Below are 133,845 nucleotides of genomic sequence, written 5' to 3'. Positions count from 1 at the left end.
AAAAGCATCCAAATATTATTGATATAAAAAGCCTGACAATGGATTTGATAAGCAACATTATCATGCTTACTTCATCCATTAATGGACATTTAAGAAGCCAGGCTGGGTAGGAGGAAGTAGACTGGAGTGAATCAGTGAATGAATTACCTATAACAAGTGTTGGTTAAGTGAGATTGACAGATCTATGGTCATTGTGATTTTACTATTGATTAATAAAGAAGAAAAATACGGTTCTGTGTATTTGCATTTACTGTCGAGGACTAAACTCTAATTAAATCACATGCCTGTCAATTCCTCACAGATCTGTGCATATCCAAATCGAGACTAGTCAAAACCATAGTTCAATCATGGCAGCTCTTGCTCCGGTGAAAGAACAAATGAAATGTTTAGACACAAAACAAGAGATTACGCACTTTCACTAGGAAATTTTGCTCCTCTCATTCTTCAATCAACAATAACCGAAAAATTATATTGAAAACCACGATCAGTGGTGCTGCAAAGACCAAATTCAAAACTGTTCGGGGATTACTGGCAGCAGAAATATCGGAAAATCAATTTTGATCATTTAAGCTGCAAAGCGGATCCCGAAATCTTCCATTTCTGCACACTAGATTAGACTTCTGCGGGAATTGAATCACCACAGAGCCTCAGTACCGTGCAGTTTCCATGCTATAGCTAGTTTTTCTTTCATTACCTGTCCTGCTAACAATCTGCAGACGCGGCGGAGACGAAGCTTTCAATACAGGCGTAAAAGGTTTGCCCTATTTATAGTTAGGATGAGATTAGCCCTCGTGAATTCTTTTTGGGCTTTTAATTGTGAGTAGGTATGTTGGGCCTATGATAAATTTGGGCCTAAAACGACAATTCATGCTGCGTTTTCCTTTCACTTTTTTACAAACATCGCCGGACCTCAACTCCAGCCCATATCAACACCATTCATGCGCGTGATGATTCGATCTGGCGTTGAAGTCCAGGGTGCTTAGAAAATGTGTTTGGAGAGCTATCAAATTGCGTGCTAACAGCTGTCGTGTCAAAATTGGTCATCCAAACACAGCCTTAATCAGGCCTTTGTTGGGCCCGCCATTCCACCCAAAAGAATTCGGCCTTTCGACAACTGAACAAACACTTGAAGTCGATTTGTATTCAATAATGTTTTGGACTTTTTATCAATTAGGAAACTGATTTATTGATAAATAATAATAATAAAAAAAATGAATAGATTTACATTGTTTTATCGACAATTTTTCAGTGACTTTTGTCGTTAAACTCTTACAAATAAAAATCTACAATCATTTCACAAGTTAATCATGGTTAATGGTAAGCTAACCACGATTAAGTAAATATTAAGGAAAAAGACGGTAAACGGATCTGATTAGTTGGCCTGAAACGGCTATAAATAGAGCTAACGTCCGCCGTTCGATACGGTCCATACACGGAGTTGGGGACGACCTGAATCACCAGATTCCCATTTCTAACCTAACCCTATGGCGGCCTCCAGCTTTGCGATGGCACTTCCGACCTTCGACTGCCGTTCAGATCCCGATTTCTCGCGGCCGGAGATTCCTCGCTCCGGATCTTCCGGGAAATCGAAATCGGGGATACTTCGGACTGCAGCGGGGGCGCAAGGATTGTCTTCGCTTATTTTGAGGTTTCCCCCCAATTTCGTGAGACAGCTGAGCAATAAGGCTCGGAGAAACTGCAGCAACATTGGTGTGGCTCAGGTAGTGGCTGCTTCGTGGTCGAACAACCAGGGCGCCTCTGGTTTGACTCCGGCGGCGGCTAACGTCGTCGATGCGGCTGCGGCACCTGTCGCGTCGGTTGAGGTTGATGCCGGTGTTGATGAGGTGGTTGTAGCCGCTAAGGATCCGTCGTTTGTTGACGGAAATGTACAGATTCAGGATTTGCCTTCCTCGAAATATGCTTCTTTTTTGAGTTCAGATGGCAGCATGGCTATTCATGCCGGTAAGCTGCTAACCGACGAACAGAACTTATTACTACAAAGACTCTGATTTTGAGGTTTAAGTTTTCTGTTCGGCATGAGTTTATTTTGTTCATTCCGCCACTATTGTATTCTTTAGGTAGTTCTGGTCAACTTTTAAGCAGGAAATGAGTTTTTATTAAAGTTCACAGCTGTCTAAATGAAGATACTTTTGAATCGAATTATTGGAGCTATTAAATTTGCGTTACTATTTCCTTATTTATTATCAATTGATTGGTGGAGTATTGATTTCAACAACCTAGGTACAAAAATTCTAATCTTTTCCTGTTGATGGCCCTTTGAACTTGTTTCATGCTAACATAGCTTTAATACTATAGATGCTGCTCGCTGCTAGCTATATTGCTTTGTACACTGCTAATATATGGTATTTTAATTTTCTTGCTAGTTTCACGTTATGGTGCACTAAACTGATCAAAGCTTGTCACTTGCGTTTTTGAACTTGCTAAGAAGTTGGGTGTATGTTATTAGATGTTTTTAACCTCTATTTATTTGTACAGGTGAAAGATTGGATCGCGGCATTGTTACTGATACAATAACTACCCCAGTATTTAATACATCTGCTTATTTTTTCAAGAAAACTGCAGATCTGATTGATTTTAAGGTATGTGAAGTTATTGCATGATAATTGCATAATATTACTTAGCCATGGTGATGGTATGAGCATGATGGAACTTTCCATAGGATAAGGCTATTGGAATAGTTGCTTAACCAGCAGCTCAAACTAGAACTAGAGTTATTACAGAAGAAATGCAATTTTTTAACAATACAGATGTGCCCTTCATTGGACAGTTTTATGCTATCGAATTCATGGTGTGGATGCTAAATATTAGGAGTCACTCTTGCTGTCTGCAGGAAAAAAGACGGGAAAGTTTTGAATATGGTCGTTATGGGAATTACACCACTGTGGCTGCGGAGGAGAAAATAAGGTTGGTTTGATTATTCTTGTTTTAAGTACATTTAGCGAGATTGCTTGTGTATATAACAAGTAGCATCATTCTGTCTCTTGAATCCACCAGTGCACTGGAAGGGGCCGAGTCAACAATTTTGATGGCGTCTGGAATGTGCGCTAGCACTGTGTTGTTGATGGCACTGGTCCCTGCTGGTGGCCATTTGGTTACCACCACTGACTGCTACCGGAAGACACGGATATTTATTGAGACATTTCTTCCCAAAATGGGGATCACTGTATGGTCTCTGTCACTCAATTCTTGTTCTACTTCTCTTGTACTGTTGAAAATTCATTTAATTTAGTTTACTTGATTGGATAGAACATTTCATAATTGGGTATATATGTATTATTGAACTTCACTGTAGTAATGATATATACAGCGGGTTGACATGCTTTGTTAAATTATGCAGGCTACTGTCATTGATCCTGCTGATATTGAAGGTCTGGAGGCTGCTTTAGAGAACAACAATGTCGGTATTTCTTGGAATGGCCTATGGATTCTTATTTGGTCTTTATCCACACTTGCATTAACTAAACCATATAACTGTCCTTCCAGGTCTCACTTTTCTTCACAGAGTCTCCAACTAATCCCTTCTTGAGATGTGTCGACATTGAGCGAGTGTCAAAGATCTGCCACGACAAAGGAGCCTTGGTGTGCATAGATGGGACATTTGCAACTCCACTTAACCAGAAAGCCCTTTCTCTTGGAGCTGATATTGTCGTACACTCTGTCACTAAATACATTGGCGGCCACAATGATGTAAGTTCGATATCATGTCATTATTATTATTATTATTATTATCATTTTATGATTGCAATTACAAAAACTATGCATTTTTTGTCTTAGGTTCTTGGTGGATCTATCAGTGGTCCTGAGAAGTTAATTTCCCCTGTTCGCATGTTGCATCATGTTCTGGGTGGTACTCTAAATCCTGTAAGGATCCCAATTAACTCATCTCGTACCATTAAGCTCCGATACTTAATATATATATATATATTCTGATTTACCATGTTCTTGTTGATCAGAATGCTGCATATCTTCTGATCCGAGGCATGAAGACGCTGCATCTTCGTGTACAGCAACAAAACGAAACAGCACAAAGGATGGCCGAGATTTTAGAGGCACATCCCAAGGTACCCTCAGTTACTTGAAACAACACAAATTTTGGTATCGCCAATTGCAACCATTGAAAAAAATCTGAAAATCTTACACAAATTACAGATTAGGCGCGTATATTATCCGGGACTAGCTAGTCATCCAGAACACGAGCTTGCTAAGAAGCAGATGAATGGCTTTGGTGGCGTAGTTAGTTTCGAGGTCAGTGTTTTTTTGAATTTACAGCCCCATTATCCTCAGCAAGACACAGATTCCTCTGAAAGATAATTCACATTACACAGGTTGAAGGAGACCTGCATACCACTGCAAAGTTTATCGATTCACTAAAAATTGCATACATAGCCCCTTCATTCGGTGGCTGCGAAAGCATAGTCGACCAACCTGCTGTAATGTCCTACTGGTATAGTACTACACCCTTCGCCTTCTCACCATAAAAAACTAGACACAGTCGATTATTCTAGTAAACTCTATTATAATCTGTAACAGGGATTTACCTCCATCGGAGAGGGCCAAGTACGGCATCTCGGATAACTTGGTTCGCTTCAGCTTTGGCGTGGAGGACTTCGAAGACTTGAAGGCCGACTTTCTGCAGGCTCTGGAAACCATTTAGTGTCTTGCTGCTGCTGATTATTTTGTAATTGCTTTGTTTTCTTCGTATGATTTCGAGCAGTGTTTTTGCTCTGTCGTTACTCTGAGGATCGACATCCCCGAACATATTTAACCTTCAGAAGAAGGAAACGGACAGGGCAGGTTGAATTTAAATTCGTCCTGGTTTATTTAAAGTTTGGATTGCCATACTTTATCCTGTCTGAGTTATATTTTTCCTCAATTACTCCGTAAAAATGCAAAGGTTAGTTCATCATCTTCACGAACCATCGTTGGCAGCCTGCAGCCAGCCACATTCATGAATTCTGCAATTTTTTATTGCACTTTGTCCTGAATATCAAATGTTCAAATTCAATATTAATTTTACAATATCTCAAAATATTACAAAAAGATAATTGAACATTTGAACACCCTCCAAAATTGTGGGAAATGTTTGTCCGCAATGTTCTTTGTTAAGGTGATTTTTGTTGCTGTCACCTCCTCTGCCTATATATATATATGCATGATTCTAACCAGGATGGTTTTAATTAAATCTTCACAATACTGGATTGGACTGAAAACCTAAAAATTCTTACTGTAAAATTTCACAAAGCAGTTTGCATTTTTGCATTCTGTAGAGATGGAATGAAGTTCGGTAAAATGTTTAGGATTTATTTGGAGAGAAGCATACCGGAATGGAGGGACAAGTATCTGTGCTACAAGGTAATGAAGAGCCTGCTCTGCCGCTGCCGGAGCTTCAGGTGTGCTTTGTCGCGATCCTTTCCCAGGAATTGGAAAAGTTCAACGATTTCTACGTCGACAAGGAGGAGGATTTCATCATCCGCTTCCAGGTTTTCTTTTTCTCCTTTCTGCTTGTTAGTGTGCTGCTGTGCCCAATCCATTTCGGGATATACCGTTGTGTTTTGTTGAGGTTTATAGCTAATAATTACGTGATAAAATAAACATTCTGCTTCGATCGAAGCTCGTTTAAAAACATTTATATGAATGTGATTGAGTGCATCAGTGTGTGCGTTGGTTCGAGGAGCAAGTGGATTGTGACGATCTTCTGCTTCTGAGACCTGAATAGCATCATGTCTTCTCTTTGTCAACGTAGAAACCGTCGAACTTTTCTATACCAAGAAATTGAACCTGCAAGACGAATTTTATTTCAAAAACTGATGCCAGGTGTTTTAGAAGCTAAGGAGAGATTTTTTGACTGAAATTCGACTACTGAGGACACATGCTGGGAGTTATTTTGCTCTGAAATGATGTGACAGAACAGAAGACTTCTTGAGAAAACCCAAAATACACACTAGTATTTAAAATGCAAGTCGACTGTCCACTTTTTGGAGGTGGAAGGTTTAAAAGAATATCTGTGGTATATCCTACTTTTTGGTTCCTTTGTTTATGTGGCCTGACCTGAATCAGATGACTAGAACACATATCTATAATGGGCTTCAGATGTGCCAATATTTTTATTAATTATAGTTCATGGTTTTGAGAATATGGTGATGTTGATGCCCAAAAAAAGAAAGTGTGGCCAGAATCACTTTGGTTGAGATTCTTTCTCTATGTTTGATCATTTCACCTCTTCACATATGTGAATGGTGTGATACTTTTATTGTTAAGCAGTGTAGCTATTAAACTGTCAAGACTGTTTTAGCAGGGTGTTTAGAGAGTTAAAACTTTTGACCTAATGGAATCTAATAGCTAAGTACATTGCTGGAATAGATGTATTTAGAAATGAAAAAGGATTCTGATTTCTGAATAGATCTAACAAACTCTACATATTTTGCAAATGAAAATTTATTTCTTTTAAAACTAGTAGTGGTGAGGAGTATTTGCTGAGTTTAGCATATAGAAGCGGCTAGAGTCTAATGATTTCCAGGTGTTCCAGAAATAAGTATTATCGAATTAGTTTTAGTCAAGTATGCCCCTGAGAAATTATGATGACTTGTTCTTTTCTAAAGGAAATCAGACGACTGGTTTATTACACTTGCAATATTACAATTAAGTCTGTTTTTATGGACATATGTTTCCGTAGAAGTCTTCGAGGCAAGCATGAGATGTTCAGCTTGTTACTTTGAACCTCAGTATAGTGTATCAGCTGAAGCATGGTACTTCTCATGGCCATCTGTGATTATTGCAGTCACTGAAGGAAAGAATTGATCAAGTGAAGGAAAGGGGAAATTACGATGGGGTCATCTAAGACTGAAGATTTATAGAGATGGGCAAGGACTTTGTTGCCATCCATGGAGAGATGATTCTTCTAAAAAACTACAGCTCCCTAAACTTTGGAGGTAATATCATACTCTTTTTTTGTCTAACTATGTTTGCTTTGTCTTGCATTGATATTGAAATAGCTATGCATTGGTTCCAGGGCTTATTAACATTTTGAAAAAGTAAGAACAGTGGACTGGGGCATGGCTGAGTCTACCTTTTATTCTTCCTAACAGACCCTCTAACAAGATTAGTCCATGAGAATAAACTGAAGATGCTCTTCCTAAGTGTTGGTTTGACTATGTAAAAATATAAACAAATAAATGATAAGTATCTTATAAGCTTAACCCGGTCAATTCATATTATCTAGCATGTATTAGTGTCGGGAAGTTTCATGTTCGACAGTTCGAGTCCTACCGCCCTCATCGTCCACGTGCAAGTTTCATATAGTGGCATATATCCCTAGCAGGGTCATTAACATTTATCTAAGACTAAGAATAAACTGTACATGCTGTATTTTCTTGGATGCTACGTATGTCCTCGGAAAAGCTTCTAAAATACAGGACTATGTGGGAAATCTACCACAAGATTGTAACTTCTTGACAGAATTGCATGTTTATGTTCAAAGGCTACAGATTACATCTTTGAAAATAACTTACATCATCTAATGCTAAGAATAAACTGTAAATGTTGTATTTTGGATGTTACATATATCCTCTGAATAGCTTCTAAAATACAGGACTACGTGGGAAATAGGTAGTGCCAAAATCAGCCGGAAGACTGTAACTTCTTGACAGTATTGCAAGTTTATCGTTTAAAGGCTACAGATTACATCTTTGGAAATAACTTACATTGTCTCACAAAATCTTTTCATCTTCGTAGTGAAATGGCAGGGGTACAGATTTGAATGCACGATACTTTCCGACATTGTTGTAGTGTTCGTTCTCCAACCTGCATGATTTAAACAGAGCAGGGTTAACATAGAAGCAGAGTCCAGTCATGTAATAAGGTAGTTTTAGCCTTTGGGCATTTTCTAGTGCAATATTTATGGTCATTCTTGTGCTAGAAAATGCAAACAGGGAAGCATGGAGAAACAGTAATGCATGAGTTAAAGAACCTGAAGAAGTTCCAAATGCCACGGCGTAGAATCTCCAAGCAGGCGACAACTGCAACCATGGCATTCTTATGTAGAAATGCTGTTTCCTTTAAATTCAGAACCAGCTGCATCCATACAAGTCTCAGAAGGATGTTTGCCACCTACGATCCAGGTCATTTGACTCATAACAGTTAATTCTGATTCCAAATCAAATTGTGTAAATCTAGGTCTGGTTATTGAAGCAGCTATGTAAAACTCACTATGGCTATATAATACACGGCCTTGTTTGATATCAACAGCTTATCTCTCAGCCATGGATTCTTTGATTTCTTTTGCAGGAGACCCCAGTCAATGACAATGTCCCAGTATGTACTGTATATCGTGGTAATCCCTGAGGTTGATGCAGCCATGATTCTCCAAAATGTTATTCTTTTAAGATCATACAATGTCCTCATCACAAGTGCCACAATAGTAGAGAAGTACTTCAGAGCATTATAGCCTTGCATTGAATCTTTCTCCTCAAATAACCGACGAAGGCACTGAGTAATTTAGAGAAGCCAGAAGTTAGTTAAGGATTTAAATAAATAGGAGACTGTATGACATATTTGTGTCAATGAGCATGGTTTGACTTACCTGAAGAAAACGCGCCCAAAATGGAATGATGGCAACGACAAAGAGTAGAGCTTCATAGGAAGACATAGAAGCGCACTTGTTCGTTCTCCTCTTGAAGTCTCCCCATCCATAGTAGCAGACATAAAATTGCAAACTTCTGAAAGCCTGAACCTGAAAGAAGTAAAACAACATTTTCCCTTCAGGAACTTATGATGTCATCCTTTTAATATATATTGCGGGATTCGGATTGATATATTTTATCCACTATTATATGGATAATAGCATACCTGGCTTGTTAACTGGTCTGCCAGGAAGAAATCAGGCAAGGTTACCTACAAAGACCATCAGAAGATTGATGATGATGTTAAGGTAAATCTGTAAGCTCTTACATGCATAGTATGTTCTTGTTGTATGCTTAATACTATACCTTGTAAAGTGGAGCACAAAAACAGTGCCATGCACATCGAAGGAGAAAGAAGCGACTTGAGCGGTAAACGATGTTGAAAGGACAAAAGGTTATGAGAAGCACTGCCTGTAAAAGGAATATTGAAGAAGTTTGGGGGTTGCTTGTTACATCGATCTTACAACGAAAGTTTCTTCTGATCATAGCCTACTAGTATTATTAATGAGAAAGAAACTTACAATGACTAAGATTAGGGGAATCAATTCCTTAAATACTTTGAAATTTCCTGTCCTTTCGTCCATCTCCATGTCCAGGTTTGAAAGCACAGCAGATAATGCAAGGACCGAGAGGCCGCTTGCTATAAGTAAGACTTCTCTAAAGCCTAATTCAGTTCCTGGTCTGAATCCAAAAATAAATGGATAATTCACCCGGTATCGCCTCCACAGGTACGTGTTTGAACCATACATGAACATGTGGAAGACAATATACGCAAACAGGCTGCATGGACGAAAGCATGGATTAGCTTTTTCTTCTATGAATACGTTTCTAGTTGATTTATCTTCACAATGATGAAATGAGAAAAGTATCTGCCCTTCTGTATTAGCAGGCAAAAGATACCTGTAGAGTGGGAAGACGTTCTCCATGTACTGATCCCTGCCTTCATGATGATGAAGGTTCCGGAGGCGAGCAACAACAGTTATTGCAGCCATCAGCGCTATTGAGCAGCCAGTATACAGACCTGCAGGTGAAGGATGTTCTTTTCACTGATCAGGTATCTGATAACGACAATTGCTCGATAGAATTACAATATCAGATAGTTATTTTCTTTTATATGTTCTACTATAATCAAAAGGGAAAAGGAGTTTTTACAGGTTATATATTACACATGGTTTTTTCCTATCTACACAGACTTACCTAGGAAAAACGTATTTCTGTGCTTTTGTTGCCTGTGTTCCGGCCTCAAAGTTTTCATTCCTTTTCTACGGTTTCCATTTGCAAAGTGCTTAATGAATGTGGCTTCTGTTCTTTCTATAAGCTTGTTGACCTGTGAAAACCAGATTGCTGAACAGATCAACCTAAACTATCTCGACTATGGAACTTAATGGAATCCGGCAACGAGCTTTACAATACAGACCTCATCAGAAGTCCCAAGATCTGATTTGTCCACCATCTGTAAGTAGGATTTTGAAGCACCCCTTGAAGTGATCTGCAGGAAAAGAAGATCAAATCACTCAGGAGCAAAAACAGGAGACCAAAAAATGATGCTTTCGATAACTGAATGGGAATCGCCCACCTTGTCGTATTTCTTCATTATCTTGGAGACTGCTAGCATGTTCAGGAAGCTGGAGATTAAATGTGCAAACCACCTTAGTCTACTTCATTCTCAGGTAAGTAAAATTTGCTTTCTTCATGCAATAGGGATAGAATTGTTACCAGTAGCTCTTCAGAAGTCGAAGCTGTTGGTAGAATCCAACGAACGCCTTCCCTAATCTTTCCTCTGCTTTCCTCAGCTCTTCCTTGCTGAACGAAAGCTCGGATTTGGAACTCCCTAAAACATTCCTTAGAGTCGAAACCGGTGTTTCTGGATCAATATTGATCCTTACAGCACTCAAAATTTCCAGAGGTGCTGGCCTGAATCTGACCATCTTATCCTTCTTCTCCTCCTTCTCAGCTTCGGAGATTTCATCTATGTCTTCACTGATCATCTCAACTTCTTGAATCACCTCCATTCTTTGAACTCCTACAAACCCCAAACACAAAATTTATATCCTCCCTTGTATATATTGAAAGCATTGTAACTTCCTACCTTACCTTGATTTTCATCATTCACTGATGCTGTAATGCTTGCAGGCGAAGAGTTTCGAGGACTAGGTGCAGCCGCCATAACCTCAGGTCCAAAGTGCTGCAGCAAGGATACGCAAGGCTTATCCACTGTAATCCTCAAAGCAATGAGTGCATCCATCTGCTTGCTCAGTCCCTCTGCCTCAGTTTTCACCGCCTGAACTTTCTCGCGGTAGAATTTGAGCACTTTATTGAATTCTTCATCAAGTCTCCTAAAGAAGACGAGCTCCTGCTCCCCGCCTTTCTCGTTCAGTCTCAAGAACATGGTCTGGTAATAACTCTCTGTTCCTTCCTCCTCTTCCTCCTTCACTGCATTCACTAGTATTGGTTGTTCTTCATTGTCGTCATCCTTAATCTTCGGTGATCCTCCCCGGTAGCGGCCTGTCAGCCCGCTGAACGCCCTGTACAAGCTTTGCTTCCTCTTGAGGGAGCGTACCCGGCCCGAATGACCGGAGTAGGTGGAGATTCCTTTCTGCTTCCTGTATATCAGCAGATCTTTCAGCAGCCTCTTGAGAGTGTTGTAATCCAGGTATGCTCCCTGCCATTCTTGCACCATCTGGGAAGCTAATTCCTTCCCAAACTTCATCTTTGCTCTCTCTCTCTCTCTCTCTCTATTTTTTGTATCTTGGTTGTGGATGGTTTCAGGATATCCAGTGGTATTTATAATGTGACATTGCTGCCACATTAGGATGAGAGCATCGAACAGCAAGAGACGATTTGGTCTTTTTCAGGTATGAGTGAGACTAATTATGCTATCTTTTTCTTAACTAGTGACCTGCGCTGCGTAGCAATTGAGTAGTTCAATTCTCTACTTTGTTGCCAATAATGTTGGATCATGATTAGCAGCTCCGGGGACCACGAGTCCCTTATGGATGATCTAACCCGTGGACGGTATGGATCATCCCAGGAGTCGCTAAGCCTATCTAACACGCTGTCGTGGGCATAAACTCAGTTCATTACTATTTGAACCGACAGCAGATGTACGGATCAAGGTACAATAATATGCTGAGTTGGTGCAGTAGAGTGACCGGTGAGGTTCTGCTGGCCTGACTTATATGTTAGTTAAATGACTATTTCATTCTAAAATTCTTTAACACGAATGGTGTGAGTTTCATCTTAAATAATCATTTCATTTGAAAGTTTTGAACACTCTTAATTCGGAAATTTACATAACTACGGATTACATCTAAAAAAAGAAATACAAAAGTTACAATAGTATGTATCTAATAACTAGGTCCAAAATGGCAATTATCTGTGCATTTAGTGCTGGTCGTACGCGTGCTTAAGAGTGTATATGACATTAAACAACCTACAGAGAAAACACCCTTGGAATGAAATAAGGAGTGTGCAAGTGCTTGGATAATTGTAAAAAAATTCTACTATTTTTTAAAAATCAAGTTAAATACTTAATTTTTTATATTATATTATATTATCATAAATATTTTAATTTTTTTAAAATTTTATGATTTTTTAATCTAGGTCGTATTCTCTTGGACCCCCTCATATTTATTCCCTGAAATTAGTGCGCACGCGTAGTAGTACAAGACTACTAGAATACAGTTGAATGCGTCGCTTAGGTAGTGGTCTGTGGTGCAATAAATTTGGCTGTCGGTTATCCATGGCTGTCAATGGACCAATAGGCATTTCGGCACACACATTGCCAGGCCAGGTCGGGCTAGGCCATTAATGCAATAATTTCTGAAATTTCTAAGGCCATTTTCACGTGGTCTTTCAAAGCTTAGAATATTATCCTCTCTATCTCCATGCTCTTTGAAAAGTCGATGGCAAAACCATTGCCATCATCATATCATTTATATGAGAGAGGACGATGAGTACAAGAATGGATCATCATCTCATCTCATCTCATCTCATCCCATTAATACCAACAAGAATAGAACAAGTCTAAAGTAGCGGTGCCATTGCATGCATTGAATAGAAAGACTTTTTATACTCCACCAATAAAGGCTGACAACAACACATAAGAAAGAGTCCTTGCAAACACATAGTGCATAGGAGGATAGATAGCAAAGAAAATCACAGATGGGAAGAAGATACAACATCAAACAAAACCAAGTCATACTTCTTCTTCTTCTTCCCTTTATTCTTTGCATGTGGGCAACTCAACACAACACAACCCCACAATGCTCAAACCACACAACAAAAACAAACACAGTATTAGTATTATTATTATTATTATTATGTCTCATTTGGTCCCTGAAAATCACACCAACAACAATATCCCTGTTCTTACCACAAAACACCGCAACAATCAAGACTGTGGTGTCGCAGTGTGGTGTATTGTCTTCTTCAATCATCATATTCCTGCCTGTGATGATGATGCTTGTAACGGTTCTGCCTCCTCTCCTCATCATCATCTTCAGAGTCCCCTCCCTGCAAATAACAACACCTCCCAATTAAAATCTTAAAAACCACAAGAAATCAATCAACCAAACATCATTCATTAAAAATGGTGCAATCTCTCTCACATATTTCTTGCGCCCATAGCCTTCTTCATCATCCTCATCACGCCTCTCATAGCTAGGCTTCCTGTAATCATCCTCCTCAGATCTCCCATACCCACCCCTCCTGTAATCCTCCTCCTCAGATCTCCCATAGCTGGGCTTCCTATAATCCTCCTCTTCAGATCTCCCATAGCTGGGCTTCCTGTAATCCTCCTCCTCTGATCGTCCATAGCTAGGCTTCCTATATTCATCATCCTCAGATCTGCCATAGCTAGGCTTCCTGTAATCCTCCTCCTCAGATCGTCCATAGCTAGGCTTCCTGTAACCCTCCTCCTCAGATCTTCCATAGCTAGGCTTTCTATAGTCATCATCCTCAGATCGCCCATAACTGGGCTTTCTGTAATCCTCCTCCTCAGATCTGCCATAGCTTGGCCTCTCATCTCCATACTCATTCCTCTCAGGCCTCCGGCCATACCCACCCGACCCATACTCATCGCCCTCATTCCTCCGCCCGGATCCGTATTCGGATCCGTGATCGGGCCTTCCCCCGGGTCGGGACTTGGGTCGGGCGTAGCTCTTGTACTCGTTGTCGAGAGCGTCGTCGGCGTAGGCGGAGGGCTCAGCGTAGGAGGTGTACTGAGGGCGGTCGTAGTCGTAATCTAGAGAGCCAGATTGGTGGGAGTAGCAGATCTCCTCCGACGGCGGCAGCGGACGGCCGTACGTCAAAGCGATGTCGTATCCGCCGCCGTACGGGGTCGGATCGTACTCATCGAAGTCGTCGACCTCGTCGTCGTCGCCGCGGTGGTGGCCTTTTGGATAGTACGACATTTTTTTGATCGATTTGGAAAAGACTACCCAAGATGTCGATTGTCAGATACATATATCTATATATATGGATATAGATATAGAAATGTCGAGAAATTAGTCATCCGGCTGAATCGGCGGAGGGACCCTCGGATCTGAATTTGGGTAGGGCTTTAATGGTGGGCTAGCTGGAAATTGGGCCTCAAGATTTGATAGAATGGAAATGGATAAAAACAATAATGACTGGGAAGAGGAGATGGGTCCAGAGAGGGACTCGTGGCACGCTCTCAGCCATTTACTTCATATTCGCCATGGCAGACAGACAGACTGACAGACAGGCAGGCAAGAGAGGATTGATGTATATGGTTGAGTGGCCGCCATTAATGAACCTTTACCCATTTTTCTTTAAGAAAAAATGAAGGAAGTGCTATCATCATCATCATCAACACCGTCATCTTGCAGTAATGCCCGTGCCTTGCTGCTGCCCCATTTGAAGAGAAGCCCTTTGAAGGTGAGAACATTGCAGTTCCAATGGCGGTGCAGTTCCAGACAGGGGCAGGGGAAGACGATGATGATGAAGAAGATGGAATCTCGTTCTCATCCATGTACTTACACTTCGAGGCTTTCCACCAACATTCCTCTCTACGAAATCCCTGGGGTCAGTCAGTACTGTAGTAACACTCCCTCTCTTTCAATTCATACCTGCAACTGCAACTGCAAGATTATTCTTTCTGGAATTTTTTATTTAAGATGCTGAAATTGGCAGGCTTCGTTTGATGAGTATCTGGAAGATAAGCCGAGGGTTTTCAGAGCCATATTTCCTGACAAGCGAAGAAGTCACCAATTAAATGAGGTAAAAAAACACTACTTCCCTTCCCCTCTTCTGTCTGAATTATAATCCTCGCCATACAACACACAACTTGCTCTTGTTTTGCTCTGTTTACACAATTTCTGATATTTTGGCACTACTCAAATTTTCAAAATATCAAATCAAAGTAAAACACAACATATAGGGTGTGTTTGTTTGGAGCTTGGATTTTGATTTGAGATTGTAAAAATTTTAAATTTGAACAGGGGTAGATGTAATATTTTGAACGCAGAATTGATTTATAGTATAATATAAAAAATTAAAAATAAATGTTTGATTTAATGTTTTTGGAAAAAAAATAGTTAGAATTAGAATATGTAAAATGTAAGATGGGATATTATAAAAAATTTATTAAATAATTGATTAAAAAAATAGTTAAATAAATAGACAAAACAGTGAAATGGACTAATATCAGTTAAAATAAAAGTAATAAAATTATAAACGGATAAAGTTTATTATAAATAGAATTGTGCAAAAATTTAAGAGACAGTTTTGACAGTTGGAGGAAGTGGCAAATATATTGAAACTAAGGGAATATAATACAGCTGAGTGCAGGAAGAATGGAGAGTCTACATGCTGCCGATAAACTTCCTCTTCCTGACAGTGTCGCCGGTCGTCGACATGAGGCTCCGATGCAAATCCACAGGGCTAGGGTACCCTCCCGGCGTCCCTTTACACATTTCTAAGGTTCTTGAGCTTGACATTGTAAGTATTAAACAAAATGAACGATCGATATTCCTCCCGCCATTAAAAACCTTTTCTTTAAATGGAAAAACAGGACTGATCCTTACTCGGTGCAGATAAGATGGGAGCTTCAAGGGTTAGATGACATGCTGAAGCCATCTCAATTCTCCCTAGGCGTAAAAGGGGCGCTCTACTCTGACCGGAGCTCCTCGCCAAGAAGCCGCCTGAAAGGACAGCTGGAAATGACCATAAGCTTCGTTGTATCGCCCGTACTCGCATTGGTTCCTGAAGATATTCGTCGCGACGTTGCAGAGTCGGTTAGGGCATTTGGATCTCCCTCTCTATTTGAGTGAGGATTGATCATTTTGAGAACCAATTCTTGTTTCTATGCCACAGGTTCTCAAGAGATTACTGCAAAATATGAAGGATAAAGTTAACGGCAGCTTGCTCGCGGATTACGGCGAATTCAAGAAGGCGATAACGAGGAAGGCTCTAGCGCGACAAGCTAAGGATTTTTGATCCGATTTACGATTACTTTATTGTTGAATATTGTTCCACTGGGAACTCTCTTGGCTTATAAGGGTGAAGGACACTCCACCTATCATCAAAAGTTCGGATCCCTTATTAACATGGTATCAGAGTCATAGTATCCGTATTGAGTATTGATCCGGTATGAATTTTCGAAATTATCATCTCAAAGGGAGAGTGGTGAATATTGTCTCGCACCAATTGGTTTTAAGTTGAAAGATCATAACATGAACTCAAGATGTCACCAATAATCGGAACAAGAACACAAGCCATGCTTGAACGAGTGAAAACGGTTCCTATCTCGAATCACGATTTCCCTTCCGTAAACTCTAGACGCAAACTTCATAGCGGAGTGACAATCTCGGCAAATTCTCAAGTTCTTGAATATATAAAGAGGCGTACCGGGTTTTGTGCCGAGAAGCCCAAAGCATAAGGCGAGTTTCTCGCTGTGGCACATCAAAGCCCTCTCCGCCTCCTCGTCGCCGCTACCCGATAGGATCTGGCAAGAAATGTCGGGAACATAGCCTGCTGACTTTAGTTTCTGGATCATCTCATCTAGCATTGCATATATATCGATGATCTGCGGGTGCGATCTTTCCCCGGCGCTGAACCGGTGGATTCGCCCGTCGACGAACATGGTGCTCATTCCGGGAACTTTTCTAATCCCTTTTTCTCGAAGATCATGCCGGAAAGAATCAGCCTTATCCGACCTCCCCGACGACGCGTACATGTTCGAGAGCAAGACGTGGTGCTCGGTATTGTCGGGATACATTCGGATTAAATCTTGCACGAGCCGCTCTCCCAGCTCGGGTTTTCTGTGGACGCTGCACGCTCCCAACAACGATCCTAACACGACCTCGTTTGGCTTCATCGGCATGCTGCGTATAACAGCCTCCGCTTCGTCTAATCGCCCGGACCGACCCAGAAGATCCACGACACACGCGTAGTTCTCCATCGACGGCGGCATTCCGTACGCACTTCTGAGACGGTGGAACACCTCCCGGCCTCGATCCACCAGCCCGGCGTGGCTGCAGGCGCTTAACACTGCCGTGAACGTCACATCGTTCGGCTTTACCTCGTCCACCATCCGGTCGAACATTTCCAAAACCGTCGTGGCTCTTCCATGCATCGCTAACCCTCCAAGTATCGCATTCCAAGTAACCACATTTCTTTCGGCCATGCACTTGAATACTCGAAGAGCATAGTCAATGTGCCCGCACTTTGCGTACATGTCGAGCAAAGCGGTACCCACTCGAACATCCGTAGCGGCGTCCATATTTGATCGAAGACCGTATGCGTGCGCCCATCTCCCCGTCGCGACGTCTCCCGACTGCGTGCACGCCGACAGCAACGTGCAAAGAGAACCCGAGTCGAATCGCAGTCCGAAATCCGTTGTCATTTCCGATAACAACGTGAATGCTGCCTCTACAAAGCCATTCTCAACATATCTCGAGATCATTATCATCCACGCAACTTCGTTCTTCTCGGGCATTTCGTCGAACAGTTTGTGTGCTTCCTCCAATCCTTCCCATTTCGCCACTCCCCACAGCAGAATCGTCCACGAAACGACACTCCTTCCCGTCGTTTCGTAAAACACTCTCTTCGCATCCGCCATTAGTCCACACTTGATGTACATATCCATGGCGGAATTCCGTGATTTGATACAACTATCCAACCCTAATTTGACCGTGCATCCGTGCAATTGAACCCCGACGGAGCTGTTCCCCAATTTGGCGCAGATGCTGAAAACCGAAACCACGGTGATATCGTCGACGGGAACTCCCAATCGCCGCATGACGACGAACAATTTGAGGCTATCCATGGGCGATCCGCAGCGGGAGCAGCAATCGATGAGCGCAGTCCAGTCGGCGGCGTCTTTATAAGCGACGGGAATTCCGTCGAACACCTTGCGTGCAGACAGTAGGTCGCCGCAAGCTGCGTACATGTGGAGGATAACGTTGGGGAGATACAGCATTGGGAGGGCGGCGAGACCGGCGGTGATGGCGGCGGCGTGCAGCTGCTGGCCGGCCTCCGGTGCGGAGAGGCGGGCGCATGATCTAGCCAGGGCTCGGCAATGGCGGGCCAGTGAGGAGACACTGGCGCACTCCATTGGCCATTTCATGAGGAAGTCGAATCACCTAGGGAATGATAGTTTGTGTTTGTTTAGGGGTTCTATTGGGGACTTTTCTGTTCCTTAATTTTTTTTTTCAATTTTAAAATATTAAATCAAATTATTGTTTTTTTATTTTATATTCTCTCCGTCCTAAATAGGATGTTCAGGTCGTTTCTATCCGTCCTATCATTTTCTTGTTTTAAAAAATGATTACACACTTTAATCTCTTTTAAATTTTATTTTTTTAATTTTAATTAAATTAATTAATTATTTTAATTTTAATTTATAATTATTTATATTATAGAATAATTATTTATTAAATTTATTAAAGTATTACTTATTATTAAAGTATTATATTTAAATTTATTTATATTATTATTCTAATTAATTGCAAATCAATTTCAAATTTTAGAATCAAGCTCACGAAGATGGGATTGTTAGTTCTAAAGACCAGTATTATTAATGGTTCGGCCTAGGGGCTTCTGTGACTCAAATGGATTTAAATGGGCCGAGTCAATCTGGATTTTATTTTATTGGACTTTAAAGCCCACATTAAATAGGATAAATCGAAACTTTTGGGCTCAATTAAAAAGGGAAGTGGGCTGGATCAATGAATTAATTAGTTAGAAGTCCAAAATAAATGGGTTTAGACAACCCTCATTGTCTAGCCCAATCAAAAAGGGAAGTGGGCTGGATCAATGAATTAAATAGTGTTTTATTGGGCAAATAAAAGTCCAAAATAAATGGGTTTAGACAACCCACATTATATAGTCCAATTAAAAAATGTAGTGCTGGATCAATTATCAATTCAAATCTCCATATGGCCCTTTTCATGGCAATCTTTGCCCAATTAAAATTAAAATGGGCTGGAAATAAACCCCAGTATTAATGGGTTAAGTCTATTTTTTTTGGGATTATTACAAAGTACAATGGACTGATCAATTCGAACATATAAAAAATCACATTCCAAAACTCAATACTCTTCAAGAATAATTTCACATCACCTTTTTTTTCCCAACCAAAATTGGAATAAATCAAAATCCTATCATTTCTTATAATCCAACAAAAAAAGCAATGACTAATATTTGGAATATCATTCAGTCAGAAAATTAAGGTTAGTCCACAACCACATATTTCATTATATAATCAAAATGCTTATAGCAAGCACATAATTTGTACGCACCTTGGTTCATTTGGAGAGCTTAAAATACAAGATCATGGCAATGACAAGCAGCAGCAATAAAATTAAAGAGCCAATAATCCATTTGTTTCTGCTCATCCTTCTCGACATCGTCGTTACAATGCCGCTGCTTCTGCCTATCTTGTGATCCATGCCATGCAGCTGCAACATAAACATTTCAACCATCAAATAAGCTTAGAATCCTTTCACCATTTTTTTGTTCATTTCAATTATGGCAGAAACATAGATATTTTGAACCAGGAATGAGTTCACCGGACTGGAGAACACTTCACATGGTGCATTTAAAAGAAACACACACTCAGATTTTTAAACATATGCAAAAATATACGGGGTAAGACACAAATACCACATTGTCAGTTTGTAAGAGCGATTGCCGTTGTTGGTGTAAACCCTGGAGAAGAGAGACACCGATCTCTTCTGATTCTAGCATGACTTTTTTACTTTCTTCAATCCTGTCTCCAGATTTGTTTAATCTTTCAGTTGAGGCTAACAATCTGTCCCTTTGGTTCTGAGATGCCTGCGAAAATCGGAGCAAGATCAATGGATCAAGCACACATACAATAAAGGGAAAAGATCGACCTTTTCTAAATCTAGGACTCAAATCTTCACCAACTACAAGCAAGAATTCGATATATATATATATATATATAGGGCATGGAGTGTGCGTCGGATGAAATTGAAAAACTAAAATGCTGAAGATAACTTAAAAATGCGGCAGTGGCATTGTTGGGGGAATTAACATACGGTAGATGCTTGAGGCATTCCTCCCTCCAGCAGCTCGTTGCGGGCAGCTTGAAGGTATTTTGATGCAGTTCGCTTTACCTCACTTTTCAGAAAGTTTAAATCAGATCTATATTCCCTCAGCTTGGGAAGAAGAGGCGCCTTAACGTTTGGCTGCAAACTCTGAACCTCGAAATCCATCTTACGAATCTACAGGATTAATCAGCCACGGTATGAGAAGAACTCTCAGAGAAAAAACAGTGAACATTCTGATAGAGATGGACTAATATGTACCAAAGTGTCAGCCTCATCCAACTCGATTTTGATTTCAGAAATCTTTTGTCTCCTTTGCTCTGTGAAGAAACAAAGTTTAATTATCTTGTATGATCATTTCAGTATAGTTATGAGAATGTAAAACAGATAGACTACAAAAAAAATGCAGAAACAGTAATTAACCCCAGAGGAACACGACCAAGCACTGAAAGAGAAGCAAATCTGTACATCACATAATATTCCACTAAATTGAAGGATCTGAGGTATGTGTAGAATTTGACAGACAACTGATGATGTATCCAGATGAACACAAATATTACATTCTAATCCTTCTCACATAAAAGTGTGAACACACGAGAGCAAGAGTGAAAACTTGGTAGATACTAGTTATCACATAAAATCCATTGTCTTCATTCATCGATTCTATGCGACAATGCTAAATGTGAACTTTATCTGCTTCCACTCAGGAAAGGATTGGTATAATTTCCCCACGGCTTGCAGGAACAATAAAGTCATTAAGGTGAAAAACAGGAGAATGGTAGAAAATGATTAACACCCCTACAAAATGTAGGTGCGCATACATCAAATATAATGTATTTCACCTCACCATATGCAAAGTAAATTCACTGCAAGGCACAAAATTTGTGCTTCAGCTTCCTGAAGAAAATCGAAAAGGATTTTTCATTTTCCATTTTTTACATTCTATTTATTTTTGTATGTCATTCTTCACTGTTTACAAGAATACTTACAGAGAATTAGTAACAACATAGTGCACTGAGCCAATTTAGCAATAGAGATTTAAATTTACACTAAGGGTGTGTTTGTTTGGGGGATTTAATTAGATTTTTACTATTCATCCAATTTTTTCACCCCAAAAACATCAAATCAAATACCTATTTTTCATTTTTTATATTATACTAAAAATTAATTTTACATTCAAAATATCACATCAACACCTATTTATATCACATCATACAACTATTCAAATTCAAAATTTTTACTATTCAAATCCCAACTCAAAATCCAAACCCCCAAACAAACACACCCTAAGCCTAATCAGAAGTCTATACAGAAACTTACCTAACATCACACTAATTAAGAAATTTCCATAGACAATCCCCACTAATCTAGAAAATTTACCAAATTCATATGGCCGGAATGACAATCGCCAAAACAAAATGCAATCTATCTTCTCAAGCGTTTGCTCAGTTAAAATCCATAAGCACACCTATTACTAGCTTCTGCCATAGCCAATTCACAGAACTAGAGAAACAAAACATTTCACGCCGCATTCGCCCTGCCTAAAAACAACTTCTCAATCCTTTTCATCAGCAATCTTCAAACCATCCATACCGATACGAAAATAAACAACAGAAAAGTAACAATAAATCCAACTTTCCAAATCGAATCAGTACTTGAACAAGAACAAACCTCCATCCAGACGGCTAACCGAAAACGTCTTCTTCAACAAAGCAGCAGAGAGCTCACAGTACTGGCGCTCGCAGCTCTCAAACCCCTCACTCATCGCAACTTCTCAGATTAACCGAAATCAAAACGAAAACAAAACCAAACCTCACCGCCGACTCAACCTCGCATTCCGACGGAAACGATGGCAATGACACCGATAAATAAGTACACACAGGAGGAAATACGAATCAACTCCTTTCAGCGTATGCAACTATAACGACACGTGTAACCACCCGGGAGCCCGCCTTCTAGAAAATGTACACAGCAACTTGAATGCACTTGAAATTACAAATATACCCCCAATGCGTTACAATTAAATTACAAATATACTCCCTAATTATCCACTATTACCTATCTTAAATTCTTAACATACTATAATATACTTATTAAAAATTCCCCATGTAATCGTACAAAAACACACTACCATTTTGCCCTACCAAATCGTACCGATCCATACACTCAGTGCTGCAAAAACAATTCAGTTTCACTGTATACATACATCTATATATATATATATATATATCGATCATATTCCTCGCCAATTAATGTCAATTCCATCCCAAAGAAGCGACGGGCTTTCTGCTGCTGTGGATAAATTCACTTGCTCTGGAGCTGAAAAGAAAAGCAGAAGCACAATGTGTGTATATATATATGTATCTATATATATATATATCCTCAGGCTGCAGTTTCATTCTGCGAAACATGTACATTCCCATCAGGCATAGGGCTGCATCCGGTCTTGCCATGTTTCTCGAGTTCTTCCGTCGGGAAAACCTCCGACTGCAGCGCCGGGGCGATGTTCTTAACGTGTAGCCACGTCAGCTGCCAGAAGCTGTCTCCGGCGACTGGATCGCTAGGCGTAAGGATGCCGCTGGTTTTCATCACCAGTAGCGTGTTCTTGAGAAGCTCGGGGACTAACTCGTGGATTTTCTCGCTGCGTTTCCCTCTGAATCGGATGTTCATGTGCTTCTCGAGACAGTTGAGGACCTTAACCCAGAGTTGGCAGAAGGATTGGTCTTGAGAGATGTCGGGGAGCGATTGTAGGAATGTTTTCGACAAAAGCTTAAGGGACAGTACGATTGATCCTTCGATGCTGCGAAGCTCCTTCGGAGAATGTTGCTGCGCCATTGCCGGAAGATCTTCGACCAACGTGAAGATTATAAGATTGAAGCATTGCAGCCAGAGTTCGGTCGGGATACGAATCCCGTCCACTCCGGTGAGGCAACGTTGTAACTGCAAGATGGCGTGGTTTCTGACCTCTTCTCGGTGATCTAAACATACTTTCCGCAGCGCCTGCACGAGTCTCATCCACATTTCAAGAATATCCTCGGCCATCTTCATTGCAGCTTCTTCGCCCGCAGCTTCCTTAGTCTGGTGAAACCATTTCACTAGACATCCGATCGAGTCGGCCATTAGATCCAACGATTTGACAGATCGTTCGACATGACCTACACGGGACTCGGCAAACTGCCTGGCTGCATTCACACAAAGCACATAGTTTGCGGGCGACAGGTGGACACCCTCAGACATGATATAAGACAGGGTCTCGAAACCTGCCTCAGAAGCTTCTGGATGCCGGGCGGTGATGGAGAGCAAAGAAATGATCGTCCGCCAGCCCATATGCGATCTTATCTGCATTGCGTTTGCTTTCACAAGATGCATCACTTCCTGTGTGATTTGTTCGCAATAAGCATCAGCTACCCGGGCATCGAGTTTCAAGACGAGTTGCAGAGATTTAAGAAGCTCATCGGTAAGATTTTCCTTGTATGGAAGCAATCGCTGGCATATACGAAGGAGACCAAAGACAGCTTTCTCGACCAAAGTACAAGGCATCACGGTTGATTGAACGACACTGGCAATATACTCGTAAACATTTTGCCACAGAAGCATGATTCTATCCCGGTTATTAAGAGTGATTGCAATCAGCAACTCCAGACAGAAAGCAGCTGTCTCTTCATCCTCCGCAGAGTTATTCCCTTTGAGGGGACGCCCTGCGGACATGACAAGTGCTCGAACCAGTTGTGTTAGAGATTCTGCCTGAAGAAATTTACTCTCAGCGAATATACTATCAATGTGGCAGTTTTGTATTGTCTGGATAGTGCGCTGACGAGCAGCAAGTTGTTCCTCGGAGGGTTGTGGTGCAGGTTCATCTGCGTCAAGCGATAACAGAAGGCTAAACCTGCCCATGAATCCAGACGATTTTCTGGAAGGAGCAGCTGCTGGAGCCGGAGATGATAATGAATTAGTTCCCAATTTCTTCACTTGATCGTTGTCGTTTGAAGACTCCAACTCATCGGTAGCATCAGTAGCAAGACGAGAAGGAAGAACTCCCAACTTGTGCAAACTCAAGATGCAGTCCAGAATGTTTCTCCAGCCTGACCGAATATGGTCACTGTACCGGTTGGCAATGGTAAAAACTGCTACCGTTGCCATCTTAGCTTTGGTGTCATCCCCAAAATACATAATCAGCTTTTCACTTAAAGATGGATGCAGCAATGTCGTAAATTTGCAGAGGGATATAACCAAGTCATCAAGTACTTCACCCAAACCATACGAGGCAGAAAGTTTGGCGATGGCCAAATACCCATCAATGCATAACTGCAAAACATCTTCCTGTTCTGCATGATCAAACACTACAGATATAGCAGCTATAGCAGGACCAGACAAGATACTAAACATATCATAGTCGAGTTGGGAACCAGAGCCAGAGATGATGAAGGGCGATGTCTGCTTTGCTTTGTGTGTCAGACCGATCCAGTGACTTTGAGTTAGAAGGCCAATAGCACCACCTTGATCAGGAACCATACGAATTTCATTTTCACAGATAGAATGATAAAGCTCAGACAAGAATTCTCGAGGAAGATCATTTCCACCATTGATTTTTCGGTTGTTCCGAATGAAATCTTCTTCACTCATCTTCTTTTTGACCTGTGCATTGTGCTGATCAGTGTTGAGCATTATCAGAGAATATGATAGCAGGAGAGCAGCATCTTTATTGACCAAAATATTTGGTGACTGCTCATAATAGCTTTCGGCAAAAGCTTCAAGCACTCTCTGTATCTTCTGGGACTCCCCAGGCAATCTAAAAGTTTCTAAGAAAATGCGCAGAGCAGTGTCCAAATGCATGTCTCGGAAATCAAATATTCTAGCAAACTCATGAAGAACTTGTACACAAAATTCATCGTGACTCCCTAGAAAATCTCCAATAAGATTTTTCTCTAATCCAATTGTATATCGAAAAAATAATGCCACACTTTTGGGGTCCAACTTTTCAGGTAACAACTTCATCCCCTGAAGATATTCCAGGCCCTTCTTGGGATCCCTGTTAAAGTGATCAACACCAATCATCAATTTTTTCTTTATGTTCTTCATATGATGAACAAATGGAACCCACTGATGAGGATCACAGTAATCATTACATCTCAGAGTCCAAAATTGTTTATATTCCCCAAGTTCTTGGGAAGCTTCTCCCGAGCCCAAAGATTCATGACTTACTCGATCAGCCATGCCCTGAACCAAAGCAATAAGACCATCCAGAGCAAGAATATTCATTGCAGATAAAGGGCTGTTCACTGGAAAGGCACTCCTTGATAACAGATTGGCAAGGTCTTCAAAAACATTGGTACAAGATATATCACAATCGTAGTTTGCATACAATTCAGGAACAAACATAGGCTGCCTGCAGAAGTCAATAAGAGCTTCCATAGCAACCTCCTGCTGTTGGTAAGAAGCTCCATACTTGCTTTGTGCAGTCCTCAACAGCACGCTGGAAACAAAAGCTTCAAACTGCAGCTTTAACTTAGTGCGGAGATGGTGATAAAGATTCAGAACTATGCTACAAACTGTTGAAAGGATTAGCGGACTCATTGACAGACCAAACTGTATCAGGTTGTAAAACAGTTCTTCCTGTATCAAAGCCAATAATTTAGGATGATTCCCAAAAGAAGATCCACCTAATTCTATTGCAGAATTAATCAAGCCCAGAGCAAACAGAGGAACATCTTCATGGTAAGCTATTGGATTTGATCTGGGAATTATATCAATGTTCTCCATCACATTTAGAAGAGAGCAAAAGAAATGGAATATTTCCACCATAGCAGGAATACCATAAGGCTCCATCATTGTAGAATCAGAAGTTAGGGTGCCATCTTTCCCTTGACGGGTCTCAAGTACATGACTGTCAGATTTTGCAGAGGCATAACCATCCACATATTGCTTTTCCTCAAGAGTGTGACTTTGTGTTGCCACACTTTCCTGCAACAGAAATTGTATTTTTAAAAGATGAACTATTTAATATTGCATGCATCAACCTCAAACACAAGCATATTTGTCAAAAGAATAAGGTATGTAACCGGAATGATCTACGGATGTTAGCAGTTTTCGGATAATCCCCCCAAAAAAATAAACACTGAAGCTGTAGTATCTATTAACTTAAACTTAAAGTTATAGCTTTGCTGATATATGTAGTAAAAATCTTGGAAAGGCCATCCTCCTAGATCGTTACTAGTACATAAAGGAGATATAAAGACTTCTGTATTTGTTTCCTTAGTATAATCATTCAATATGCTTAACATATCACAGTCTAAAATTTATGAGTGTCACCAGTATATCTCCTGGTGGTTTGACGCGTATGGCAGTGACAAAGCTGATCAAATATGGTGCATGAATAAGGTATTAGTACCTCTAGTTTGGAGGAAGAGCTTTTCTCATTAGAAATGTCCGGTCTTTTATGGTCCAAGTCAGGAAGGTGGGAAAAAATACATCTGACAAGTTCATGCATTGTATGGCGAGATATCCTCTGCAGCAATTCACTTTTAGAGCTTGCCTGATGAACTATTCGGAAGCAAGTATTCACTATGCTACATACATGATGGTTGTTCAAACTAACTGATGCTTTATTTTTCATACAAGCCAAAAGAACTTGAAGAATCTTCATCAGTACAACTTCCTCAGATGCTGGATCGGTCACCTCAAATCGGCAGCTTGTTACAGCATCAACAATTAGGTGTAAAGCATTATCTACATTCACAGTTTTCGAATCCAGTATCTGTAGATTTAGGATTTTGTAGACAGATGACAATGCAACACCAGTGATTGGTGCGCCAGTCTCATCAGATTTTATGACATCCAGAAATGGCTGGAGGTATAAAACTGGATCAATGCTGTGCCAACGGTTTTGCCATGAAAATATCTTCTTCCGGAGCTCCTTGAAGGATGTTATAAGAGAATGCTCTATCTGCTCATCATCAGAAGCATAATGAACTCCCCACCTTACATTTCTACGCATCACAGCCAAAACAGCACCAATTTCTGAATTCACCATGCAAGCAAAGGCTCCACCAGAAGGCGCGATCAAACAATTGGAATGGTCAACCGAGCCATTGACTTCCTGCTGATGAACATAATTCATAGCCATCTTGCTTCTATACTCTCACAGAATTTATGCATACAATGCATGCACAAAGAAGGTTCCTCCAATCCAGCTTAATATTGCCCTTCACAATATATTCACAATTAACATATATCAATAACATATATGAACAATCACAGGTCAGATTACAGAACTAGGAACAATACTAACATGATCCAATAAAATCTTCCTCTGCCCAGTCTAACACTCAACAAGTGAACAACTTATTAGAGATCATAGGATGGTACGATCAGCGAGACACGTTTGGTAACTACCATAAAACTAAAAAAATATTTTCATTAACCAAAATTCAAGAAAATTAAAGACAAAATTGGCAACCTTGATTTTATATTTTATAAGCAACGCCACATGAGGCTATAAGAATTTTATTGGGTTCAATATCTTGCACATTATCTAGTAAAAGGTAGCCTGTGGGCAATTAACACCAAACTAAGACTACTAAGCAGGTCAGTGTCCATTTCATTCCAAATGCCATAGTTAACGAAATAAGTTTTCTGACAAAAAGAAAATCAAACAATTACTGCAGTCAGATAACCTTCCGCAATTTGACCAATCAATAAACCATCAACAAAAAACTACTTGCTTAATATCCTGGCGAGACAATACAAATCATTTCCAAACTCAAGTCCAATTGCGAAGAAGAAATCCACGTAATCGCATCCAACTACATTTCCCCACCCGGTAAATCGTACAAAAGAACAAACAATAATAACAATAACGCAGATCTGAAATTGCAGCGGAAAAATACAATACCTAAAGAAAGCTGCAGCAAGATCTGCCCCCAGCGCCTTCCAACTTATCAAAAGCAAAGATCACACGAAGCTATTGATAGTAAAAGCGCACGATTCACAACCATCCAAAAGCTCAACAATCGAGAAATGCAAATTCCACGAACAGATTCGAGGAACAGCAGAAACTACCAATGGAATGGAAGATCGGAGCACCGTTCGGGAAGAGATGTTGAGCTCTCTCTCCGCAGGTTGGGGTGGGGGTGAGGGTGTCGCCTACTGCCTGCGGTGACGGAGGGGACAGTTTTGGCAATTTGAATTAAAAATAAATAAAGAAATTATAAAATTAAATAAATAAAACTTTTGGTCAAAATCAAAATTGAGAAACACGCGTTCGCTACAATGGGAAATTATGGATTGCGCTCTCCACGGCTCAGGGCTCGCTCGGAGTAGCGTTCTACTTCACTCTCCCAGGCGCCTTTCAATATTAATAATTAATATAATTTTTTAAATATTATAATATGCATAACTCATATTGGTTCATTTAAAAATGAAATTGATCCCAGCCGTTTGATTTTATTTTCTTCGCCCAACCCTATTCTACATTATACTAAAGGACTTTGTAGTTATTATAAAATTTAGAGCACATGGAAAAGAACCGATTGTTTATTTATTTGTGTTGATTTCCAAAAAAAAAAAATCTTTATCTTTAAGTGTGTGTTTGTTAGGGTGTTATATTGAGGTACTTTTTTAATGTTAATATAGAAAAATAAAATAAAATAAAAGTGTGTTGAATATTTAATTGGGAATTATATTAGTGAACAAATCTATAATCCTATACTATGTTTGTGTCTTTATATGGCTTCTACAATACAATTAATATTGATGCCTTAGGAATAATCGCAGTATTTGATTACAAAACTCTCTCTATATTATATGCATATAGTATTTTTTTTTTTGTTTGTTAGTAGTTGATGATTTTTATGGTAATATTGTTGGGCCTAGCCCCAAGTAAAAGAAGAAAAAGTGATAAGAGAAATGGGTCTGGACTAAGAACCTAATAAGTGAAGCTGCAGTGTGGCCCAATAGGCCGAAAGAACATAATTGAAAATAAAATTTGATTGCCATTGAAAAAGTAGAAGTAGAAAGTAAAAAATATACGTCGTTGACATTAAAAAAGACACTGTAAAACTAATGAATCCATTTCTAACATCGGTGTTTAATGTCTGTTTGTGCCTACAGAGGAGAGGACAAAATGAGTGGCTGAAAGACTGCTACGCAATCCAAATACAGAGACTCCAACCCAACTCCATGTCTGGAAAAGACACTAGCCATGAATTGTGGATTGGAGGGACCATTTCTTGGAAAGTTTAGACTGTGTTTGTGGTGTAGAGAAGGTGTACAATAATCCAAGGGTATGACATTCTCCAATTGGTGTGATGATCATACAACCTCACCCCACATATTTATAACCCTTCCTATGATCTCTTGCCCAAAAAGCGCACACTCTGTTTCTTCTCTACTTGTTTCTTCTTCATCAATATCCATGGAAGCCTGTTTCGTCTCTGCTAATTCCTTCACAGAAGCTATTTCCCCTATCAATGGAAGAACTAGAATCAGAATTGGTCCTGCTAGGACAAGGTCTGGTCAATGTCGAACAGGGAAAGCTGCTGCCCAATTCTCTGTTTCATGTAAGTCAAAATTCTACATTCTAATCCCTACATCAGAAATTATTACAACAATTTCTTGAAATTATTGCATTTGCAGGTTGCCAAACAGCCTCCGACTGGCGAGCATTCCGAGCGCGACTGGTCGCCGGCGCAGATCCGATCGGCGACAAATGGATACACCCGATCCACGACCCGGAAAAGGGATGTCTACTAATTGCGACGGAGAAGCTCGACGGAGTCCACATCTTCGAAAGAACCGTGATCCTCCTCCTCTCGACCGGTCCGATCGGACCGACCGGTCTAATTCTAAACCGGCCGTCGTTGATGTCGATAAAGGAAATGCGTCCGGCGACTCTGGACGTTTCCTCCTCGTCGGAGATATTTTCCGACCGGGCCCTGTACTTCGGGGGCCCGTTGGAAGACGGGCTGTTCTTAGTGAGCCCTAAGGACGAAGAAAGCGCGGACATGGTGGGTAAGAGCGGGGTGTTCGAGGAGGTAATGAGAGGAGTGTACTATGGGACGAAGGAGAGCGTGGGGTGTGCGGCGGAGATGGTGAAGAGAGGGATGGTTGGGGATGGAGATCTGAGATTCTTCGATGGGTACTGTGCGTGGGAGACGGAGCAGTTGAAGGGGGAGATTCGGGCCGGGCTTTGGGCTTTGGCGGCTTCTGGTTCGGCCCTTGTGGGCCTCACTGATGTGGGCCTTTGGGAGGAGGTTATTGGGCTTATGGGCCCAAGGAAAGTTTGGTGATTGTTGGGCTTTTGGTTCTAATGGGCTCTTGTTAATACAATTATCAAAAGTACAAGGAAAATTAACATGTTTGTTTGGAGGATTTTAATTAGGGGTGGATACGGATATTTGCAAATATGCAGGTATTTGATATCCGAACCGAACCGAACAAAACTCCGAAACCGCTAACCATATTCGAACCGAAAATTTCGGTTAACCAAAGATATTTGCAAATAATTCGAACCGAACCGAAATTAAAAAATAATATATTAAAAAATAATTAAAATATTAATTAAATCAAAATATATGCAAATATTTCAAATATCCGAATCGAAATTGAACCGTAACCGAATCGAATATAATTATTAATATAAATTTTAAAATATAAAAATTTAAATATATAAATATATTCGGTTCGATTTAGTTTCGGTTCAACTGTCCGGCTGTTCGTTTCGATTTTTGGGCCACCGTAATTTTAATTAGTTGAATTTTAGGGGCAGAGATGATAAATGCCCTATAAAGTGAAACTTTGTGCAGCCCCCACCGAATTGTTCACATTTAGGTATTCAACCATGCTTCGTAAATACGTGTGCAACTAAAGCCATAAAAGTTTTGCAAAATAATTAATGGCCTATAAAGTATTTAATCTACCATTTGATTATCGGTTTTTTATTATAGGTTAATATATATATATATATTTAATTAAAATAAAAATAATTATAAATTAAATATTAAAATATTTTTTTTTATTTTTATGTAGAGTACAATTATATTATTATTATATATATATATATAATATAAAGATAAAAATGTCAAACCCAATTTATACATCTTAATCAATAAATATTTTATATTAATCTACTATAGAAATAAAAAAATACATTTGTATTAGACATAAAAAATATAATATTTTATGAAAAAACTACTGCTATATAATAAGATATTTTTTTAAAAGAATTATACGACAAAATCTTCAAAAGTATCTATATATTTGTTTGGTTTTGTTTATACAAATAAAAATATTTTTATTTTTACTTATAAAATAATATATTAAAATATCATTTTTAAAAAATTCAAATTTAATATTTTTATTTTATTTCAAAAATTTTAAACTACAATCAAATAATCAAGTACTTGTAACTTGATGATGTTAGTTGCCTAATAACTAAGCATATTTTAAATAAATAAATAAGTCTGTATTTAGAACAGAGAATTAAAAGTAAAAAATATATATATAATTTTCTTATTTGTTTGAATTAAAAATAAAAATAAAAATCAAGCTTGATTAATACATCTTTCTATTTATTTAGTTTCTCTCCTATAATGCATTTTTTTTAAATTTCTTTATTATATTCAGATAAATAGAAAAAAATAGATTTAATATTTTTTAAATTATATTACTTTAATTTTATAAAATATTATATTTAATTTATATTCAAAGGTTTATCTGTTTATGATTTTGTAAAAAGATAATTACAGTATAATTTTACAAAATATTGTATTTAATTTATTCATTTAAATAAAATAAAATCATAAAAAATATTTATTCTTGAATTTTCACTAATCAAAATTTTTTCAAATTATTTATTCTTTATTGATACATCCATAGTAGCTGTATTTTTTTAAAAAAATATTTCTCAACAGATTATTTATTTATTTTTTTCTTCAACAATAATTTTTTTTTATTTTTTTTATAACGGTAAAAATCCGTCGCACTCACCCGAAGGCATGCGCCAAGTATATCCTTGGTCCAACCTAATACCTGCAAAATAGTTCTAGACACATCTTTAGTCTTAATTGATACATTGAAGTAGCTGCAATTTTTTTTTATATTTTTTATTTTATAAACAAAAAAATAGTTTACTTTTTTTCTTAATATTTTTTTACCTTTCCCATTCCTTGAAATAAATACTAATATGAAAATATATATATATATATATATATTTAATTTGATTTTTTGGAAAAAAAAAAAATAGTTTATTTCGGAGAAAATCTCCCAATTTTTTAAAGTAGAAATTAGAGGGGTTAATTAAAGGCTAAAAAGAAGCAGCAGCAGCTGCCAGTGGGGTATTAATGGAAAAGGGATCAGATAGAGATAGAGGACGGCGGTTACTGTCCTACTAGAGCAGGCAGGCGCACGACGATGATCTGCTACCGATGCCGATGATTCTTCATTCAATTCTCCATTAATTGTTACATACAATTTCTGCGCTAATCGTCCTTCAACTAATTACTGCTGCATTCGAATTACGGCTTCCTGTTGGGATCTATGGCGGAGAGGATCTACGACGCGGTCATTCTAGGGGCTTCCGGCTTCACCGGGAAGTATGTCGTTCGAGAGGCGCTGAAATTTCTGAATACTCCTAATTCCGCGCTCAAATCGCTAGCCCTAGCCGGCCGGAGCACGTCGAGGTTATCCGAAGCCCTAAAATGGGCGGCCGGCCCCAATCCGCCGCCCAAAGTTTCTCTCCTCACCGCCGACACTTCGGATCCGAGCTCCCTCGCGCGCCTCGCCGCGCAGACGAGGCTTATACTGGACTGCGTCGGGCCGTTCCGGCTCTACGGCGAGCCTGTTGTGGCGGCCTGCGTCGAGTCCGGCTGCGATTATTTGGACATCAGCGGTGAGCCGGAGTTTATGGAGAAGATGGAGGCGCTGTACCACGATAAGGCGGCGGCAAGCGGCGCTTTGGTGGTGTCGGCGTGCGGATTCGATTCTGTTCCGGCGGAGTTAGGGTTGATGTTTCATTCCAAGCACTGGTCCGGGACCTCGGCTCCTAATAAGGTAGAGGCGTATCTGAGTCTGGAGTCGGATAGGAGAATTGTGGGGAATTTTGGGACGTACGAATCGGCGGTCCTGGGAGTTGCCAACGCTAGCAAGCTCGCGGAGCTGAGAAGGTCCAGGCCTAGAAGGGCCCGGCCGCAGGTACCTCTTATGATTTGTCTACGTTTCACACTATCAATCGTACTTATTTGGTCATTAGCTGCACTTTTTGCTGTAATTGAAGTCCTCAAAGAATGTTCTCTGTTGTATCAGTTGGCTTATCTGTCTCTCTACAAAGTTGAACACTGATCTGAATATATAATATAGCTCATAAGTCATAACTGCTTTGGGCCACATTGAAGAAAATGAATATGAAAAAAATGGTTGATTCCATAATTGTCTATTTCCATTTGAGACATGAAATGCTGAAAGATCGACATGCCTGTTGAAGTTTTGAATCCTTTGATGTTTAATTTGCAGATTCCAGGCCCTTCATCAAAAGGGACTTTGATTGAACACCAGAAAGACATAGGCCTGTGGGGATTGAAGCTCCCGTCAGCGGATTCTATTGTGGTGAGAAGAACACTCTCCACGCTGACGGAGAATCCCCAAGGATTACCCGGTGTCAACGAGACTGCCGAGCATGCTGAAAAGAGGGCAAGTTTCTGGGAATCTATGAAGCCAGCTCATTTCGGGGTGAAGCTTGGGCAAAAGTCAATACTCGGTTTATTCCCTGCTATTGTGCTCGGAGTATTCCTTGGCCTTCTGACCAGATTCTCACTAGGGATATGGCTTCTGCTGAAATTCCCATCATTTTTCAGCATGGGAGCATTTAGGAAGACTGGACCTTCCGAGGAAGAAGTTGCCAGCGCCTCCTTCAAGATGTGGTTTGTCGGACAGGGATATTCAGACATAAGCTTAGCGTCCAAGGGGAAGAAGAAACCGGACACTGAAGTGATAACAAGGGTAATGGGACCAGAGATCGGGTATCTAACAACTCCGATAATTCTAGTTCAGTGTGCACTTGTGCTGCTCCATAACCGCGACAACCTGCCAAAAGGAGGGGTTTACACCCCGGGGATAGTCTTTGGCCCGACGGACCTGGAAAAGCGGCTACAAGAGAATGGCATATCGTTCGACTTTATTTCAAAGAAGGCTCTTTCTTCCTGAGTCCAGTTTTCATCTCATATTGTTCATCCGAGTATAATAATCTTGCCTCCCTTTGAAATATTAAAGCTTTCTTTGCTTTATGTTTTTCCAACACCACTTTCTTCTGATGTTACTCATGCCATTTGATGTATTCAAATTCACTAATTCCAGTTTCAGAGACAGCCCACATATGCAGAGTGTTCTTAATGTTGATAGGATTGGATAACAATACAATTTATTTATGTTAGATAGAACTATGGAAATGGACAAGGAGGGAAAGGGTCCTATGTTTCTTTAATACATGATCGAATAATTTCCTGAAGCTTGAGTTCTGAGTCTCCATTACCATCCCTAACCAGACAGGCTCTCTCTTTAATCTGTTTGGCTCTATCCCTTACCTTCTCGTCCATCATCACCTCCATGATCTTATCTGCAATCTCATCTCTGCCCACCAATTTCTGGCCACCCCAACCCCAATCCCTGCTGCTCCACAGCCCCAACCCTATCTTCTCAACAACCTCAGCATTAATCTTCTGATCCCCATGTAATGGCCAGGCCAAAATGGGCACCCCCAATCTGGCTGCTTCCATCACTGAATTCCATCCACAGTGGCTCATAAACCCTCCTATTGATGGGTGTCCCAAAACCTGATCTTGATCCACCCAACCCTTCACAACCAGCCCCTTGGATTGTGTTCTTTCAAGAAATCCCTCACCAATCAACTCTTCTACTTCTTGGTTGTCTTCTTTGTCCACTTTGCTGCCCTTTAGCACCCACAGGAAGTTGCAGCCACTCTTCTCTAGCCCTGCACCTAATTCTCTTATTTGTTCCTTTGACAGAGCTGTCCTGCTGCCGAAGCTAATGAAGAGTACTGATTCTTGAGCTTGCTGGTCCAGCCATGGAAGATTGGATCCTCCTTGTACAGTTTGTAATGGCTGGAGGGGTCCAACAGGAAGGATGGGTGCTAATCCAGTGCCATTCAGGGCCTCAATTGCTTCTGATTCAAACCAGGTAAATGTGTTGAGGAGAATGCCTTTTAGTTTAGGCATGGGAAGAGTATTTTCAGCAATAGTAGCTGAAAAGAAATGATTGGGATTGAGCATTGGTGGAGGAATGCTCGAGACAGGAACTTGACCTAAACCAGGAACATCAATGGTGCCGCCATTGACGTCCCCTGCTGCTAATAGCAGAGAAAGGTTAGCCATAAGGCAGAAAAACCTAGCAGAAGTAGTAATCAATGTATAAGTAGGAATGGAAAGATCTTCAGTAATCCGGGCGATGCTGCCGAGGACGGGAAGGTCTGAGACTACAGCAGACAGAGGCGGTGATAGAGAGGACAAAACAGGACGAAGGAGATGAGTCGATTTGTCAATGGCTTCGAACTGAACGAAGAAAGGATCTTCGTTAATGAAGTTCGATTTCTTGTAAGGCAAGAGATGAAAATCGATGCGTTTGATTTCGGGATAGGCGGCGAAGAACGCCGAGAGATGATCTGACTCGGTGGCGCTGACGGTGGGATGGGCGGCGATGATGGAGACTGCGCAGCCGCGCGCGGCGAGCATGGCTGAAAGGCGGAGGAAGGGGATCAGGTGGCCCATCCCGGCAGATGGGATTAGAGCTACATGAGGATGAGGATGGTGAGGTGTGGAAGCCATTTTTGGAAGAAGGAAGCAAAAGGTATGAGTGGTGAGACGATGAACTTTATTACGAACAGTCTCCAGTCTCCATTATCAGTATGATGTATGAAGTTGAGAGTTGTGTTGTGTTAGGTGGCGTTTGCGGTGTGAGGGAACTCCACATGTGACGTGTTTTCCTCGCTCAGCTTGATTGCACTTTCAGTACAGCATATAAAATAAAATATGGGTGTATGCTGTACTGCTGATGTGGAGATCATGGTTCGAATCCGACGTCCTCGATTCTACTTGCTTACATAAGGGTGTGTTTGTTTGGGGGTTTGGATTTTGGATTGGGATTTGAATAGTAAAAATTTTAAATTTGAATAGTTGTATAATGTGATATAAATAGGGTTTGATGTGATGTTTTGAATGTAAAATTGATTTTTAGTATAATATAAAAAATGAAAAATAAATGTTTGATTTGATGTTTTTGGGGGGAAAAAATTGGATGAATAGTGGAAATTCTCCAAAATCCTCCAAAATTGGACTTGTCTTGCCAGTTTAAAGCGCAAAAGTATAGTTGCGTTGGAATTTAAGGAATATTGACTTTTTTGCCTTTTGTGATTATATTAGTGTAGAAAGTAGTGACAACTGTGTAATAATAATAAAAATATATAGATAATTATAATGTAATATAGTTATATATGAAAATAAGATTATTATTTTGAGACGACAAAAATGATAAATAAGACTATTGTATTGGAACGGAAAGAGTATCATAAATGAAGTTTGTGCCCTCTAATTATACTATTTAGATTATTTCCAACTTATAACTTTATTTTTACAAAATTTGTACTCTCTCCATCCCAAAAGCACGTGATTTAAAAAATATTAATATTATATTGGTAGTCGGTAAAAAGTAATAATAAATGATTTTTTTGCTTTTTTGAATATATCAGTGTAAAAATAGTGGCATTGTGTAATAATAATAAAAAGTAGGAATAATTTTACGGTGATATGATTATTTATGAAAATAAAACTATTGTTTTAAACCGACAAAAGACTATTTTTTTGGGACGGAGGAGTAATATATTTTTCTATTTTTTGCAGAGCCTTTTAATCATTCAGCTTCAATCAAATCTTCTATCTTTTTGATTTTTCAAATTATAATAATTTATCTTCAACCACATCACACCACTATTTTTGCAGGTTAATGAACATATTATTTTCTATAATTTTTAAAATTTATAAATAATACTTCCTTCTATTTTTTATTTTTGTCTGTTTTATAATTTTTTTAATTTAATATTTGTACTATTGATCTAATATGATTAATACCTTTACAATTTTTAATATATTACATAAATGTCATTATTTTTATATCACACAATCTAATATGGATATTTTTGTTTTTTTTTTTTGTTTTTTACTTTAAACCAATATTAAAAAATTTACGTGCAAAAAATACATGTCATTCTTCTTCCGGGGACGAAGGAAGTATTAAATATTTTGTCTTTTTTACTACAATTCAATATAATACTAATATTTAAAATTTACGTGCAAAAAACAAACGTCATATTTCCAACGGAACGGAGGGAGTATAATATTATTTAATTAAATATAATAAATACAATAAAATTAATATTAATTATAAAATTAAAATATAAATATATAAAAATAATTTATTTTATAAATAAATAAATATATTTTTTTATTAAATTATATTATATAAAATTTTATCATTTAAAAATAATATACCCCTCCGTCTCACATACCGTGTCTGCTACAACGTATACACTGTATTTTAATTTTAGGAGGGGTGTAATTAGTAGATAATTAAGAATGTATTAGTGAAAATAACTATCATATAATATAAATAATTATAAATTAAGATTAAAATAACTAATTAGTTTAATTAAAATTTAAAAAAAAAAGAAAATTAAAAAGTTTAAAATGAGATTAAAGTGTGTAATCATTTTTAAAAAATAAAGTAACATGGTACGTGGAACGGACAGAAACGGCAATGTGGACATGATATGTGGGACGGAGGGAGTAACTTGTATGTGGGATGCCACATCATTATGGTGTTGATAATTGTAGAATAATTGAATTTGTTTGTAATAATCCCTCCATCCTATATAATTTATTTTTATTTTTTTTATTTTTGTATGTCCCACATTATTCACTTTAATCATATTTTAAGTTTTAAATTTTATAATTTTTTAAATTTTAATTAAACTATTTATTTATCTTAATTTTAATCTATAATTATTTTTACTAAATAATAATTATTTCTAATAATACACTTCTTAATTACCTACTAATTATACTTTACCTCATATCTACAGTAACACACCAAAATATATGGGACGGAGGGATTATTAAACAAGCACACGAATAAAAATGTACAAGCGTGCGCTTAGACCTGTTAAAATGGGTTAGTGGAACGGATTAGCCCACAATTCACCCTAACCTGCAAATAAGCGAGTTGTTTACGAGTTAACTCGCAGCGGGGCGAATCAAAATTTCATCAGCCCAACCCAACCCAACCCGCTGACCGGTGGCGAGCTAAGCTGGCTAGCTCATGGATCTAATGTTCTAATTTTTTGCGAACGGAGGGTGTACAATAATTAGTTGACGATCATGGCGAGTGAAACCCAAATTTGGCAAGCTATTAAAGTTCCGAGGTATGCATTTTCATCACCAACATAAAAAAGTAAATAAAATGCATTTCTTTCTTACTACTTTGAAAGCTGTATATGTTCTAAGCACTCTATGTTCCAAAGAAACCGAAAATGAAACCTTAGAGGCATCAGAGGAACAAGTGGAGACAATAATGACTATATTGCCGTGGGATGCAATGTCATATCGATTTTTCGACATATATCAAAACATAAAATCAAAGAAAGAGCTAAATATACGATAAAAGTTGTTCATTAATGACTTCAACAGCTATAAAATGGTGGAATCAGGGCTGATAATTCGCATCCTTGGTTAGTTTGCACAAGCTCAACTTAAAGATGGATGAATCTATCGTCGTCTTAAGAATCATTGAAAAGTTGTCGGCTCCATGGAAAGACCACAAAAAGGAAGAGTTGACTAGGTAGTCATTTGCATAGAAGCATCTCTAATGATTGAGCTATTTCCCAAAGTATCGACAAGATTGGATAATCCAACTTCGGTAAGACAAAAAACACACAATTTATATGTTAATATCAAATGCTAATTAGGATTAATCAAACACAGATAGAATCATAGAAATGGACAAGGAGGGAAAGGGTCCTATGTTTCTTTAATACATGATTGAATAATTTCCTGAAGCTTGAGTTCTGTGTCTCCATTAGCATCCCTAACCAGACAGGCTTTCTCTTTAATCTGTTTGGCTCTATCCCTTACCTTCTTGTCCATCATCACCTCCATGATCTTATCTGCAATCTCATCTCTGCCCACCAATTTCTGGCCACCCCAACCCCAATCCCTGCTGCTCCACAGCCCCAGCCCTATCTTCTCAACCACCTCAGCATTAATCTTCTGATCCCCATGTAATGGCCAGGCCAAAATGGGCACCCCTAATCTGGCTGCTTCCATCACTGAGTTCCATCCACAGTGGCTCATAAACCCTCCTATTGATGGGTGTCCCAAAACCTGATCTTGATCCACCCAACCCTTCACAACCAGCCCCTTGGATTGTGTTCTTTCAAGAAATCCCTCACCAATCAACTCTTCTACTTCTTGGTTGTCTTCTTTGTCCACTTTGCTGCCCTTTAGCACCCACAGGAAGTTGCAGCCACTCTTCTCTAGCCCTGCACCTAATTCTCTTATTTGTTCCTTTGACAGAGCTGTCCTGCTGCCGAAGCTAATGAAGAGTACTGATTCTTGAGCTTGCTGGTCCAGCCATGGAAGATTGGATCCTCCTTGTACAGCCTGTAATGGCTGGAGGGGTCCAACAGGAAGGATGGGTGCTAATCCACTGCTATTCAGTGCCTCAATTGCTTCTGATTCAAACCAGGTAAATGTGTTGAGCAGAATGCCTTTTAGTTTAGGCAGGGGGGGAGTATTTTCAGTAATAGTAGCTGAAAAGAAATGATTGGGATTGAGCATTGGTGGAGGAATGCTCGAGACAGGAACTTGACCTAAACCAGGAACATCAATGGTGCCGCCATTGACGTTCCCTGCTGCTAATAGCAGAGAAAGGTTAACCATAAGGCAGAAAAACCTAGCGGAAGTGGTAATCAATGTATAAGTAGGAATGGAAAGATCTTCAGTAATCTGGGCGATGCTTCTTAGAATGAGAAGGTCTGAGACTACAGCAGACAGAGGCGGTGATAGAGAGGACAAAACAGGACGAAGGAGATGAGTCGATTTGTCAATGGCTTCGAACTGAATGAAGAAAGGATCTTCGTTAATGAAGTTCGATTTCTTGTAAGGCAAGAGATGAAAATCGATTCGTTTGATTCGGGGATAGGCGGCGAAGAACGCCGAGAGATGATCTGACTCGGTGGCGCTGACCGTGGGATGGGCGGCGATGATGGAGACTGCGCAGCCGCGCGCGGCGAGCATGGCCGACAGGCGGAGGAAGGGGATCAGGTGGCCCATCCCGGCAGATGGGATTAGGGCTACATGAGGATGGTGAGGTGAGGAAGCCATTTTTTTGGAAGAAAGAAACAAACGCTATGATTTCTGAAAACTGTGATCTATGAAGTTGGAAGTTGAGAGTTGTGTTGTGTTAGCTGGGGTTTTGGTGTCAGGGAACTCCACACGTGTTTGAACTGCCCTTTCAGTACAGTATGGTCCAAGAAATGACTAATAATTGAATAAAATAAAATAAAATATATTCATTGCGACATAAATTTTGACGAATAATAGAAGTCCTAGATCTAAACTTTTAAGGAAAAAAATCAAAAATATGAATTAAATATAATCTGTATAGTAATAAAATAGTACTTAATAAGGTTGAGAGTGACTTGTTAGGTGTGATTTGTGGTTGATTATCCTCAACGTGGGTTGTGTTAATATTAATATCCTTTGTATTAAGTATAGTCAGTAGTAATTTTGTTAATATAATCATCTCTATGACATCAAAGTCCAATGATGTCCCTCTCTATGTCCGACATATATAAAATACAAAATAACATATATTTTTATTACATAATGTAGTTTATAATAAATACATGCGTTGTTTGTTCATAACTACAGTATATTGTCTGCATCTAGAGCAAAAGACTTCGGTAGACTCAAGGCAGGAGAAGACTAGTGCCATCTAGGATAAAAATTGCGGAAAAAAAAAAAAAAAAATTGTTATATTATTTTGAAAGGGTGGCCAAAAAGATAATTAGTAATATGAACAAATGTTTATTACAAATTTTTGCCAAATATATATTAAATAAGTAAAAGATATTTATTGCAATTATTTTACCATAAAAATGTTAGAATATGACAATGTTAAAAACACAACTATGAATATGACAATAAATATGATCATAGAAGAAACATAATAACATGAAAATATTAGAAATAGAGCATTCAACATGACTGCGATCAAATCCGGTCATATTGACTGTTTCTAAAATTTAATCAGTTTATTGGGTTATCCAACATCGCCATATTCAGCCTGTGTTAACTATCATGGATCAAAATTAATTATTTAATTTACAATTAGAAAAAAAAAATCCATATATTATATATTCCTTAAAATATTATTCATTCCGTCATCCAAATTTATATTTAATTTTCTTTGTGGATTATCATAGAAAAATGTTATCGTTTTCATTTTAGCAAAAATTTATATATGTAGTATTATATTATTTTAGTATAAAAAAAACAAAAAGTTATAATTCTTATTCCTTTTTGTTAAAATTCATGTTCAAATATTTGAGCACACAATTTTATCGACCTGTTTCGCATTTTTTTTAAAAGTTTTGATTCAGTTCGCTATACATATATGATATAATCTTTTGTTATTCATCGACATACATCGTTAACACATTTAAAAATTGTGATGTTATCTTATACTTTGATCAGAATGAAAAAAAAAAAAAAAATACGCACACACACACACAATAAAATCCCAATTTGTGTGTTTGTTTGGGGATTTGGATTTTGAGTTGGGATTTGAATAGTAAATTTTTTAAATTTAAATAGTTGTATGATGTGATATAAATAGGTGTTGATGTCATATTTTGGATGTAAAATTAATTTTTTAGTATAATATAAAAAATAAAAAATAGGTATTTGATTTGATATTTTTGAGAGAAAAATGAATTTAAAATCCAATTCCCCAAACAAACACATCAATAATACATTTATTTTAATTTTTGAAACATTATACAATCGCGCCACTCTTTTACTTCATACTTTTAATCTACCTTTTAAAAAAAAAAAAAAAAGAAATTACTCCCTCTGTTCCATAATTAGATATTTATTTGTTTTTTTACGTAATTTTAGAAATATTAGTATTATATTGAAATGTAGTAAAAATAAAATATAAATGTTTCGGAATATTAGTATTATATTGGGATATAGTAAAAATAAAATAGAAATGACTAAAATAGCCTTATTAGTATGTGTGATATAAAAGTAATGACATTTGTGTAATATATTGTAAATTGTAAAGGTATTTGTAAGATTATGTAGATAGTACAATTATAAAAAAAATAATAATAATAAAATTGATACTTTGTTATAAGACGGACTAAAATTGATATTTGTTACGGGAGGTAGGAAGTATTTTATTTATTACATTAAACATTTACATCATTTAGTATTAAACCAATATTCATCAAAATTTCTAAAATCCAAATAAAACTAACAATTCCAAGAACACTAACTTCCAAAATTATCATAAAATTCTAGTTAAAGATTTATTTATTTATTTATTTAATATTTTATAAAAATATATATATATTTATTTAGGGTGTGTTTGTTTGAAGGATTTTGGTGGATTTCTACTATTCATTCCATTTTTTCCCCCCAAAAATATCAAATCAAACACCTATTTTTTATTTTTTATATTATACTAAAAATCAATTTTACATTCAAAACATCACATCAAACCCTATTTATATCACATCATACAACTATTCAAATTCAAAATTTTTACTATTCAAATCCCAACTCAAAATCCAAACCCCCAAACAAACACACCCTTAATGTAATTTTACTCCTTAAAAAATTACTAAAATGTCTATTAAAGAGTACCTAAAACATGACATTATAATCACTAAGCAGTTTGATACCAACTACTTGTGATTTTCCGCCTGTAAAAACAATTAATTATAGTGAATTAATGTAAAATATAATTTTAAAATTTATAAAATTAGAGGATGACATATACATATAAATATCTTTTTCTCGAGAGGGGATGGGAACAGCGATTTCCATCCATACACCGGTGGTGGGGGTCAGAATATCTCGATCCATTTCGTCGTTTTGCATCTACTCCGGCTACCTCCGATCTGCCTCCGGTGAGTTGATCGCTTCTCCTTCTGCCCTCTCCTGGATCCGTGTTCGCTAACGCTATTTGATCTTCTTTGGATTGGAATCGTTTGGTCTCTGTGTTTTTATTTGAGTTCCTTTGTTTGCATTTGGCAAAAAGGTAAAATCGCGGCCGTCTTATCGTCCTCTGTTGGATAAGTAAGTTGTTAAATGTTTGGTTTTAGCTTGTGGATGTATTGCAGGTGTCGGTTTGTTGAATACAGTTATTGTTTTTATTGGATTTATTCGTTGATGTTTTTGAAATCTTTTTTAATTTGGTACTCTGTGATTTTTACGATGCCTGCGGGAACTTTGGTGTAGATCGATTTAGGCATTCCACCTCAATAATCATCGAAACTGGAAAACGAGAATGCGTATTCTGAAACATTATTGTCAGAAGAATGCTTGGAGCTTATATGAATGTACATACTCTATTTACCTTGTTCGACTTCTTCGGTTTCCATTACTCTTACAAACATGTTGAAGTTGTTGGATCAGATTGAGTCAAATGACACTGAATCTGTTTATTTGTGATTGTTTGGATTTTAATCATTTGGAGTTGAGTATAATGATTGGAAATTGTCTTTTGTATAGAGTGGAGTGATTGAAAATGATGTTCTTCCTGTTTTATAGAAACAACTGACAGTAGATTGAGTTGAAAACACAGATGAACAGATCTGAAAACTCCTGAAAAGTTAATTTGTTCATCTGTGCTATTTCAACTTTCAATTCTTACTAGATGAGCTCTATGCTGTGTTAAACCTCCATACTGGTTTTCCCATCGGTACTCCGAGTTCTATGAAATCTCAACAATGGTATTTATATTTTGCTTTCACTGCATAGGTACCCTATCATCTGCTGGCATGGAGGTGAAAATGTCGGCTATATAATTCCGCAATCTGGAATTTTGCATCAGGTTGCGTAGCCAGAAATACAGTGCCAAAGAACGACTCATTGAAGCCAAGACAAGAATCAATGGATTGCTCAGACGACGAAGCATCTTCCGTCAATAGCCAAGGGGAGGGCATGGAATGCCCGATATGCTGGGAATCCTTCAATCTTGTCGAAAACATCCCTTATGTGCTGTGGTGTGGCCATACATTGTGCAAAAATTGCATCCTCGGACTCCAATGTGCAGTTGTGAGATTCCCAACCATACCTCTTCAGCTCCCGCTCTTCATATCCTGCCCATGGTGCAATCTCATATCGCCACGCTTTGTTTACAAGGGCAGCCTGAAATTCCCTCGGAAGAACTTCTTCCTTCTGTGGATGCTCGAGAGCATCAATGGCGACAGAGGAAAATCTCACCCCACCGATGACTGCGCAGATTGGCCGGCTGGTACTAAAACAGTGGGCACTTATTATCCCGGGGTTAACCAGCGACGGGGGCAGCACAACGATCCTCACACAGAACCGTCAGAATCGACTCATCATCATCATCACAGGAGAGAATTCAACGGCTATAATCCAATCGAGAGACTGCAATCTTCCCTGAAGAAATCGCTCGTTTTCTTCGTTCATCTGACTGCCAAGTTCCCCCTGATCATGATATTCCTCCTCATCATACTTTACGCAATTCCGGCCAGCGCGGCCATTTTGGCCCTGTACATTATCATCACGCTCGTCTTTGCTCTGCCCGCGTTCCTCATCCTTTACTTTGCGTATCCGAGCTTGGATTGGCTGGTGAGGGAGATTATTACATGACAGGTTGTCTGCCTCCCTTCTTATTGGTCTTCTGGAGACATTTTCGAGCTTCTCTGCCGCCGCCGTTGCCGGCAGTGGGCTCTGCTTTTTCCGGGTATGACTCCGCTTTCATTCTGCATGTAGCTTCTTGATTTTAGTGGTTATTTGTTGTTATATTTGTACAGCTATTATTCATATGACAAATGGTGCAGTGTTTGTGTGTATAGTAGTAATATTTTTGCCAGGAATACATTGTCATACATTGTACGGTTCTTAAGACAACAAGAAGAAAAGAAGTTATGTTTTGCCTTGCAAAATTTGACGTTTTTTTTTTTTGTATAACACTAACATATGATTTATGACTTTTGATGAAATTTTAATTGCGTTTTGATACCTAACAGCCATATTCATTTTATTTAAGTACATAATTTTGTTGTCAAGTTTAATCATTAGTTCATTACCACTTTATCTATATATTTGTATTGTGGCTAAAGGTATGTGTTTTAATATTTGTTGCCAAAGAGGTGTGTTTGTTTTTGTTTTAAATGAATTGGTGTTTGGTAAAAGATTAGTGCTGTGATATTTTGTAAGAGACCATAGATATTTAATTGAATACTTTTTTTAAAAAAAATTACTATGATATAAATTTCGCCAAAAAGGTATGTTTGTGTAAAAAGTATTGAGGGTCTCTTTACTCATCAAAATTTGTTATGACATAATTTTTTATTGATATTATAAAAATATTATATATTAATTCAAAATATATACCAAAAGGGTAAATAATTCAATACAAATATGAGTGGCACATTTTTGCATACTTTATATAAAAAAAATAACTTCAAATTTAAAATATAAAGCAAACATACTATTTTTCATTTATGTTTTTAGAAATTTTTAGTATTATTTATTCAATTTTTATAATATTTTAAATGAAAATAGAATTTGGGAGATCGAAGGAAAGATGAAAAACTAGACAGATAAATTGTCTCTTATTCCATTTTTTGTGTGTTTGTTTTGGGTATTGGATTTTGAGTTGGGATTTGAATAATAAAAATTTTGAATTTGAATAGTTGTATGATGTGATATAAATAGATGTTGATGTGATGTTTTGAATGTAAAATTGATTTTTAGTATAATATAAAAAATAAAAAATAGGTGTTTGATTTGATATCTTTTTGGGAAAAAATGAGATAAATAGTGTATTTAAAATCCAATTCCCCAAACAAACACACTAAACTAGTTCGGAATTTTTTTTGAATCGGTTGGAGAATCCACTCATTTAATCTTCCGACGGGTCTAATATGTTCCTGCCGTCCGGAAACCAAATTTCAGCTATAATATTGCCAATAGTATATTTTTAAAAAATTGGTGTCAAATGCTCCTTCCGTCCCATAAATATAATTTTAATTGGATTTGAAGGAATATTGATATTATATTAGTAGTGAGTAAAAAATATGAATAATTATAAGTGTATTAGTGTAAAATGTAGTGATAATTGTATAATAAAAATAAGAAAGTAGAAGTAGTTTTACGGTGATATGATTATTTATGAAAATAAGACTGTTGTTTTAAGACAGAAAAATAATAAACAGTTAAACAAGTATCGGGAGGGATGAAATATATGTTTTCTTTCTTACAAAAATATTATATTAAATATCTATTTTTTAAAAAACTATTTTAAGATTTTCTAAAACTTAAATCTCTTATCTGAACTTTTTTATTTGTAATTTATCATTTTCTTTTTACTAAATGTATTATTTCTATTTTTATTGTGCTAGTTCCATCATAATTATATATTTATTTTTTTCTTTTTAATTATATTTTACATAATTTTTTAATAAAAAATTATTCATATTATTTAATAAAAGCATGTTATTTTATTTTGAAAGATATTTAACAAAAATGAAAACTATTTTACTAAACAAAATATTTTAATAATTTTTAATAGTTAATATAAAATATCTCATGCTAGAGAACACAATCTTCCATTTTTATATTTTGACAAATTTTTTAAAATTATAAATTGCATCATTCCTAATTTATTTTTTCGTTTAAGTTGATTCTTCGTAAGAATAATTTCTTAAAAATTTCAATCCCAAATTATTGTCAACCACGAAAGATGTAACTAATTTCCTGAGAGAAATTCGACGTGTCAAAGATAGCCCGAAATAGATGCCACGTGTCAGTTTCACAGACCCTGAAATTAATATTGAATATATATATATATATATATATTTATTTTTTCAATTATTATTTTTATTAATTTTTTGCACTAGTGGCCTGAGTTTGTTCAATCGACACTCGATCGGAGAAGACGATGGTGGCGGCCATTGCAGTACCTTCGCCGACATATTCTCCGTTGCCTTCTCGGGAGCTTAATTCCGCACTTTTTAGTGCTTCTCCGTTGAAGGCTGTGTCGTTGCCGGTGAAACTGAATCGAAGGAAAGCAAGGAATGAGGTGAGATTGATCGTTGCCGCCGCCGCCGGCGGTGGAGGAAGGTTTTACTTCAATTTCACTGGATTTCCCTTCCCACTCGGTCCTTTCCTCAACCGCCGTACATTGAGATACGAGGTTAGTTCTGCTGCCCAGTGAGTGGAGCGTTGGCACTTTAATTACATTCGTTTCTAGGTTTAGCGTGCAAATTGAAGTTGCTGGTTTAATTTAACAGTAGTGGAGTGAAATGCTTTCCATTGCATTAGTTTCTCCTCTGTTTAATCAATTATTGGAGTAATTCCGTAGTGGTTGCAGCGAAGCTGGATAATACGAGTGACTATATTTGAGTTCTGTTTGAAGAAGTAGCTACTGAAGCTTGTTTTTGTTCTGAATTTCCATAGCTGAGTATTTGGTACTCTGTCGTTCTGAGCTCAATTTGAAGTGATTTGGGGGAGAATTTCGAAATTGAATTCATATGAACGAACATCCATGAAGGATAACTTGTTATGATCTGATGAGGCACCAGAGACAATAGAAACTTTGTTAAGATGCCTATCTGCCATAGATGCTTTCATGTAGGATTGATGACACTTTCACATTGCTCAATCCAGTGCAATCGATTCTACAGACTGAAACTCCATTTCTGTTCTTATGTGGTGAATGAAGATTTGTATCACTGGTGTTTGTAGATCAAATGTGTAACTTATGTTTGAGTGTAACTGTTTCTTCTGTTAGAATTTCAGGCTGTGAAAGACACAATATGGTTGTTTGAGCAAGAGCAAGCTCTGGGATTCAGCAGTGTCTCGACCAACATTCGAATGACAGTTATCAAGCTTAAGTCTGGGGGATTATTTGTTCATGCACCTATTGCTCCCACGCAAGAGTGCATCCAGGTTATCACCGGGTTGATATATTGTGCTTTGATCTAAAAAGAAGTAATCGTTATGCGCACTTGATTTGGCATCACAAGAATTGCCTATGTATGTAAAAGCTATTCGTGATCTTCAAAAGTCTTTGGAAAATGTTTCTTGATTTCAATCTAAGTCTCACAGATTTAATTTCCTTTGATTCAGCCATAGCTTTCTTATTGATTTCTGATCTTTTTAGGTTCTATACCAACGGCTGCCATGTTTGCACGTCTGTTCACTGCTCTTTAAGTAGGGTCGTTATATGTTCGATTCAGCCATAGCTTTCTTATTGATTTCTGACTATTTGTTGCATATTCAAAATTTCAAACTGATATTGATGTTTAATCCTCTTTGCAGCTTGTAAAAGAATTAGGTTGTCCTGTGGAGTACATAGTCCTACCTACATTTGCATACGAGCATAAAATATTTGTCGGCCCCTTTTCAAGAAAGTTTCCTGAAGCTCAGGTTTGGGTGGCACCTAGGCAATGGAGTTGGCCCCTGAATTTGCCCCTCGAATTTTTTGGAGTTTTTCGCTCCAAAACATTGAAAGATGAAGACACATCTGCTCCATGGGCTGATGAAATCGAACAGAAAGTTTTGAGCTGTCCTGAAGTTGGTAATACACACATTTCATTTTCTCTATATCATATTAAATCTTGTTTTTAAAAAATAACACAACGTGCATTTCCATTTTCCAGGAATCGGACCGTACGTTGAAGTGGCATTCTACCACAAACGCACTAGGACACTTCTAGTAACAGATGCTGTAATATATGTTCCCCGACAGCCGCCAGAATGTATTAGCAAAGATTCATTGCTAGCATCTGCGAAGAATGGTTTGGCCGTCAAACTACTCAGCAAAGGAAAAGAAGTCCCCGAGGAACCAGTTGTGGACAACAAGACAAACAGGCAAAAAGGTATGTGTCTTGTTAAGACAATATATTTATTTCAGCACTGTTTTCAAGTGTCGTCTCGTCTCCTTTTTTCGCCACAGGATGGGAGCGAATGGTGCTCCAGATCTTATTTCTCGGCCCCTCGAATCTGTTGGAACCCAATGCTTCCTTCTCTCAGATGTCTCAAAAGCTCATTGTCTCTCCTATCGTCAAGACGCTTGTCTTCAGCAAAGTTCCTGAAAAGGCAAGTCACAATGTACATACATACATATAGATACTGATTTTTCTTATATTGTTTTCTTTAGATGCAATGTTTTTTATGTTTTGAAACTATATTACTATTTATCAACAGTAATTTTTTCAAAAACCATTATCACATACCTAATTTTCATTTAAAATATTACATTAGAAAGTTACTTTCCATACGCAACATCACATTGAAAGCCTATTTATATCCCATTATATTTTTTACTATTTAAAAGAATTTTCAAAACTTTAAAACTTCCAAAATATCGATCTAAATAGAGCTATGGTTTTGATAATAGGAAAACAATATTAGTTGATAAATTTAGAAAGTTCCATAGCTAAATTTTTGTTCATATATATTTGCTATAAGTGCTTCGATGTCATTTGAAAAGTTTGCACTAATCCCCGGCATAGTTTACAGTCTTTCATTCCTGTTTACCAAAATATTATATCAAACACTAACATTACACCAATCCGTTAAGTTAAGATGTTCAGTGTATTTTGTATAATACTTTTTAAAATAGGGCGGCGACTACAATGTTGAATTTAAAAATTTAAAATTCAACACTGTGCTGTACTGAGAAACGCTTTATGGCAGCAGACAATATTATTACAGACAAAATATTGTATATATTAATATAATACAAATACAACACATATTATAGTCTTATACAATATACAACAGTTGATTTTAGTATATGATATACTTTTATACAATACATATGTAATTATGAACAAATAACACATGTCTTTATAAGAACATGTGTTGTTTATATATATTGAAAATTTTAAATCAACACCGTAACTATTCCCTTAAAATAGGAATGAAGGTTGACGGTTTTCTAAATTATTAAGTAAAATATACAGATTTTCCAAAAGACAAAGTGTTTTTACAAGTAATTTTACCCATTTATTTGCCAACGATAGTTATCTAGTAGCTCTTGAAATTGCTGTACACACATGGATGACTTCTTCATCTTCCCCGCAAACTTTCAGGTCCGCGACTGGATAGATCGAATCACACAGGACTGGAGATTCAATAGAATAATCCCAGCCCATTTCGCCGCGCCAATCAATGTCAGCAGGTCCGATTTCCTAACAGCATTTGGTTTTCTTGACGATCTTTTAGGCGAAAGCTACGTCGCGGCACGCCCTTCCCTCTCGTTGCTTTTCATGTCCCTACTGGGAAAGGCAGCCAGCAACTTCCCTCCCGATGACATGAGGACTCTCTCGTCCCTCGACCAGTTCCTTGTATCCGTCGGGGCCGTGAAGAAGACCGTCTCCGGCCGGAAGAAATGAGCTTAAACTTCCCGGAAGTTCTGTAAGTAGAACCCTTTAATGGTAATGTGTTGCATAAATAGTATTTGCCATGCATACATAGCTTTTAATTTTTACATCAAGGCCTAACTGTATGTGGTTTCTAGTTGGATTGAAAGATAAAATATGAGCCGGATTATTTGATACTCCCTCAGTCCCACAAATAATGTCGTAATTTTCATTTTCCTTTATTCACATATTATGTCATTTTAAATTTTTATTAGATTGATTAGTTATTTTAATTTATTATTTGTATTATATTATAATTAATTTTACTAATTAATTTTAGTTATTTACTAATCACAATCTTTTTTAAATTTTCGTGTATCCACTAATCACAATAATGTCTGGAATAGATAGAGGGAGTATTTTTTTTAATATAAGTTTCTACTGTTTAATTTTTTATTATTTCTTAAAACACCTCATTTTTTTTATTATTTTTATATTCAACATTTAATTTTTAGTTAAAACACCTCCTTTTAAAAAAATATATATAAATAATAGAAAAACATACAAATGTGTAATATATAATTATTATATGAAATACTATCATGTTAAATAAGTAGGGGTGTTTTTTATTTTTTATTTTATTTATAATTTATAATTTAATATTAGTTTTATGGGATAGTTTGTAAAAAAATGAAAATATATTTTTATATCTTAATATAAGGAGAACAGAGTTTTGACTTCGTCTCAAGTGCATCAAAATAACAAATACTAAAAACAAAAATATAAAGACAAAAGTAAAAAAGAATATACTCTATGGTATTTGGTTTGTAATTTTTTTTTCCCTTTTCTTAAAATCCAAGTAGTAGTTAAGATAGGAGTATAATTTTTTGTAAGAAAAATCAATGTTTTTTTTTTTTTTTTTTTTTATGACGTGGGAACCCGCAGCTGCTACTCGCATTCTGAACCTAATACCCTGTAAACTTTTGGGGAAATTTGAGTTTGAATTTGATTTTTATTTGAATTTTAAGGTGAGTTTGAATTTATATGTTTCTCTTGTGTTATGTGAGTTTTGATGTGTATTGATTTGATGGTAATGAATATAATATTATAAAAAAATTTATTGTCTATAAAATGATATATATATTATATATATTTTATTAAATTATAATTATTATAATTTTCAAAAAATTTATAATTTAAAAATACCAGGTAAAAAATGAAATAGTCGTCTGTTAGGCTGTGTTCCCCAAACCCAAAACAACCCAGTTTTGAACTGTATTTGTATAGTATTTCAGCTCAAAATTGGACCGGAGAAATACACCTAAATTATATATCTACTCTATTAAATTTCTAAGGTGAATTCTTTTGAACAAAAAATCGAAAGTAGATAATAAATGCATTTTTGAAAACTCCCAAACTTTTTCAGAAAATTTTGCAAGGCATTTGACAAAATATCAATAAAATACGTTTAAGAAGAGGGAAAGCATTAATGTTTTATTTAATACTCCATCCGTCCAAATACAAATTACTTGTTTACCATTTTTGTCCGTCCTAAAATAATAGTCTAGTTTTTATAAATAATTATATCACCATAAAATTTTCTCTATTTTTTCATTATTATTAGACAATTATCACTACTTTTTACACTAATATAATTATAAAGACAAAAAAATTACTTATTCTTCCTTTTTACGTATTACTAATATAATATTAATATTTCTTCAATCTCGTATGCAGAATAAGATTACACTTTTGGACGGAGGGAGCATATGTGACCGTAAGAGGGAGAGTGGTTAACATGCAATAGGCATGAGTTTAGCTGGGAAGTGAGGTTGACCATTAAATAAATTACAATTTATTAATTAAATAATGTAGTTGCAAATTATGATATAAATAAATGGTTTGTGTTAGGTCACAACTGCATGTCAAACTCAACAATCTTATTAATCAAATTAAATTATAAGTACATGTACAAAATATTATTATGGGTTACCAAATATTACCTAAATACAAATTTTATTACTATATTATTATAAAATTTAATTTCAATTTCTTTATTATTCAATTATTGTAATTCTCTGTAAAGATACATTTTATTTTACAAAACTTTACGTTGAAACTATTATTTAAATAAAAAAACTCATATTTCAAAAGAATACAATACTACTTTAGATTGATTGTGTGTATTTGATTCCATTTTTCATTTTCTTGATTACTAATAATAATATTCAATTTCAATTTCGTATCAAAATTTGCATTTAACTTTCCATTTTTACGAATTTGGATCGGCACGCATTTTAATATAACAACATCAATAATAATAATAATAATAATAATAATAATAATAATAATAGTAGTATATGCTGCTAAATGATTTACAGTACTATAATACTTTTTTCCGTAGATAATTTGTTATATTTTTAAATATAATTATATATTTTAATTATATTTTAAAATTAAAAATTTAATTTATTTTAATAATCTTAATATTAATTTATAATTATTTTTATTATATCATAATTATTTTTATTAATACATGTTTTAATTACTTGTGTCCAATTAAAATAGATAAATTAACTGGGAGAGAGAATAATATTTAAATATGTTTACTATTATTTTTAATTTGAAATTAATAATAAATATATTTTATATAATGCTTTCCATTTATAACAAAATGCATATTATGGATAAAATTTTGCTAACTTTAGCAAAATATCTAATAATTAAATATAAGTCAGTTTCGCAATAAATCTAATTCGGCGGATAAAAATAAATGCGCATTAATTAAATAATTAATTAGTGGGAAAGCATAAATGAAAATTGAATAGGGGCAATATAAAAAATGTTGTATTTGTTCATCGATCGCCATGTTTTCTCTGACTGAGCTCTGTCTCTCAAACTCTCACCGAAACTGCAACGCATGATCGATCACCGTCTCAATGTCAACCGGACTCGATCAATTTTTGACGGAAAAAAGGCGGTTGTGTTGATGGCAACGCATGCATATGATTTTTTGTAAGTGTTGATTTAATTGGATTGGATTGGATGGATTGGATTAGCTCTGAATTGGATTCGATTTTTCTCGAAGCTTTTGCGGAAAAGCAGTGTGGAACAAAAGGAGAAAAGGAAGGAAGGTACACGTTTTTATTGGGGACTGTTTTGATTTTTTTTTTTTCGAAAATGCATTCAGTGTTTCGAGGTCGGTCGTTTTCATGTGAATTGTGGGGGCAATCTCATGTGTCTATTCTAGGTATTCGTTGAGAGGTCATGTTGTGATTCTGCGCCATTGTTTTCTGTTTTTGCGTCGGTTTTAAGCTATGCTTTTCTTCGATTTGGGGCAGATGGTGATGATTCTGTGGGTGCACTTCTGGTGATTTGAATTGCTTGTTCTGCAAGTCTTCTGTGAGGATTTTGGCAATCGCCTTTCGGTGAATTATCCCCTCGCTATTAATTTGATTTCATTTGATTTTAGTCCTCCAGGAGAAACAAGGTATTGATTGTTCCGATAACTGATAATTCTCATCTGCGGTTTTGATTTCGAATTCAATGTTGTTTTTGCACTGTCTTCTTGCTGTTTCTTGTGATTGAATCTTATAGGAACCCTAACAACTTTTACACACTGTTTTTAGAATGCTTTTTCTATGATTGAATCAATTTAAACTTTTTGTTTGGTATATTTGAATCTTCTCTGTGGTTGTTCTTTATCCTGTCCAGAAGGTCCATTGTTGATCAAAACTAGTTTTGCATATTGAAATTGTGCATACAGTGATTATGGATTTAGAGATCTTTTTGCATATTTTTGGTAATACTTTCTACATGCTGCAACTATAATTTTGTTATGCTGATAAATTGTGAAAGTCAAGAAGAAAAAAGCAATAATTTGGTGACCAGTTCGATTATACGGCAACTGGATGTACAATTGGGCCACGGATATCAATAAATACTTGATGTATTCTTTGAAAATTTTCAAATTTATCCCAAAAATACTTGGGAAAATATCTAGCTTGAATCGTAGATGAGTTTGACTCTAATCGAACTAGGTCACCAAATTATAGTTTTTATTTTTGTAGGTTTTTATCATGATTTTCACAATTTCTCAACAGTGTATATATATGGGCATGATTTGGATCCATTCGTTGTATTATTTACAAATGCATTGTGTCGGAGCTTCGATCTTTCAAGTTACTGACCTGTGTATCTCACCATGATAATCTTGTTTTTTGTTCATCTGTCTTTTGGTAATGCCAAAGTGTAGATTTTTGATGTAGCTATCTGTATCCAGTGCTTTAAAAATTTACATCCTTTTCGGTGTTACTGGCAATGTTGCTTCTTAAAATAAAGTTCATGTCATCGCCTTATGGAGCTGTAGCATTGTTCGTAGTATATAATCCTTAAGCACATTGTGACAAAGGGCTTATCTTTTGGCAGGAATTACAATCTTGATATTCTTTCGAGGGTAATTTGAATGTCTGGAGAAGGTTTTGATTCGCCGGTAACTCCAGAAAAACTTAAATTGGAGAGAAGGAACATAAATAACATTGCTGCTGAGAAATCAGTTCCTCCGAGCCATGGAAGCAGCAGCAGTGCTCGTGCCTTTCACCACAAAACCTCGAATGGCTCTTCCGGCGCAATGAGATATTCTTCTGCTGGAAAGTCTGATTCCTTCAGTAGCAACCAAAATGTGATGTCCCGTTACCTCAGAGCTTCAACCGGATCTTGCCATGATTTCTGCAAACATGGAACTAGACATGAATCGGAGGATCCGGTTAGGACACCATGGCGAAGGAGATGTGCAATGACAACAACATTGCTTGTTGAGCAGAGTTCATTGCAGACGATGGACTCTGATGGGGACAAGAATTTAAAGGCATTTAGTCGTAAGACAGCCTCGAATGCTAGAGCTCGATCACCGTATCTGAAAACCTCTTCCGAAACAAAATCTCCTTCGCCAAAATCAACGATGTCTTTGGATAGGGGACAGGTTGTTAAGCACAAGGCTTCAACCAGATCTGCAAGTGATCTTCGAAAACCCAGAGCATCCTCGGAAGAGAACACTTCATCTTCGAGGCCAAATCAGACGAATTCCCCGAAAAACAAGCCGTCATCTACTAAGGAAGGCTCTTCACAAGATCCCCATGAAATGATCAAAAGTGTGTCGTATCCATCTGAGGCGAATGCGAGTCAAGGATTGGGGAAGAAAACAAGCCGGCATTCTTCTCTGAAATCAAGTCATCCGAAACCATCATTTGCTTCGAAAAAGTCGGATATCATTCGCGGGAAAGAGAGCAAACACGGCGACGCTGAAACAGGTCGAAATAAGGATGAACGGAAAGCATCTGGAACAAAAATATTGGTATCTTTGGGTAGTTCTTCATCCCCTAATCTTTCTGTTGATAATACTGCAAGCAGTAGATCAAGGAAAGCTGGAAACTTGAAATCGGCATCTTCTCCAAATGTCTGTAATATCGTTGGCGGGGATCACAGTAACACTCCTGATGGCGAGAAGGCGTCAGAAAATAATATCTTCGATGATTCAATGCCAGATGATCTTTACACTGAATCACGGTCTCATGCCGAGTCCCCATCTTTGCTATCGCCCGAAGAAGATAAAAAGGAGATTGAATATCATGATGGCGAAGAAGAAAACAAAGAGATCTTCGAGAAGGACGAGTCTCTAGTGATTTCCACCGCGCAGGCTGTCCCCATAGACAATGCTGTTTCGACATGTTCGTCTCCATTGTCAACCGAATCACAGTCTCGGCCAGAGTCGTCATCTTCATCTTTATCGCCTTGCGAAGAAAACAAAGAGGTTAAGCATATCGATGATGAAGCAGGCGAATCCATCATCAACAATGGCGAGTCACTAGAGATTGAAAAAATACAGCCGGTCCTGGATCTGCCTACTGTTTCATCGTCGCCGGAATCGTCATCTCATGCAGAATCATCGTCTCCGTCCCCACACGAAGAAGAAATCAAAGAGATCGATTACCTCGAAGACGAACTACATGAATACATCTCCGAAAATGACGACTCCCCATCCTCACCTTCATCTTTGTCGTCTCACGACGACGACGAAGATAACGACGAGATTGAGTATGGCAACGGTAACAACGAAGCTGCAACCAAAGAAGATGATCTCAAGAAGACATTCAGAAAGAGCGGCGGCGCTGCGATTTCCGACGACAATCATCGATCTCCTCCGGTGAAGTTAAAGTTCAAACCGGGGAGGATCGTAGACGTCCAGTCGGATAACAACGTTCCCCGGAGACTCAAATTCAGGAGGGCGAAAGACATCGGAGCGGAGCATCGAAAGGACAGGGCTAGAACGACGAGAAAGAGCGGAGGTTCCGGCGGCGACGTCACTGCTGCGGGAGATGAATCGTCGCAGAAGGTCGTGTTGAAACACCAAGACGTAAACGACAAGAAAGAATCGCCGGTGTTGCTGCTGAACAATGTGATCGAGGAGACGGCGAGCAAGCTCGTCGAAAGCCGGAAGAGTAAGGTTAAAGCACTGGTAGGAGCTTTCGAAACGGTCATCTCCCTCCATGAGACCAAACCTTCATCGTAAGCTAAGTAAGCTGAGTTATATAACAATAATGGAAATTGCAGAGACAGAGAGAGAGGTGAAGGTTGTTCTATCATGTATGTTATGTGATAAGAAGGAAGTTGCAAAAGCTCGTGTTGATCTTGCATGGTTTAATTGTTCTTCTCACGTTTGATGATTGCTGATGGTGACACCAACAAGAATCTGACATATATTTATATTTTAAGTTGAATTTAAATATTTAAATACTTAAAAAAATTGTTATTGTTACACATGAAATACATATTGACATTGCTTCCGAAACATACTCAAAAATATGTTTGAATCCTTGGATCGGGCGGGTTCAAATTTGGATCGGGTGAAACTTGCCCCGTACCCGAACCTTTTTTAAACTTTCGGAGTCGGGTCTGGATTATGGAAGAAGAGCTTCGGGCGAGTCGGGTCGGATCTGTTTGTTAGGGTGTGTTTGTTTGAGGGATTTTTTTGGATTTCCACTATTCATCCTATTTTTTTTCCCCAAACATATCAAATCAAACACCTATTTTTTATTTTTTATATTATACTAAAAATCAATTTTACATTCAAAACATCACATCAATACCTATTTATATCACATCATACAACTATTCAAATTCAAAATTTTTTATATTCAAATCCCAATCCAAAATCCAAACCCCCAAACAAACACACCCTAATATTCAAGGACCTGGTGTTTCGGGTTAAACTAAAACGACGTCGTTAGTTTTTATAGTTGTTATAATTTTATCTTCTCCTGTGAGATATTTGTTGTGTGTGTTCATTTTTCCCACCACGGTTTCAGTTGGTTTGCTCTCATGGTTCCTTCTCCCGAAAAGGAAGCGGATTATGTTCTCTTGGCCTGATTTCTTCGCCGAGTTGCTTGGATATGGAATTTGTCTGCAGCTTACTTGAGGTACAGTTCTTTATTTTGATCTTCTGAAGAGTTGTTTCTAGGAATTGGATTATTGAGCGTTGCTTGCTTCAGTAAAGAGGACTGAGTATCTGGACTCTTGTATTTTCCGCTTTTGTGTTGGATATGATAATGGTGGAGGTTCTGAGAAATCCTCCAGCATGTTCTGCTTCCACGTACTTGAGTAACCGTCAAGCCTCCTCGCATCACTGTTCAATAAGGCGTGATTTTGGAATTCATTTTCAATGTATTGGTTGTTCTTCTGTTTCTTATTGCTGGAACCTGAGATTTAAGCCGCATTTTTCCAAAATTCATGTCGGTAGAGTGGTTGCTTTAGCTGAGAGGTCAAGGTGCGACACACGGCCAGGATCTGGTGAACAGAGGATTCAAGAAACATTTTTAATGTGCAAGTCCGTAGAAATTGATAATTCGTTTCTAAAACCTAATGCGGTTGCGAGTCTAGGGTTTGATTTGTTTTGTGAAGGGGAAAGAGTCAGTGAGAATTACCCACAGCAGATATTGCCGCCATGGAGTAGTTTGCCTGATCAAGAATTGGAAGATCAAAATCATGCCGAGAGTGATTCAAGGAATCCTGCGAAAATCAATGATGAGGCTGAGAATGAGATGTATTACTTGGAGGAGAGGAATGAGGAGATATTATCAAAGAGGATTTTGAAGCTCAGTCGAACAAATAAAGTGAGAAGTGCATTAGCATTGCATAGGTCAATGGTGTCTTCCGGTCTGCTCCCTAATTCACATGCTTGTAATTCACTTATTTCCTCTCTCTTGAGGAGTGGAAAACTAGATGTTGCTATGGAAATATTTCAGCTTGTAAAGTCAAGGGAGATCATCACTGGCCACACTTACAGCTTGATTTTAAAAGCAGTTGCCAATGCTTGGGGTAGTGATAAGGCGTTGAGTATATTTGAGGAAGCCAAAAAGGACAATAAAACTGAGGCTTGTTTGGATACACTTGTTTACAGCACAATGATAGCTATATTTAGTAAAGAAAACAATTGGGTTCAGGCAGAGAGAATGTGGAGGGGCTTGCAAAAAAGTGGCCATGTGGGCACCCTGGTCACATACCGAATTTTAGTTTGCACGTTTGTTCGATGTGGTCAGAATGAACTGGCTCTGGATGCATATCATGAGATGATTCAAAATGGGTTAACTCCCAGTGATGATGCTATGGAAGCAATTATTGGAGCTTGTACAAGGGAGGGTAAGTGGGATATAGCACTCAACATCCTGCAGAGTTTCTTATATAGCAATATGAAGCCCAGTCTAACAGCTTGTAATGCTTTGATCAATTCTCTTGGAAAAGCATCTCAGGTTGAGCTTGCATTTAATGTCTATGGTCTTGTAAAGGCATTAGGGCACACTCCCGATGCATACACCTGGAATGCACTCCTTGGTGCATTGAACAGGGCAAATCAACACGATGAAGCTCTTCTTCTCTTTGAGCACATCAGAAAAGAGCATGGCTCCATCTTGAATCTGCATATATACAACACTTGCTTGATGTCTTGCAAGAAGCTTGGATTATGGGACCGTGCTATGCAACTACTGTGGGAGATGGAAGCTTCTGGGTTTCATGTTTCTATTACATCGTATAATCTTGTTATTGCAGCTTGTGAGTCTGCAAGGAAGCCCAAGATTGCGTTGCAAGTTTATGATCACATGGTTCTGAAGAATAAGTTGCCTGACATATTTACTCAGATGTCATTAATACGAGGTTGTATTTGGGGATCCCTTTGGAATGAAATGGAGGAAATTCTTAACGTGAGTCTTGAGATTCTTTTCAGTTGCTTTGTTAGATCTGTGATTAATTCATTCGAGATATTTCGCAGGTGGCACCCAATGGATCAGTATATAATGCTGCTATTCAGGGCTTGTGCTTGAGGAGAAAGACGGATTTGGCGAGAAAACTGTACACGAGAATGCGGGAGATTGGCCTGAAACCTGATGGCAAAACGAGGGCTTTAATGCTGCAAAGTCTACCCAAAAGGTAATCAAATTCAAAACATATCACAGCTTTATGTGCTTCAAATTTTACCATCCAAGAAATGCTGTTATATTGCCCGATACTGTATGTGATGTTCATATTTAAAACGTCTTTTAAACATTTATAATACCAATAAATCTGATTCAATCTTCAAGGGCTCAAATTAAGCTTAGTTGATGAGATTAAAAAAATATATATTGGAAATAATGAAGCTTATATAGAATTATAGATGATGGCTGAAGCAAACGAATCTTGATATATAATCGATCAACCACTATGTATAACAGACTTTCAATAAATAGAAATGTCTAGCATCAACACACTGTTTTAAATGAACTCTGTAGTTTGGCATCTTTCAAGCATGTAATCGATTATTCTCTGAGATATTTCATGAATATTATTACATGCTTGTTCTCTTGCCTTGCCTAAGCTTCATATTATGTTTGATCAAGCCTCAGCATGTTTCCAATTGCTTTGTCTGAACATAACTAGTCTGACTTTAACTCTCCCCAGAAACTGTGCAGAAAATCTGAAAAGATAGGAGTGGGGAATAAGTTAGTTTAACACGAGCAAATCTAAACAAACAACCATCAATAGGAACTGCTAACCTGGAACTAGTATATGTCTCGTGTCTCTTATAGTATGGTACATAAGCATTTGTTCTGCTTAGGATCACTTGCCAATTTTATTTCTGTTAAGTAATGATCAGTACACTTCAATGAGAAGAAAAATAAGTGGAAAAAAAGAGCTAAGGCAGTGAACACAGATATAACCAGACACTCACTAGTTAGACAAACACGACATTGATATCTTAGAGATCTGAATCTATAGTTTTGGTCTCCTAAGTGAATCCTTTGATTATTTTGGTCCTTTTTAATTGAACCCTATATAGATTATTGAAATAGTTTAATATCTCATTCGCCATCACTCTTAACAATTCTATAGCTGCACGCGACAGTCACAGTGAATGTCACGTCACGTGCAAAATAGTAAGGAATGTCATTTTATGGGATGAAAATTAATTTTTTCTCAAAACTTTACATATCAGTCTTCTGTGAATAGATAGATAAACAGGTTAAACCTTACCCTTTTCCGTAGGTGGTTGAACAACAACATGCATAGTTGTAACTCCCGGAACATCACCTAACGGGCTCCTACATTCCCCGACAGTCCTATTGTTCTCTAGTATTCTTCCTGCACTGATTAACTTGATGTCCTTAACTGTTCGCGGACCATTTTCTTTCTCTGCTTAAGAATAGGCGAAAACTCTGTTTAGCATTTAGCAACATAGGCAATCGAAAACATGAACATAAAGTCACAGACAAAGAAGAACCTAGCGCGAAACCGAGATTTTATTTTCAGGAAACCTCTAGGACAGCCTAGGCTCTAATATCAGATAACACAATTAGTACAAATTACATTTACTTAAATCACAAAAAGTGATCACTTATCTGAAATAAAAGCTTTAGAGTAAGAATAACCAAACTATGAAGATTCAAAGAACCTTTAGGCCACTGAGCTATGATATTCTCCTTCAAGGTAGCCACACTAGTAGCAGCAGGGAAGTTTCTTGGGCCGATATCGGATCCATCGGTCAATCTAAACTTGATTTCCAGCTGATCTTGCCCTCCCAACATCTTCAAAAAACTCGAAAACGACTGCCCTTTTCTTACACTCGTTCAGACCAAGAATTCCTCCACACTAAGTTGTCTTTAGATGTTAGGATTCAATCAGAGAGCCAGCCCTTCTTTTTTCTGTGCATCTGAAAGTATATATGGTTTTAGAATTAATGGAGCACAAGTTGGCTGAGATGAGATGCCCACAAACATCCAAAGGAATAAATACAGCAGATTATGATTAGGGTTATCTGGAGCATCTGATGTACAATACAATTTATTTTATTATTAGTATTAAATGGATTGGAGAGAATTTTATGCATATTGGGAAGTGAGGCACTGCTAGAAAACACAACAAATAAAGGCTTCCCAATCCAATCCTATGGAAGCCCTGTAGCAAGGAATCTGAAAGATGGGGTGGGTGGGGGAGGGGGGGTTGGATATGTATATATATATATGTGTGTGTATAGATATAGATATAGATACAGATGATGATCTACTGTAACTCCACTATGGCACAAAGGGATACTGAAAGAGAAGCCAATTAAAGAAAAGTGTGATGCAGGAATCTCACCAGCTCTTCTTCTTCTGCCCTGCCCTGCCCAGCCCAGAATAATAATTCTTCTCAGAGTGGCTCTTAGCCATTGATTAACTACACACACATACACGTGTGTGTGTGTGTGCATAGATTGATGGATTGAGAGATGATATTTCTCTCTCTATCTCTCAATCAATCAACTAATAATAAAAAGTCAAACCCCACAAATGGAATCAAGAACAGACAATAATATAATAATGATTATCAAAATGATTTCCAATCTTCCCTTTTCACCTACTGTGTGTGATTGAAAGGTACCAAAATTACCTGATCTGGAGTTTCTTCTGCTTCTTCTTTTTGAAGTGGTTGTATGTTGTTTCAATAAGAAGCACCAAAAGAGAGCCCAAGTGGATGTAAAAGGGAGGAAGTGCACAATCAATATAAACCAAATGCTCAAGTAATTACTTTATTTAGGCCCAGCAATTGAAAATTGGGAAACCAAAAGCTCAGTGATTATTATTATAATTATTATAGTCGATAAACTTTTGGTTTGGTCTGCCAAACTTCTACGGGGAAATATCCATTGAAAGCCACTTTTGTTTGGGTCTGGATTTTGAGTTGATATTTGATTAGTAAAAATTTTGAATTAAAATAGTTGTATGATCGTAATATAAATAAATAGTGATGTGATGTTTTAAATGTAAAATTTATTTTTAGTATAATATAAAATAAAAATTAAGTGTTTGATTTGATTTTTTTTTTTTTAAAAAAAAATGATGAATAGTGAAAATTTTGGACAATCGTCCAAACAAACATATTATTAGCCACCGCTTACTAAGTCGATTGTAGCTTCTTCGAGATTTGTAAATTGCTGAGATTAGCCAAATGGCAAATTATTTAGCCTCTGGAATATACATACATAATTAGAGCTATGGACGGACTGTGGATCAGATTCGTTATTAAAATAAAGAAATGAGATGGAATCAAAACATATCAGTCGCAGTGGCAGTTATTAAATTAAGATATAGTAAGTAGTATTTTCAAAGGGAACAAATTATTTCATGTATATATTTTAGGCTTATCGCATCATTAAGCCTATAATGGAGCAGAGGAATCGTTTACCCTAAAAAAGCAGCAGCAAAGATGATGAACCACCTTAAACCATTTCTTTCTAGATACTCCCTCAGCTCCGCTTACGGTGTCACCTTTTTATTTCTATCTATCTCATTTATTATCATTTTTTTTTTCCGAAAAAATATTATACATTTTAATTTTAATTTTAAAATTTTAAAATTAATTTTTTTCAATTTTAATTACACTAATTAGTTATTTTTATTTTAATTTAAAATTATTTTTATTAAATAATAATTATTTTCACTAAATACCTAAGCTGAGGAGTAGTAAAATACATGTTATAATAGGGGATCGATGCAATGAATTGAATTTTTCCTACAAATGGTATATGTTAGCATTATGAATTTCAATAACAACTGTTGAACGCAATAATATTTTTTTTAAATAAAATAATATATATTTTTTTATATGAAATCATAGAAATTACATAGTAAGAAAATAAATAATTAAATAATTAAACGCAAGTATCTGAGTTTGTTTGCCTAATAATATTCCATTGACATTTAATATAATTCATAATCAGCACAATATATATTATTATTTCACCAGAAACAAAAAATTAAATTGAAAATATTATTTTTATATTATCAATTTTTTTTATCTCTCAAATTTAAAAACTAAACAAACACACCCTTTGTTTGCAAATTTTATAATTTTCTTTATTAAAAATATCATATCAAAAACAATGTTTAAAATCAGATTATTATATAAAAATGTTTTTATTTAAAATCTACCTTTTGCGAAAAAAGAAGGCAAATTCACAATTTAAAAATAATTATTTAACCTAAAACATATATCCCATGAATGTAATATGTATCAGTATATGGTATATACATGCATACACACATGAATGAATGATAGACCGACCTCTGCATAAGCTGTAAATGTTATACCATCAGGAAAGGAATGCATATATGTATGTGAATGTGAATGTGAATGTGAACTGCTCCATAACTCAATTTAGAAGAAGAATGCCAATTGGCAACACAAAACCAAAAATGAGGGAGGGATAAAAGCACCAAAGTCTCAATAGAAGAAAATGGTAAGTAAAAGAATTTAATCTCCACAGCCAATGTGGCTTAAAGACCTTTAACTGTTTTCCGGGATATTTTCTTTCATGTACTAAAACAAGCATTCCCGAGTTTTAGTACACGATGATGTTACTCTTAGGAGCACCAAGGTAGAGTCGAGAAGCACGCTCAACCTGTGAGGTCAGAAAATAATCAACAAATGAACTGAAAGAATGAATCTCAAAATACCAATTGCCCAAGCCTGTCTGTTTGAATCCTCTTTCTTCGAAAATGGGACACTTATACCTTGCCATCGAGGGTGTTTTCTTTGATATGGTATGCTCTTTAAATTCCCTGTTTCTTCACGAAATACTGACAAAAGTAATACAGCCTGTAAGGACGGAATCGAAATGTTTTCATCTTTTGTCCCATAGTTTCTCCGGATAGTGCCTTGTTGGTTTATTTCTACTCCAAGATGTGGCAATTCCTTACGAAATCATTAGAGTAGTTAACGTACTTGGTCCAGAATGGCCGGAGATGTTCAAATCCAATCTCCAGCCAAGGTTTTGATTGGCCGTTGTAGTGAATTACGGCAGCCCTTTTCACATGCTCAATGTTGGTATTACTCTGATAGCCCAACCCGAGCATGTGCCACGAGGGTTCAATTGTATGAACATGACCCTTAAATGCAATCAAGGCCGGAGGAAGAGTTCCGAGTTTCCATAATGTGAGATTTGACTTTAGATTCTGCAACAAAATGACTAACCCATGGTAAGAGTAGTTATAATACTGAAAACTACCAAATCATGTTGAGAGTGCCAAATATAAATGATATTTGAATAAGAAAAAATTTATCAAATGAACAAACTAGCTATTAGCTAATGCTTCAATTGCATAGGGTCATGTTGTCAGGAAACTCTTAGAAGACTGCCAAAATATAACCCTATGATATTTGAATAAGAGAGCACGTTTATATTAGACATGATATTAGAGAACAACAATTTACCGTACCTCCTTAAGCCAAGAGTGATAAGTATCTGTGATATTTGTCTTTCTCCAAGCTTGTAAATCAAAAATATTCATGCCATACGCCCACGCACATTGATCGGGATTCAAGTTGTTTGCAATAAGTGGGTGCGAGAAATTGAAATAGTTCCTAAATCGCTTAGACATAACCCACTTGTCTTCACCCTTACAAGTTTCAACAGCTCCATTAACTTTTCCATTAAGATCAATGTCCCATAGAGGAGACAGATCTCGCTGAATCACTACATCATCGTCTAAGAAAACCACTTTGTCAAGGTTTGGGAATAGCTGCAAAGAATGACAATATTATTCTCAACATTGAGCATAATTAAATAAATTCCATGCCAGCTATAATTAATAAAACTATTTGGCAAGCAACTATACACTAAAGCACAGATCAATCCAATGCTTTCTCTAACTCATAAAATTCAAATTATTTGATAAATATATATATATATATATATCAGCAGAAAAACTGACTGTTAACTATTGAGCATGGTGAAACACATTGGTTCGATCTAAATGCCTAGGCATCACATCAAGGATTGTATCAAGGGCAACAAGGGAAGAAAATTCCTATCAATTTAGTACATCCTAGTATTGGGGCTTTTCTAGTTAAGGTCCGACAAGGGTTAAAAATGAAAAACCTAGCACCGTATGCATAATGTGGGCTTGCAACAATGACAAATGAATTATGACCATCTAGCAGTAACATAAATTTGTATAGAAAGTCAGATGAGCATTTTCAATAGTAAGTGATTACCTCTGGAAGATATATGCGGAGATGGTTCAGCAAGGAGATATATTTGGGACTCCTGGCCTGTAATTTGGAGGCAAAGGTTCGCGGTGTTGTATCAGTAAGATTAGCCCCAGCAATATGATTTCCATGGTAGTAATTCCTGATTTCGTTGTGGCTCTCAACAGCTTCAAGAACTGGGACATTCTCTCTTGTTAACCAATCAAATTGATGCACACCTTTAACCTCAACTATAGCAGGATGTGGAGGATTTAGAGCAAACCAAGCATGCATACCGGCATAAGTTTTCTTGTCAGTAATGACATGGAAAACAATCTTTTCAGGGGATACAGATGACTGCACTACAGATGAGACAACAACCGAAGCAGCAAGAATGTTGTCAGTTGAAACTACAAAGTGATGGTAGGAGTTATCTGAGAGCAAATGAAGTAACTCCGGGGAAGGTAACTGCTTCCGCGCATGAGCATTCGAAGAATATTCATCAGTCAACCTCAATGAAAGGCAGTGAATGCTTTTAGGGATGGAACTAGCTGCAAAATGCTTATTCATCAACTCAGAGAACTTTGATTCCCTGATTTCCCTCTCGGAATTCTCCATCTGTTACAGGAAAATATTAAGTTTTCTGTGGGATAATTAAAGGGGGGATATAACTCACTTTAAAGAATTGCAAGAATGAAAAAGATCAATATAGGGCATCTGATGAGTGATAAATGTAGAATTTTAGAAAGAAACATTTTAATTAAGATTTAAATATGCGGACGAATACTTCTCAAAAGAAGAATCTTCAATATAAAAGCATTCAAGAAACATAGCCTGCCAGAGGTCAGATAATAAACTTTCCATGCACACATCCATTGGCAGCATCAAAATTTGCAAAGGAAAACCTAAAATATCACCCATTAAAAATTTTGTTGTTCGTCTCATGAAATGGCATGTGAGAAAAAATAATAATAATAAAATAAACATATGTATTTCTTTCCTTGCAACATCAAATGCCATTAAAGTCTTTCACATGCATATCATCATGAATTAGGCCAGAAAGTTGGAAAAAAGAAAAAAAAAAAAACAAGAAAATACTATGATCTCATTTTAATCAGTTGATTTAAATCAATATATGCAGTTGCTGCATAAAATCAAAAAGCTTATTAAAAGAAAAAGGAAATAGTACACAATGGTGAGTAAGATTTTGCTAAGAAAAGATTATGAAGTTTAGCCAAGCTTAAGATACTTTTGCAATTTATTATTTGAATAAGTTTAGGAATGAGTAATACTGCTCACAAGCAAGCCGTATACTTGTCAGGAGGGGGTAAAAAAGCACACAAAAACAGGTGTACCAATATAGAAATAAATTATGTATGGAGATAGAAAAAGCCAGGGAACACAAACACATACCATTCCTTTCAAAATTAAAGCAAACTCCTTGGCACTGTATTTGTTATTTTTCATTTCAGCAACAAGCTGATTAAAAGATTCTGGGAGCTTTAGACCATCGGGGACTCTCTCTGAGTTCACTTGATTCATGATCTTAACAAAGTCCTTCACCAGCCTCTGTCATTGGGCAAAAATTTAGCATGTTAAGGCATTCTCAGAAGAAGAAATGACCTCAACAGAATATTAAGAACGTAATCTGACGCAGGAATTTTAGATCTAATAACTTACTCCAGAATCACTTGTTCTACCAAGAAATTTTGGCCCAAGCCTTCTTCCTAAGCAATCTGTAAAGAAGTGGGGAAATGCTTCAGTAAATGACCTAGAGCATTTTCATCCAATTGTTATCATGCAACTCAATTTGGCTGGAATTCACAGCAGTTAATAGAACTGCTTTGCTAGTTGCTACAACTAAATTTAATTATCCAGTCAATTATCTTCATTAGATTTTCACCGCATCTTAAGCAATGTAGCTTTGATATAATAGCAATGCTAGCATGAAAATGCAGGAACTAGCGAAAGGAACTGAGAAGGAGCAAATTGTCTTACTGTTCACAGCAGCAAAAATAGCTTGGATGAAGAACAGTGTATAATTAGCTAGGTAAACATTTATAAACTTGGAATAATCACATTAATCAGCGTTTATTCTTCATTCCCTGAGGGGCAAATTCCCATGCACATATGCTTGAAAAAGTCTAGATTTGGAGTTGTAAAGTGAGGGCAGAACAGATAAATGCACAACAGTTCAGCTTGTTAACAGCAAAATTGCCACACAAGAGGGTAATTATGTGAATTGACAAATTGACAAAACATTGAGACAAGAAAATTTTGAATGAAAGATTCTATTACAGAAAACCAAGTCCAAATTCCTAATCCTGATCACTTACAAAGATTTACATCAAAAAGTTCTATGAAAACAACCCAAAGCATTACATTTATTTGCATGGATGTAACTCGAATGAGAGGGCACTACCCTACTTGCTCCTCTTCTCGACGGGTTACTCACTATGACTAAAACACTAGATCAAGCTCACACCTATTCATGTCAAAATCTACTCCTAATGGTCAGTTCTATTTTTCGTTATCAAGGGCCATTACCGGACGACGTACCTTACACCGAACTACCTTACACACGTCTTTTTTTCGGGGGTCTACAGCCATTATGTGGCATAGGGGTTACATCTCGTATAAAAGTTAATAGTATACCACTTCGACAAATAGCTCGATTTGGCTTGGTAGTTCCCCGTCGGTTCTGTACAAAGCAGGTTGACGACCTTACAAAAGCCCTAAAGACCCAATCCCTCGGCCCTGGCCCGTGCTAAGCCTCAGGGGCACAAGTTTTTTTTAAGTCTTTTCTCACGGAAGTTCATTTCAGTTCAGTTGCGAAATAAGATCCAACACCAACCAACCTAACTTGATGAATCAGGAACAAATAGACTTCCATAACAGAATTTATACATTCATGCACATAAACACGTGCAGAGGCCACACATAAAATCAACATCTAAGTGAACAAAATTGAACAACAACAACAACAGTGGCAAAAGGAGGTAAGAAAGACAGTAAAATTACCTATTGAGGAACACTTGTTGACGCCTTCTAGAGTGACAAGGGCGGTGAGAATGAATACAAATGGCAACAGAAATGCAAGAATCAGAATGGAGTGGAAGAGCGTGCGATACGAAATGTGACGTGCAGCAACCTTGATCTTCATCAAATCCGCGCCTCCATTTCCATTTCCTCCACTGCCACTTGATATCGTTATACTTCTCATGCTAGGTGAGAAATGCACCTGCATCATCCTCCCCAATCACTATCCCCTTTTCACTTTCTTGCAATTCCACGAACCTTATTACTTTTCCTACACACGTCCTGAAAATTCTCCCAAAATCAACACCGCGCTCCTGAACATCAGATCCGCCGCATCAGATATTCAACAAAACTTAATCTCTCCCTCGCTAGATTCGGAAAATTTCAGCAACCAAAGAATAAGGAAAAACATAAAACAAAAAAAAAAGGACTACAAAATCTAGGGTTTCAGATCGTTCCACGGAATCCAGTTACAGCTCGCATAAATGAATGACTAAATAAACTAATCGAGATAACACTAATACATCGAATTCAAAATTATTGCGAATGAATAATCCCTGAGTGACGGCAAATTCCGCTGCCGTCTCCGGTGTGCGTATGATGCGACGGTTTCTCTCTCTGGATCGGCCGTCGGAATGCGCAGAGAGAGAAACTGGCGATTGCTTTATTTCGGGATGCTTATATTATGATCATCGTTCAGCGAATCATGGAAAAATAGTTAAACTAATAATAATAATAATAATAAATTTTGACCATGAATGTATATGTATCTATTTTTTCGTTTTTTTTTTTATATTATAATATAAAATTTCCAAGACTCGACCCAAATATATATAGTTGGATCCAACCCTCACCCGAATGTATATGATTGGACCCGATACCGAGTTGGACTCGATTATATTTGGACTTGATCACACCTGAAACCCGACCCAAAACAACAGATATAAAAATATCTTTTACAAATAGACTCGAAGACAAATCGGAACATTGACATGTATTAAATTTATATATTTTATTGTGAAAAGTAGAAATATAATGTTTTTTTTTGGAAAGAAACACACCCATATTTACTTGAAGATGTATATTTTTTTATCAAATTTTATAATATTTTTATTGTTTATTAATTTGATTTGTTTTAAATATAAATCAAATATATATTTTCTATTTTTATATCATATTAAAAATTAATAATACATTGCTGATAACTGTTAGCTGGTTATATTAGCTGATTCGATTAGCTGTTTGTATTAAAATGTTTGGTAAAATAACAGTTTGATATTAGTTGTTTATACGTAAAAATGACAATTGAGGACATTTCTATTTTATTTTTGTTTATAATATATTCAATTATGTTCTTTTGAGTCTAGAATGTTTAAAAAAATTTGTTATTAGTTATTGAAAATTGTAAAAGTGTTATAAAAATATTTATTTTTATTACAGTTAGATTTAAAAAATAATATATTTTTATTAAAATATATAAATAGTTTTTTCTATTGAAAATGATGTAAAATATAAAATAATAATTTTTTCGTGTATATATTTATTATGTTAGTTATCGATTAGTTCATTATATTTATAATTTTCAATAAATTTAATTTATTTTTAGTATAAAATTTATATAATGTAATTTTAATATAAAAATAAATTATTAATATTTATATTTTATATTTTATGTTGATTTTAATAAATTTATATATTTTACAATTAAAATAATTTTTATATAAAAATTAATCATTTTAAATTTATAAAAGTAAAACTATATTATAATAAAATATTCTAATATAATCAAAATATATTTATTTGTGTAAAATGCATAATAAATTTTTAAGGGCATATAAGGAATAAAAATTTTTTTCGGAAAAAACTATTTCAAAACGATGGGTAAGTTAGCTTTTCAGAAATTAGCTTTTTGGGTCCAAAAAACTATTCCAAAAAGCTAATTTACCGGACACCTAAATTAACTTTTTGACTGGTCAAACAACTAAAAATTGTTCGCTAAAAACTCTTAAAAAAAATTATTTGTCAAACACCCCTAAATTAGCTTTTTAATTGGTTAAACGTGTTCAATACAAAAAGTTATTGGCCAAACACCCCCTCAATATATTATCTCAAAAATTCATTCAAAATTTTTACCAATTCAAAGTACAATACAAAAATCAAAACCTCCGAAACAAAATACACCCACAATTTTTTTCTTGTGAATCTTTACGAACTTACTTTAAAAGCTTTAATATATTTAATTTCAACAATCGGGTGTATTCTTTTATGGAGTTTGATAACTCTTTGATATTAAAATAATATACCTTAGAAATACTTTTTTTTAAAAAAATATATATATTTGAAAACCCAAAATTCAAATAACATAAATATGAAATTTGGGTAAAAAAACACACCAGAACTTTTACTTGATCCCGATCCATCGTCTCTTCAACCTTAAGCTGCGACACTATTCGCCGGAGCTTTAATTAGTCCAACGCCGTCCATCATCCGCCTCATCTCCTCGGCCGCGCCAAACCTTCCGGCCGCCGAGTATATATTCCCCATCAGCACATAATTCCCGGTGTTCTCCGGCTCCAGCTTGAACAGCCACCCAGCCGCCACCTCCCCGAGCTCCACATTTTCGTGTATGGCGCACGCCCCCAGCAGCGCCCCCCAAACGGCGTGGCTGGGCTCGAAACCCATCGAACGAATCACGGCATACGCTTCCTCGACCCGGCCAGCCCGGCCGAGAAGATCGACAATGCACGTGTAATGATCCATCCGAAGAATCTCCGGTGACTTTCGCTGCATGAACTCGAACAACTTCAACCCGTCGTTGACCAATCCCGCGTGCCCGCATGCATGCAGCACCGACGTAAACGTTATCTCGTTCGGCTCGACGCCCGACTCGACCATCCTGTCGAAGAGAGACAGCACGAGCTGGCCTTGCCCGTGCTTCCCGTAACCGGCAATGATCACGCTCCACGCGACGATGTCCCGATTTTTTGCCGGGAGAGCGTCGAAGAGGTCATGCGCGTAGCGTAGGCATCCGCATTTCGCGTATATATCCATTAACGTCGTTATGATGTCCGGTTTGCCAACGAATCCCGATCGCAGCAAGTATCCGTGGATGCTCATAGCTCGACGCATATCAGCTTCGACGGCGTACGCCGGCAGGAGGCTCTTCCATGTCGCCTCGTCCGGTCTCGTCCCTTCCCTCTGCATTAGTTTAAAAAGATCAATCGCTTCGGCAGCCATCTTGTTGTGAATGTACCCGGAGAAAATTGCGCTCCACGGCGTTGTGTCCTTTTTCGAAGTCGTATTAAACACTCTCAAGCTAAGGTTCATACGGCCGCATTTCGCGTACATATCGATCAGCGCAGTTTCGACGTTAACGTCGCATTCGACCTCACGACGGACGGTCCATCCGTGCAAGCATTTCCCGAGATTTAAATCGCGGGAAGCAGCACACATCGCCGTAAGCGAAGCTAATGTAACCTCGTTTGGTGTCACGCCTTCGACTTGCATTAAACCGAACATCTCCAACGCACCATTCGTATCGCCTACGGAAATGTAGCCGTTGATCACACTAGTCCATGTCACGACGTCTCGTTCCGCCATTCCATCGAAAACGCCGCGCGCCGAATCCATTTCTCCGCACTTGACGTACATATCGATAAGTGCATTCTGAACGGCTATTCTTTTCGTGATCCCTTTACTTTCGACCAAACGATGAATGCGTCGTCCCGACTGCAAGTCTTTCAGATGTCCGCAAGCCGGCAGAGCCGACAGTGCCGTCACAGAATCGATTGCATCGGCATCGCTCTCCACCATGGCGTCGAAAACCATCAAAGCCTCCTTCGCACTGCCGTTCCTAAAGCAGCCACTGATCATCGTGTTCCATGACACGGCGGTCTTCGTCTCCATTGCAGCAAACACTCTCGAAGCTCCTTCTCTGTCGCCGCAGCTCATGTACATGGCGAGCAGCGAGTTCCTGACGAATGTCGCCGACGCAGAGCCACTCTTAATCGTCAATCCATGGATCACCATTCCAACTTCCACCATAGCCAAGTCCCGACACGCCCGGAGCACGAAGGGGTAAGTATACTCATCGGCCGTGTTGGAATAACACGCCCGTGTTTCGACAAACAGGTGGAGGGCGTCGCGGGGACGCCCATTCTCGGCGTACATTCTTATCATGCTTTTGCAAGCAATCGCAGTCTTCTTGGGCAATTCGTCGAACAGTTTGCGGGCATAGGGTAAATGGCCGCAGAGGGCGTAGGCGGAGGTCAGTAGAGAAAGGATGTAATTGGAGATGAGGCCGAAAGTGATCGAGCGGCCGTGAAGCTTCTCCGTGGTGGCCAGGGATTTTCCGGCGGTGGCGCAGCGGTGCAGCAGCGACTCGTATTGCGAGACGGCGGTTGAGAAGACCGGCGACAGAGCACGCGGCAATGGCGGACCCCGGCCGGCGGCAGCCACCATCAATTTAGGGATTTTGAAAACTCCAATCGCACCCACAAATGATTTTAAGAACCGTTTTCCTATTTTGAGTCTCACACAGTGAGCTGAATATTGTGTATATATATATACTGTTAAATAGTTTAAGACAATATACTATGTTCATATACAAAATTTAGCACAATATAAATCCGATCAATAAGACAATATATAAATTATATTCCATATAATATAAAGAAAATACTCTCTCCATGCCATATACCTCAATAACTCTTTTTTGTTATTATTATTATTATTGTGGGAGATGAAAGTAAGATAACAACCTTAACTCATAATTCTATTTTTGTCACTAATTTATTAGTTAATACAATTATAATATATATTACCGGTCCAGTTCATTATCGAAATTTTCGGGCTATCAGGTTTTTGAGTTGTGTATATCTTTGCTAGTTCTACATTAAGTGTTCAATATTTTTATTTCGATATCTCACTATTCGAAAAAGTGCACTAGGTAAACTTCGGTCAAATTAAATCTGACAAAGCAAATAACAAATAATATAAAAGCGTTTGGAGATTTGAATCATTACCTGTCAGTCAGAGTTGATCCCCAAGCCATCCCTTACGAGACCACTTCTATATATATATATATATATATGCAAAAGCGTATGTACTAACATTCAAAGAAACATACATTTTATTCATTCTACAGCGATGAATTTGTAAGTATGGCAAAAAAAGCAAACAAAACTCATTGAACCTGATCAATTAGTTCCCATTAGATCCTTCAACAGATCATTCTAATGAAGAGAACAAACACTTGTTATCAAAACCAGAAGAGGCTCTTCTGCCCTTACCTCCATCGATCATTCGGAGCAGTCACAACTTCGATAATCATCGACACAACAGACATCACTCCCTGCAGCAGCAGAGTTCTTGTTCTCATTTGAATCTGGATTCGATCCGAAGCTCATCACACCTTTCGAAAGCATGATCAAGCTCTCAGCCACATCTTCTTCGTCGTCTTGCCAAGGATTCGGGCTAGTCTTATACTTGATTCTTGATCTTTTACGACGAATGTGGCACAAATTGTTGAACTCCGGCAAGTCATGGTCAGCAGCTGTGCTGATGATTGTTGACAGTGAGGACGAACTCTTTTTCGAGTGGCATTTCATGTGGCCAAACATAGCTCTTACTGACCCAAACACTTTATCACATTTCGCGCACTTGTGGCTCCCCGGGAGATGGCTGTTTCCAACCACCGGAGGATTATGGGAGTGGCTCCTCATGTGGCCGGAGACGGCTTTCAGGGAGGAGAATTCTTTGCCGCATTGCTTACAAGAAAGGGGATTTACCGAGGAGTCGGGAAGTCGGGAAGATCTCTTGGGATTCTCCCTCAATTCATAGCTGTTGTTGTTGTTGTTCTGTTCTACGATCAGTGATTCATCTGCTGCGGTGTTGGATTGGTTCTTGGATGATTCTTCGAGTTTGCAGCAGCTGTTTTGATTGTCGTTTGCGATCTTTGGCTGATGATGGTGGTTGTGTTTTGATGCAGATTTGGAAGATGAGATTAGGGCTAAGTGAACTCTCATGTGGCCTCCCAAAGACTTGCCACTGGCACAGCTTTTGCTGCATATCTTGCATATGTATTTCTGCCCTTTTTTGTAACCCCCCATTGCATTGCAAGAAGTAGTTGCTGGCTTGCTGCAATTCGATTCAATGCCAGTTAGGAATTCGAAATGGAAATGGAAATGGAATTGAAGATTGTGCCAAGAAACTACTGGTTCAAGATCATCATCGAATTCAGAACAGCAAATTGAACGACTAAGTAATAAGATAGATATTATTAACTAATTGGTACTCTCGAACAGAGCTTTCTTGGATTAATAGATCAACCGAGCTGAAGAAGATTCAAAAGGGAAGGGGGAAATGAGTGAAATGAAATAATCGTGATGAGAAAGGGGGAAAGCAAATTGAAAGGAATTGGAAAGTACGTACCTTCGATCTCAAGCAGTATTATCTCTCTCTGTTTAAGTCAGATGGCTGATTGATGGAAGAGACTCCCTCTCTGCTGATTTCATCAGTTGTGGAAGAAGAAGAAGAAGAAGACGACGAAGAAGCAGCAGACGAAGACTTGCATGTATATACTCACTCACATACAGTGATACACACGTGTGTGTGCGTGTGGCACACGAGTACAAAAGTCACTCTATGTAGATTTTCTCAATTAAATTTTTTTTAAAAAAATTTAATCTGAATTTGATATTAAAATAATATTTGATGTGATACTTTGTAAAAAAATTTTTTTTATATATTTAAATAATAAACTTTAAAAATTTGAATTTAATAAATTCACAATATTATAGGAGTATACAGTTCCATATTCTTTGATTCCACAAATTACTCAATTTATATAAGAAGTTTTGCGGTACGGTTAACAAATAGTGTAAAGATTATTAAAAGTTTCAATAATATTTTTTATTATTTCTTTTAATTTATTTATACTATATTTTATGTAATATAAGTCTGAATTGAAAATGCTGGCACATCGTGAAAATGCCTTCCACTTGGGTGGGAAGTGAAAATTAGGTGATTTGTGAGAATTCAATAATAATAATCAGATCTACACAAGTTTGGAGTGAAGGAGCAGCAGTAACAAAACAAGTAAAAATAAAAAATAAAAATAATGAAGAATTGTTATAAGTTGGAAAACTTAGGGGAGAACATGGAGGGAAGAGGCTAAGTAGCCATGAACAGAGAAATGTGAAGCCATGATGCATCATCATCTCCAGTTCATTTTTAGAATCAAATGATCCTATCTATAATCTATCCATCCATCTATCTATATATATCAAATCTCAAATCCCGAAAAGAAAAAAAATACAGAAACATCAACAATAATGTGTAGTAGCGAGTAAAAAAGAATATATATTAGAGTTAAGCATATCTAACCTGGCTGGCTCCGGAGGTCATCTATGTTGTCTGTTTTGATCGGTCGAATCGACGAGTTTAGACGAACGCAGGCATGTCCTTAAGCCAGGCATCCAGAGGCTTGCCGATCGAATAAGCAATGAAGCCAATTTCCCTGAGCTTTTTAAAGTCGAGGATGTTCCGTCCATCGAAAACAAAGGCTGGTTTCTGCATATTGTCGTATATCTTCTGGAAATCGAGCTTCTTGAATTCGTCCCACTCGGTGAGGATGCAGATGGCGTGTGCTCCTTTGGTAGCCTCGTAGGCGTCCCAGACGCATTGGACTTTCTTAGCCGTGGAGGGGCTCATCGGCTGGAGATGGAGGGGATGGTCCCAGTCGAACTTTTTCATCGAGAGATCTCGTTGGATTTGGTCCTCTGTCACCTGAGGATCGTAGATGCTCAGCTGGGCCTTGTCGTGGAGAAGACCCGAGCAGACGTCAATGGCAGGAGTCTCTCTTGTGTCTCCGGTGTCTTTCTTGAAGGCGAACCCGAGGATAGCGATTTTCTTGTTGGCAACGGTGTTGAACATGGATGAGACTATGCGGTTGACGAAGCGGCTCTTCTGATAGTCGTTGATCTTGATGACTTGCTTCCAGTATTCCGCGACTTCTGGGAGACCGTTGCATTCGCAAATATAGACTAAGTTGAGAATATCCTTCTGAAAGCAAGAACCGCCGAAGCCGACGCTGGAATTGAGGAACTTGGGTCCGATTCTCGTGTCCTTTCCGATTGCATACGACACTTGGGAGACATCGGCGCCAGTGGCCTCACAGAGGGCAGACATGGCATTCACAGATGAAATTCTTTGAGCCAAGAATGCATTAGCAGCAAGCTTCGAGAGTTCGGCGGACCATAAATTAGTGGTAATGATCCGATCCTCGGGAACCCAATGAGCATAAACTTTTTTCAATGTATCAACTGCTTTAAGGCCATCTGGGGTTTCCCTACCTCCAATGAGAACCCTGTCCGGTTCGATGAGGTCTTGGATGGCTGTCCCCTCAGCAAGAAACTCGGGGTTCGACAGAATCTGATATTTGATCCCCTTGCTGTTGTGTTTCAAGATTTTTTCAATGGCTTCAGCTGTTTTCACAGGAACTGTGGATTTCTCAACCACAATCTTGTCAGATTTAGATACATCAGCGATCATCCGGGCTGCGCTCTCCCAATATGTTAAATCAGCAGCTTTGCCAGCACCAAGACCGCGAGTCTTGGTGGGAGTATTAACCGAAACAAATACTATGTCAGCCTCACAAACATGTTTCTCCACTTCTGTGCTGAAGAATAAATTCTTGCCTCGGCACTGCTTAACTACATCATCTAGCCCGGGCTCGTAGATGGGGAGCTGATCACTGTTCCAGGAAGTGATTCTAGGGACAGAAATATCGACAACAGCCACTTCAATTGAGGGGCACTTGAGCGCAATCATAGCCATGGTAGGGCCTCCCACATACCCTGCTCCAATACAGCAAATCTTCACCATTTTTACCTTGTGCTGATACCTGGGAATACATTAAATTTGCTCATTAACATTACATTTTTTGGAAGCATGTTTTGGTAAGACACGCAAAAATATATAAACAAATAGAACAGATCCATACGGAGCGCACATGAAAGGAAACATGAGATAAGCATATTATCAGTATATTCCCATCAAAGTGCAATCTGTAATTGCGTTATGCAATGGACTATGTCTATCTAAATAATCATATCCTGATGCCTATCCGGTAAAAACATTGCCCAGTTTCCAGCTACCATTGAAACGTACCATGACCATTAGACACACATCATCCCCTAGCTTCAAAATCCAAGGGAACAAATGGTAAAAAATGCTAAAACAATAATAGTAGCAGCAAATTCAGATGACAAATTTTCCAATGGTATAGAAATGCATGCATTTTTATTATATATGAACAGATCTATCACAATTTACAACTAACAGCATCCTAATGCATGTAGTGAGCACAAAAACCGTATAATAACCTACACATCGCAATTTATGCTAAATCCACACGATCAGAAACTCAAATCCATTCATAGACCTCGTGAATTTATAAGATCTAACAAGATTCAGGCATCGGAACCATGAAAGCTAAGGTTCCCAACCAAATGAGAGATCAAATCGTTAAAAGAAGCTAAATCACGGGAATCACAAACCATGATACCAATTCTGCTTAAATCAGACACACGAAATAAAAAATCAATCGACCAAACAAAATGCCAGAGGATAATAAGTAAAATAAAATCATTGCATTCATTTCCAGATAATTACATCAAATAAACTGCGCGCACACAAATAAATCAACATTTGCCAGAAAAAAAAACATGCCATTTGCTCGCAGAACAAAAATTCAACAAAAAAACCATACCAAATAACAAATAACAAACAAACTACCTCCGATTACGCAATTGGCTTCCTTCAGATACAGAGATCTGCAGAGAGAATCAACAGAGAATAATGGGAATGAACACGAGGGTGGCGAGACCACGAACCTCCATTTATAGTCGTCAAGGGACCGGAGATCCATCCAAATGTAAAATGACAATAACGCCCCTCACACCGCTGCAGAGCAGAGCCTCCGAGAAGGACGCAATATGGAAATGCAGAATTTTAGTGGCAGTGAAGTTACCATATTACCCTCGTACTTGATGGTAATGTACGGTGCGGTGGAGAAATATTAATACGCGTTTTGACTGCCGCGGTGCATGCACCAGCCACCACTGTCAACAGCCAAGCACGGCCGTTTCCACGAACTGTATAAAATTATTAATAATGACATAAAATTATTATTATTATTTCGAAACATTATTATTATTTCGAAACAGTATTATCATTAAATCTACACAATTTTAGGATCCATATTTAGCATACATTTGTTTGTGATTTTTAATATACTTAAAAAAAAAAAAAATTTGTTTGTGATTTTTAATAAACTTTATAATTTTTTTAAATGAAAAAAAATAAAAAAAAAATTGGTGTCAATATAACCAAAAATATCAATTTTTGTTTCAATATAAAATTTCTTCGATTTTAATTTCATTATAAATAATTTTAAGTCCAACCATTAATAAAACTAACGAAGTTGACATATCGACAAATCTATGTGGGGGCCCTGGGTCCCGGCCCCCGAAAATATATATCTTTTTAATTTAAAAAATAATAAAATTATGTATTTTTAATAATTTATCCCCCTTATTGTTTTAATTTATTTTTTTATATAAAATAAAAAAATAAATAATTTTAGATAATTTTATTGACTTGCCTTTTAATATTCAATATTTCATAATAAAAAAATAATTAATTTTATATTTCAATACAATTTCAAACCATTTCAATATAAACATGTATTATTATACACGATTATATTATTTATGATAAGCTAACACGCCAACCAAATTAGGTTCATAATATTTTAAATTTAAATTTAAAATTAATTTTTAATTTCTTGCTTTTTGGTAACTCAAACGGCATTGAGGGCAACAAGGGCGGGCATTCACAACAAAAATATACTAATATATGAGTATTTTTACTTATTTTTATCATTCATATAATTATTTTTTTTACAGAGATTATTTTTCAATTTTTTTTTTAAAATCTACAATAAAGAAACTTATCTCAAAAGATTTTATTTAATTTTTTCCCACATTATTATGTATTCTTTCTAAAATTAAAAATCTTTTCTTAAGTAATTAATATTTTTTTTATTACCATTTAATTTATTAATAATTTCTTTAAAATAATAATTAAATTCTTAATTAATAGAAACATATTTAATATCGATATCATGATGAAAAATATAAAATTTTATAAGACATAAAAATATTATAAAATTTAAATATAATAATATATACATACTTATAATATATGTCCACATGGCCCAAAAAAATAAAATAACATTGTCCGCAGAAGTGGAACCGACAATTGTTATCTGAAAGTATCAAAATTTTATCCATATAATATATATATATATGATATCATGATGAAAAATATAAAATTTTATAAGACATAAAAATATTATAAAATTTAAATATAATAATATATACATACTTATAATATATGTCCACATGGCCCAAAAAAATAAAATAACATTGTCCGCAGAAGTAGAACCGACAATTGTTATCTGAAAGTATCAAAATTTTATCCATATAATATATATATATATATATATACACTTTCAAATTAACATAATACTATCCATTAGCTATTCTAATACACTCTGGATATGTTGTGAATATAATATATCCACGCCCTAATAATTCGTCTTCACCAAATCTTTTTTTTTTTCTTTTACGACGTCAAATTCACAATTACTATCCGAAAGTGATCAAATCTTATTTATATATAATTATATATATATATACACTTATAAATTAACATAATACTATCTATTAGCTATTCTAATAGAGTCGAGATGGACGATCAGTTCACACTCGACGGTACTCCAACCCATTCATTCTCAATTATGCAACATTATATACGGAAGATGCAGGGCCCTCCATTTGATGAAAGTTATGAACTAATTGTGTACCCGGGCCTAGTCGAAATCGACAATAATTGGTTTACCACTACCGGGGAAGTCGGATTCACGATCACCTTCAAATTCATATTCAAATTCCGGATAATAGAGACGCTAACATGGACAGATCCATCGGGGTCGGTATGTAGAGATTCAAAGCAACAAGTTATCCAAGACGAGTTCGTAAGGTACCTCAAAATTAAAAAAGAGCAACTTTTCAATCGCCAAAATACCTCGAAACTCATCGAAGATCTCATCAATCCTTATGTCGACGGACGGTATGACCGCCTGACAGTGGTTGATTTTGCATTAGAAAAAGCTTACAGTGCAATCAGCTCTTTGTGCTCGATGACGAATGGCTCGAGGTGGAATGCCGTCGAGATTCCATGTCCTGTCGACATGTATATAGAACATTTCGATTGGCAAGGTGAAATCCCGCCGTCGATGGAGGAATTGGGTTTGGAGACGTCGACGAACTCTATAGAGACGACGCCGCCGCCGCTGCATTGTCGCGATATTTTCTACCGGCATTGCTTAAAGGAATGGTTGATTAAAAGTAGCCGTTTTTGCCCTCTATGTTGGTATTTCATGCACGGTGGGATGTTCCGATCTGTTCTAATTTGTGCACTACTTTTTTGTTTGATCGGAATGCTCTTATCGAAGTTGTGATTTTTGTTATTGTTCTTTTTTATTTTTATTTTTTTGTTGCAAATTTTGTTTTATAAGATATTTTGTTTTGATTGATATTTACAGTATTTGGTTTGATTTTAAATTTGAAATTTATTTATTTATTTAAATAGGATTTTGTTACGATATTTTGTGATAAATAAATATTACCTTCATTTTGTTCTAAAATTCATTTATTTTTTTACGTGTTGATTTTATTTTTATATATTAATTATTATATTAAAACTAAATAGAAAATTGTAAAAACATTTTCATTAATACGTTATTATAATACTAATAAAATGATATTTGTATAAAAAAAATATATACAAATAAAATAATAAGATAAATGTGACCTCAGGGGAAGAGTTGAAATATTATTCATTCAAGATATATCTAATGAAAAATTCATTCAATTCAAAAGTTCTCAAATATCCAATGTTTTGGATATTTGAATTTTTGGGAATTACCTGAAAAATTAAAAATTGCATTTAAAAAATCAATTAAAGTATAATTCAAAGAGACCTAAATTTTAAAATATTATCCTAAAATTTAGTAATTAATAATTTCATACAAATTACATTAATCAAAATAAAATTTCTAGCTCTGCAACCAACATGTACATCTGATGAATTTTTTTATATATGGTTCTTTAGGTAGCATTAGTGATTTATTAATAATATACCATAATATTATTTTATTATTATTTTATATGAATAATGATATTCGTATTTTAAAATATAAATTAATATATATGATTAAAAAAATTTAATGTGTATTTAATATTTTTAGTATTATTTTTCAATAAAATATTTAGAATATTAGTATTATTTTATAAATAATAAAATTTTATACAATATATTTGGAAAATATCAAATTGCATACATGAATATTTTCAAATAAAATATTAAAGTTTGTTTAATTAATAATTACATACGTACATACATTTATGTTTGTTTAATTAATAATTACATTGATTTGATGCGTATATAATAATAATAATAATATTAATATTAATCCGATTATATATAGATATATATATTATGTTAATTTGATATATAAGTATTGTTATCTAAAAGATATATTATTTGAATTTAACACAAGAGAAGACAATATAACTGCTCAACCCAAGTAAATGCTAAAACTCAAATTACGACCCAGATGAAATAATATTAAGTAAAAATAATTTTTGAATAATGATAAAATATGAATAAAATAAAATCCTAATCAGAGAAATTCGTCGAGACATGGTGTGTATATATATATATATATATATTATATAGTCCAAAGATGGACACACTACTCATAGCACCATAATTTTCAGTCAATTTCTTATGCATTTTTCTTTTTCTTTATTTTCTATTTATTTTCCTTTTTTGCTTCCTTTCCTATCTTTTTATTTTCGTATCTTCTTCTCCTTTCTCTTTGTCTCATTGTTTTCTCTCTTCTTGATTTATTTTTCTTTCTTCTTAATTTATTATTTTTGTGAATGTGAATGAAAATTCCCCCAAATTATTTTGGCATATATTTGAGGAAAGATCAAAATGTGAAAACTCACTCCTTCTATTAGGGTGCAAAGAAAAATTAGCGTGGAATCTTTTATTCCACGAACGTGAGTGATTTAGAGTTGAAGATTGGTAATGTGTGATTTGGAGATCATACTTTAGGAAAAGAATATTGAGCGAAGTTATCATCTATCTATCCATATCGATTCCTTTTAGTTTTGAATGAGTTTTTGACAGAAAAATTCGCCGGAGAGGTCGAAGGTGTTCATAATTAATGATGTTCCAACCGGAGTGAATGATCAAGCTCTGGAATTCTCTGTTGTGTGTTCGTTTTGTAGCAACGAGAACGTTAGGAGGTATTTTCCTGGGTTGGCCATAACTAGCATTAGAGTTAAATGAGTTGTTGTTGTTTGTGTCCTTAATCAGCACTGGTTAATAGAATTCTTCCTGATTTGGTAACCCCGGATGTAGATTGGTTGATAATCGAACTTGGTCAACAACCACTTTGTCTTATTGTTGTTTTATGTTATGCATTGTTTTTCGTTGTTGAAACGTAGTTATAAATGTGAACCGCCCACACTTCGGGAGTTGGCCCTTAAAGTGTTCGAATGTGTTTTGTTTGATAAATCACTTCCCAACAGCGAACATGATTTCAATTTCTTTCTTTTTAATTTATTATTTTTGTGAACACAATTTCAAATTCTTTTTATTTCTTTATCTTTGTTCCATTTTTCTTTATCTTCTTTGATTTATTATTTTTGACAACAAGATTTCAAATTCTTTTTTTTATTTGTCCTTTTTTTTATTTATTTATTACTTTTGCGAATACGGTTTAAAATTTTTTTTGAGAAAATCCGAGAATACACCTTTTTTTTTTCTTTTATCTTCTTTGATTTATTATTTTTGACAACAAGATTTCAAATTCTTTTTTTTATTTGTCCTTTTTTTTATTTATTTATTACTTTTGCGAATACGGTTTAAAATTTTTTTTGAGAAAATCCGAGAATACACCTATTTTTTTTTCTTTTATCTTTGTCTTCTCTTCTTGATTTATTATTTTTGCGAGCGCTGTTCAAAATTTTTTTTGAGAAAACCTGAGAATATACCCGATTTTTCGCAGACTTTGCTCCGATAAGCCACCAAAAAATATTTTGAGCGACAACAATTATTACTCCTTACTTATTTCTTTATAAATAATTAACAATGATATAATGCAATTTAATCCTTGTTACAAAAATAAAATTATAACAAAATTGAAAGAAGTTGTTATGAGATATGTAAATAGATTGCAAAATGTTAGTACTGATTAGTTCACAAGAGAAGAGAGCAGTGTGAGTAGACGTAGGGAAATTCAATGTGATATCCAAAATGAAGATTATCACCGGAATTGAAAATTTTTAACTCCGGTGACATGACTGTGTTTTGGTTGGCAAACCCGCCCCTCCCAAGATTTTGATGATGGCGAATGAATTCCGTTCGTACCTACGGGCTACAACAATGGAAAAATCGTGAAAATTTCTGTTATGTCAAATAGTTTGAAGAGATAATATAGAGAATTATGTGACTAATAATAATATATGAAATAAAATAATCTTTAAATAATAATAAAGTTTGAATAAGATAGAATTCTATTTTTTTTTAATGAGCAGTTGCTACCCGAAATTTGATTTTTTGCTTTTCTTGATCGTTTGCTTCTTGGTTTCTTTTTTTTAAAATTATCTTGTAATCCTTCTTTATTATTATTTTTTTACTTCTGTTTTTATCTTTGTTTTTTCTTTTTTAAAGAAATTGGAAATACACCCTATCTTCGGCAAGCTCGTTAGTCCAATAAGTTGTCAAAAAAATATTTTGAACGACAATAATAATATATTAATGTAATACCTCAAAGTTGATAGTTGTTTGGCCAACTCCAATGTGTGAATAGACTAGTATTAGACTATCCAAAATTAATTATAGATTAAATGGATTGAGCAAAGACAATAAGTTGAAAAGACTCGTGACCTGTGATGCCAGTTTATGATCCCTGACATATTTGGTTTAGCATGGCTTGCGATGCGGAGTGTTACAATAAATGATTTTGATAAAATATCCATCCATTAGAATCATCTTTGTTTCAGCATTGAAAGTTTCTCAAATTCTTTCACCAAATCCTTTACCTTCCCCGGTGTTAGCGCCAATACACTCCTCCTTGTTTCTTCCAAGAGCCTATCTCTGCTCCTCTTGAGAACTGCATCATTATTCACCACCGCCTTATCTCCATCCGTAGTCTTTCCACCATTGATGTCAGATAACGCACCAACTCCACTTCTTGGCCTTTCAGATGTGCTGTTAATCTTACCTTCTGATTCTACCTTCTCAGACGCAAGATCGTGCTCGTTTATCTTATCAAATACCTCGTCCTGTATATTGCCGCGGTTTTTGAAAAACTCTTCCTGAGACGCACGCAAATTCTCATAGGCCACGCACAAGCACTTGGATTTCCCGATCGCCTTTTGACACTTCTCGCAAACCGCTGCGGCGTTGGCTGTAGAAATCTCTTCCTCATTCCGTAACTTCTTCTTCACGATCACGAACTTCCTCTCTCGAATCTTCTTCTTCGGTGACAGTACATCCTTAACCGCTTGATTCAGTTTCGGATTCTTTGAAGCAGATTTCTTACCGCTCTTCTCAGAATGAGCGATTGCAGGAGACTTGAATAACTTCAATTCCGCACTCGATTCATTCGGATTAACATTCTCGGAGTACCTTAGGTCTTTGTTGGCTTTCAATCTCGCCGTCTATCTTTCCCCGAAGTAACTGCGCAACCGCCTTCGGAGTTGAGTCCGTCGGGAGATCTGATCGGAAAATGGTTGTAGAAGCGAGAAACGATTGAGGAGCGTGTACAAAATGGATTCGTTCACGATTGAGTGGAAGCGGAAGGAGAGATAAAAGAAGAATGCAATTATTCCACGTGTAGCATATAACTATTCCATCCGTTGATCTTTAAAGTCACATTATATTTTGCGTGTTATATTTAATATTAAAAATATTTTTATATTTATATAATTTTTGTTACAAATATTTCTTCTGTCCAAGTAAAAAGTATACATTTACTGGCGCTGTAAAAGTAATGTAATAATATTTTTTTTCTTATTTTTTAAATTAAAATTAATGATGTGATGTAAAATAAGGATAGAAATATGTATACTAAAAGTATTATTTTATTAGTATTATTCAAAATATTTTTGTATTCTTTTTTCAATTTATACTACATTTTGATATAATAATTAATATTTAAAGATACACAAAAAACTAAATATTCTAGAATTAATATATAAAAAAAATTAGTGAATAAGTGCAAGCATAATAATATTATTTTTCAAAATAAGTTCAGTAATTAAGGTTAATTTTATTCATGAATAAATATTGAATATTTTAATATAGAAAAATTAAATTTATTCATTACCACGAATATTTCACTTGTAAAACATCACATCATATATATTTTACGTTAAGGCATTATACTAGTGACATTAAGTGGAAGATATGCACATCATTATCTTTTCTAATATTTTTTATATGAAAAGAACTGCATGTATATCTAATTTATATTTGTTAGCGTTTTTATAATTACTTTATTTTAAAATTCTTAAAACATCTTTGATCAATATCAATTAATTATTAAATCATCATACAATTTGATCAGATGGCGATGATTATAATATATGATCAGGGGAATAGAAACAGTCATATTAATAAAAAAATCATTCAAATTAGTGATTAAGAATAACAACCCTTCATTAATTTTCATAATATATAATAAATAAATAAACAAATATCCCCTCCGATCTCATTGTTAAGAAGTATCCATTCTTGGAGTAACGGCGAATCCGACGGTCCAGATGGATGGATATTCAAAAGCTCAATCCAACGATCCAAAACTCGCGGCCTGAAAACTAGCCGTTGCAAAGCTTAACGTTCTTCTTTAATCTCTCCTTTCCATTTCACTCAATCGTGAATGAATCCATTTTGTACCCGCTCCTCAATCGTTTCTCGCTTCTACAACCATTTTCCGATCAGATCTCCCGATGGACTCAACTCCGAAGGTGGTTGCCGTAGTTACTTCGGGGAAAGATAGATCGGCGAGATTGAAAGCCAACAAAGACCTAAGGTACTCCGAGAATGTTAATCCGAATGAATCGAGTGCGGAATTGAAGTTATTCAAGTCTCCTGCAATCGCTCATTCTGAGAAGAGCGGTAAGAAATCTGCTTCAAAGAATCCGAAACTGAATCAAGCGGTTAAGGATGTACTGTCACCGAAGAAGAAGATTCGAGAGAGGAAGTTCGTGATCGTGAAGAAGAAGTTACGGAATGAGGAAGAGATTTCTACAGCCAACGCTGCAGCGGTTTGCGAGAAGTGTCAAAAGGCGATCGGGAAATCCAAGTGCTTGTGCGTGGCCTATGAGAATTTGCGTGCGTCTCAGGAAGAGTTTTTCAAAAACCGCGGCAATATACAGGACGAGGTATTTGATAAGATAAACGAGCACGATCTTGCATCTGAGAACGTAGAATCAGAAGGTAAGATTAACAGCATATCTGAAAGGCCAAAAAGTGGAGTTGATGCGTTATCTGACATCAATGGTGGAAAGACTACGGATGGAGATAAGGCGGTGGTGAATAACGATGCAGTTCTCAAGAGGAGCAGAGATAGGCTCTTGGAAGAAACAAGGAGGAGTGTATTGGCGCTAACACCGGGGAAGGTAAAGGATTTGGTGAAAGAATTTGAGAAACTTTCAATGCTGAAAGAAGACGATTCTAACGAAAAGGAAGCGGAGGAAGCCGATGATGTTAACACTAGAATAATGAAATGGGAGTTACCTGGAATGCAGCAGGCTGCAAATCATTCAGAACTGCAGGTTTCTTCCTCTTCATTTTCTCCCTCAGAACTCTTCCTTACATCAGAGAGCCTGGGTCTTGAATCTCGCCGTTCTTATTCATTAGACAGCAGCCAGGAAAGGTTAGTGAGTATTTCAGATAAACCTCAATTACGATGAAACCAGAAGAAATCTTATTGTTTTAATCCTCAATTGAACTTTTGTTGCCTTTGCAGCTTCCCTGTTTCGAGCACAACTTATGCTGGTGACAGGAGGTTCAGGCGAAAGGTGAGATTTCTAAACTACTACTTTTTAATTGGGCATAAAGTTTTCCAGGTTGAAGGACATTTGGCATGTTTTTTCATATCTGCAGAGTGCTGAATCATCTGGTAACCGGCTGAGAAGAAGCTTGAAGAAAAAGCAGCAGCCGAAAGCTACTTCTCTGAAGCCATTCATGTTAAAAACGGAGGTTAGTAGTATGATATTCTCATTAAATCCTATTATTTGTGGAACAGCCTCACTAACTTGGATTAGAAAGTGATACATGATATTTAAGCATCAGTGTGGTGGTGTAAACAAAGTACCTTAGATTGGTATTGCTTTAGATGTTCAAAGACAAATAAAAGCCATTTCCCTCCATTGCAATTACTAGAGACTATAAAGCTTGACTCTCCTTACACAATTGTCTTTGAATGAGATGATCAAAATTGCTCGAAACGCTTGAAACATGATGGGATCCCTTAATAAATGAAAGCTACCAACGAACTTTCAACTTAGTTATGTACATGTAAAGCTCATGACATTGTACCTATGGCAGGAAAGAGGGAGAAGCAAAGAGGAAGAGTTTATGAAAAAACTGAGGAAAATGATTGAGGAAGAGGAGAGGATGAGGATTCCTGTAGCTCAGGGTCTTCCCTGGACAACAGATGAACCCGAGGTAGCTTATGGTACCCAGTACTCAATTTCCTATTTTATATGGTCCCTTTTTATCACCAGGCTCCATGTTACTTCTTCTTAGGCATATGTCATTTCATTTCATTAAATTCAATATATTTCTTTGACTTCATTGAAAACTTTCTATTATGGCAAGCAACGATATTAAAGTTAATTTATAGATTTCATTTCACAACTTGTATAGTCTTTGTTTCTTTAACCTCTATACATGTATGTTGTGTATAGTTGTCGGCACTTTTGTTTCATAGATATTTCATAACATCTGGTTGGTGTCCTACCTCTTTAGTGTTTGCAGAAGCCTCCAGTTAAAGGATGCACGAGACCAATTGATCTCGTTCTGCACAGTGATGTGAGGGCTGTGGAGCGCTCTGAATTCGATCATCAGGTATATATACCCCAGCAAGACCCATTACTCTTGATGTGCATATGAAAATGCTTTTGATTGCCGTTGATCATGTACATATATATATATGCTTCTTTTGTATAGGGCTTGCTAATCTGAAATGCAGTCAATTTGTATTTAATTTGATAAGGTTGCCCTGAAAATAAACTTACATAGAACAAGACACATATGCTTTTGGATAGCCACTGCTTGCTCTTTTCCATTGGCTTCTGTTATGCATATACATATAATATATATATATTTCTGCAATGCATTCAAGTTATATCTCAGCTTGTCTTAATTGTCTTTGCAAGGGTTTCCCTAAAAATGAAACTACATAGAACATATGCTTTTGTGTGACAATCTGAAATTGCTGCAAATTGTATCTCAACTAAATGTCTGAATTGTCTTTGCAAGGGTTTCCCTTAAAATGAAACTACATAGATTATATGCTTTTTTATAGCCACTACTGTTTTCCATTGTCTTCGGTTATGTGTGTATATAATATCTATATATTGTGTGTGACAATCTGCACTGCAATGCATTCAAATCGTGTATCTCAACTAATTTTCTGAATTATCTTTGCAACAGGTGGCCCTGAAAATGAACTACATAGAACAATATCGAATGGAAAGGGAGAGACAACAAAAGGTAAGCAAGCAAGCAGTGTTCCTAACATGCATTGCAGCCTATCATCTTTCCTAAATTTCTAAAGGAACATGAAATCTTGCAGATGGAAGAAGAAGAAGAAATCCGAAGACTAAGGAAGGAGCTCGTCCCCAAGGCGCAACCAATGCCGTATTTTGACAGGCCATTCTTTCCCCAGAGGTAGCAAAATGCGCAAACACAGGCATTTGCTTAATCAAAAATGATTTTGGAACCATTGTCGTTAGTTTGTTTGTGTTAAGTTAAAATCAGAAATGGTTTTATGTTTAACAACAGGTCGGAGAGGCAACCGACAGTACCAAAAGAACCAAAGTTCCATATACCTGAACACAAGAAGATTAGATGCAACTTGTCTTTGGATGATGGGACTTTTTTCTCACAGCATTATAACAAACACCACTGAAAGGAAGGGAAGAAAATAATAAATTCTTGATATAATTCTATCTCTGTGTGTGTGTGTGTGTGTTTTGGATTAAAGATCAATGATATGTGTGTATATGTTGCACTGTTTTGGAGAGACCTTACATTTGGGACATTACTCTCTCCCCAATTATGGGGACTTTGTTGGATCTAATATGGAATGGAATTTTTGTGGGTGGGTTTGTGGGATATATAGAAGAAACTAAATAATTTTTTTTTTTTTTTTTTGTATTTTAATAAAAATACACAAATCACAATCCCCTTGCCAAGTGTAAACTCCATAATTTACTCTTTATAATATATATATAAACAATCACTTACAATTTCAACACAAACTTTATACAAGAATGCAAAATTTCACTTTCAACCAAAGGGAACTAAAAAAAAAACACATCAATGCTAGAAATACAAAGAAAAACATTACAATAAAAATATCCCACACATAATAAACACACCTCCTATATGATGAATTTGTTCTCTTTACAACTATTTTATGTTTTTCTTCCATTTCACATTTCTTGAAAATAAAAAATTGGGACAAAAATAGCAACCTTATATAACATGCACAAAAATACATGTAGAACTCACCTAATTATCAATTTATAAGTGATATTTGCAGCCACCCACTCAGACAAAGGCAGATCATATGACAATTTATTTATATATATAACAAAACCGAATTAAAACTAGATCCATCTTTAAATAGCCAAAAATCAATACAAACTCGAAACCACCAACTTGTTCAACCAAAATTTGTTCTGATTCGATTCATTTCTAGTAAAGTTTGCATCAAGCTAAAACACAAAGTCTCAACACTTTCAACCAATCTACTGCGCTACCATAACTATTCTCCCAGCAACTTGGTCGAGATCACGCTGGCCACTTGATGTTATTCTTCTTCCCCTGTAAATGAGAGAAAGATGATTATCAAGCATCTCCATGAAAGTTTCGAGACAGCCACAAGAACATGAAGACTATATTAGGCAGATTATATAATTGCAAGCTTACCCCCTTGGATCCACCTCAACAATGTTCATCTTCTCCAGCTGCTGAAGAATGTGACGAGCAATAGCACCGCTGCTTTTACCAAAATGGGGTGGGCGGCTTCCATTCCTCTTGCTTCCTCCATAAATTCTCCTGAAGGCACCCACACCAAGACCTCCCCTCAAATAAATCTTCCTAGCCATGGAAGCTGCCATCATCCAAAAATCAGTCCTCTCTTACTTTTGTGTTTTTACAGTTTCAATATACACATCACCATGCAATACACATGCACTGTGAGTGAAAAAATATGCATCTACAAGACAACATGATTTGAGATGGCAAGAATAAATAAAGTTAAAACAGAACATATAGAGATTCATGTTAAAATTTCTGACTTCCCAATGTGTTGTAAGAGTAGGTTAAGAGAGGCTCACCCGCTCTAATGAAATACCAATCAGGGTCATATGGAGCAAGTTCTTTGAGCACACCAGTTTTGACAATATCAGTCCACTCAGGGAGCTCCATCTGTTTAGACATTAAACACTAATAAGAAATTATGGGAAAAACAAAATTACCACTTTTAACTTTTTTAAACTTCCTGTAGATATTATATATATAATAAAGATTTGATTTTCGAAATTCTTATCACTATCATCATAAATGACTTCCTGAATCTAATCATACAACAACCAAGACAACATCATTTCACCGTGATTTATACATCTATTGAAATTTAATAAACGTTCAAATCATCAAAGTGCAATAAACATAATCTCAAACGAAAGGAATAACATACATGATCTATAGTAAAACACCCATAGAAGACTTCAATATCATTCAAATTTCACACATTGCAGCAATGTGCGTTATCAAGCCAAACAATATTACAAAACAGTGGAACAAAAAATTTGATTTACTTCCGAAGACAATATAAACCAATCTATCACCAAAACGTATCAACACACAAAGTATTCCCTATGCTGATGAAACACAGCCAATTCACCAAAAATAAAAACTGACACCAACACCAATAATTTCACAAAAATCCAGAATAAGTGAGAAAAACACTAACCTTCCCGGATCGCTTAAGGTGAGCTGAGTAGGATTTAACGAATTCGTGAGGAGAGACATCCTTGACAGTTTTCGCAGTCGCCATTGTCAAGATCTCGCGCAACACAGCGGCAGCTGCCTCAGTCGCCTACAAGAGATAAAAATGCAAGTGCTTACAACGCTAGGGTTTGGAGAAAATAGGGTTTCCAATACATATATAGTCTTGTGTTGGAGCGACCCAATTTGTATACTCATTTCACTTATGGGCCCATTTTAAAAGTCCATTAGGCCCAACATTGCATTTTAGGCCCATTCAAGAATTTTTAGAATATTTTAGAATAGAATTTTATTTTTCAACAACGAACCTGTAAAACTCCTAATACGACGCCGTATTAAGCTCCCGCGTTGTGTACATAACGTCTGGTCCGCGTGATGGCCATTTCCAGTAACTAAATTTGTAGTCTCCTCCTCCTCCGATCGATACCTAACTCACCGCCGGAGCTCCGCCGCAATCATGGCGATTCGCCACCTGATCAAGCTCACCGGCCGTTCCAGAAGGCCGATGTATGACTTCACCTCGCGCTTCGCTGTCTCCACCGCGGTCGCTTCCTCGACGGCCGAGCCGCTCCCCTCGCCGCCGCCTCCAACCGCCATGATCTACGATCGATTAGCTGAATCTGTTAAGCACAAGCTGAGAAGACTCGAAGACCCGGAGCCACGCTTTGTGACGCACAATTCACCTCATCCATCAGTAGTTTCTCACACGGATTTCCTAGCCGCTCCTCTCACGCGTGTAACCACCCTCCCCAACGGCCTCAGGATCGCCACCGAGTCGAATCTCGCCTTGAAAACAGCCACTGTTGGTGTCTTCATCGACGCCGGATCGAGGTTCGAGAGCGAAGAATCCAATGGAACCGCACATTTTCTGGAACATATGATATTCAAGGGGACGGGGAGGCGGAATGCGAGTGGACTCGAGGAGGAGATTGAGAACATAGGCGGTCATCTGAATGCGTACACTTCTAGGGAACAGACGACGTTCTACGCGAAGGTGATGGACAAAGACGTGCCACATGCGCTCGATGTTTTGGCTGACATTTTACAGAATTCAAAGTTCGAAGAGAGTAGGATTATCCGGGAAAGGGAGGTTATACTCCGTGAGATGGAAGAGGTATTGCATTCGAATCGAATTTCATTATCCGCTTTGGAATATTATTATTTTTTCATCAACTATTAAATTCTGCAAGATCTTTTACATCAGGTCACTATTTTGAATTTTTGAATATGTCGGTTCCGACTATGTTCTGAAAGCATGCCTTCGAATCACTTCACTGAATATCTGCTATTTGATCTAAAAACCACGTTGCATCTTATTGGAAATCTGTTCTCTCGTATCCAACGGCTCAGGCTCTTGATTCAGATGCCAGCTTGGTTTTTACAAACTCTCAAGCTTGTGATCTATAACGGTTATGGATTTTATCTTCTTTGATGAATGCAGGTGGAAGGACAGACTGAGGAAGTTATTTTCGATCACCTACATGCCACTGCGTTCCAGTACACTCCTCTTGGTAGAACTATTCTTGGACCTGCTGAAAATGTCAAAAGGATTGGCAAAGAACATCTACAGAAATACATCTCAACTCACTACACTGCTCCGAGAATGGTATGTTCAATATATACAATTTTGTTCATTATTCTCTGTGTGATTGCTTTTTCTTATATGATGTCATTCTTGTTCCTGTGTGGTCCTTTCGCCGTGTATTATAGGTAATTGCTGCTGCTGGAGCTGTTAAGCACGAAGACATTGTTGAGCAAGTGAAAAAGCTATTTACAAAGCTGTCGACAGATACCACGTCAACTTCTGACCTCGTTGCTGCAGAACCTTCAGCATTCACAGGCTCAGAGGTACGGTTATGTGATTTGAATGGAACAATGGTTATCCACAATCTAAATGCGTTAAGATAATCACAATTGAAAGTCTTATCTTTTGTGTCCAATAAAATACAGGTTAGGTTGATTGATGATGATATTCCTCTTGCCCAATTCTCGATTGCTTTTGAAGGGGCTTCTTGGACAGATCCAGATTCAATAGCTCTGATGGTCATACAGTCCATGCTGGGTACTTGGAATAAAAATGCTGGTGGTGGGAAGCATATGGGGTCAGTGTTTCTAGATACGTTCTGTGGGCTTATTTATTTTGTTGTGCATGATTATAATTCATGTAAGCCCAAATGCACTAACTGAGTTGAAATCTATTTGCAGTTCCGAGCTAGCTCAAATGGTTGGCATCAATGAAATCGCGGAAAGCATGATGGCTTTCAATACCAACTACATAGACACTGGTCTGTTTGGTGTTTATGCTGTCGCTAAGGTGAGCTCTCACTTTTGTAAAAGAGAACAGAAAATCATTTGCCTCTGCAAATATCCATTTTTGGTTTGAAGTAGTTTTCTTGAATGATAATGATTAATACTTCACTGGCAAAACAATTTGGAAAACTTCATAATAGGAAACTCTCCTTTGCCTTTCCTAAGGTGCCAATTTAAAAAGTCACATGTCTTTTGCTTGGCTATATAGAACCAATGTTTTTGTCTTCTTCTTCTTTATAGGGTTGGTTGTTCAGCATGTATTGTTAATGCTTACCCATTTATTATATAACCTGTTCGTAATAGTATATGTGTGTGCTGTTTGCAGCCGGATTGTTTGGATGACTTGTCCTATGCAATAATGTATCAACTTACCAAGCTATGCTATCGAGTATCGGACGCTGATGTGATTCGTGCACGCAACCAGGTAGATAGTTAGTTCATATCACGGCACTGGACTAGCTTGTATAACTACCATTTGGTTGGTTAATGGCATACGTCGTTATGCTTGCATATCATATGTTGTAAGACAGATTGTTTAGAATGTTGTTGATATTAATGTTTGCCTGCAGTTAAAATCTTCACTGCTGCTTCACCTGGATGGGACTAGTCCGATTGCTGAAGACATTGGGCGCCAGGTATCAATCAATTGGCTCATTACATTTGATGCATAATTTCCTGAGTAAACATATAACATACACATAAGCTGAAAACGTTCCTCTAGTAAATACCACCTAATGAATGCCTTACCTTATTGGCGGGATAATGTCGTAGAAAAATGGCAATTACGGGTACACCAGTTTTCTCATTTTGTTATTCGTTGAGGTGTCCATCCATCCATTTATAATTTTGGTTTCACAGTTGATCACATATGGTAGAAGGATCCCATTTGCTGAGCTATGTGCAAGAATAGACTCTGTAGACGCCGGCACTGTCAAACGTGTTGCAGACAGGTTTATATTTGATAAGGTAAGATGAACTATCAGTGCCTACACATGATTAAAATCTAATAATATCAATGATAGTTTCCGAGCACCACTAAATATTTATTCCCTGCCGTTGCTGTGTGTGTGTAGGATGTTGCCATTGCTGCCGTTGGGCCTATCCAGAGCTTGCCCGACTACAACTGGTTCAGGCGCAGGACCTACTGGCTCCGATACTAGGTACCCTCTTCTTCCCATATCCCATTTTTTTATTTTGCTGTTCTTTTTTTCTGCCAAGATTTTCCTTGTGTTGTGCTCGGGTGGGTGGGTGGGTATATGATGGCTTGAATTCATTCCCAATTCATGTAAAACTTATTTTTGTGATCAGTGAGAATAATCAAAGGTGTAGTAGTCAATGCTTTGGTCTGTAATTCCCGTACACACACAGACACACAGGCCTCCCTTTCAAGATCGATATATAGATATAGAGAGGAATTTTTTGCACAATAAAAGTAATTTTTCTTTGACAAGGGAGTTGGGTTTAGCAATCAATATATATATATATATATATTGTATGAATTGTGCATTGATAATGATAATGCAAGTAAAACAAACCCTTTTGGACTGCCATGGCTTTGAAATGACGCATCTAATTAGATTGGCAACAATAGCCAGAGGAATTGTTGTTGGTGTAATATAGTACTGTGAAAACAAACAAGTAGATTACTGCCTTGTATTTGCTTGTTATGGGCTTCAAGGTTGAATGACAGAGTACCTTTTTTCTACATTAATAAAAATAATTTTAGAAAAAAGAAAAGTGATCTATTTTGTATGTTTAGTTTTTGTGCAAGGTCCCATTTGCATTGATTTTGCCTGAGGTATAACTGTGTTTGTTTGGACGCGTTATAATTTGGTTTGGTTTGAGATTTAAATAGTCAAAAAAAATAAAATTAGAATTGTTATAATATATGATATAAATAGATATTGATGTGATGTTTTAAATATAAAATTAATTTTGAGTATAATATAGAAAATATAAATTAGAAGTTTGATTTGATGTTTTTAAGGAAAAAGATTTTGATAAATAGTAAAATTGGGTAAAATTTAATAAAAGAACACACCAATTTTTTTTATTATTTTTTTATTTTTTATTTTTAGCATGTTTTTACTTTTCTTTAAAATTATTATTTTGTTAATAATAATAATAAGTATAATTTTAATGTTAATTTATATGTTAGATCTACAGTAATATTTAAAACTATAATTGATATAACAAATTTTTAAAAATATAGATTTTTAATTAAATTAGATAATTTAAAATTGTTAAACATAATTTATAAAATTTTAAAATAAATTGTAGAATATAATGAATTTAATTATTTATTTATATATATATATATTATAATTAAATTAAAATTTTATAAATATAAATTATCAAATTTAATAAATATGTTTTTAATTATACTATATAATTTTAAAAAATAAAAATCTAAATATTTAATAAAATATACATTTACATTAATAATATATATTTTTTTATAATCGTATGTGTTTGTTTTGTGTGAATGTTGAAAAAAAAAATTATATTCGGTAAAGTGTTAATATTTTTGGAAAAACATGGAAGGAGGAAAAAAAAAAAAGTGGAAGAACTAATTAGTACTATAGTCCTACACAGAATGTTTACTTTTTTTTTTTTTTTCTTTTTTGTTTGTTCTTTATAATTTGTTTTTTTCTAAAAAAATAATAATAATTATACACTTTAATTATAATTTCATCATTTATAATATTGTTAATTTTAATTTAATTACTTAGTTATTTTAATTGTTAATAATTATTTTTACTAATATATATCTTAATTATTTATTAATTATATTTTTTTATTTATTCTTTAGGATACATTTATAATTTAATTAAAAATTAAAAATATTTATGACTATATGTTTATAATGAACTCATTTAATTTAGACATAATTTTAATATAATGTGTAATTTTTAGTAGTAAAAAATGATAGTCCCTTTTCTCATAATATATATATGTCTATCATTAAAAAATATATTTATTGTTTTCTTAACAAAATAAAAAATAAAAATCATACTCCTATTTTTTACCATTTTAATTACTTTCTCTATTTTTTTCACTATAAAAGACGATAAAATAAATACACATTATATTAAAACACGTGCCAAACTGAGAACATACTTTTACACACGAGCAAGTAAAGTTTTTTAGTGTATTTTTTGACGACACTGGGTTTGCTTGCCCACCAAAGTTTTATCCTTGAATGAACATAATTATCTCCCCTAATATTTTTATCTATCAAATATTCTATTCGTTCACCAATCAAATATCATACAATTTGCCTAAACATGCATCATATAGACACGCACGCACATTCTAATATCTATCTCACCAAAGAGGTAACTAAACTAATGACAGCATGCACGCATGCATCAATGAATACAATACCAACATAAGCAAAATCAAGATAACAAGCAATTCTTGTAAGCAAACTTACCTCAATGGAGACACAAACTAAGTCCACTCCAGCTTCCAAGGATTCCATCAGCCGCCGGCCGGCGAATAATCAAAACAATGAAAAATATTTCATTTCCACAAATCAACAAACATCCAACACACGGTCATAGTTAGGGAATGCCCCCGTCCCACCTTTAACCAAAATTTACCCATATCATCGCACACATCCTAGCAGTAATTTTGAGTCCTAGATAACCAGCACAAACAATTACATCAAATCGATTTTCAGTAACAACTATGTTTTAGCCAATCTTTTCTTAATTTTTACCACTCCCTCGCCAAGTTCCTAATAATTCCACTAGCAGTTATCCTTTCCTATAGGCTGACTGACTATACAGGTTAGCTTTTCTACTTACATGGCTATATATACACCTCTACTGTCGTTGCCTGGTTCTCATGTAGCTGCCTCTCGGAACACTTTTACTTAACCTGTTCGCACTACCCCAATCTTCATCATCCTCATCATATTCATTATCCATTGCTACTACTACACCCCGTCTAGGTTTCCCGGCTCTCTTAGCAGGTGGTCGTTTCCTTTTGATGCTTGCCGAGTAGATTGAGTAGTCGACTGTGTCTTCCCTCAAGGCATTCTTGAATTCCTGATGCAAGAGATTAAAAGTTAAGGAAACAAGAACATACTTGTAAGTACGTACAAATGATAAGCACATAAAATGGTAAACAATGTTATTAGAAATTACAGTTAAAATACGAGTACGCCATCAGTGATGAACTCACCTGGTATCTCCTTGAAAGGTCTTCATAGCATTGAGGGCAGTCCATATTTATGTCACTTAAATTTAAAGGAATATTCTGTCGAGATAGAGTTTCTCCTGGTTTTGCTGCTTCCGTAGGAGAAAATGCCTTAATCAAAGAACAAAATTTGAGCTTATATATTCCAGCAATTTCAAAAGAAAGCTTAACAAGCATCCAGTACCTGACAGCGCTCGTCGTCAAGGTTGTAGACAATCTTCAGGTGCCTCTTCAGCTTCAGAAGAAGTTGCATCGCACCAGCGGCTAGACAGTCCGCCTGCCGAAGTAAAAAGAGTGACAAGATGCGGCAAGAATAAAGAAGAGCTAGCAATTTGATTGAAAGAACATTACGGGTGCATTCTTTTCAAGGATCTTAAAGGATTTCTACTACTATTCATTTCAAAAAATTTCGTTCAAAAACATCAATTCAAACTCCTATTTTTCTATTTTTTATATTATACTAAAAATCAATTTTACATTCAAATTATCACATCATACAACTATTCTAATTCAAAATTTTTACTATTCATATCCAAACCAATAAACACACCCTTACAATAATTGAGAGGGCATATTACTGCAGGCACGACGGTGAATGAAGATTTAATGAAATGGGAAAGAAATGATGATACTATAACAGCCACTTGCAATGCCGATCCTAAATCAAGACTCAACCCTCCAACAGTAACCATTTTCTATTCATAGACCTCTCATTAATGTCAACAGAGAGAATGCGTGTTGCTGCTGCCACCAGTACCCATCCAAATATAAGTAACAGAGAATTTAACACGGTTCATTACTTGAATAAATATTGACAATGCAGACAACAGTGTCAACAAAGAAACCATTACTCAGGTCAACAGTGTCTAGTTTGGAAAATGTCTGGAGGTTTTACCAAAAATAACTCAACAAGACAATAGAATAATAGAAATTCAGGAAACACCACAAATCTTTTCCAATAAAGAATTTAATAAGAGGACGAAGAAGTGTACCTGGATTTTCTGCACATCCTTAGCTGGTACACTAGAAAAATCTCTTGATGTTGAAGGATTTGTGTTGGAATCTTTATAGGCATCGTCCCCGAACAAGTTTTGACCTTGTAATCCCCCAGACATGATATAATTCCCCTCATCTGTGATGTTTATTTCACCACCGAGGTTTACAGTCTGATCTGATCTAACCACCCCATTTCCATTAGCTTTTTGAGTATTTCCTTGCAATGAATGTAAAAAATCCTTCATGTTTGATTCTAATGTCCCAGCTCTTACTTGTACAACGCGATTTATAGCATAGATCAAATAAAGAGGCTCATCAGGTAAAGAGAAAGGGAGCAAAGCAAGAATCTCTGTGCAATATCTGCAAAAGGAAAGCAAGTCAGACAGAGTTCGCTAAGAGGGGACGGAACAAAATTATCATGTATGAGAGTAAGAAGAGCTCACATCAGAAAAGCTACTACTGAATCACTCCAGGTAGGATTTTCAAATTTGTTAACGACAGAGGACATAAATCTGTTTCTTGATATACGATTTCCACGAATTAACTTATAAATTCGAGCAACCCCATGTCTTGCATGCATGGAAGAACCAACTTCTGGTTTTCCCTTCATATTGTTAAATAATCTAGCTTGGGCCTTAAGTGTTGAAATTTCAGAAACACCTCCATTCATGGTATGAATGAAAATAAATGACAGCTGCAGGCCATCTCCAAGACGACTTTCGCAAAAAGCTGGATACCTAAAGATGGAGACTGTTTATTAGCTCACAATACGAGGTATAGAGAAACTGTTATTCAGATATTACAAAGAACAGCATACTTCTCATTCATATTCATCAGAAGTCGATGAGCCATCTTTGAATTAGCCTCCTGCGGATCTGTTTCGAGTGCAATGAGATAGGGAACACAAGTAATAGGATGTACAAGCCCTTGACGCAAAACAATTTCCACAATCTGCAAGTAAAACAAAGGAATCACTGCATGAAATATCTGCAACATTCCAAAACAAGTAAGTTGGCAAATTACAGGAAGTAAATTAGAGCTGATTTTGAGCTTCAAAATATTGCACATAGAAAGTAACTGACAACCAGGCAATTACAATGATAAGACTACAAATACCAGACAACTACAACTCAAAGGAAAGAGAGAAACAAGGAAACAACCTTCAGAGCAGCTTGCCTCACATGCTCATTCACATCGAGACATCTCCCTAAAATGCTCTCCCAGTATATTTGAACTATCCCACCGCATATGTTGGTATCACCAGCTCCAGCAGCAACAGGCACACTGTGAACACCATTTTCTGATGGAGTAACATCACTGGTGCTAGCTTTATCAGGATCCATCTTACTTTCCGCATCCAGGAGATATTCATATATGTTCTGCAGTGATTGCATCTGACATAGAAAAAAATGAATATAACCTACAGAAATATATATATATATGGGAAAGTTACAGAAAAAAGGTACCTTAAGACGAGTATCAGTAGAGGCAGAGAGAGTTGTCTCTAAAGTAGTAACAATGTCTTCTTGAAACATACATTCAGGTCGAGCAATTAACACATACCCTAGCGCCTGCAGCAGTAACACAACTACACTGTAAGTTTACCAATTTAAAATTCTCAGGAGTACAGCAAAGTGCAGGTACCTGTAAAGCTCTAGCTTTAATCATGAAATCTTCAGCCTGGAGATATTTTTTAAATAGATTGATGCTGCTTGCCACATCTATATTTCTTGGGTTGGAGGCATAGGCTTCCAGCAAAGAGCTACCATAGCGTATCAACAACCCCAGGCAAAAAAGAGACCGACCTACTTGCTGGAAAAGACATATATATATACATCATTGCATTGGTAACAAAAAAAAAAAAAAAAGAAAAAGAAGGAGAAGTATCTAGAAAGATCAAATAGGCTTTTTGCACCTGAAGTTGAATCTATATTGGCTATGAAGTTATTTTCCAATAATTATCCTCTGCTTTCCCAAGCATTTTACGAATAAAATTCTTGACACAGTATTTAATGGGCTCTGTGTTAACACAATAAATGACTCCAGTAGAGAAATGCAATCATTATCAACTCCATGTTCGCAATATCAATACAGATCTCAAGTAATTCAGAAGTCATACCCCACAAAATTCAATAAATACAATTATTTTGAAAAAGCTGAAGTAACTCTAATCACCAAACTTCACTAGTTAAAAAAGGAATAGAAGTGATTCACATGTTAGGTTCTGCATCCCTGCCAAATTTGTAGAGCAAAAACAAAGATGGAGACTAGAGAATCTGTTGAACAGTAGATGGGAGAGGACCATGAAGCAGAACATTACAATCATTAAGCTTTCAAGAAGATTTTAACCTGTTTGTTATCAAATCCCAATGCATCCAGGCGTTTGTTAAACAACTGAATAAGGTATTCAACAACAATTGCACCTTTTCCTGATACTTTACCAGCAGAGCATAAGCACCTGATATTTGAGAAGAATCCCAGGAAAAAAGAGAAGTGTTACATGCTACAGTACTTTAAATGATAATATACCAAGTAAAAGTTTGAAGACTTGCTAAATCAGCATCATAGAGGAGCATGCAGGATACAGTACGAAAAACTGAACCACAAAAGGAATACTTTAGAAAGGAGGTACAATACTTTATGCCAGCATGGACAACTGTCAGAAAGGAATGCCGGACAGTCATTTGCTTAAGGTCTTGTTCAAGTTCCTCTACAACACTCTGAGGCAGCTTCCGCAGTAATGGCAAGACAGAATCAATTATAAACAATATACTCTCCAGAAGCTGTGCAGCCGCTCTATTGTCAGACTGCAAAATTTAAAAGAAGTAAGATCCAATTCATATTCCAAAAAGAGGGTAAACCAGAAAAGGTGCAAGGGGTTATGTCTTAAGAAGCATGAAACAAATCTTGATGGTGGAAATAAATCTGAGGGGCATTTGAAGAGAATATAAACAATTCAAATCCCTTGTTACTACAAAAATGTGTTATGAAAACTTTACATCTCAAGCTATTCTCAAAGATTCTAGAGCTGCTATCCATCAAATGTGCTTCTTATTCAGACCTTGCCTTAAGTTTGAATGGAATGTACTCACTAACCATTCAAGCTTAAACTAAAATCCAGTACATTAAGTGCAACCAGCATGAAGTAGACTCAAATCCAGCTGGGAAATTTTTTTCAAGGCATAAAAACTTCCGGAGTGTTTCTACACCTAAAAGACATAGGTTACAACTCTAACATCAGAAGAAAGAAAACATACACCAACATCCTAAGAAATGTCGAACGAAAAACTATAAATGAACTTTATTGTAATTGTCCACCGTCAAGAATATTTATTGGAAATAATTCATATCTAGGCAGTACATACTGTGAGTACTGAATTCCTGCTTGAGTTAGAAACCACTCACAATCCTTTGGTATTACTAATTGTTTGAATCTATAAACAACATTCATTCCAGATGCTGAGCACAATAAAAGTTTTAAGACAATCTAAAGTAGTAAAGTAGATCCCTGCCACACTTTGCAGAGGTTATATTAAATAATATACAAGACGTGCACTCTCATAGTGGTTTAAAAGAACATCTCTTGAGAACATCACTAGATCGCATATAGAAGGGTTCCCCTAGGAAGCAAATTAGTATATAGTAAACAGCAGGAAGTTTGGACTCAACACAAGCGCATCTACAATGTCAAAACAAGCCAATTCCTCTTTACATACATATAAACATAAAATGCTGAATGCACAATGACCATCGGAAGCGACCATAACAGATTGTACAAAAGCAAGTAATTATAACAAAAAGAATAAGAGACTTCTTGATGCATACACGGTGCATCCAAATCTTTATAGAAAACTACTGAGGATAGGTGATTTACTTGACTGTAGTGGCTATGATACATAAAAATTGAAATGTTAACCTGACTCTTAAGATATGGCTGCAGCGTGATTACAAAGCGTGAAGGATCCGAAGCTGGTATGCATAATGTAGGATCCACAAGACAGAAGGCATGCAACAACAGAATGTATGGGAGCATATGCCCCTCTCCATCATCGACATTCCTTTCAGTAACCTGGAGAACACAACAATATAACTGTTAAATAATCAACACCCACCAGCTTAAGCTAGGGAGGGGTATTATTTTAGTTTTAATTCCTTCAAGACCCCCTCAACTCAGCAAGTTACGTCCACAAAACCTTTGACATGACACATTTTTCTACTAATGGGTAACAATGGATTCACATGGTCTTCCCACCATGTTACGCTAAAATAATTGTGCAACATTATTCACACAGCAATGTCTGTGTAGTGTAAACTAGTGTGTATGGTAAAGTAATAAGTAGATAAAATTATAACAATCTATCTTGACAGCAAATCCATGAAAATGTGCCAATTGTATAATCTACCAAATGATTTTTAGTTGGAATGTGAATCATATATTTCTAGATGTGTGAATAAACACAAAACAAAACTGATATTTCTTTATTTCTTGACCACACACTTCTGCATATTACATTACGCGTATATATACATTACAAAGGAATAGTCTAGAACTCCCTTTAAATGCTAGGTAATGTCCTACTATTTACAGTGTTTCTAGGAACTATCACGTTCTTAAATATTCTACACATATCCCATACACCTAAAAATATTTTACATTTTCACATACACCTAACAAGATGCATGGCCATTACTAGTTCTATTGTAAGAATGAACTTTATGGTGCCTATAAAACAGGTTGGGGAATGAAATATTAGAAATCTCGGTGCCAGGATAGAAGGAATCACTCCTGAAGTGCAATCCAATTTAAGTTCTAGGCAGTAGCCTAAGTCTTTGCTTGCATAGTTACAAAGATCAAACTATATTAGAGTGCATGATACTAGATACCTACTTCTTAATACACAAATAGCAATATGAAATGCAGGTGCAATGAACAAGAGGATAAAGCTTACTGCCTGATTCCCAGATATACCTGCAATATGTTCTCCAGCAGACACTGGCACATCAGCTCACAGCGCTTGCGAACTGAAGCTAGTAATACAGGATTTATCCCTGCAGCTTTAGCTGCTTGTGGTAAAAAATCAAGGGCTAAGGTTCGTTTAATGACAACTGCAAGAGGTTGGTGATTTGGCAATCTTCTCAAAACCTCAACAACCTGTTCCGTCTTCTTAGCAATTTCCAATGGAACACAACTACCATCTTTAAAGAGATGGCCCTGTGTGCCAGACTCCTCAAACCAGAACTCATAAAATGTCCTACAAACCAGATCCTGTAACAGTATATAAGGAACAAGGGACTTAAAACAATTTTACAATATAGTAAAAAGAAGTTTGGAATTATCAAAGGATTGTAATGCATCGTTGAACTGCAACTTTATCTTTTCTGATCACCAAACCAAATCAAACTCCTAGACCGAAAATAAAGTTTGTGCATAGATACACAACCCTTTAATGGCATTACCTTGGTTCAGCAAACAGGAAAAATAATCAAACATATGAACCCAAGAATACACAGTGCTATCTAAATTAGATTATAGATGCCACTATTCAAAAAAAAAAAAGGAAAATTTCTTTCCAGAGTAAGTCATGGTAGCAGGGGCTAGTTAATTGGATGTAAATAGATTTCCAAATATTATATGATCAAATCTTCTGGTGCCATTATCTGATTAATATACATAATATATAGTACTATAGGTTTAAACCAGAAAACAAAGATGGTATTAAAGAACTTCAGAAGTAAGGCTCAAAATAAACTACCCTGTCAAATTTAAAACAAATGGAGTACCTGTAGGCTTGACTCTTCATCATTGATACGAGAAATTATCTCAACACAAGCAGTTGTATAATGTGAAAAGTCGGCACTAGAAGTGCACATATCTCTAATAATCTTAATGGCACGTTTCCGCACACTTACTCCAGTATCTTTTGTTCTCTCTGCTACCTTCTCAAAATACTACGGAAGGCCAAAAAAGAAATGAAAGTCAAAACAGACACCATAAGTGCAAAACATAAAAATGAACAAACATAGTACCTTTAGACCAACATCAGGATAAGAAGCAATATGACGACCAACAAGCTCTAGCGCTGCTTCTCTAACTGATATAGCAGAGTCACAGAACCTCCCTTCAACAGCTGCTTGGACATGCTTGTCACCCAAAACCTCTGGATCTGCTTCTACTATAAAGCTAACCTATAATCATTTTGTAGTAGCATACATAACATAGTTAAGTCAGCATTAAAAAAAGAAATAGTGTCTCCCAAATCCAGAAAAACAAATAAAATAAAATAGAAAAGTGACAAAAACGAAAGGTCAACAGTTGCAGATACATGATGGTCATGACATACCGCTCGCAAAGCCTTAGCACGGATCCCCGGCGAGTTCTCCCGCAGACTTGCCTGTGATACCAAAATGAAAACTCTAGATAAGTATCCATGCTTCCAAAATTATGGGTATCAACAATTCACCTACCAGTAGAACTTGAAGAATCTTGTCAAACCCTCTGGCAAACGAACTATTCTGTGCCAATGCCAAAGTAATTCTTTTCATGGAATCCCTTGACATGAAAGATGAGTCCACATGAGAATCAGGAACAGTTGCTCTGGATTTCAACCTCTCAAGTAAATAAGGGAACTTCTGTTCGGCGGCAGGGTCATCTTTATGCCAAAGGCAAAGATAAAACCTGCAAATTAATAATTATCTCAACGTAATGACCAATGAATATACCCATACTAAATGCAATTCCAATGCAGGGACGAACCATCGTATAAAGAGGTGTAGTTCATCTCCAGACCCTGTATCCTGCAAATAATTTAGGAGCATTTGTTGTATAATCTCTTCTTTTGAGACTGTGATTCTAGTTCGAGAAGACTTCCCCAAACGATTGTGATTAGATTTCTTGTCATCCTGATTCTGGGATACAGAATATGTTTTCCAAACAAGAAGCTGTTTCTCACATAAGCAAAGTTGACAATCAAAGTTGTGAGGAGTATCATGCTCTCTTCCACCGATACAATCAACATGAAATTGTCTATCACAACTTTGACAAGCAAAAGTAGACCTTTCGGAAACTGACTCAGAACAAAGAGAACATGTGTCTCTTGGAGAACTAGAATCAGCACTGTCATCATTCATCAACTCCTTTACAATCCAAAATGTCTCCTCCCTGCAGATGACAGAATCATGTTTCAACCTTGCAGCGATAGTACCAAGAAGTTCAATGGCCATTGTTCGAGCATTATTATCTTTTGATTTCAGCCCAGCATTTTGAAGTAACAACACACAGAGAACCTGCAGAACAATCTGTAAATATGGCACCGATGTAATCTATAGATTCCCAAGTATAACAAAGTACTCTACCTCCAGCATAGGTGCTGACGCAGGATACTCAGGCAAATTCAAAGTAGTCAGCAAGTCCAGTACAAGATTCTCCATTACTATCTTCAATTCCGAAGCATCATGATTTTTTACACTTGTATATCTCTGTAGAATACGACTCCAAAAGAGGCAGCAGGACTCTGTAACTGACTCATGGCATTTGGAAGGATAATCAGCGTCAATTGAAAATTCCGGAGATGGATTTACAAAGGTTTGCCTTAGAGCGTCTGGAAGATTTGCACTATAGTGAATCATTTGAATCAGGAGAGCCGTCACTAATTGAATCTGCCTTTGTTCTTCATCAGGAAGATGATAAGCTCTTGGAACTTTTTTCGAGGGTGGTAGCTTCAAAAGAATTTGAAGAGATTCATCCATCATATATGCGCGATGCTGAGGGCATGAATAGTAAATCTGCAAATCAAATTGTCAGCCAAAGCTCAGAAGAAATGGAAAATGTATGCCACTAAATAGACAAGAGACCAAGGCGCACAAAATTTCATTACCCCACCAATTAAACTGATTGCTTTGAGCTGCAAAAGCTGGATGTTTTCAACCAGAAGAGTTTGTAAGCTAGTTCTCACAAGCTGGAGAACACAACTATCTGATAGCCGTTCTAGCGACAACAATTGCTTGATAAAACTGAGAATAGTGCACAGCTTCTGAAGTATAACATTCACTGTGGCTGACATTCTGCCAATAATCATCAGTGTTGCAACCAAATGACGAAACAATATTAGAAAAAAAATGCATTTATTAGGTTTTTCAGAAAACTTTAGTATAGTACCTAGTTGTTGACTTTTTAACTTTAACAGTCTTTGAAGTTCGCCTTTTCTTACTAGCTGATCCGAAATCGCCAGCTTCTTCATCTTCCTCATCTGATATTTAGAGTTAAATAAGTATGCAATATAAAACAGCAGAGCAAAAGTGCCAATCCTTCTTCCAGCGTCGTCCAATCTATATGGTAAATTTTGGTTGGTAAACTAAGTTGAAAAGATAATGCGCATGGCCAATATGAGCCGCTGCTCTGAGCATATATACACTTGAGGAAATTTTGATCAAGCTTCTAAGAGTACAATGATTATAACAAGGCAGACATTCCATATTGTGAAACAAGATACAAGAGCAAATCCTGTTTAAATTAAAATGTAGGATAACTTTGGAACATTTTATACATGTATCGTACTTTATCTCAAGTGAGGAAGAGGCACGGGATATTATGACAATATTAACAACAGTAAGCATACCATCATGCGGTCCACCATAATTTGGTTTATGCATCGCGCGATACGCTGGATCACAAGCATACGTTACATCCACGATTTGATGCCTTGAGAACTCCAAAATCCTTTCAATATCCTGATACAAAATAGACAAAAATCAGAATTCATAACTTACCATATTATGCGATGTGTGAGGTGGAAGGTACACCCAAAAAAGCTTTGGAGACACTTCCTGGAAAATAGCCCTCATTATCATACCTCCTCCTTATAAAGCTGCTTTGGCATACCATCATGAGCCAAAATAGCTAAAGCTGCATGGATTGACTCCAGCGAGCAATAAATGGATGAAACCACATCAGCATTCAACTGCAATTTCAAAAAGAAAGAAACCATAAAATCTTCAATATAAAAGAAAACATTATAGCAAACGAGCTCAATGAAAATCAATATTGTCAGTCATCGAAAACATATCTGGGAAGGAGGGGCATATAGGGAAAATTTTCATATTATTGTGTAGATGACACAAAGATACATAATCGCACATTAATTTGGTCTGCATCGTTTTTATTTGTGGGTATAATTTCTTATTTTATTGGAAACAGGAATTCAATATAGACTCGGAGATAATGGCACACACTCAGACATAATAAAATAGGGAAAAAAAATAAAAACAAGGCCCATGAGGTTAAGTTCTAAATTTGTCTATGACCCTAATTTTGTAAACTTATGAAAGGTGGCCCATCAGGACAATTATAGAATTCCAAATTTCTATCTAGATAAAACAGTAACTACAGTATCTAAATATGTTAGACATCTCGCTCCGTAAAATACATATCAAATAATACATAATCAAAGAATGTTATTTTTTCCTTTGTCACAGGAATTTAGAAGCAAGCTGAAAATTCCCCACGCAAAAGGCCAAAATATATCAAGAAAGCAAAAGGCCAAGCAGATGACACAAATTATTTAGAACATGCACAAAGCCAATAAACTTTCAAACTGCCCCTTTATCGCATAAATGTCACAGGATTATGGACATTAATGTGGAGGACTGCATTTAATAACGAATCTCCAAAATGAAGGTGCGAGCATCCCCAATATAAATGATATGTTTCCGCAAGGGCAGTATAGGCATCACGAATACCCACCTATGAAGTTCCATTATAACCAAGATACTAACCGGGCAATGATACTGTTAACTTTTATGTCCAAGACATAATATCAAAACTTTCACATTTAGAAACATTATAGACATATACATATAATATTTTAATAATTAAAAATGTAATATTATGCTCACTTCTATATATTGTATATATACCGATTTATGAGAAGACTATATGTAAATTTAACCTGTACTATGAATATATATTCATACATAAATTACTAAATATAAATAAATGCATAGATGTTTGGGCATCCACATGCATGGAATATGGCCAAATCTGTGTCAAGGCCCAAAATAATAATAATAATAATAATAATAATAATAATAGCAAATAAGTTCAATATAAATACAGGCCCAGTGGACCATATATTTAAAAGCATGCTACATGAAATCGGGAAGAAGCCTCTAAAACATTACCTTAAATCTTTTACAAAATCTACAGTTATGACTAAGATCAAATTATTTGCATAGTTAAAGCTAGATAGAAATTTTAAATAACTTATATAAAGAATAAAAGAAAGATTTCAAAAACCAAATACAGAACAAGACAGAGTGAATTAGTCAATGAATATTTGGGATATTAACCAAGAAAGAAAAGAAAATTGCAGATGGTATAAGTCAACCTCTGTTTGTTTATGTTTACAACTTTGTTTTCACATTATTCATAAAATATCTTCCTCTCAAAACATATCGCATCCAATATTTATGTTTCACTTAAAATATTATATCAAAAATCTATTTTCTATATCTAAATATTGCATCCAACACCTATTTTCCATTCAAATTTTTATTACTGCCAAAACAATCAAAAATACAAAAACACTTCCAAACATAACTACACAAACCGATTGTGGAAGAAATGTTAGTGGTAGCAATTTGAACTACTCACCAACGTCTATGTAAGTGGAAGGGATAAAGAAAGATGCAAGATTGCATTTCTGTTAGAAAACAGTTTAGACAACAAGAGCTCCCAGTTAAAAAAAAAAAGGATACAAAAATATATCCACTTTGGCACAAGACAACATTAGTTCAGTAAACCAATTCGCATGGCACGGTTAGAAGCATGTTAAAACATATGTGAACTTACATTATCGCAATCATCTATGGACAATCCTTCAGCTCGATAAATTTGGCGATCTAAAACCTTTAGTGTCCTTGAAAGAATATCCGCAGGAACAAGGTGAAGTAATTTCTTGGATCGCATCGACATAATCTCATTCACAAGTGCTTTAAGATCAGTATGAGTCAACGGAACCCATTCTGCTTCTTCTCGATCATCACAAATAACCTCTGCTCTGCCACATATGTCCTCCAACATTTCTGAAAAGCTTGCAATAGCTGCATCTGAGGAAGAATGCCATATCAAGTTCCATAAATATAACATATAAACAAGTTACAAATTCTATATCCAAAAGTGTGACGTGGTAGAACTGTAGAACCTTGATGCTCATGGAAATCAGGACAAGCAGCTGGCACGTCCTTCTCCTTCTTTTTCACCTTAGGTTTTCTAGAAGAACTAGCAACTTCCTGCAAGTGATTAGGGATTAAACCATTATATGAGGTAACTTTGGTGTTCAATAAAACAATGTTCCCAGTTCAAATGATTTTTTCTAGAAGAAAGCATACATTAGAAGCATTGTAGTCTTGCTGATAATTTTTAGTTCCTACAGAGTCATCCAGTACTTTATTTGTAGAAGCCACACTTCGCTCAACTGGCTTCAGCTCATGTAACTTACCACTCTGCATTGACTCCTTAGCAGGACCTGAGAAACTTGAGCAATGGAATGAATAATAAGCCAGATATAATTTTAGTCTTACCACTTACTAGTAATGATAAGAACAGAAAATAATACTAACTTGTAATGATAATTGGAATAGCAACATCAAAGAGACAAGAACAGAATAATATTCTGTTACTGAAATCACTTTAGTGGAGGGTTGAAAAGCAGCAACTTTAATTTTCAGATTATAGTAGAAGATAAAAATGTAACAATAATAGTAAGTGTTAATCTGTAGCAAGTAGAACTAAAAGATAGAGAAGATGCACCATGCATCAAGCAATCACAGAATTCCTATTGTCATTGACAAGGACTTTGACGGTTTTACTAGCAATATCGTAAAAACATGTAATCTTCAAATATATATCAAAAAATATTTATTGCATCTGACTGATAAGCCATGCCTGTTAAATTCACATGCCACACGGGAGCGGTGAGGCTCTTCAGTACTTAAAAGAATCACACTGAGGAAATGAATCAAGTTGACATTTTATATGCATTCAAATATACGGGAAAGCATCTCGTGGACATTTTACCTGGACTGATGTAGTCAAAAGCTTCAGCATCGTGCCTCAGAACATCATTGAATAGGTTAAAGTTTCCTACTGAGTCATCCGTTTGAATATTTTCTTCATCTTTTAGATTCCTACAGATAAAACTATGTGAGCACAAGCATTCAATTGTAGATTAAAAGCATAAAAAATAGATCTCAGTTACCCACCCATACTTGAGTATCAAGATCCAAACACAAACTGATTTGACTCTCATCAAGAATACACTCACATATCCTTCTTTTGAGAAGCAAACTGATTTGGACATATACAGACAATAAAATGGCTGTTCTTTTGACAACATTCCAATCACGCTCGTTCAAAATCAAAGTAGAAACGCTTATTCGAAAATCAATTATCCATCTATACATTTCACTATATATATATACTGTACACCATTGCACAATGTAACCATTCCCGCCCTTACGCAATTTTATTTTTTTTAGTAAATATATTGCAACCAGTAAAATCAAAGCTCCCAAAAATTCCCAAACTCCAGTTCCGTAAACCACAGAGCAAAACAAATTTAAAACCATCCGGAATATAAAAACAACGCTTACAAGTAAGACACATCTGCATTGCGGAGGAGCTCCGCAATCTTGCCAGAAACATCTCCACGGCTAGAATTCAATCTCGCACCGCCAGCGGAGTCGTCAAATAGATGAATTTCCTGATGCAGCGCCCCGCAGAACACCGGAAGCGACGGCAGCGGCAAGCAAGGCGCAACTTCGGAATGAATTGTGTTCGATAGGCATATTCCCTTGGGCACGCCGTGGCCACTGCTCCCGACGCTGGAATTCGACATCCAGAGACGAATCGAACGAGCAAATCCAACGATTTCACAATAATTGAGTTCGAAATTGGGGGAAACCGAGATTAAGCCCTAGAGAGAGGAACAAATGGCGGGGAAAAAGTGGAGCAGAAATTTTCGGCCGGTGGAGAGAAGACCGACGTGCCCGTGCGAAAACACAGCGAGTCCTGCCTGTCCAGGTAAAAAAAGTAAAATATCAGTAAAACAGTCAATGCCAGCTATCCAAGTTTACGAAAGGCCTTTATATAGGTGCGGCGTAGCACGGGCACACGACGTCGTTTCGTTGATGTACGGCGTCGTTTGTTCTGCGAAAGCTTGCGTGTGACGCTTTTGCAGTTTGGGATGTTTTTCATTTCATTTATACGAAGGATAAATCGTGGTTTTAAGTTTTACGAGTTTACGTATTCTCGATTAATTCCATGGGACTACGTAAAAAACGTCTTATCGATAAATAGAGCTCAATGTGTCCAATGGGCTGGGCTGCCCGGCCTAGATCAAATTAACCCTGTAAAGGACCGGGCTTGATATAATAAATCTGGACCGGAGTCAGTCATGGATCTTAGTATAGGATCCTTCCCAGACTCTCTCATTAAAACCCGGTCCAATTGAGCCCTATAATATTCTCAACCCAATATCCTTCATAACTATTTGGGCGGAAATAAGACAGGCCAGTATTCACTATAAATTATAATATTCTCAACCTTCTTTTTTTTTTTTATAGTAATATTAACTAGTTAAAGTTTGCATTTGTGGGTTGACAAATTAATAGATTTATTCTTTTACAATTTTAAATCAAAATTAATACTATTATATATTACTCCCTCCGTCCCACATACCATGTCTATATTGTCGTTTTTGTTCGTCCCACATACCATGTCATTTTTTTTAAAAAAAAATATTACACACTTTAATCTCATTTTAAATTTTTTAATTTTCTTTTTAAAATTTTAATTAAATTAATTAGTTATTTTAATCTCAATTTATAATTATTTATATTATAGGATAATTATTTTGACTAATAAATTTTTAATTATCTGCTAATTATACCCTTCTTAAAATAACGTGCCTACCGTGTAGAAGACATTGTATGTGGGACCAAGGTAGTATTTTTAATAAAAATATAACATTATTTTTAAAAATATATATCATATTAAAATATTATATAAATAAAAATTCAAATCAATTTCAAACCACAATATATAATTAAAAGGCAACACAAATTTTTTTAAAAAAAAACATGTATTTTTTTCATAATATAATATATAATTACTCTTTTAGTTATGTCCATAACTAAAAAAGTGATTGAATTTTGTAACTTGGAAAGAAATTTACAGTAAGTTATCTTTTACTTACGGTGTCCTTCTTGGTAAGATTATAATTTTATATTCTGGTTTTTTGAATTATAAAATTTTGAATTGAAATATTCTGTTCATTAATAATGTACTTTCTACTAACATTAAAAATACTTTTACAATTTACAATATATTATACAAATATCGTTATGTTTATATCACACAATACTAATAAGGTTTTTTTAGTTTTTTCTATTTTATTCATATCATAACCTAATATAATACTAATATTCCAAAAACTTCGTGCAAAAAGTAAATTGATAAATAGATAAGGGGCGGAGGGAGTAGTTGTTTGATATGATATAAATATATATTATGTGACATTTTGAATGTAAATATAGATTTTAGTGTAATAAAATAAATAAATAAATAAAATTGGTGTTTGATTTTATGTTTTTTGATAAAAAATAATAATAATAATAATAATAATAATAATATCAGAAATAAAAAATGCCACAAGTAAACACACCCTTTTCATTCATAATTCAACTATTATCTTATTTTTGCGCCTCCCACACAAGACTTCCCAAAGATAGTTAGACATTTATCATCTTTGACTAAATACAATACCAATTATAACCAACAATCTCTAGTGTTTTTCTTTTTCTTCTAGATTGGATTTGAATTTTTTTTTTATTAAATTAATATTTTATGAAAAGAAAAAAAAAATGTAAAAGTTATCATACTCCCTCTTTTTAAACGCCCTACAAAATTTTCTTTTTAGTATATTCCAAACACCCTGTAATATTTTCAAAATAAAAAATAATTAATTATATTTAATCACTACCTCACACTTTATCCCTTCACATCATCTAAATAAAAAAATATATATATATTTCTCTCTCCGTCCCATCACCTAATTTCTAAATTATCCTACTTAATACTACCCACCCAAAAAACCGTGCCAAAAGTAAATGTTGTTGCACCTTGTTTGGGACGGAGGGAGTATTAGAGTATTGTTGTACATAATTAAACCAAAGTGCAAACCCAAACCAAACAAAATATATGTAAATCAGCTCATATTAATTGAAAATGTACATAAATAAATAAGCATTCCAAATATACAAACATGGCACTCTGAATAAAAGCGGCCAATTAAGAATTCATTGAAGCCCATATGATTTCACAAAAGAATGAATATAGGAACAAATCCACTCAATGAATGCAATAATCCAAAAAAAAAAAAAAAAAAAGAAAAAAACTAATTCTTCATTTGTGGTCTGCTAATTAACCAATATAAATAAATAATTAAAAATAATAATAATTTAAATTATAATATTTTTTTTGAAAAAAACACAAACGCCTCTGTCTCGCTGTTTGGCAGTGCCGCGAACTTCTAACACCAGATCGATCCACGCCGTCCATCACGATGTGAGGATGAGCGGCGTGGATCGATCCACGGAGCTCGTTTGGATTCACCAATGGCGGCGAGAGCAAATCGAGCACCAAACCTCACACAGCATCCTGTTTGATTTCTTCGCTTTGCGAGCCGTGGAGCTCAATCAATTTCTGCAACACAAAAACCTTAGTCTCCAGGCGCACGATGTAGTCGGCGGTTTCCTCGAACAGCCGGTCTGGATTTATCTCTTCGCTCCGGGAAGGAACGAGGCTCCTGAGCGCCAATAGCTTGCCGGAGACGGAATCCGAGCCATTATTGTCGACTTGACCGATCCAACGGCGGCGAGAGACTCGAGGTTTGCCATAGATCGTTCCGCTCAAAATCGACGACGTAGATCGTCTCCGCCGCGTTCGGTCGGCGATCGGAAGAGATATTCCTCGCTTCACACCCATACGGCGGCACCGGCGGCGGCAGAGAAGAAGAAGAAGAAGAAATGCGGTGACGGTAGGGCGGGTGAAGGCGAACGGCGGTTATATATATAAGAAGAATTTGGGCGTACGGAACGCCAAAATTCAGTGAATAATAATAATAATAATAATTTTATTTAAATAATTTCTTTTAATTGGAATAATGATTATTTATTTAAATAACTTGATGTGTTTGGATAATAAAATGGATAAGTGCTTATTATAATGAAAATGATATTTATATTAAATTGGTAACAAAGCGGCCATGTGATGAATGCAAATTTTCTTAAAACTTCAAATAATAGCTAATAGTGAAATTGACATCACACACACACATATATATATAAATCTATATAATTATTTAATTTATAAAAGAAAAAAAAAAAAAAAAAAGAAATTTTCAAAAGTAGGGGGCATGCATGTGAATGTAAGAAAGGTGGCAGATGCACATGCACGCCACATGCATGCACTAGCCCACATATACAAATATACATATAATATATACAGTGAGAGAGAGACAGAGAGAGAGAGAGAGAGAGAGAGAGAGAGAGAGAGAGAGAGAGAGAGAGAGAGAGAGAGAGAGAAAAGCAGTTAGTATGATTCATGAATTGTCTTGTAAAGCATGTTGTGCACATTCCCGGCATCCATTCCCACCATCCTTCCTCCTTCCTTCCTCCCTTCTTTTCCTATCCATAAATTTAAATATTATATAACAAACACAAACAACAAAGGGAGAATAATATATTCTCATCAAATATAGTATTTTAACTAGATATATTTTTTTTTTTTCACAAAATTTTATGTATACTAGTATTATATTGATATACAGTAGAAATAATAAAAATAATTAAAATAAATTGTAAAAATATTTATAATGTGAATTAGATAATATCATTCCTTAAAAAAAATGAATAATTTGTTATGAGATTGAACAAAACGAAAAAAATAAATAATTACCATATTAATATTAAAATAATATTAATTTTGATGTAAATTATAAATATATCATTATATTATTATATAAATTGTAAATGTAAAGTAACCAAATTTTATTACACCACTTTACTAATCAGTAAAATAATAAATGAATAGTCTTATTAAAAGTAGCGTGTTGGTTGGGATGGATTCATGACCTTCAAACTCCAAAGAGAGTATAAAACACTATGTGAACTAGCCATATAAGCTTTTATAAACCCTTGATTGATTAATAATAGTAATAAATAAATAAATATTTTAAAATATGACTTTATTAATTAGGATTTTCAGTTGCTCACCTTGCTCATACTTAAAATCGCCCCTAATTTTTATTAAACATTGTATTGATGGAATAGTGTGAATTTGTGTGGAAATACTTAGTTTCAAGCTTAATGTATTCTTTTTATCATTTTTTATTCATCTAACTAAAATACTAATACATAAATACTAAAATAGTTTTAATTTTTATAAAAGTATTTATTTCCTTTATACTAACTACGCTTCTTAGTCCACTACAAAAGCATTTCGGACAGAGTATATTTGATAAAATTATTTTGAAAAAAATAAATAAAAATTGTTAGATAAATAGCGCCAATAACTCAAAAAATACGCGTATAGACAAGGCATAATCTTTAGAGGAATAGTGAATAAATATTGCAATAATGCAATGCCAAAGAAAACAAACAAACAAACGCATCCACAATCTTGCATCAATCCTTAAAACACACATAATCGTCTTCCTACAACTTAATTTCTTTGATCCATTCCACAAACTCCTCCAAGTTCTTGCCAGAAGTCCCATCTTCTCCGGCCATCGCCTGTAGTTCCAAAGCTCTAACTTTATACCTTTCATCACCCATAAGTCTCTCTATCTTCCTCTTAATCTCCTCCCGTCCAACGCCGCCGCTCCCATCTTTAACCGCCGCCAACCCGACTCCCCAGCAATCGGCAATGTACGTCGCGTTGAGGAACTGATCGGCGAAATAAGGCCAGCAGAGGAACGGTACGCCGTTCCCGACGCCTTCCATCGTCGAGTTCCATCCGCAATGGCTTATAAAGCAGGCGATCGCTGTGTGACCCAACACCTTCTGCTGCGGCGCCCATTTCACGATTTTCCCCCGCAGCTTCACCCGGTCGAGGAACCCGTCTGGGAAGGCGTTATCGGAGTCGTCGATGATATCGTTCCGGACGACCCATAGGAAAGGTCGGTTGGTGAGCTCCAGGCCTAGCGCGAGCTCTCGGAACTGAATCCGATCGAAGACGGTAAAGCTCCCGAACGCGGCGTATACGGTTGAATTCGACGGCTGCTCATCAAGCCATTCGAGGCAGGCCGCGTCTTCTTGCCAGAAATGCCCCGCCGAACACCCGAGACGGGCGCTGGCAAGGAGAGGCCCGACGGGAGAACATGCGGAGACTATTTTGAGTGCGGCGGGCTCGAGCGCACGAGATGAGTTGCATAGTATCCGGTCGATGTGTTTCGCAGATTCAATCGACTTCAGCATCGAGTTGAAGCAGATCTTCTGCGCGGCGGCGTCGCCGATGCGCGTCCATGCCAAGTCTACGGTTCTGATTTCCGGCATGTCCAGCGACAGGCGAATCGTCTCATCCTTCAATGGCGTTCCTAAACAACATACCCGTTACGACATGTAACGATCATTCGGGAAAGATTTTAACTCGAATAAAACGGTATTACCGTCGCAGTCGAGGATCCCTTCATCGACAAGCCTTGGCGCATCGAGAGCCAAGGCCAAAAGCGCGACGGATGCCGGCAAAAAGGCTGTCTTCTTGACGCCGAACTTCTCCGCAACCTCAAAGGCAAAGCTTAAGCCATAATCTGCGATAACACACACAATCTTATCTTCTTCGGCGCCGCTGTTTATTTCCTCGACCAGAGCCTCGAGTTTCTCCGGCATGACTCGTAGCATGGCTTCCGTTAACTTTCCTAGATCGTTCCGGTCTTCCCAGAGCTCCATCCCGTCGGGGATCGAAGCCAGCTCGATCAACTCACTTATGCTTTCATTATCCGGCAGCGCCTTCACGATCCTCCGGTGGTTGAACTCTGTGTTCACAAATGTGACGCGGATGCCGGAATTCGCCATACACTGCGCAAGCTCCATCAATGGAAGAACATGTCCCTGCGCTGGATACGGTATGGCTAACACATGAGGCCGTCCCATCTTCATCCACCGGAATATTTTCTTACCGATTCGAGCTTTTTGTCGATGCCGAATACTTTATAGGTAGTCTCGACATCGATGTTTTGTCACCATCTTTAGCCAGATTCGTCATTTTCCTACTGTAATCGTTCGTACCTTGCTGTTTTTGCCTTCTTGTCATCTGTCTACTTATCAGCAATCTTTGGTTCTACCGTTGGCCGGCTAAGATCCATCTTTCACTGTCGAGTAGTTTCTCACTTAACATTTTACACAGGAGTATAACTAGTTGTCCTCGTTTGTCGTTGCCTCGACGATCTTAAAAATGTATGCCTTTGTTCTTACAACAATGACGGTTTTTGTTCCATGCTCTTATTGATCCACTCCAGAAAGCTATTCAAGTTCTTACTCAAACATCCATCATTTTCGAAGCTTTCGATGACCTTTGGCCCGAGATCCGCGACTCTCCTTGTAGTAGCCGTAGTCACAAGAGAACACTCCATTTTGTCCTTATACCTCGCCTCGTCTGATGATTCCATCTCCATCTTTGTCGAATCCCAATCCAACCTACCTTCGATACCATCAAACAGCCTCTGCCTTCATCACCGCCTACCCGATCAGGAGAGCTTCTTGAAGCATGAGAATGTTCTTGGCGCAGGAGCAACTAAGCAAGGCAAGTGTAGCAGATGAGCTTGCTTCTTAGCTTAACTGCGTGCTCAATCTTCAGCAATACATCGAAGATCAAATTTTGTTATTGCCCGATCTGCGCCCTTACAAGTCAATCCATGCTAAGTTTGCCGAGCTCATGGCCGGCATGTTCGTGCCAAAGTATTCTTCATCCCAGACTGAATCATGTCAGGAAAGTTACATTCTAATAATTGTTTCATATCATTTGATGTGATTGCATTTTGATCTTGTAAAATAGCTTGCCAACATTTGCAAGACAAAATTAATAATCAGAAATACACATATATCTATCTACATGATAAAAAATGTCATTTTCCCTAAACATGTAGTGGAGCTGGTCTATACAAAAACCTTAATTGATCAAATATTGCTGCATAAATGTTTGGACAATATCTCTTCTATTAATTACGGAAAGTAATAGTTCATTGTAAATGTAGATTTACTTCTCAGGGTAGAAAACAAAGTTTTTTTTTTGTTTTTTTACTTTTTCGGTTTTTCATGTTAATTCAAAGGATTGTTGATTGATGAAACCTTGAATATGATCTATCTTCCACGAGAAAATGTATGCATATGGTTATTATTCCACACACTAAAACCTTGGAATACTATAATTTGAATAATAAACATTCTGGACCTCAAAGACACCTTAACAGGATAATATCAACAGGGAAACCTCAAAATCCATTGCATATTATTATAAAGGGAGATAAGGACACAAAAACCCATTTATTACAATCTGAATAAAACAAATACAAAAATCAAAAGAAATACTAATAAGCATGCCTCATAAAAAGCCAAGCAAGAACACACAGAGATTCTGTCAGCAGCCCCAAGGAAAAGAGCCCACCAATCCCACAAGCTGTGTGCAATTTCATGCCACAAAAAAGATTTTGTTCCCTAGTACAATGAATAACTGAAAAATAAATGATACCTGTTTCCTCTTCATTATCCATACCTTTCAGGTGGTAGTAATCTATCTTTTCTCCTTTTCACCTTCTATGAATCAGAAGAATCTGATTCTGGACGTGACATACTGCTGTCAATGTTGCTGTATGTTGTTATCTATGGCAGCAGGATCTTGGGATTGCTGACCTGTCATTCCACACATTGAGATAAAGAGGATAAAGTCAAGCACAGACTACTATAAGCATGTGTACACACTTTATGCAATAAAGAGAGATCTTGTCTTTTTGCTGACAAAAGGAGGCTTTGGAGTCTCCGGGGCCAAGAATCACTCCCAGAAAACAAACCCTGAAACTTGTAAGAATATAAATAAAATAAAATAAAATCACTTGATAGGGCATCAGAAGCTTTCACAATCCACGGTGTTACATAATGGGCTACAGAATACCATCAGAAACTAAAAGCAGCAAAGCAAATATATGGTGGTATATGTAACCTCATGAGCTGCTCAGAACTGAAAGAAAATAAACAACTAAGTGTTCCAATAAGGAAAGTATTTAACCTTATATAGAGCTAAATTAATCGATTACAGTACTTGTGCATGTCTGACAAATGTATCCATTGCTCCTACTTAAGCTGTGCTAGAACCTTCATACATATATACAGAACTAATATATATATATATATATTTATATACGTACTGCTACCTCAAAAATGAGAAGGATACATCCTTAATTCGAGGAGATTTCTGGGGCCATCTTGCATTAGTTTGCATTCTTAACCTGGGCACTTTTATGCTGTAATCACAGGTCAGGAATGCTTAGATTCATAATCGATCACAAAGAAAGACAATCTACTGTTTCGGGTAATGTCCTGGCCATTGGGTCCCCAGTTACATGTTGGGGGGTTGCCTTCTGCAGTGAAGATTGGCCAGAAGATGAGGTTGGATCAACCGTGCCAATGTTTGCCCTGAAGTGGAACTTTGCAAACCGGTTGATTGTAGAGAACTTCTCCAGGTCCTGGATTTCAGCTTTGAAGTCCGCCAATGAGCAAATTTTATCCAATCTGCACCATCATATTTATGACAATTATTTTCCCCACAAATATACCATAAAAAAGTAACATCATCCAGCCAAGAGACAAAGTAAAGGAAATCAAAACTATGAATAATCTCATCTGAACAAATTCATTCTGCACCTAGTTAAACACACACCTTTAATTGGTACTTGCACACAATAAAATTCTTTACCAAGTTTTCTCTTATCATACAGTCTGATTAGGTGACACCTGTGAATTCTAATGATTCATTGATATGCAGTTTGTCTCTCGGTAAATATTTTCTGAAATTTTCACCATTCAAGCCAGTAATATTTGTGCTGATCAAACAGGATTGTCACCAATAATAACACATGCATATTAGGCCCACCTTGAGCGATCTCCTTCAAGCTTCTTCACTCGATTAATGAAGCCTTCCACAGCTTTTGAGAAATTGTAACCATTTCCCTTTGAAGTCTTTAGCTTGTCAGGTGTCCTGGAAATATTTAACAAGTCAGAGATTACAATATGAAAGTCTCATTACATACAATTGCATTTGTCATTTCGATACTAAAAATGGCATTTTCATACACATCATCTAGACTTGTCGTGGGTTTACTAGTCAAGTTGCAAGCATCCCCCAGTTCTAATCTGGCCGCTGAATATGCAAAAACATCATAGTTTAAAGTGGCATCTGTTGAGATGATCGATACTGGTGGAGGTCTAAAGATCTGCTGCATAAGCTGTGTCGTGAAAATAAGCCGCCTTTTTGATCGAACCGCAGGGGGCATATCCTTAACAACTTCAGCATCATTTTTGGCCTGGAAAATGTAATAATTCACAAAACAGGATTTTCTTCATTAATACATAGAACTTGTATATTACATAGGAAACCTCGCCTACCTCCTCTTGCCTTCTATTTAAAACCAGTGCCCATTCTAACCCAGCCATGCTGCCAACGCAACTTAAGTTAGTGAAGGAAAATTAGTATTTTTGATCACTGCAACATCATGAGTTTGATACTAGAAGAAAGTCTAATGATTGATGTAAAAATGCAACCACATGAGAATATAATTTAATCTAAGATTCTGATGGGCAGACCTGATACTTTGAAGCTTTGAACCATGAAAATTCACTTCTTTGTGCCATGATAACATGTCAAATGTAGCAAGTTTGCGCTTCTTTGATTTCAAAGCAGTCAAATTTTGATTAGCAAAATCTATGGGGATTGGCAAATTCTTATTCACCATCAAGGCAGCAGACGAAGATGGCAATGAACCACTTCCGTGATTAGCTTTAGCTGAGTTTAGTTGCATAGGGAGACTATGGTCCAGCACATTTCCAATACTCAACCCAGAATATGATTGTGCAGAATTAGTTGCAGCTTTTGGGTTATATGGTGGTAATCCATTCAAGGTTCCATAACGCTTAAACCAAGATGGAGCCATTTGCAGACTGATCTGCGACTGATTTGAAACATTTGAACCTTCATTGTTGCAAATGGAATGAGTTTCGGGGCCACTGTGGCTCGATTTTTCCATCTGTAGATAGTCCTGAGGGGAATCTGATACAGATCTCCCTAATTGGTTGTTTTGGGCTTCTTGTGAGAAATTCCATCCCTTAATGCTGCCAGGAGATGTCCCAGCCAAGATTGTCTCCATGTCATTTTTTGCTTTATCTTTGAGCAGTGACTTCTGCTCACCAAACAGGTCCTTCTTTACACTAGAAATTGACTGCTGATTATCACATTTAAGAAGCAAATTCTTACTACACTCAGCTCCAGAATTCCTTGCATAAGGAATACTTTGATGCAAAAAATGGCCCAAGGATCTGATGTCTCCAGGGGGAACAGCTGGGGCTGTGTTTTCGTTCTGCTCGGCTTGATTAGAGGGCTTCTGGTATGTGCAGGCTGTCAACGAACCAGATACGACATCTGCTTCTAAATGATTTCTTGAAGACCCCATTAAACGAGCAGTTGTACTCATAGATTCTGGAGTAGGCATTTGTAGCCAGCCTCTATTCATCAAACTTTCTTTCTCCAATGTCTGTGCATAATATCCAGATGTTCCTGAATATATGCCAAAGTCTTCTACATTATATCCATGTTTTAAATAATTCTGGTTGGGCTGCAGATTAGGAGCCCCTGAGCCATTCTTTTGATTGCCAGCAACTGAATCTTGAGAATGAAGCAAATTGGATGGGAAAGGTTTTTGGGAAATCACACCTCCATGTGCAACATTATCTCGCAATGGAATGGGTAGCCCTGTTAGAAATTGGATACCCTGGGACACATCTGAGGTCCTTGATGATTGTGCGGGCACTACTTCCTCCGAATGTTGGAATGCCAGACCATCAGCAGCAGTTCTTTTCAATTGGAAACTATCTTGTGACGAAGCACTGGCATATGGAAGGTATTTAGCAGCTGAATAACTTGACATAACTGGAGTTTGGCGCTGATTATAATCATTGGGAAGAGATGTCATGCATGAGCTCCCCTGCATGCAATATATTAACATCATCGTTACGAAAATATAATGAATTATATTCACACAAAAATGGTGTGGCATCTTGAAGACCCTCATAAGACTCAAGATTTAAGAGGAAAACTATTATTTTACCCACCATGGACAAAGATGGGAACAATGAATGTGAATCCGGACTCCCAGAAACGGCAGGCCCCAGTTTAAAGGTAAAACCTTGTGAGACAGGGCTGTTATCACATGGTTTGGCAAAATATTCAGCAGAAGCATCAGTTGGTGGTGATACGTTGAGGGGTGAGACTTTTGAGCTGAACTGGAATCCAGAAGCTCGATCATTTCTTACGGCATCCTTGCCAAGCAACTCAAGTATAATTTCACTGTCATTGAAATCACCAGAGTCCAAAAAATCACACAAAATGCAAATAAATGGAATAAAATCAGAACAAAGTAAGGTCAAACAAATGTTAACCAGAAATATACATTACAGAAAATGTGTGTTACCATTTCATGAAACTACATGGAAATTTGATATAATAGACATATTTCCCAAGTAGCATAAAGGTGGCATAATAAATAGTGTCACCCTGTAGAGTGTAGACTATAAATACCTTTGAGCAGTGAAACTTTCACCCTGAACATTTGAGGAGGCATTCAAAAGAGCAGAGTTCTGTGCAATATTGTCTCCGAGAGCCACTCTATCTGATTGTACTGAATACCTTTGAACATTCATCTGGTTCATCTACAAAAAATTAACAATAGGATACGGTTACTATATTTTTCTGGATGCCAGGGAAGGAACATCCCATCATGTCGACCTGATAAACTTGGTTATTATGTATCTTGATTTCTGAACAGAATAGACAAAGTAATGCATTTTTTTCAAGGACCGCACAAAAAAATATGCGCCTTTTGGAAACATAGCATTGCATTGCGAAATAGGGTTCAACTTTTCCTCAACCTGATTAAATGACTTTTGAATGCTCCCGACTGGCGCACTCCCATGGGGCAATGTTGGACCTCCCAAATCATGACCTGGACAAGGAATGAAAACCTTCATTGTTATTATCACTCCAAACCATCAAGATATAAAGAAAGAATGAAGTATACATAGATGTGGTGTTTCCAGCTCCCTTTATTTCCAAATTTGTTTTTGAGGCCCAAGACGCAATTTACTTCTAGATGCATGCTTCAATAAGCTACAAAAATTTTACATGTCATTCAATCTATGAAATTCTTAGCATTCCCATTATTCATGACTTTCAGTATAAAAAAGGCTAAGATGCAACAGAAATTTCTGTATGGCTGCTTGTTGTTTTCCATGGATAAAGTTAGGCTCATGCATGCCACTTCCAAGTTCACTTACATTGTGTAGGCCAAGTATCTTGTGAATGCAAAGATGTCTGAACCAGGTTACTTGTATTTCCAGGAGAATACTGGCTTGATACATGGGAAGACTCTGACTGAAACTCATCTTTCTGGTTCAGAGTTTGGAGTTCAGATTGCTTAAGATCGAGGAAATTATAGTTCTTATTTGATTTCTGGAACAATGGCTCCGGATCTGAACATGGGGAGGAGACATTGTGTATGTTCCTCTCAATCCAATTATTTTGTGAAATTTCAGTGTTGATGAAATTCATGGGCTGATTGTCAGTTGACGGCTCGGGGTTCTGGAAGCTCAATCCACTCCACTCTTCTTGCATTGCAGTATCACTACTTGAAGTTTCTGCAACAGCAGATTGCATTAGAGCACTCCAGCTACCACTTTGAATAGATGGTGATGCATCCATATAAGATGGGTTTTCCACAGTACTCTCCAAGCTTGGTGTTCCAATTTTCTTACTTCCAAATGATGACACCCAGCTCTTACCATCCGTATTGAACAAGATTTTTTGCTCCAACAGATCTAGAGAGTCATTTTTCTGTGACATCTTTGACACTTGTCCAGGCGCAGTTCCATGTGAACCGGTATGGCCATACCTCTCCGTTGATTCCGTAAGCAATGAACTTCTCTGTAATGAAAATCCCTGCTGCGGGTAGTCAGCTGATAAAATATCAGTATTTAAACTTTGAACTGGAGCTTCTCCGAACAAATTCTTCTCCCGATATACTTGATCGGTCAGAAAAAAATCACCTGCCATTCCAATCTGATCAGAAAAGTAATTGCCTTGATGACCCACAAATGAATTATCATTGCCTAATGGAGGAATAGGAGACAGTCCTGGAATATTGTTGACATTCATTGTCAACATACTAGCAGAATTACTATATCCTCCTTGAAGGTGAGGATGCAGATTTAAACTCCTATCAACATTAGAAGCAGGACTGCCGTACAAAGATCCGTCACACTGAGGCTGCGACATTGCCAATGGACCCAGAGTATGGTTTTGACTTTGTGAAAGAACCAATCCATTGGGGGAGCCTTGAAAAACTCCGGACCCATAAGTTTGTAACATTTGTGAATCAAAACCGGGTGCGCCATTGACTATAGGGGCAAACTGAATCCCTGAAGCTTGTTTAAATGCTACAAGTTGATTTATATAATCCTGACTCCGTGCATCACCCAATTCCTGAAGTTGCTGCCTTCGCTGCAGTTCCTGAAGCTGCTTAAACATAATCTGGCGCTGCAACATCTGTACATCAGATTAACCTCAATGGCTGACTTACATAAGGGTGTTGTACCAGATGTTGCTCAAGAAAAGCCACTGCTGGACGCAAAAGTTAATATGCCAAGAACCGAGGTTGCTGACACTTTACCTGCAGAAAATGGTAACCATAAGGGTTATCCAATCATAGAAATAGTAAAACTCTTCCAAGTATAGCTCTAATCATACCGGGCTAATTTTGAAACACAACTTAGTCTCTCAGCTACATGAACACTCTCCCCAAAGTAGAAAACTTTGATAAAATATCAGGCAAAAAGCATGAGCTATAAAGAATGCACAAACAAGAACATTGATTCCCACCAAAAGATAAAAGTGTTAAAAAAAAGACTACCTGAAAGCTTTAACTAATAAAACAACAATTAATAACCAATCATTACCAAATTAAGGCCAAGAAGAACAAAAAGCCACTCCCGCCAGCAAACTCCAACTAACTTAAACTTTTAATATTTTATCCAAAGGCAATTTCAACCACGGTAACTCATGCACGAGCAAGATTTTAGGGCAGAATACAAACACCCAATCAACCAAAAATCAGAGGACTCTAAAGGCGATTGCATGCCACAAATTTCCCCCAAAATTCTTCAGTATCACAAACAAAACCTTCACAAAAATTAACTCCACCTCCAACACAATCAATTTAGACCTGCAGGCAACAATCCAAGCTCAACTCACTGATTCCACACCAACACGTCGCAGAATCCGGAATAAATTGTACTTCAACCTAGCGACACGAGCAAGCAAAAAGAGTAGCAAAAATCGAAAGTGCTTAAGACTGTGATCTGAGTAACTAACTGCGAGCAGTAAGAATTACACGATTACATGTGCTTCTAAACTTACTTCCGAAATGCCAAGCAACTGTTGAAATGAAGATCCAACACAGCAGCTTCTCCCCGCGGCTTGAACTCTCATCAAATCTGCAGACGCTTGCTCTCTCTCTCTCTCTCACTGTTTCTACATATACATACACCTAAACATGTACGTATAGGTTCTTATTTCTCTCTCTAATAAATAGTGAGAAGGAACTAAAAAGCTTTTTTGTTTGTTCAGACAAAAAGCGCACAAATAATAAAGCCATCTACAAAACAGGAATGGAATATCGAAAGTGCCCTTTGGGTTCGGGCCCGGGCCCGGGCTCGGGCCTTGGATTTCCGAGCCTGACACCGAAAAGAATCGGCGCGTTATGGTCGAAGTGATATATCAACATTCAACCAACGGTTGAGATTTTAGGCTTGATCAACGGTTAGGATTGAAGTCAGGAGAGCCTGCAGTGGTGTGAAGCGCGTGATAGTTGAGCGCGTGGGCGGTGCTTTAAGTTCTGATAACTTTTTTAAATGGTTTGCACATGGCTTTGTTTATATTTATTTATTATTTTTTTCAAATAAATAAATAATAAAATCGTAAGGTTATTTCATTAATTTCAATTAAAAGTATTTTTTTATTATTTTTGTTTAATTTTATTAAAATATTTTTTAATAAAAATAATTATAAATTAATATTAAAATATTTATTTACTTTTATTTAAATTATGAATTTACTATTACACATAAATTATTTTATATTTATAAAATTAAAATATGAAAATATGTTATACAATTATATAATTAATAAAATGTTATTTTTAAATTTATTATAAAATTACAAGAAATATTTCGATGGAGAAAATATATAATATTTCATCCCTAATTTGGAAAATGATTAATGTTCATTTGGTCGGGTATAAGCTTTAATAAAAGTAAGTAATACTAATACTTAGTTAATAAAATTATATAAAATTTATATGTAATTTTATGTAATTGAGTTAAATTTTTCATATTTTCAAAATTGAGTGAAACTAACTTTTTTTTACTTTAACGGTATTTGACCTGCATTAGTCCAAATTACCAATGAGTTTCAAAATTTTTATTTATGAACTTTTAAAATTACAAATCTATTCAATTTTTTTATATTTAGTTTTAAAAACAATAAAAGTTTCTTAAAACATGAGAAATAATTATTTTTAAATATATTTTTATTGTTTTTAAAAAATAAATATAAGAATAATAAGAATATTTGTTATTGTAAATATTTAAAAATAGAGATTTTGAAACTCATTTTTTATTTGTATATGCGAATGTCAAATACCGTTAAATAAAGACGATCGAACGAATTAGACGCAAAACTCCACAAGGAGTTTGACACAATTTTAAAAATATGATAAATTATGCGCAATTTTTTGAAACAAACATATGAATTTCTTGTAATTTTGCCTAGTTACTTTTTTTATAATTAAAAAAAAAAAAAAAAAAATAGACTCCATTGCCCTATTTGAAAGTATGATACAGAATTTAATAAATAATAATATTTTAATTATAGTGAATAGTTAAAGGTAATATAGATATATTTTGCCCTTGTTTTTTCGGTATAGAAGTAATGAAATAACAGTAGCGTGTGTTTGTTTGGGAGATTGGATTTTAAATGGACTATTCATTATAATTTATTTTTTCCAAAAATATTAAATCGAACACCTATTTTTTATTTTTTATATTATACTAAAAATCAATTTTACATTCAAAACATCACATCAACGTCTATTTATATCACATCATACAACTATTCAAATTCAAATTGTTTACTATTTAAATCTCCACTCAAAATTCACACCTAAAAAAACACACCCATATAAGTATTTCTGAAATAATTAATCTATAATTGGACAACTAAGAATAACCTATATATTAATTATCTATTTTTTTATTATGATTGGAAATATTAATTATCCTCTTGTTAATATTTAATACTCTCTTCGTCCCATAAATAAATATTTATGTGCTTTTTGCATGTAGTTTTAGAAATATTAGTATTATTTTGAGATATAGTAGGAATAAAGTAGAAATGACTAAAATAACCTTATTAGTATGTATGATATAAAGGTAATGACATTTGTGTAATATATTGTAAGTTGTAAGGGTATTTGTAATGTTAGGTAGATAGTACAGTTACTGAAAAAAAATAAAATTGATACTTTGTTATGGACAGACTCAAATAGAAAAATGAATACATTGTTATAGGACGGAGCGAGTATGTTTTATTTAGTTATGATTAGGTTAGGTTGAAATTAGTTGATAAATTTGAAGACCTTGGTAAAATAGTTTTAGTTGATAAATTGATTTTATCCAAGAGGATAAAATTTGGTAAACTAAATTATTTAGATTAGTAGGTAATTTAATTTGCACATAAACAACCTACGAAAGTTAAATATTTCAATCCTAATCCAATCCGTTTATTGTCGTATCGAATTCGTATTAATCCGTATATTATCGTGTCAGATTTATATTGACCCATATATATAATCAAGTTGAAATCTTTTATCCAATTTTTTTTTTTTTTTTTGTCGTATTATGTTAGCTTTTTTCGATTATAGTATTATGTGTATAGTGAATGATGTATTTAAAATTGAACTCAGTTAATATTAATATGTAGACTAATTATCAAATTAAAATAATTTTACATATATAATAAAATATATTAGTTAATATTATAATATTAATATATCATAATAGGTTTGTCTGGTCGGATGAGAGTCGAGAGTTTCAATCATAATCCGACTCGTTTATTATTGTGTCGTGTTTGTGTCAATATACGGATCAAAATTCTGAACTCAAATCCAATTATTTTGTATCAAGTTATCGTATCTTATCAGTTTTTCTCATTCTAGTTATGAGATTCGTTTGAATTGGAGAATCAATATTGAGGTTGAAATTGTTTGAAAATATATTATTTTAAGAATTGCACATTGTAACTTTATTGTGTATAAGAATATATATATTGTCAATCCATATGGATGTATGTGCATTTTCAATTGCCAAAACAAATGACTTATTTTGAAAAGGCAATTGATCTTAATTGCATCTAGTAAATAATTATTTAAATTTAAATATCTACTTGTTAATAAATAATCCCTCCGTCCAAACAATAAGTATACATTTATTTTTGGCACGGTGTTTAAAAAATAATAGTATTTTAATCATAGTGGGTATGTAAAAGTAGTGTGATGACATTTTTGCCCTTACTTTTTGATATAAAAATAATGATATGATATAAAGTAAGGATATCTGTGAAAAAAAGTAGAGTATTTAATGAAATGGTTACTTTGTAATTGGACGTCCAAAAATAGAAATATATATACTTTGTAGCTGGACGGAGAGGGGGAGTATATATATATATATATATATACTTAAATAACATATAAATAATGTTTAATACATATTTTAATAAGCACATCAATTCAATTAATTTATACATCAAAATAATTATAAAATAAAATTACAAATTAGTTAACAGACAAGATGCAACAAATGCATTTATTGAAATGAATTAAATGACTTAATATAAATAAGACCAAAACTTGATATAGATATACAAATAATTAAATAAATATAAATCACAAAATATATCAAAATAAAAAGTTATTAATTTTCAAGACGAATTTTTTTATTAAATGATTATAAAATTATGTTCGCAATTTAATTATTTAAAAAAACAATCTAAAATTTAGATGAATAATAAATATACACATGACCATACATAGTAGATGCATTGATAAGTACCCTAATATATAGTTAAATTAGTAGATTTACATGCATGTGAATTAGTTTTAAAAATGTAATAATTCAATTATCGTACTTTTGCTCGTGATAATCTAATTATTAAGGATGTGTTTACTTGTGAGATTTATTTTTTCGTTTTACTATTTCAATTTTTTTTCTCATAAAAAATATCAAATTAAACATCTATTTTTTATTTATTATATTACATTAAAATTTAATTTTATATTCAAAACATCACATTAATACATATTTATATCACATCATATTACTATTTCAATTTAAAATTTTACTATTCAAAACCAAAATAAAAAATCAAAATATTAGAAGTAAACACACCCTTTTTGCATGAGCAAGTAATACAATTCAACTCGTTTAGTCCTAACATTGCCAAATGGCCAAACCATCATGTCAAATCATCAATAAATTTTGCAATTAACAAAATTTTTTTATTTACCTCAATATATCTATATGATATTTATTTCAGACAATGGTGCTTTTATTTGTAGAATTTTGGTTTTGGTTTTTTGTTTTGAATAGTAAAATTTTATTTGATACCATATAGATATAAATATGTATTAACGTAATATTTTGAATGTAAAATTAAATTTTAGTGTAATATAATAAATGAAAAATAGATATTTAATTTGATATTTCTGAAGAAAAGGTAAATTTGAAATAGTATAAAAGCAATATCAAAATTGTAAATTTAACAAAATAAAATTGTTAAAAAATAGTGCATTGTTTATTTTGATAAGTTAAAAAAAAAAAAAAAAAATTGATTTGAATTTGATATTAAAATAATGTATGAGATGAGATATTTTGTAAGAGAAAAAATTGTACTACTCCGTCCACCAAATGCAAATGGATAGATGGAACTGAGGTGAGGTAGTAGTTTTTTTGGAACAAACCAGATATTAAGGCTAAATCATGCGTGTAAATTTGGCACTCATCAAAATGAAGAATATAATGAAGCAAATTTCTACATACAGTTGTACAAAAGATTAAGATTACTCGTAACAATATCTGGCCTGTAACTGAATGCTCGATATATTAAGGATAGAGAACAGAGCCTACAACGACTATTTAAACACCTAGTAGGCATCTGCAAAGTCACACAAACACTGCATAAAAAAAAAAAAAAAGAAGAAAGAAAGAAAAAACCATGGATTTAATTTAATTAGGTACCTGGTTCATTTTCTTGTCGTGATTTCTCAATGGTGTATTTGTTTGTTTCTATAGGAGATTCCGTTGACGATGAACGACACCGTTCTCTCTTCAGCGGCAGCCCTTCTGGAGAAATCCGCTATCAACTTCGCCACCACATTGGGCTTCTCGATGTGAGGCATATGGCCGCAATCGGGTAGTTTTTGCATGGTTGCATTCAGCAGCTCATTTTGCAGTCTCTGAAGAATTAAAATATCAGTGAAAGAATACTCAGCCATGTATATATCCATATTGCTAAATTCTCGACAGATAGTTTTGTTAGATTTTGATCATTGCTGCACCGAGTACTAACCTCGGCAAATTTGATATCGACGATTTTATCATGTTCACTGCAGATCAAAAGAGTTCTCTTCTTCACCTGCAGAATCTCCACTTTTCAACCTTAGATTTCTTGACTATCAATAGAAAACTGATAGTAATCTCTCCATCCGGGAAATGTCATATTTCCCATTTTTTGGTTAACTTAAAGCATAACTATTTTGTCATCATTTTTTTAACGACGCTTCTTAATAAATTTATCATAATACTCTACTTTTATATTAAAATATCATTTTCTTTTCATACCCGTGTCCAAGCAAAGTGACATAATTATCCTGAACAAAAAAGA

At 36.2% G+C, this 133,845-nt stretch overlaps 29 protein-coding genes and 1 long non-coding RNA gene across 51 annotated transcripts in view; 10 read left to right on the top strand and 20 right to left on the bottom strand.

Moving 5' to 3' along the window:
* The window catches only part of LOC127258282 (uncharacterized), a 1,174-nt gene extending 442 nt beyond the window's left edge, over positions 1-732 (bottom strand). The window contains exon 1 of the long non-coding RNA XR_007840281.1: positions 71-732. This is a non-coding gene — a long non-coding RNA (uncharacterized LOC127258282). The remainder of the gene's footprint in view (positions 1-70) is intronic.
* A 677-nt stretch (positions 733-1,409) lies between these two features.
* LOC127258040 (cystathionine gamma-synthase 1, chloroplastic) lies at positions 1,410-4,862 on the top strand. Its single transcript, XM_051284679.1, has 11 exons — positions 1,410-1,962; positions 2,497-2,600; positions 2,852-2,925; positions 3,016-3,184; positions 3,359-3,418; positions 3,505-3,708; positions 3,796-3,882; positions 3,975-4,082; positions 4,171-4,266; positions 4,347-4,465; positions 4,552-4,862. The coding sequence occupies exons 1-11, from the start codon at positions 1,485-1,487 to the stop codon at positions 4,673-4,675; spliced, it is 1,623 nt and encodes a 540-aa protein (XP_051140636.1). The 5' UTR covers positions 1,410-1,484; the 3' UTR covers positions 4,676-4,862.
* A 2,578-nt stretch (positions 4,863-7,440) lies between these two features.
* Positions 7,441-11,523, bottom strand: LOC127258038 (phosphate transporter PHO1 homolog 9-like). The gene is made up of 13 exons (XM_051284677.1): positions 10,794-11,523; positions 10,416-10,722; positions 10,276-10,324; positions 10,117-10,188; positions 9,897-10,026; positions 9,600-9,720; positions 9,221-9,479; positions 9,006-9,110; positions 8,866-8,910; positions 8,600-8,749; positions 8,227-8,505; positions 7,988-8,127; positions 7,441-7,821 (listed from the first exon to the last, which is right to left on the bottom strand). The coding sequence occupies exons 1-13, from the start codon at positions 11,506-11,508 to the stop codon at positions 7,728-7,730; spliced, it is 2,466 nt and encodes an 821-aa protein (XP_051140634.1). The 5' UTR covers positions 11,509-11,523; the 3' UTR covers positions 7,441-7,727.
* A 1,379-nt stretch (positions 11,524-12,902) lies between these two features.
* On the bottom strand, positions 12,903-14,191 carry LOC127258041 (uncharacterized protein At5g39570-like). The gene is made up of 2 exons (XM_051284680.1): positions 13,310-14,191; positions 12,903-13,214 (listed from the first exon to the last, which is right to left on the bottom strand). Exons 1-2 carry the CDS (start codon positions 14,111-14,113, stop codon positions 13,131-13,133), a joined length of 888 nt encoding a protein of 295 aa, XP_051140637.1. The 5' UTR covers positions 14,114-14,191; the 3' UTR covers positions 12,903-13,130.
* Positions 14,192-14,275: 84 nt separating this feature from the next.
* LOC127258042 (uncharacterized) lies at positions 14,276-16,271 on the top strand. 3 transcript variants are annotated; one of them, XM_051284683.1, is made up of 6 exons: positions 14,276-14,454; positions 14,552-14,747; positions 14,856-14,942; positions 15,513-15,662; positions 15,758-15,958; positions 16,038-16,271. In XM_051284683.1, the coding sequence occupies exons 2-6, from the start codon at positions 14,658-14,660 to the stop codon at positions 16,158-16,160; spliced, it is 651 nt and encodes a 216-aa protein (XP_051140640.1). In that variant the 5' UTR covers positions 14,276-14,454; positions 14,552-14,657; the 3' UTR covers positions 16,161-16,271. The 3 variants fall into 3 exon arrangements, with proteins under 3 accessions (XP_051140640.1, XP_051140639.1, XP_051140638.1); XM_051284682.1 differs by having other exon boundaries at positions 14,276-14,747; positions 15,758-15,954; XM_051284681.1 differs by having other exon boundaries at positions 14,276-14,747.
* Positions 16,272-16,410: 139 nt separating this feature from the next.
* Positions 16,411-18,315, bottom strand: LOC127258039 (pentatricopeptide repeat-containing protein At5g15340, mitochondrial). Its single transcript, XM_051284678.1, has one exon. The coding sequence runs from the start codon at positions 18,289-18,291 to the stop codon at positions 16,411-16,413; it is 1,881 nt and encodes a 626-aa protein (XP_051140635.1). The 5' UTR covers positions 18,292-18,315.
* Positions 18,316-19,349: 1,034 nt separating this feature from the next.
* LOC127258281 (vesicle transport v-SNARE 13-like) lies at positions 19,350-22,114 on the bottom strand. Its single transcript, XM_051285075.1, has 5 exons — positions 21,908-22,114; positions 20,498-20,556; positions 20,228-20,413; positions 19,830-20,000; positions 19,350-19,624 (listed from the first exon to the last, which is right to left on the bottom strand). The coding sequence occupies exons 1-5, from the start codon at positions 21,999-22,001 to the stop codon at positions 19,472-19,474; spliced, it is 663 nt and encodes a 220-aa protein (XP_051141032.1). The 5' UTR covers positions 22,002-22,114; the 3' UTR covers positions 19,350-19,471.
* A 117-nt stretch (positions 22,115-22,231) lies between these two features.
* LOC127258276 (ARF guanine-nucleotide exchange factor GNOM-like) lies at positions 22,232-28,430 on the bottom strand. Its single transcript, XM_051285069.1, has 3 exons — positions 28,128-28,430; positions 26,625-27,438; positions 22,232-26,197 (listed from the first exon to the last, which is right to left on the bottom strand). Exons 2-3 carry the CDS (start codon positions 27,357-27,359, stop codon positions 22,619-22,621), a joined length of 4,314 nt encoding a protein of 1,437 aa, XP_051141026.1. The 5' UTR covers positions 27,360-27,438; positions 28,128-28,430; the 3' UTR covers positions 22,232-22,618.
* Positions 28,431-29,447: 1,017 nt separating this feature from the next.
* Positions 29,448-30,593, top strand: LOC127258280 (uncharacterized). Its single transcript, XM_051285074.1, has 2 exons — positions 29,448-29,793; positions 29,870-30,593. Exons 1-2 carry the CDS (start codon positions 29,520-29,522, stop codon positions 30,520-30,522), a joined length of 927 nt encoding a protein of 308 aa, XP_051141031.1. The 5' UTR covers positions 29,448-29,519; the 3' UTR covers positions 30,523-30,593.
* A 1,957-nt stretch (positions 30,594-32,550) lies between these two features.
* Positions 32,551-36,512, top strand: LOC127258279 (probable mitochondrial saccharopine dehydrogenase-like oxidoreductase At5g39410). Its single transcript, XM_051285073.1, has 3 exons — positions 32,551-33,424; positions 33,743-36,088; positions 36,181-36,512. The coding sequence occupies exons 1-2, from the start codon at positions 32,771-32,773 to the stop codon at positions 34,430-34,432; spliced, it is 1,344 nt and encodes a 447-aa protein (XP_051141030.1). The 5' UTR covers positions 32,551-32,770; the 3' UTR covers positions 34,433-36,088; positions 36,181-36,512.
* On the bottom strand, positions 34,002-36,066 carry LOC127258277 (UDP-glycosyltransferase 708G1-like). The gene has a single exon (XM_051285071.1). It carries the CDS (start codon positions 36,064-36,066, stop codon positions 34,696-34,698), a length of 1,371 nt encoding a protein of 456 aa, XP_051141028.1. The 3' UTR covers positions 34,002-34,695.
* Positions 36,513-38,999: 2,487 nt separating the features above from the next.
* On the bottom strand, positions 39,000-40,744 carry LOC127258278 (UDP-glycosyltransferase 708G1-like). The gene has a single exon (XM_051285072.1). The coding sequence runs from the start codon at positions 40,672-40,674 to the stop codon at positions 39,310-39,312; it is 1,365 nt and encodes a 454-aa protein (XP_051141029.1). The 5' UTR covers positions 40,675-40,744; the 3' UTR covers positions 39,000-39,309.
* A 2,625-nt stretch (positions 40,745-43,369) lies between these two features.
* LOC127258634 (uncharacterized) lies at positions 43,370-45,524 on the top strand. 4 transcript variants are annotated; one of them, XM_051285566.1, is made up of 3 exons: positions 43,387-43,490; positions 43,822-43,922; positions 44,344-45,524. In XM_051285566.1, the coding sequence occupies exon 3, from the start codon at positions 44,476-44,478 to the stop codon at positions 45,202-45,204; it is 729 nt and encodes a 242-aa protein (XP_051141523.1). In that variant the 5' UTR covers positions 43,387-43,490; positions 43,822-43,922; positions 44,344-44,475; the 3' UTR covers positions 45,205-45,524. The 4 variants fall into 4 exon arrangements, with proteins under 4 accessions (XP_051141522.1, XP_051141523.1, XP_051141525.1 ...); XM_051285568.1 differs by lacking the exon at positions 43,822-43,922 and adding an exon at positions 43,622-43,659 and having other exon boundaries at positions 43,398-43,490; XM_051285567.1 differs by lacking the exon at positions 43,387-43,490 and adding an exon at positions 43,641-43,659.
* Positions 45,525-47,434: 1,910 nt separating this feature from the next.
* Positions 47,435-51,172, top strand: LOC127258537 (uncharacterized). 2 transcript variants are annotated; one of them, XM_051285411.1, is made up of 7 exons: positions 47,435-47,755; positions 48,361-48,510; positions 48,725-48,754; positions 48,883-49,141; positions 49,224-49,442; positions 49,520-49,662; positions 50,661-51,172. In XM_051285411.1, the coding sequence occupies exons 1-7, from the start codon at positions 47,501-47,503 to the stop codon at positions 50,961-50,963; spliced, it is 1,359 nt and encodes a 452-aa protein (XP_051141368.1). In that variant the 5' UTR covers positions 47,435-47,500; the 3' UTR covers positions 50,964-51,172. The 2 variants fall into 2 exon arrangements, with proteins under 2 accessions (XP_051141368.1, XP_051141369.1); XM_051285412.1 differs by lacking the exon at positions 48,725-48,754 and having other exon boundaries at positions 47,436-47,755.
* Positions 51,173-53,795: 2,623 nt separating this feature from the next.
* LOC127258182 (uncharacterized) lies at positions 53,796-57,630 on the top strand. Of its 3 annotated transcripts, XM_051284915.1 has the most exons (4): positions 53,796-53,945; positions 54,019-54,064; positions 54,272-54,420; positions 55,359-57,630. In XM_051284915.1, exon 4 carries the CDS (start codon positions 55,396-55,398, stop codon positions 57,496-57,498), a length of 2,103 nt encoding a protein of 700 aa, XP_051140872.1. In that variant the 5' UTR covers positions 53,796-53,945; positions 54,019-54,064; positions 54,272-54,420; positions 55,359-55,395; the 3' UTR covers positions 57,499-57,630. The 3 variants fall into 3 exon arrangements, with proteins under 3 accessions (XP_051140872.1, XP_051140873.1, XP_051140870.1); XM_051284916.1 differs by lacking the exon at positions 54,272-54,420; XM_051284913.1 differs by having other exon boundaries at positions 53,796-54,064.
* A 617-nt stretch (positions 57,631-58,247) lies between these two features.
* LOC127257949 (pentatricopeptide repeat-containing protein At3g29290) lies at positions 58,248-68,577 on the top strand. Its single transcript, XM_051284542.1, has 3 exons — positions 58,248-60,184; positions 60,253-60,410; positions 68,426-68,577. The coding sequence occupies exons 1-3, from the start codon at positions 58,529-58,531 to the stop codon at positions 68,430-68,432; spliced, it is 1,821 nt and encodes a 606-aa protein (XP_051140499.1). The 5' UTR covers positions 58,248-58,528; the 3' UTR covers positions 68,433-68,577.
* On the bottom strand, positions 61,034-63,040 carry LOC127257952 (membrane-anchored ubiquitin-fold protein 2). 4 transcript variants are annotated; one of them, XM_051284545.1, is made up of 4 exons: positions 62,889-63,040; positions 61,912-62,169; positions 61,494-61,655; positions 61,034-61,098 (listed from the first exon to the last, which is right to left on the bottom strand). In XM_051284545.1, exons 2-4 carry the CDS (start codon positions 62,042-62,044, stop codon positions 61,043-61,045), a joined length of 351 nt encoding a protein of 116 aa, XP_051140502.1. In that variant the 5' UTR covers positions 62,045-62,169; positions 62,889-63,040; the 3' UTR covers positions 61,034-61,042. The 4 variants fall into 4 exon arrangements, with proteins under 4 accessions (XP_051140502.1, XP_051140504.1, XP_051140506.1 ...); XM_051284547.1 differs by lacking the exon at positions 62,889-63,040 and adding an exon at positions 62,598-62,842; XM_051284549.1 differs by lacking the exon at positions 62,889-63,040 and adding an exon at positions 62,598-62,802 and having other exon boundaries at positions 61,494-61,652.
* On the bottom strand, positions 64,460-70,210 carry LOC127257950 (probable galacturonosyltransferase 14). Of its 3 annotated transcripts, XR_007840192.1 has the most exons (7): positions 69,489-70,210; positions 68,148-68,203; positions 67,881-68,036; positions 66,495-67,085; positions 65,717-66,019; positions 65,012-65,452; positions 64,460-64,899 (listed from the first exon to the last, which is right to left on the bottom strand). XR_007840192.1 is itself a non-coding variant. In XM_051284543.1 (6 exons), the coding sequence occupies exons 1-6, from the start codon at positions 69,715-69,717 to the stop codon at positions 65,171-65,173; spliced, it is 1,617 nt and encodes a 538-aa protein (XP_051140500.1). In that variant the 5' UTR covers positions 69,718-70,210; the 3' UTR covers positions 64,460-65,170. The 3 variants fall into 3 exon arrangements, 2 of the variants coding, with proteins under 2 accessions (XP_051140500.1, XP_051140501.1); XM_051284543.1 differs by having other exon boundaries at positions 64,460-65,452; XM_051284544.1 differs by lacking the exon at positions 68,148-68,203 and having other exon boundaries at positions 64,460-65,452; positions 69,489-69,609.
* Positions 70,211-71,602: 1,392 nt separating this feature from the next.
* Positions 71,603-74,060, bottom strand: LOC127257832 (pentatricopeptide repeat-containing protein At5g39350). Its single transcript, XM_051284317.1, has one exon. The coding sequence runs from the start codon at positions 73,965-73,967 to the stop codon at positions 71,940-71,942; it is 2,028 nt and encodes a 675-aa protein (XP_051140274.1). The 5' UTR covers positions 73,968-74,060; the 3' UTR covers positions 71,603-71,939.
* A 520-nt stretch (positions 74,061-74,580) lies between these two features.
* LOC127258291 (zinc finger protein ZAT3-like) lies at positions 74,581-76,205 on the bottom strand. Its single transcript, XM_051285086.1, has 2 exons — positions 75,939-76,205; positions 74,581-75,644 (listed from the first exon to the last, which is right to left on the bottom strand). The coding sequence occupies exon 2, from the start codon at positions 75,614-75,616 to the stop codon at positions 74,807-74,809; it is 810 nt and encodes a 269-aa protein (XP_051141043.1). The 5' UTR covers positions 75,617-75,644; positions 75,939-76,205; the 3' UTR covers positions 74,581-74,806.
* A 401-nt stretch (positions 76,206-76,606) lies between these two features.
* LOC127258454 (UDP-glucose 6-dehydrogenase 2-like) lies at positions 76,607-79,436 on the bottom strand. Its single transcript, XM_051285296.1, has 2 exons — positions 79,305-79,436; positions 76,607-78,411 (listed from the first exon to the last, which is right to left on the bottom strand). The coding sequence occupies exon 2, from the start codon at positions 78,390-78,392 to the stop codon at positions 76,950-76,952; it is 1,443 nt and encodes a 480-aa protein (XP_051141253.1). The 5' UTR covers positions 78,393-78,411; positions 79,305-79,436; the 3' UTR covers positions 76,607-76,949.
* A 5,580-nt stretch (positions 79,437-85,016) lies between these two features.
* Positions 85,017-87,327, bottom strand: LOC127258075 (microtubule-destabilizing protein 60-like). The gene is made up of 3 exons (XM_051284715.1): positions 87,322-87,327; positions 85,599-86,374; positions 85,017-85,086 (listed from the first exon to the last, which is right to left on the bottom strand). Exons 1-2 carry the CDS (start codon positions 87,325-87,327, stop codon positions 85,700-85,702), a joined length of 681 nt encoding a protein of 226 aa, XP_051140672.1. The 3' UTR covers positions 85,017-85,086; positions 85,599-85,699.
* Positions 87,328-87,566: 239 nt separating this feature from the next.
* LOC127258274 (microtubule-destabilizing protein 60-like) lies at positions 87,567-91,046 on the top strand. The gene is made up of 8 exons (XM_051285067.1): positions 87,567-88,593; positions 88,687-88,738; positions 88,824-88,919; positions 89,268-89,387; positions 89,691-89,789; positions 90,378-90,437; positions 90,520-90,614; positions 90,729-91,046. Exons 1-8 carry the CDS (start codon positions 87,665-87,667, stop codon positions 90,853-90,855), a joined length of 1,578 nt encoding a protein of 525 aa, XP_051141024.1. The 5' UTR covers positions 87,567-87,664; the 3' UTR covers positions 90,856-91,046.
* A 471-nt stretch (positions 91,047-91,517) lies between these two features.
* LOC127257808 (40S ribosomal protein S19-1) lies at positions 91,518-93,101 on the bottom strand. The gene is made up of 4 exons (XM_051284275.1): positions 92,929-93,101; positions 92,291-92,381; positions 91,881-92,064; positions 91,518-91,775 (listed from the first exon to the last, which is right to left on the bottom strand). The coding sequence occupies exons 1-4, from the start codon at positions 93,010-93,012 to the stop codon at positions 91,700-91,702; spliced, it is 435 nt and encodes a 144-aa protein (XP_051140232.1). The 5' UTR covers positions 93,013-93,101; the 3' UTR covers positions 91,518-91,699.
* Positions 93,102-93,300: 199 nt separating this feature from the next.
* LOC127258166 (probable mitochondrial-processing peptidase subunit beta, mitochondrial) lies at positions 93,301-96,946 on the top strand. Of its 2 annotated transcripts, XM_051284894.1 has the most exons (10): positions 93,301-94,077; positions 94,405-94,569; positions 94,674-94,811; positions 94,914-95,065; positions 95,169-95,277; positions 95,599-95,697; positions 95,843-95,908; positions 96,132-96,239; positions 96,347-96,433; positions 96,582-96,946. In XM_051284894.1, the coding sequence occupies exons 1-9, from the start codon at positions 93,421-93,423 to the stop codon at positions 96,431-96,433; spliced, it is 1,581 nt and encodes a 526-aa protein (XP_051140851.1). In that variant the 5' UTR covers positions 93,301-93,420; the 3' UTR covers positions 96,582-96,946. The 2 variants fall into 2 exon arrangements, with proteins under 2 accessions (XP_051140851.1, XP_051140850.1); XM_051284893.1 differs by lacking the exon at positions 96,582-96,946 and having other exon boundaries at positions 93,302-94,077; positions 96,347-96,530.
* A 1,829-nt stretch (positions 96,947-98,775) lies between these two features.
* On the bottom strand, positions 98,776-113,601 carry LOC127258163 (sister chromatid cohesion protein SCC2). 2 transcript variants are annotated; one of them, XM_051284885.1, is made up of 28 exons: positions 113,124-113,601; positions 112,549-112,658; positions 111,861-111,997; positions 111,674-111,761; positions 111,322-111,578; positions 109,325-109,432; positions 109,091-109,202; positions 108,631-108,721; positions 108,350-108,536; positions 107,829-108,257; positions 107,230-107,759; positions 106,941-107,151; positions 106,817-106,867; positions 106,503-106,661; positions 106,257-106,424; positions 105,445-105,741; positions 104,392-104,544; positions 103,113-103,282; positions 102,825-102,933; positions 102,120-102,287; positions 101,942-102,046; positions 101,636-101,869; positions 101,293-101,426; positions 100,919-101,212; positions 100,472-100,835; positions 99,664-99,756; positions 99,465-99,590; positions 98,776-99,328 (listed from the first exon to the last, which is right to left on the bottom strand). In XM_051284885.1, exons 1-28 carry the CDS (start codon positions 113,366-113,368, stop codon positions 99,104-99,106), a joined length of 5,355 nt encoding a protein of 1,784 aa, XP_051140842.1. In that variant the 5' UTR covers positions 113,369-113,601; the 3' UTR covers positions 98,776-99,103. The 2 variants fall into 2 exon arrangements, with proteins under 2 accessions (XP_051140842.1, XP_051140843.1); XM_051284886.1 differs by lacking the exon at positions 113,124-113,601 and having other exon boundaries at positions 111,861-112,005; positions 112,549-112,659.
* A 2,577-nt stretch (positions 113,602-116,178) lies between these two features.
* Positions 116,179-116,517, bottom strand: LOC127258074 (uncharacterized). The gene has a single exon (XM_051284714.1). It carries the CDS (start codon positions 116,515-116,517, stop codon positions 116,179-116,181), a length of 339 nt encoding a protein of 112 aa, XP_051140671.1.
* A 1,586-nt stretch (positions 116,518-118,103) lies between these two features.
* On the bottom strand, positions 118,104-121,501 carry LOC127258167 (UDP-glycosyltransferase 83A1-like). The gene is made up of 2 exons (XM_051284895.1): positions 119,201-121,501; positions 118,104-119,128 (listed from the first exon to the last, which is right to left on the bottom strand). Exons 1-2 carry the CDS (start codon positions 119,688-119,690, stop codon positions 118,248-118,250), a joined length of 1,371 nt encoding a protein of 456 aa, XP_051140852.1. The 5' UTR covers positions 119,691-121,501; the 3' UTR covers positions 118,104-118,247.
* Positions 121,502-121,620: 119 nt separating this feature from the next.
* Positions 121,621-128,455, bottom strand: LOC127258164 (uncharacterized). Of its 6 annotated transcripts, none has more exons than XM_051284890.1 (11): positions 128,266-128,455; positions 128,050-128,149; positions 126,129-127,519; positions 125,724-125,797; positions 125,374-125,504; positions 124,908-125,142; positions 123,387-124,780; positions 123,189-123,249; positions 122,877-123,106; positions 122,677-122,781; positions 121,621-122,315 (listed from the first exon to the last, which is right to left on the bottom strand). In XM_051284890.1, the coding sequence occupies exons 3-11, from the start codon at positions 127,393-127,395 to the stop codon at positions 122,087-122,089; spliced, it is 3,726 nt and encodes a 1,241-aa protein (XP_051140847.1). In that variant the 5' UTR covers positions 127,396-127,519; positions 128,050-128,149; positions 128,266-128,455; the 3' UTR covers positions 121,621-122,086. The 6 variants fall into 6 exon arrangements, with proteins under 6 accessions (XP_051140847.1, XP_051140845.1, XP_051140846.1 ...); XM_051284888.1 differs by having other exon boundaries at positions 128,072-128,149; XM_051284889.1 differs by having other exon boundaries at positions 128,101-128,149.
* Positions 128,456-132,953: 4,498 nt separating this feature from the next.
* The window catches only part of LOC127258335 (uncharacterized), a 3,131-nt gene continuing 2,239 nt past the window's right edge, over positions 132,954-133,845 (bottom strand). Inside the window, exons 8-10 of one of the 2 annotated variants that reach the window (XM_051285133.1) lie at positions 133,531-133,605; positions 133,200-133,417; positions 132,954-133,116 (exon numbers count right to left, since the gene is read on the bottom strand). In XM_051285133.1, the coding sequence (XP_051141090.1) occupies positions 133,226-133,417; positions 133,531-133,605 (267 nt within the window). In that variant the 3' untranslated portion in view covers positions 132,954-133,116; positions 133,200-133,225. The remainder of the gene's footprint in view (positions 133,117-133,199; positions 133,418-133,530; positions 133,606-133,845) is intronic. The other variant, XM_051285134.1, reaches the window with a different exon arrangement.

This window comes from Andrographis paniculata, unplaced genomic scaffold (assembly GCF_009805555.1).
Source record: "Andrographis paniculata isolate CXL003 unplaced genomic scaffold, ASM980555v1 Contig59END, whole genome shotgun sequence".
NCBI lineage: Eukaryota > Viridiplantae > Streptophyta > Magnoliopsida > Lamiales > Acanthaceae > Andrographis > Andrographis paniculata.
The sequence above is the reverse complement of the archived record's forward strand: the minus strand, read 5'-3'. Positions and strand labels throughout refer to the sequence as shown.

What these genes read in the sequence shown, in the direction of transcription:
- LOC127258040 (XM_051284679.1), top strand. Translation starts at nt 1,485, where the DNA reads ATGGCGGCCTCCAGCTTTGCGATGGCACTTCCGACCTTCGACTGCCGT. An exon ending in CAGCATGGCTATTCATGCCG is followed by an intron (nt 1,963 to 2,496) that starts GTAAGCTGCTAA and finishes TTATTTGTACAG; the next exon opens with GTGAAAGATTGGATCGCGGC. An exon ending in TGGGTGGTACTCTAAATCCT is followed by an intron (nt 3,883 to 3,974) that starts GTAAGGATCCCA and finishes CTTGTTGATCAG; the next exon opens with AATGCTGCATATCTTCTGAT.
- LOC127258038 (XM_051284677.1), bottom strand. Translation starts at nt 11,508, where the DNA reads ATGTGGCAGCAATGTCACATTATAAATACCACTGGATATCCTGAAACC. An exon ending in AGTGAATGATGAAAATCAAG is followed by an intron (nt 10,723 to 10,793) that starts GTAAGGTAGGAA and finishes TGGGGTTTGTAG; the next exon opens with GAGTTCAAAGAATGGAGGTG. An exon ending in TAATGAAGAAATACGACAAG is followed by an intron (nt 10,189 to 10,275) that starts GTGGGCGATTCC and finishes CTTTTCCTGCAG; the next exon opens with ATCACTTCAAGGGGTGCTTC.
- LOC127258041 (XM_051284680.1), bottom strand. Translation starts at nt 14,113, where the DNA reads ATGTCGTACTATCCAAAAGGCCACCACCGCGGCGACGACGACGAGGTC. An exon ending in GCTATGGGCGCAAGAAATAT is followed by an intron (nt 13,215 to 13,309) that starts GTGAGAGAGATT and finishes TGTTATTTGCAG; the next exon opens with GGAGGGGACTCTGAAGATGA.
- LOC127258042 (XM_051284681.1), top strand. Translation starts at nt 14,505, where the DNA reads ATGAAGGAAGTGCTATCATCATCATCATCAACACCGTCATCTTGCAGT. An exon ending in GAAGTCACCAATTAAATGAG is followed by an intron (nt 14,943 to 15,512) that starts GTAAAAAAACAC and finishes AGCTGAGTGCAG; the next exon opens with GAAGAATGGAGAGTCTACAT. An exon ending in AGGTTCTTGAGCTTGACATT is followed by an intron (nt 15,663 to 15,757) that starts GTAAGTATTAAA and finishes TACTCGGTGCAG; the next exon opens with ATAAGATGGGAGCTTCAAGG.
- LOC127258039 (XM_051284678.1), bottom strand. Translation starts at nt 18,291, where the DNA reads ATGAAATGGCCAATGGAGTGCGCCAGTGTCTCCTCACTGGCCCGCCAT.
- LOC127258281 (XM_051285075.1), bottom strand. Translation starts at nt 22,001, where the DNA reads ATGAGTGAGGGGTTTGAGAGCTGCGAGCGCCAGTACTGTGAGCTCTCT. An exon ending in GGTTAGCCGTCTGGATGGAG is followed by an intron (nt 20,557 to 21,907) that starts GTTTGTTCTTGT and finishes GTTTCTTCACAG; the next exon opens with AGCAAAGGAGACAAAAGATT. An exon ending in TGGATGAGGCTGACACTTTG is followed by an intron (nt 20,414 to 20,497) that starts GTACATATTAGT and finishes TTAATCCTGTAG; the next exon opens with ATTCGTAAGATGGATTTCGA.
- LOC127258276 (XM_051285069.1), bottom strand. Translation starts at nt 27,359, where the DNA reads ATGGCTATGAATTATGTTCATCAGCAGGAAGTCAATGGCTCGGTTGAC. An exon ending in GCTCTTCCTCCAAACTAGAG is followed by an intron (nt 26,198 to 26,624) that starts GTACTAATACCT and finishes TTTCTGTTGCAG; the next exon opens with GAAAGTGTGGCAACACAAAG.
- LOC127258280 (XM_051285074.1), top strand. Translation starts at nt 29,520, where the DNA reads ATGACATTCTCCAATTGGTGTGATGATCATACAACCTCACCCCACATA. An exon ending in TGCCCAATTCTCTGTTTCAT is followed by an intron (nt 29,794 to 29,869) that starts GTAAGTCAAAAT and finishes TTGCATTTGCAG; the next exon opens with GTTGCCAAACAGCCTCCGAC.
- LOC127258279 (XM_051285073.1), top strand. Translation starts at nt 32,771, where the DNA reads ATGGCGGAGAGGATCTACGACGCGGTCATTCTAGGGGCTTCCGGCTTC. An exon ending in CTAGAAGGGCCCGGCCGCAG is followed by an intron (nt 33,425 to 33,742) that starts GTACCTCTTATG and finishes TTTAATTTGCAG; the next exon opens with ATTCCAGGCCCTTCATCAAA.
- LOC127258277 (XM_051285071.1), bottom strand. Translation starts at nt 36,066, where the DNA reads ATGGCTTCCACACCTCACCATCCTCATCCTCATGTAGCTCTAATCCCA.
- LOC127258278 (XM_051285072.1), bottom strand. Translation starts at nt 40,674, where the DNA reads ATGGCTTCCTCACCTCACCATCCTCATGTAGCCCTAATCCCATCTGCC.
- LOC127258634 (XM_051285565.1), top strand. Translation starts at nt 44,476, where the DNA reads ATGGATTGCTCAGACGACGAAGCATCTTCCGTCAATAGCCAAGGGGAG.
- LOC127258537 (XM_051285411.1), top strand. Translation starts at nt 47,501, where the DNA reads ATGGTGGCGGCCATTGCAGTACCTTCGCCGACATATTCTCCGTTGCCT. An exon ending in TTTGAGCTGTCCTGAAGTTG is followed by an intron (nt 49,142 to 49,223) that starts GTAATACACACA and finishes TCCATTTTCCAG; the next exon opens with GAATCGGACCGTACGTTGAA. An exon ending in TCAGCAAAGTTCCTGAAAAG is followed by an intron (nt 49,663 to 50,660) that starts GCAAGTCACAAT and finishes GCAAACTTTCAG; the next exon opens with GTCCGCGACTGGATAGATCG.
- LOC127258182 (XM_051284916.1), top strand. Translation starts at nt 55,396, where the DNA reads ATGTCTGGAGAAGGTTTTGATTCGCCGGTAACTCCAGAAAAACTTAAA.
- LOC127257949 (XM_051284542.1), top strand. Translation starts at nt 58,529, where the DNA reads ATGATAATGGTGGAGGTTCTGAGAAATCCTCCAGCATGTTCTGCTTCC. An exon ending in AAATGGAGGAAATTCTTAAC is followed by an intron (nt 60,185 to 60,252) that starts GTGAGTCTTGAG and finishes GATATTTCGCAG; the next exon opens with GTGGCACCCAATGGATCAGT.
- LOC127257952 (XM_051284545.1), bottom strand. Translation starts at nt 62,044, where the DNA reads ATGTTGGGAGGGCAAGATCAGCTGGAAATCAAGTTTAGATTGACCGAT. An exon ending in CATAGCTCAGTGGCCTAAAG is followed by an intron (nt 61,656 to 61,911) that starts GTTCTTTGAATC and finishes CCTATTCTTAAG; the next exon opens with CAGAGAAAGAAAATGGTCCG. An exon ending in TCAACCACCTACGGAAAAGG is followed by an intron (nt 61,099 to 61,493) that starts GTAAGGTTTAAC and finishes ATTACTTAACAG; the next exon opens with AAATAAAATTGGCAAGTGAT.
- LOC127257950 (XM_051284543.1), bottom strand. Translation starts at nt 69,717, where the DNA reads ATGATGCAGGTGCATTTCTCACCTAGCATGAGAAGTATAACGATATCA. An exon ending in CAACAAGTGTTCCTCAATAG is followed by an intron (nt 68,204 to 69,488) that starts GTAATTTTACTG and finishes ACTTCTTTACAG; the next exon opens with ATTGCTTAGGAAGAAGGCTT. An exon ending in CTTTAATTTTGAAAGGAATG is followed by an intron (nt 67,086 to 67,880) that starts GTATGTGTTTGT and finishes TTCCTGTAACAG; the next exon opens with ATGGAGAATTCCGAGAGGGA.
- LOC127257832 (XM_051284317.1), bottom strand. Translation starts at nt 73,967, where the DNA reads ATGGTGGCTGCCGCCGGCCGGGGTCCGCCATTGCCGCGTGCTCTGTCG.
- LOC127258291 (XM_051285086.1), bottom strand. Translation starts at nt 75,616, where the DNA reads ATGGGGGGTTACAAAAAAGGGCAGAAATACATATGCAAGATATGCAGC.
- LOC127258454 (XM_051285296.1), bottom strand. Translation starts at nt 78,392, where the DNA reads ATGGTGAAGATTTGCTGTATTGGAGCAGGGTATGTGGGAGGCCCTACC.
- LOC127258274 (XM_051285067.1), top strand. Translation starts at nt 87,665, where the DNA reads ATGGACTCAACTCCGAAGGTGGTTGCCGTAGTTACTTCGGGGAAAGAT. An exon ending in TTAGACAGCAGCCAGGAAAG is followed by an intron (nt 88,594 to 88,686) that starts GTTAGTGAGTAT and finishes TTGCCTTTGCAG; the next exon opens with CTTCCCTGTTTCGAGCACAA. An exon ending in GGACAACAGATGAACCCGAG is followed by an intron (nt 89,388 to 89,690) that starts GTAGCTTATGGT and finishes CTACCTCTTTAG; the next exon opens with TGTTTGCAGAAGCCTCCAGT.
- LOC127257808 (XM_051284275.1), bottom strand. Translation starts at nt 93,012, where the DNA reads ATGGCGACTGCGAAAACTGTCAAGGATGTCTCTCCTCACGAATTCGTT. An exon ending in ACCTTAAGCGATCCGGGAAG is followed by an intron (nt 92,382 to 92,928) that starts GTTAGTGTTTTT and finishes ATGTCTAAACAG; the next exon opens with ATGGAGCTCCCTGAGTGGAC. An exon ending in GTTGAGGTGGATCCAAGGGG is followed by an intron (nt 91,776 to 91,880) that starts GTAAGCTTGCAA and finishes TCTCATTTACAG; the next exon opens with GGGAAGAAGAATAACATCAA.
- LOC127258166 (XM_051284894.1), top strand. Translation starts at nt 93,421, where the DNA reads ATGGCGATTCGCCACCTGATCAAGCTCACCGGCCGTTCCAGAAGGCCG. An exon ending in GGTGGTGGGAAGCATATGGG is followed by an intron (nt 95,066 to 95,168) that starts GTCAGTGTTTCT and finishes ATCTATTTGCAG; the next exon opens with TTCCGAGCTAGCTCAAATGG. An exon ending in TGATTCGTGCACGCAACCAG is followed by an intron (nt 95,698 to 95,842) that starts GTAGATAGTTAG and finishes GTTTGCCTGCAG; the next exon opens with TTAAAATCTTCACTGCTGCT.
- LOC127258163 (XM_051284885.1), bottom strand. Translation starts at nt 113,368, where the DNA reads ATGTCGAATTCCAGCGTCGGGAGCAGTGGCCACGGCGTGCCCAAGGGA. An exon ending in TGATTTCCATGAGCATCAAG is followed by an intron (nt 111,579 to 111,673) that starts GTTCTACAGTTC and finishes ATTCTTCCTCAG; the next exon opens with ATGCAGCTATTGCAAGCTTT. An exon ending in AGCAGCTTTATAAGGAGGAG is followed by an intron (nt 109,203 to 109,324) that starts GTATGATAATGA and finishes ATTTTGTATCAG; the next exon opens with GATATTGAAAGGATTTTGGA.
- LOC127258074 (XM_051284714.1), bottom strand. Translation starts at nt 116,517, where the DNA reads ATGGGTGTGAAGCGAGGAATATCTCTTCCGATCGCCGACCGAACGCGG.
- LOC127258167 (XM_051284895.1), bottom strand. Translation starts at nt 119,690, where the DNA reads ATGAAGATGGGACGGCCTCATGTGTTAGCCATACCGTATCCAGCGCAG. An exon ending in AGGGATCCTCGACTGCGACG is followed by an intron (nt 119,129 to 119,200) that starts GTAATACCGTTT and finishes TATGTTGTTTAG; the next exon opens with GAACGCCATTGAAGGATGAG.
- LOC127258164 (XM_051284890.1), bottom strand. Translation starts at nt 127,395, where the DNA reads ATGTTGCAGCGCCAGATTATGTTTAAGCAGCTTCAGGAACTGCAGCGA. An exon ending in GAAAGTTTCACTGCTCAAAG is followed by an intron (nt 125,143 to 125,373) that starts GTATTTATAGTC and finishes TTTCAATGACAG; the next exon opens with TGAAATTATACTTGAGTTGC. An exon ending in TCAAAGCTTCAAAGTATCAG is followed by an intron (nt 123,250 to 123,386) that starts GTCTGCCCATCA and finishes CACTAACTTAAG; the next exon opens with TTGCGTTGGCAGCATGGCTG.